Below are 139,160 nucleotides of genomic sequence, written 5' to 3' on the forward strand. Positions count from 1 at the left end.
GAGGCTCAGGAGATGCAAAGTTGTTAAGTGATCTGTCAGGTTGGGCTAGTTGGGGAAAGTTTCCAAGAGCATGTAAGTTTTGAGCTTTGAATTGGAAATTTAAGGTGATGGACATGAGTTGGTAGAGAGGAGGACCTTTTCAAACAAATGCACAAAGGGAGACAACACAAGATATAACTCAAGCCATGACAGGTGCCTGCTCCACCCTGCCATTTCCCTGTCTCAGCAGCTCTTCATGATCTGCCACCACACCTGTTTCAGTTAGAAGAGAGCTCCTTGTGACCTAGTGCCCACCAGGCTCCCTCTTCTACCAAATTCACTGCTCGTGCAGCACTTTCCGAGTACTCCAGGCTGTTCTGGAAGAGGCGTAGGCAGGAAATGTTCGCAGACATTGTGAGCAACTATCTCCTGTCCCTCTAGTCTGGACCTCAGGTGGGAATACACAGTCTTCTGTTTACCCTCTATATGACAACTGCGTGTTGGAGCAGAAGAAGGCAGGAATATGTAGAACCAAGGTGGTTATGTTACCATGAGCAGACTAATATCACTTTGAAGGTCTAATGTGCTGCGGCCTCTGAAAAACTTCAGGTGGTATGGCTTTACAACCGTGATGGGAGGAAAGCCTGGTCATCACAGAGCACGTATCAAGCAACACTGCCAATGGTATAATGCTAGGCACTATACAGATAAGTTAAATTACAGTCTCTACCCCTAGGAGCCTGTCGTCTAACAGGAAAAATGGGACATGGCCAGGCAGTTAATAAATATGATACATTTATTAAAACGTTGTCAAATGCACAAGTACAATGGTCACTCGATTCCTGACCTCATTCATTTGACAAACATTTATCGAATGTCTGTTATGTGGGCTCACAGAGATACATAAAACTTGTCTCTGCCTTCAAGGAGTTCACAGTTTAGTGAAAGAGACATGCATACACATAAGCAAATAATTACAGTATAATATGGTTTATGCTATATAACATAAGCCTGCACAAAATGCTTGGGAATGCATAAGACAGAGAACTAACTGTACGTGAGGGAGACCAGGAAGGCTGAGTAAGAGTTTTCCAGAATAAGAGACTTGGGGAAGGGATGATGAGAGGGAGGACATCCCAGGATGTGGAGGGAAAGGTATAAAAGGGTATGTATGGCATTTCCAGGAAATAGTGCGAAACTCGAACTGGTCAGAACTTAATGTGCCCAGTGAAAGAGGAAGCAGGAAAGGTGGCCTGAATCTGAAGAGACCTGTATGCCTTGCTAAGGAGTTTGAACTTTATCACATAGGCAATGGGGAAAATCAAAGGAAGTTTTAAGCAGGGAAATGCTATGATCACATATAGGTGATATTCCAGTTCTCCTGCCTCCTAGCTATGTGACTTTGGGCAAGTCACTAAATCTCTGAGCATTAGCGTCTTCGTCTGGAAAATGGGGATGACAGGGGTACCTACCTCACAGGGTTGACTTGAGGAGTAAAGGAGCTAGTTTATATAAAGCAGTCAGCACAGCGCCCCGCACATAATAAGTGCTCCATAAATTTTAGTTATTACCAGGAGTGTCTCTTAGAAAGGTTACTTTGTTGACAGCACAGAACATAAACTGCAGTTGGGAAAAGATTCGTGGTGGGAGGTCTGATTAAGACGATGCTGTAATTTAGTCCGGTGATAAATAAGATCCTGAACTGGGATTTGGATGTGGGAGGTTAGGGAGATGAAAAGATGAAGGGTAAATCTAGCTTAGGAGACTGGGTAGATTAGGACAACCATTAACCAAATTCAGAGATAAGAGTATCCAGAGGATAGGGGTGTGGGTGCAGGAACAGATAATGAGTTCTGTTTGGAACCTGTTGAATGAGAAGTGAAGCCGCCGAAGATGGGAACCTGGAGAATATCAATATTTGAGGAGAGGCCAGAAGAGCCAGTGGAGAAAACTGGTTAGCAACCGCACTATCAATGGGAACTGCGTATGGGGAGTCGAGAGTGGTGGGGGAGACACCATCATCAGCTAACCATTTGTTTATGTTCCCCAAGCCCTCCGCCCATCTCCTCAACACGAAAACAACCCTATTCTTTAGCCAGTTCTTTGCTTCGTGCTTCTCGGTTTTCTGCTTCTTGCAGAGACCGCATTTTTTCCTTTTGCCCTCTTCTGATGGAAAGACGGAACGGTCCACGCTCATCTAGGCGATCCCGAATCACAAGGGAGGAGGGGGGAAGGGGAGAAAAGGAAGAAAATGATTTTTAAAGAAAAGAGAAAGTCCGCGACGACCTCTAATAATTAATGTTCCCCCTCTCTATATCCTGCCACGCCGCTCTCCTGCCACCCAGATCGGGCTCCTGGCCGCGAAGTAGGACGGGAGATGTAGTCCCCAAGTCCGACCAGGCTGGCACGACTAGAGAACTCTGTTTCCCAACCCGCTCTCCAGGCGCGTGCGCAGATGGCTGCCCCGGCGAGTGGTAAACAGAGACGTCAGGCGGGGGCCGCAGCTTGGAGCAAAACAAAAGGGAAACCCGGGGGGCGGGGGGTGGGGGGGTTTGATAGGGGGATTGGTGCGGGAATTCGAGAGGCTGGGGCCGCTGGGACGTGGACCCGAGTAAGAGCTGGGGGGAGGGAAGAGGCGGGGGGAGGGGGAGTCAGGGGAGGGGCGAGTGACGCGGGGGAGCGGGGCGTGGGGGAGGGCAGTGATCCGGGTGGAGGAAATTCGGGAGGAGTGTCCGGGGGGCAGCAACTTAAAAGGGGGAGGGAACTGCGGCTAAAGAGACGTTCGGTGATGGGAGCGCGATTTGTGAGGGGATACGGTGCCTCAGGTTTAAAAGAGCAGGAAGCTGAGTGAGAGGTTGGGGAAAAAGTGCCTTCGCTAGGCGAAGGTTACAGGTGGTGTCTCGGAAAGAGCTCCGAGGCTGCAGGCTGTAGTGGAGGAGAGGATCAGAGAACTAACTGTGTGCAAGGGACAGCTTAGGGGCTAGCGTCCAGGGGCGAGGGGGAAGTTCGAGACTTTCTGAGGACTGGCAGGAATGTGCCTCCTGGCCCTCGGTGCTTCCCCCCTGGGGGGAGGCATCGCGAGGGACTGTGGCAGGCTCCTCTGAACGCTGAGCGGCGGAGGTCCAACTCCACGTATGGATCCAGTGAATGAGAACTCAGCCAGAGAGGCTGCCGCGCTCGTAGACCTCGATCCCGACTTCGAACCCCAGAGCCGTCCCCGCTCCTGCACCTGGCCCCTTCCCCGACCAGAGCTCGCTCCCGAGCCGTCCGAGCCGGCCGAGGTGGAGTCAGGTCTGGGAGAGAAGGTACACACGGAGGGGCGCTCGGAGGGGCGCTCCCAGCCGACCCTGTTGCCCTCCCGGCTCCCTGACCCGGCAGGGGGCCCCCAGCCTGGGATCCTGGGGGCCGTAACAGGTCCTCGGAAGGGAGGCTCCCGCCGGAATGCCTGGGGAAATCAGTCATATGCAGAACTCATCAGCCAGGCCATTGAAAGCGCCCCCGAGAAGCGACTGACACTCGCCCAGATCTATGAGTGGATGGTCCGCACAGTGCCCTACTTCAAGGACAAGGGTGACAGCAACAGCTCAGCAGGATGGAAGGTAACTATGACCCCCTTACCTCCGTCCCAATACCCGTCTGCTCCTGGTCCCCCCAGTCTCCTTACCTCTACTCTGGGGCCCCTTTTACACCCCTAGCCCAGAGGTCCACCTTCCGTCGTCATTTAGACAAACATTTACTTAAGACGTAGTATATGCCGCTGGGTGCTTGATGCTGGAGGATCACAGATGAATAAGACACTGTCCTTGCCCTGGAGAAAATTGAATTCTCTGCTCACTGCTCAACACTCCCAGCACTTTGGCTTGGCCTGCCCCAAACACTTATCCCCACAGAGAAGTCTTTATCCTATGTACAGCAGGAACTGTGTGGATTCCCCACAGGAACCTAGCCTTCCCTCCTCCCCCACCTCCCACCCCAACACCTTTTCTCCCATTCCTGTGGGATCACTTGGATTCCCTGCTTGCCTCCCAATACCTCAGGGTAGAAGTACTGTTCTAGGACTCTGCTACCCAAGAAGATGGAGTGAAGTGGCGAAAGGTAAAAAGAGTGATATCCATGTGGTAAGGTAGCAGATCTTATGCACTGAGAAAAAAGGGTGGGCTGCCTCAGTTTACCCTATATAATGCCAAGAAACTCTCCTTAGTAAAGGGCTATCCAAGTTGTGGGGGGAAGTTTTCATTTACTGTTGAGGAATATTTACAGAAAAACTAGATAGGGCTCTGACTTCACAGCACAAGGTTGGGAGCTCCCTTGGCCTTCCACGAGGAAACTGCGAGGAAAGATCTCGCTAGATGCTCTGAAAGCTTGTCCTGAGAAATATGGGACTCTAATCACAAGATTTGGGAGCTTTAACTCCTATTGACGCCTTGTGCCCCCATAGGTGGTGAGATCAGCATGCAAGGAAATGCAGAGGGTTGAGTGAGCAGAGGAGGGTCTTCTCCTAGGTATAAGAGATCAAGGGATCGGATCCGCAGTATCCCTAGGGGTTGGGCAGAACAGAAAGCAGGACAGCTGACTGAGACCCTTGGCACTATTTCTGGGTAGACTGCCACACCACAGTCTCAGCTCATACAGAGCTCCCCTCCTTGGACCCAGCCTACACAGCTGTTTTTCTTTTCTCTTAGGTTCATTTTCCAGGGTAGAAGAAATAACCATGAGTTGTTAGTTATGCTGTGGTAGTGTAGTCCCTCCTTAGAATTTACACTTGTACGGGGTTTTTTAGTTTACAAAGTAGTTAAAATTTTTAATTTCATTTATCTTCACAGCAATTCTGAGATTCCACATTTTACATATTAGGAAACTAGGGTACAGAAAGGTTAGGAAACTTGCCAAAATCGATAGAATGAGGACTTGAACTCAGGTCTAACTATAAATCATATGCTCTTTCTGCTAATCCATGCTGCCATGGAATGATGGCAAAGTCAAATCAGGCCAAATCTGGGGCCTCCAAGGCCCTCACCTCCCACTCCCCACCCCCCACCCCACTCCAAGGGGGAGACCTCAAGACTGAGCTGGCTTCCCTGGTGATGTGCCAAGGTTACTACCACTCCACCAGGGGGCGGCACTCACCTAGAACAAGAAGGCTTAATTTAGGTGGCTGGGGGAGCAATTAGCAGTCACCCCCCTTCCAACAGGTTAGAACGGTAGGCTTCTAGGGAGCCGACCTCTCCAGGTAGGAGGCTGTACAATGTACTAGTTCCAAGGCCTAAAGAAGAGAGGATGAACAAATGGCACTCGTGGGTACTGAGTAGTAGGGAAAGGAATGAGCCTTCTCAGTAGACCCAGAGTTAGAGGATGGGAAGGCAGGGGGTGCGGGGCGGGGGGGGGGTGGTAAATCACAGTGCCAAAAGTCACTGTGGTTCTCAGTTACTAAGAGCCCAGGCTGGATGGACAAGTGTGATTCCTTGAAGGAACCAAAAACATTAACGCAGCCAGAGGAGTTGGAATGCCATTACTACAGACAATGACTTCTAAAGAGCCCTGGAGCAAGAGGCTGCTTAAGCATCTTTCCCCAGGGAAAGGGTCTCCTTATCTAGAGCATCAGTCTGAAACACATGAAGTGATTTCTGACTGTCCATAGCCTCAACCTGCTAGTTGCTCTAAGCCCTTCTGGGCTCCTCCCAAGTTTCTAAACACTAAAGACCTTCATGTGGGAGGTCAAATGCCTCTAAGGTTGGAGATCCTATGCACAAATTCCTGAGGAGAAGTGGGGAAAAGGAGGTAGGAAAGTGAAGGGAGGTTCCTGGAGGGTGGGGTGGGGCGGACACAAAAGGATGGTGTAACTAGCCTGGAGCAGCCAGTAGAAATAAGCTGCTCTGGGGGCTCAAGAAGCTGCCAATCTCAGCTCCCTGGGCCCCTGGAGAAAAAAACTTATCTCTAGCAGAAAATCAGCAGCGAGGGAGGAAGGAAGAACACAGCTTCTAATACTCAAGGCACTCAAGAGCTGACGGAGCCTCAAGGGGAGATTCACCATCCGTCACCAGAGGGCCACCCACCAATCAGGCAACAAATATTGATTATGTACTGGGAGATTGGCACTCTGAGGGGGGCACTGCTGGGGGCTGCCCACCTGGACAACATGTCCTGGCGTTTACACTTGATAAGACAAATTACTTGAAACCATAAACAGCATAATATAGATTGGGGAAATTTGCGTGGAACAGATGAAAAATGCTGTACAAGAAATTTGGCTGCAGAAGTCAAGCAACCACTTTAGAAAAGAGAGAGGACTTCAGCTTGATCTTGACGAGCTAGTAGAATTTAGAGAGGGGGGAGATCCTTCCCCGGACAAGGAGGGAGGGAGGGGAGGGATGGGCCTGGTGTATTTGAGGCACAGAGAGAAGCCTGGCCTGAATGTACTTGAGGGTGTGTGTCCAGGAATTGGGAGAAATCAGAAAAAAGGAATCTGCCGATCCTATAGAGAGTCGGGGCCCAAATGCCCTGTACAGAGTGGAGCACCAGCCTTGCTGAGGTTCCAGCCCCTCAGCCAGTTCCGAGGACCGGCTCAGGACAGGGTGGGTCTGTCCTGGGCTGCTGTTGCGCCACTGTCCTGTAAATTCCACCCAAGCCTGCACTCAAGGAAAGGGGTGGAGCTGTGGAACGCTCTTTCCCACTTGAGCCTAGTTCTTGCTGAACCAGGAGTGCGTCTTCTCAACGCCCACAAGCCCCAGACAGCCACCAGAGACTTGGGAGGGGTAGAGTGCTGTGAGCTCTTGGGGGGGGGGGGGTGGTGCGGGGAGGGGGGCACGGTGCCCTCTGAGTAGCTCATTGCTCGGGTGGGAACTGTGTGTGGTCTCATCCCCTGCCACCACCCCCCACCCCTACCTTTGCCTCTTTTCCCCCTGGATTTGACTAGCTTTGCGTCTCCAGGAATGCCCCCGCTGCATCCCAGCGTCCTTTTAGACTGCACTGCCAGCCGCTGACCTTCCTTTCCTGTTGCCTCTGCCCCCTCCAGAACTCGATCCGCCACAACCTGTCCCTGCACAGCAAGTTCATCAAGGTTCACAACGAGGCTACCGGCAAGAGCTCTTGGTGGATGCTGAATCCAGAGGGAGGCAAGAGTGGCAAGGCGCCCCGCCGCCGGGCAGCCTCCATGGATAGCAGCAGCAAGCTGCTCCGGGGCCGCAGCAAGGCCCCCAAGAAGAAACCAGCTGTGCTGCCAGCTCCGCCCGAAGGTGCCACTCCGAGGAGCCCTGTTGGCCACTTTGCCAAGTGGTCAGGCAGCCCTTGCTCTCGAAACCGCGAGGAAGCTGATGTGTGGAGCACCTTCCGTCCACGAAGCAGTTCCAATGCTAGCACTGTCAGCACCCGGCCCTCCCCCAGGAGGCCAGAGCCTGAGGTGCTGGCGGAAGAGGAAATGCCAGCCTCGGCCAGCAGCTATGCTGGGGGTGTCCCTCCCACCCTAAAAGAAGATCTGGAGCTGTTAGATGGGCTCAATCTCACATCTCCCCATTCCCTGCTGTCTCGGAGCAGCCTCTCTGGCTTCTCTTTGCAGCATCCTGGGGTTTCAGGCCCTTTACACACCTACAGCACCTCCCTCTTCAGCCCAGCAGAGGGGCCCCTGTCAGCAGGAGAAGGGTGCTTCTCAAGCTCCCAGTCCCTGGAGGCCCTGCTCACCTCTGATACGCCACCACCTCCTGCTGATGTCCTCATGACCCAGGTAGATCCCATTCTGTCCCAGGCTCCGACACTTCTGTTGCTGGGGGGGATACCTTCCTCCAGTAAGCTAGGCACAGGGGGTGGCCTGTGTCCTAAGCCCCTAGAGGCTCCAGGCCCCAGTGGTCTGGTTCCCACCCTTCCGATGATAGCACCAGCACCGCCTCCAGTCATGGCGGGTGCTCCCGTCCCCAAGCCCCTGGGGGCTCCTGTGCTCACACCTCCTACTGAAGCTCCAAGCCAAGACCGAATGCCTCAGGATCTCGATCTTGATATGTACATGGAGAATCTGGAGTGTGACATGGATAACATCATCAGTGACCTCATGGATGGGGGCGAAGGACTGGACTTCAACTTTGAGCCAGGTACGGCACCTCCGAATCACGGTAGCATCTCACAACCTATACCTCCTCCTAGGTGTCCAGCTAGTCCTGTGATTGAGCAAAGGAGAGCTAGAACAAGGGGTAGCTGGAGGTCCCGGGGAATTGGAGGGGCGATGTCATGTTAGAGTGGCATAGTTTCCAGGTGGGACCTCCAGGCCCCTCAGCAGTGCTCACCCCTACAAGGTAGCATGTGAGAGGTGGGGAAGGGGCCGTCTCTGTTTTCCTTGGTGTGGATCTTGATGGTGGAAAGTTGTCATGCCCCAGATGAGCCTCTTACGTTGTCCTCCGTTTTCTCTTCCCACAGATCCCTGAGCCATTGGCTGGCAGCTTTATTCCCTGCTTCAGAGACGGAGCCAGGCATGCCCATATCCACTCTTTACCCTTGACCCCTCCCTGGGAATTTAGGACCCTGCTTTAGAGCTAGGGTAGGGTCTGCTCACCTGGGTGTTGAGGAAATTATAAAGCTGGGGGTGGGGAGGGAAAAGGGAGGGGGAAAGGGAGAGGGTTTATTCTCACTGTGCCAATTAGGGGGTAAGGCCCCCCTCTCAGGAGCCATCCTTGGGCCCCCCCCCATAGGTTTTGTAGCAGGGGCGGGCAGTACTGTTGGAAATGTGAAGTCACCAGTGGCCTTACCCCTGCCTTTGGGAGCAGGATTTTTTGTAGAGTCTTATCTGAGCTGGTCCAGGCTGGGTTGAGCCTGGGATTTTTATGCAGTGGCCCCTTGGGCCAGTGGTGTGGGACTGGGGGCGGGGGTGGTGGTGGTAATGGGGAGCTGGAAGGGCCGAGGTCTGAAGCCTGGAGTGGCTCACCAGGCCAAATCACCCTTGGACGGCTACAGATAACAGAAAGGCTTTTTATAAACTTTTAAAGAAATATAAACACAAATATAGAGATTTTTAACAGTGGCAAGGTGCTAGTGATGGGGAGAATGCTTTTTTCTTTCTGAAGGCTTTGTCATAGTGACCTGATGCAAACACTACAGACATTACCCCGGGAAACATGGGGGAAATAGGCGAGAGAACCCCAGGTCAGCAGAGAGCAGGGGGCAAGGGGAAGAGCTCCCGTGAGGACCAGGTGTAAAACATGGCCTACACGGAACTAGCTTGGAGTTTCCCTAAGCCAGGTCCCCTCACTCTGTCACCTTGTGCCTGGGAGTGTGGTGTTGGGGCACAGTCACACTCTCGTGTGACCCCCTGTGGGTTCGTGCTATGGTGGGAGAGTGTGTTGAGGGCCAGGAATGAGTTTGTGGCCTGGGAAGGGGGTGGGAGGGGAGAGAAGAGAAGGAGGGAAGGATTTAGGGTGGTAAAGTTAGGCACAGAGACCTCCCTGTTCAAGGCCCCAGACAGCTGTCCCTGCCCTTCTTCCCCTTGCCTGACTGCAGGGGTTATGTGGAAGTGTGTGCAGTAGCAGGCAGGGGGAGGGGCGGAACAGGGAAAGGGGAGCTGGGGAGCTTGGCTGAGGGTCTGGGAAACGAGCAGGGATGGAGGGGAATGTGGATCAGGTTTACTAGCACCTGCTAGGAAAGGCCATCTGGGGCTCCTTCTCCACCCTAGCCCCCAAAGCAGCCCCTCCCCCAGTCCCCTTTGCATTGTCCCCTCCCCCGCCCCTGCTGTGGGTTCCCATCATTTCCTGTGTCAGCGCCTGGCCTACCCAGATTGTATCATGTGCTAGATTGGAGTGGGGAAGTGTGTCAAATCAATAAATGAATAAATTCAATAAATGCCTATAACCAGCTCTGGTTTCTGCTGCCTCGCTGTTCCCCGCGGATAGCGGAGGGGGAGGTAGGGACTGCCCAGAGGCAGACTGATGGGGGGTGGGGGAATTTCAGACGGGGACTTGGTGGAGTGTGGCGGTGGGGGGGGGGATGCCCATCCGTCACCTAACCCCAGCAGGAGTAGGCGGGCTGTGATAGGCCTCCCAGGGGGAGGTAGTCTGGTTGGAGAAGACCCCACCCCCCACTCTGTCCCTCAAAGGCTCATTGTGCTAGACTTCGCTGTCTTTCCTCACCCCCACCCATGTGCTTGCCCTCGCTGCTCCTACCCACCCTGAGAGCCTCCACAATGCCTGGCGCAGACTTAAGCCTTGGTGCAGATATTGGGAGAAGAAGTCTTTCTTGAAAAAAGGAACCTCACATTAAATGCCAGTAATTTCATACCTAGTATTGCTGCTCTCACTTGGTTACTTTATTTTGCTGACGACGTTTATCCCTACTATGGATTAAGTTCGCTCTGGTCTTAACGAGTGGACCACTGCGAGTGGTCCTTTCTCTGTCTGAGTGTCCTGATGATTTGGACTGGAAAAGGATAGGGTCAGTAAGTAGAGAAAGAGGCCCCTGCAGGGAAGCTTTCTACAAACTAGGACCGAAGGCAGGACAAAAGAGGTGAGAGGCAGGTCTTGGGCATGGATGTTGGATTTGGAAAGGAAATTCATCCCAGAGGGCCAGGGTGGAGGAGCCTTCGGTAGACTGGTGGGGAAAGGAGGTTGCTGAGACAGACCATGTTTGGGAAGGCTTACTGGGAGTTTCACTGACGATTTCACTGACGATTTCACTGACGATTTCACTGACGATTTCACTGATGATTCACTTGGAGCGACTTTCTTGGCTTCTTGTCTTCTAAGCATTTTCATTTGACCCCTCCGCAGGAGGTCACATTGTGTATGCAAGGCATCTAGGAACCAGGAAAAGGCACCCTCACCTCTGAGGACTGGAGAACTTCCCTTCCCATCCTGTCCCTCCCATCATTCAAATGATCACTTGGAGTAACCGGGCCTAAAGCTAGGCTGAGGAGTGACCTGAAGGTGCCCAGGCTTTGCTCTTTTCAGTGGCAATCAGGACACCGAGACTCCAAGAGCGAAAGGTGAAGGGAAAGATGGGAATGATGTGGTGGGGATAGGGAGATGTACTGAGGAGATGGCTGAGAAACAGCGAGGAGGGATGAGTGACACAGGCACACTGCACCTGGTTTGAGCTAAACATCCCTTCTGAAGTGGCCCTAGACCCTATTCCCCTTTTCCTAGGATCTTGTGATCCTGCCTGATGGACTACACCAGCCCCACCCTATATTCGCCATCACCCACCATTATACAGTACCCTCCATGTCCCTTCTTCCTCCATCATGCTCCTTACCAATTAGCTTGGGTTCTGGGTTCTTCAGGAGGGGCACAAAAGCTCTGTAGACATTCTCAAATACAGTTCCTGTGAACACGGCAGTGCACGATCCCCAGCCCCCGTCACCCAGCCTCCACCCTTCCAAAGCCCAAGATTTCAGGACCCTAACACTCAATACTACCTTGAGCTGGTGTGACTTATTTTCTCCCCTCTGGTCCATCCCTAGGTCAGGTCAGGGGAGGGGGGGAGCGGTGCATAGAATGTGCTAACCTAACCAATGTCATAGAGGCAGTGCCCTTCCTTAGGCTGACTAGAGACGGTCAATTTGGATCTGGTTTAGGGGCCCTATTTGAAGGGCCAGGTCCACAGTCCATCTTTGGGGCCTTGCTCTATCTCTGGGGAACGCTCCCAAGCCGCTACCTGCTAACCCACGCTCCACCCTGCAAACGTAGTAGGTGTTTCGAGCTGTAAGGAATTTGTTGGCATAGTCTCCAAGGGTCTTCTTCAGGAAAAACAACTGCATTGTCCCCATTGCATCACACAAATCGATGGTGTCTGGAGGGAGACCACAGGGTAATTGGGGCAGCTAAGGAGGGAGAGAGGGAGCAAAAGAGGCCAGTGATCCTATTCAGAACGTGTTGGAGGAAGCTGTCTGGATTCAAGGAGCTCTCTTCTTGGCAGGAGGAGGACTTGACGGCTAGAGATGACCCTGCTACTTCTGATCCTTGGCCATGAGTCTCCTCCCCACACTCCTCACCTGTTTTAGGCACCCCCACTTCATGATGGACATAATGCAGCAACAGGAGGACAGAACAATTAGTATTGGCCAGAAACTGCTGATTATCTGAGAAGAGATGGCACGGGGTATGCGGTCCTTCCGCAGTTATACCACCTCTGTGATCTCCACTGCCCTCCAACATCCCCAACCCTACACATAGACATCAGCTATGTGATACCCCTCACCTCCATGTTTGATAAAGATGAACATGCTCTGAAGATCTTCTCATTCTTCAGAGAGTCTTAATAAGTCATGGCAGAAGAAGGGTGTTCTAGAGGCCTTGGGGGGCCAAGTGGGCCCATAAGGTCGGGGGACTGGAGAGGAAGATGGATTAAATTGGCTGAGGAGGTCCAGACTGTGCAAACAGGAGAGAGCTATGGGCAGTTGTGGATAAGCAGCATCCCTAGGGTTAGGGCCTGAGGCTGCAGCTGAGGGATTATGAGGTCAGAAGTGGTATGTGTGACAGAAGGTGAGGTAAGGCTAAGGAAAGAAGAACCTGGGTGGGGTCTATAAAAGATTTGTTAAAATGGGGGCAACGACAACAACAAAAGAAAATGGGAGCAGCATGGTAAATCTAACTCTAAACTGGCCCTTAGAAGGAGTGTAGGACACCTAGAGAAAAGTCCGTTTCTGGAACAGCACTCTTTTCGAGTGAGTCTGTAGTGCCGCTGCCTCCGCCGCATGAGTCCACCGTGCCTCTTTCCTCCCCTCGGCACCATGCCTCCCACCCGCATTGCACCCCACGTTTCCATTGCTCCCCCCACAACAGCAGACTTCCTTGATGATTATCAACAGAACTTTTATTTCTCATTCGTTTCTGGAACAGTTGAAGGGTAGATGGAAAGGGGGAGGGAGGGAGGGACAGCAGAAGCAATGCTGTGAGGAGGAAGGGCTGGGCTGGGGGAGATGAGAAACATGGACAGGGCAAAGGGGCAATTCTCAAGTAGGAGATATTGAATGAGAAGGCAGTTATAGGGGGCACAAAATTCCAAATCAGCCACAGGGGGGCGAGGTGAGCCCTGGACCCAGGTTGGTTGGACGAGGGCAAGTTAGTAAAATTTAGGGCTACAGGGCCCTGGGGTTCTGTCAGGGTGTCAGGGCTCAGGTTTCAGGGTGTAACATGGAGGAGCCCAGTAGGGGCTATGCTGGCTGCAGGGGGAGCCCCCAGGCCCTTCCCCTCCTTTTGGGGGGATCTCACTGACGTGGCAAAGCCGTTCACTGTAGTCTGGCTGCAGACTTTCTGCCAGTCCCTTAGACACACCACTCCAGGCCTAAAGACAGATATCTCCAGGTCAGGGCTCAATTAGGAGCAGGAAGTAGAAGACCCAGGCTCTGTGCCAGGGGAACTCTCCCAAGATCTGCAACCACTGTGATTACAGAAGGGACACACACACTCCTGGGCCCTCAATACCACTGTTTCCATCTGCCTCAACCAATCTAGGATCCGTTCTTCTGGGTGTCTCTCTGCGTCTAGCCTATCCCCCAACTGGTCGGCCACATCCTGTTAGTGCAGGCCTCCCTCCCCTCCCCTCTGCCCCCCATGCTCTGTCTGTCTAGCTGGCAGGCAGTTGGCCATTGACAGACTGCAGTCTGCCTATGACAATGTTCTCACCGAAAAGTTCCCGTGGTATTCAGTAACCAGATCCTCTAGGTTCTTGAGGGTAGGAATTCGGGGCATCGTCCTGAGTGGGGAGAAAGAGGAAGCAGGAACACATCGGTTACGCTCTTTTATTACCCTTCTCGCAGTTCTCCCACATGGAATGAAGCGATTCTGTGTTGTCTGCGCCTGCATCTTCCTTCCATCACCATGCCCACTTGGGTGATCCCTCATTCCTTACTGTCCCGCCCTCTACTCCTGGAGACCCGGTAACAACCCTCTTCCCCTATTCCCAGCCCCCACCTCATTTTTCTGGGATTCCGAATTCTCACCGTTCCAGCCAGCAGTACAAACAGATGAGGCTCACGATAAATGCCATGGGGACAACGGGGATCAGCACAGTTTTCCACGCAGACAACGAAAGAGTCTCAGGATTCTCAGGATTCTCTATGGAAAAGAGGAAAGGAAAAGAGACCGAACATTTGTAGCGCCCCTACTACGTGCCAACATTTAGAGCCCCAGCTTGGTGCCAGACACTGTGCCAGACGCTATCTGTATACTTAATCCTCATAACTCCTGAGCGGGGCGGGGAGCAATTATTATCTCCATTTTACAGATGAGGAAACAGAATCAAAGAGGTGAGTGATGTGCCCAAGGTCAAAGAGGTAGGAAGTGGCAGAGGCAGATTTAAACCCTAGATTTGCCTGATTCCAAAGCCATCTTTACCATGCAGGCTTTCCGGGAATGCTGCAGGGAAATTTTATACATTCTGTATCCCCTTTGAGGACCCCCTCAGCCTCCTTCCCAATCCACCCCCCTACTGTAACAACACACTGATCCAACCCTACACAGAAAAATCCTGCTTCCTGGGGGTTGGAGTTGAACAGTGAGGGGAGATGAGCCACCAAGTTTGGGGGCTTAGGGGTAGGGAGGTAGGGCAAAAGACAGTGGTGCTAGAAAGGTTCCTGGGCTCATGGTCGGGGTGATGCATTAGGCCCATTTTACCCTTTGAAGTATTGCTGCCCCAGTGAACGGGGCAGCTCCAGTCACTCCATTGCTGAGTGCTTCCACAGAGTGGGTTATAGCGGCTTCGAACACGGAACGTGTAGAATTTCTGTGCATCCACGCTAGGCAGAGAGAAGCTGTGTCTGTGATCCACGGCTTGTTCCTTGAGGAGAAAGAGGGTGAGGGAAAGATGGGTGTCTATAAAAGAAGGGAGAATGGAAACTGCTGCCCCCCACCCCCACCCCAGGTCATCTTCTGGTTTTTCCCAGTTTCTCCCTCCTCTCTTGACTACTCAAGCCACACTGCTCCCTTCACTGCCTAGAATTTAATGCCTCCTTAAAGGCTTGCCTTTGTTTACTTGCCTTTCTGGCTTTGGGAAGAGCATGGGTAGGGAAACCTTGAGGAAAACTCACTGGTGATGAGAGGGAAAGGAGTCAGAGGAGGGTGGAAGGTGGGCAGGGGAACTGGGAGGCACAGAACAGGAGCTGGGGATCAGACCTTCCTATTGGCTAATTGAATCCTTCATCCCCACTTGCTCAGCCTGAGCTGCTATCCCCACTCACTCACAGTCCAGCTGTGGTCCCGGTCACTCCGGTACTGCACCAGGTGCTCCAAACAATGGTCCAAGTGTCTGTTGCTCCAGCTCAGTTCTAGCTGGAATTCACTCAGGTTGCGAAGTGTCAGGTTCTCCGGAGCCCAGGGGATCACTGGAGATATGTGTGCGTGTGTGGTCATTCCCCTGGCCTAGACAAGTCAGGATCCTGAAGGCAGTGCGCCTGAGCCCTCCTCCCTTCCCCATTCTATTCCTCGCCTCTTTTCTGCCCAAGTACCCTTATGGTGAAAGAACACTAGTTTATATACCACTTTCCTCAATACCCCACAATATCCTTTGACCCTCCTTTCCAAATTACCCAGATCCTGCAGTTTTAGCAACTGTTCGGGCTGCCTCCTGTGTTCCCATGGGTCCTGGAGCTGGACAACAAATGTTTGGTAGAGATGGATCTCCTTTTTTCCAAACCAACAGCCAGAAGTGATCCCTTCAGAGAATAGATAGTGGCCACACTCTTGGAGTTTATCATCATCATTAAAGTTCTTGTACCTAGAGAAGGATTTCAAGGAAGAAGAACAGTGAGGTAGGTAAACTTGGGTACTCCGGATTTCCACAGCCCAGCCTCAGCTCCTCTGAACTGACTTATGACTCACCCCACGAGAAAACAGTGGGGAGCCTGGGATACTCTTGGTCCCCACGCAGTCTCTCACATCTAGCCCACCTCCTCTTCCTCCCCCTTGTGATTCCCTCTCCCCTTCTCATACCCATAATGCAGAGTCAGGTTGGTGCGCTGGGGCTCAGAGCTGCTGTTCCAGGTGCAATTCATGTACTCGACATTGAACACAAAACACTGAACCTTTGGGAGGGGCAGAGTGGAAACATTGAGGGTCCCAGCGGGTGTAGAGGTCAGGAAGAAGTCTAGGTTGGGGAGAAAATGAAGTGGGGGAGGGGAAGAGAAGACACGATGGTCAGAAGAAGCAGCGTGAGGCAGGGAACCCTTCCCCTTGCCCTCCCCATGGTACTCTTAAAACTCTGCCCGCATCCTTCTAATGTCCAGTGGCAGGTTCCAGAATTCAGTAGGACCCCTCCCCACAGCTTCCCTTCTCACCAACCTCCTCCAGTCCCAGGTTTCCCATCAGCTGTGATGTCTTCATTCCCATTGGGCGTGAGGACCTTTGGGTTCAGCCCCACCCCCAGCAGAGGCAGCTGCAGGAATAAGAGGGATCTGAGTGGCAATCGTGGCTTCAACATGGCGCTTACTCTTCGTTCCCTGGGTGTAGACTGTGTCAGGAACCTGGGCCCCTTACCCACTACCCCTCCCCACCCACACATTTCCTTCTGTCATAACTTCCGGTGGAAAGAACCTTAGAAGCCAGGGCTTTACGGATGTGTGCCCTGGTGAATGTGTGCTATGACACAGGCTAAATCCTCTGGGAGATTAGGTGTTAATCTAATCTGTAGAAGTAACACCACCACTGTAATGTGGTGTTAAGTAGAGACTAAAGCTGGGTATCCAATATTGTCACAGACCCAAGAAGCCTCAGACTACCTAGATCCTGGGAAGGATCTGCTCATCACCACCGCCATTCCCGGCCACCTTCTCATCTAAATTATTTTATCCCATATAGTGGAGTGTCTGAACCTCCCTCCATCCTATGCTATGCTCCTTCCTTGGCTCAGTCACCCTGAAACCGCTATCAAAGCTCTACTGTCTTGGCTGGATGGAAATTGCAGTCTTGGCTCCCGTGGGCACATCTATAGCTATCTTTCCCCTGACCTTATCCAAACCAGAATAGCCACCCTTAGCTGTTGCGAGAGCTGGGTCCCCATTGTGACTGGTGAGGAGGTCTGACTTAGAAGTAGATTCTGGAAATGAAGGAACAACAATACTGGCTTCAAACTCCTCATCTTCCCCTGAATCTGCTTCTCTTCCTGTGTTCCGTATCTCAGTTAATGGTATCATCACTCTCTCAGTCACCCAGACTTCAAACCTCAAAGTCACCTTCGATTCCTCCGTCTCTCTCACCCTGAGAATCCTATCAGCTCTACTTCTGTTGTGTTTCTCCCAGTCGTGTCCTCCTTTCCATGACCACGGCCATGGTGCTAAATCAGCCTTTCATTCCCTCTAGTCACGATTGGTACTAGAACCCACTAACTGGCCTCCCTTTCTAAAGGCCGCCTGCTCTCTAACCCACTCTTCATTCTGTTGCCAGATGTATCTTCCCCCAAACGCAGAGCTGACTGGAGACACTATTTACATGAATAGTTTATTTAGCAAACATTTATTGAGCCTTTAATATGTGCCAGGCACTGTGCTTATGTTCTAACCCACCCTAATTTTCCGTGGGTTTAAATTCCTCAGGGTTAGCGCAAATGTTACCTCCTCCAATATGTCTTCCTCTCCCCAATCAGAATTAATTTGTCTTTCCATTGTGATCCAATAGCATTGTGTTATTGTTACTTTTATTTGTTATGTGCTAGTTTTATTATTTTTTATGTATTGTTATTTGTTACTTTTATTACAGCACTCTATATTTTCTCTAAAAGGCAATACCATCATAGAAAGAATATCAAGAGTCAAGAAAAGTATGATATCACTTATATGTGAAATCTAAAAAAATACAACAGGGAATTCCCTGGTGGTCCAGTGGTTAGGGCTCTGCGCTTCCACTGCAGGAGGCACGGGTTCCATCCCTGGTGGGGGAACTGCGGAACTAAGATCGTGCGAGCCACGCGGCCAAAAAAAAAAAAAAAGATAAAAAATACAACAAAGTAGTGAATATAACAAAAACGAAATAGATTCACAGATACAGAGAACAAACTAGGGGTTACCAGTGGGGAGAGGGAAGGGGGGAGGGGCAATATAGGGGTAGGGGACTAAGGTACAAACTATTATGTATAAAATGAGCTACAAGGATATATTGTACAACACGGGGAATATAGTCAATATTTTATAATAATTATAAATGGAGTGTAAACTTTAAAAATTGTCAATCACTATGTTGTACACCTGTAACTGATATAATATTGTACATCGAATATACTGCAATTGAAAAAGGCAGGAAAAAAAAGAACAGCAATGAGATGATACACTACTTTAAAGAGAGAGAGCGAGAGACAGAGACAAGAAAAAATCCTAGTCTCAGCTCTGTTACACAGTAGCCATATAATATAGGGCAAGCAAACTTCCACTCTTTGAAAATCAGCTTCCTCATCCACAAAATGGAGACAATAATAATCCCTAACTCATAGGAGTTCTTTGCGGATTAGAGGAGACAACGTCTGAAAAGCATCTGACACTCAGTAGGTGCCTCTTTCGATACAGCAAGGGTTCTTAACCTGGAGTTCATGGACCCTTAGGAGATATGTGAGTGAACTTCAAGAGGGGGTCTAAGAATTTCTCGGCAAAGTATCTAACATTTTGTATATCTTTACGTGCATTTTTCTGGGAAGAAGGGCCATAGCTTCCATCAGCATTTTAAAGGGACTGTGAAGCAGAAGAGGTTAAGAACCTCAGTGCTAGACCATAAAGACCTTGAGCCGACCTTTCAGGGTTTAATTGGTGCTTTCTTATGCATACATAGTTTCTAATAAAGATTAGAGCCGACCTTTAAGGGTTTAATAGGTGCTTTCTTATGCATACATAGTTTCTAATCTTCGCAACAGTCCCTTGAAGGTGTTAGTACACCCATTTTTCAGATGCAGGAACTAAGAAACAAAGAAGCGGTTTGCAAAAGGCAGTTTCTAACCAACGCACAGACGATAGAGCACTTATTCTAGGCCGAGAACTGAGCGAGGCGCTGGGAATCCAGTTCCAGTCGGAGCTCAGCGCCGCGTCCGCCTCCCGCCTCGCAGGTTCGTATCCCCAGCGCCTGGCTGGCGGACGTTGCAGGGATCTTGACTGAGTGAAATCGATTCTCCGGCGGCCGGGGTGGAAAAGCTCCCCACGAGCGGAGCTCCGCCCCACGCCGGGCTGGGCCCCGCCCCCGCCCCCGCTGCTGTCGGTATTGTCCGATGGTTCCCGGCGTCCCTCGGTTTCCCTCGGTAGTTTCCGGCAATGATCGAGAGTTTCTAATGTGCCCCCTTGTCTCTCGGCTGCCGTCCTCGCCACCGCCGCCCCCCTTTTCGGCTCCCTCTCCCCCTCCCCCGCGGCCGGGCCCGGCTGGCGCCTCTGGCGCTACGGGCTGGGCAAGATGGCGGCCTTCGGGATCTTGAGCTACGAACACCGGCCCCTGAAGCGGCCGCGGCTGGGGCCTCCCGATGTATACCCTCAAGATCCCAAACAGAAGGAGGTGCGTTCAGAAATCCGGGCTCCCACGGGGCCAGGGGCCAGCGATCGCCATAGGAGGAAGAACTGATGGCTCGGGGAAGGGGGGGGGGCGGGGCGGTTCGGTGGGAGCGCAAGTCCCGAAAGGGGGAAGAGTAAAGTGGGCTGGTGTAGGAGAGTAGGACCTAGTGGGGGTGGGGGTTGGTTCCTGGGCGCGAACCGGGAGTGATGTCGGGGCCACGCTGGAGGCGCCCCCCTCTCCACACACACACACCTCAGAAAGTTGTCTGAGGCGGCTGGGTGAGCTACGGCTGCTTGCAAGCTCGCAGGGGCAGAGTGCTGTTGAGCGAGCTCTGGGGAATTGGGAATCTTAGTGAGGGTGGGGTCCAAATGAATATAAGGGCCTAGCTTTAAATCACAATCTGTTCTCTGAATCCTCCTCCTACCTTTTCCCCCCCTTGTTCCCCTCTCTTCTACCCTCCTCTCCCACCACCCCCACCCCCACTCCCACCCCCAAGGGATAAAAAAAAGCTAAAATGTTGTTTTCCTGCCTCAGGATGAACTAACGGCCTTGAATGTAAAACAAGGTTTCAATAACCAGCCAGCTGTCTCTGGGGATGAACATGGCAGTGCCAAGAACGTCAACTTCAATCCTGCCAAGGTGAGACAACCCTGCCAGGCTGAAGGAAAAGGCTGGAAGAATCTGAGAAGGAGCGAAGGCCCTGGGTTGGGAAGACTTAGAGGGATGACCTAAATGGCCGAGTTTTCCTTCATAACCTAATGCTACCACATTGGCATTTGCCCATCAAAGGCACGACCACTTCTTTGCCCCTTCTTCCCACCCTGAGGTGTAGTTTTCTTCCCTCAGATCAGTTCCAACTTCAGCAGCATTATTGCAGAGAAGTTACGTTGTAACACCCTCCCTGACACCGGTAGAAGGAAGCCCCAAGTGAACCAGAAGGACAACTTCTGGCTGGTGACTGCACGATCCCAGAGTGCCATTAACACCTGGTTCACCGATCTGGCTGGCACCAAGCCACTCACACAACTAGCCAAAAAGGTGAGGTACTGGTTCCTGTTCTTCAGGCCAAGGAGGGGAGCGCGGGTACCAAGTACCCTCCGATTCCCAGATGAAGCTACACGGGTGCCAGCTCATGGGGATGAGAGAGGTCTCACTATTTGCGATGTCCATCCAGGTCCCCATTTTCAGTAAGAAGGAAGAAGTGTTTGGGTACTTGGCCAAGTACACAGTGCCTGTGATGCGGGCTGCCTGGCTCATTAAGATGACCTGTGCCTACTATGCAGCAATCACAGAGACCAAGGTTAAGAAGAGACACGTCATTGACCCTTTCATGGGTGAGTAACTCCTGATACCAGAGGTCCCACCACTGATCACTTCAAGGAGCGGTAGAGAGACCCTTGCAATTATTCTCCTTCCTCATCTGTATTCCTTGCTTCTGCTGGTATCTTGCATTCACTCAATTAGTAAGCATCAAGTATCTTGAGTATCTGCTGTGTGCATGTACTGGGCTATAAAAATGACCACTACCTAATCCCTGCCCTTAGGATGCTTATAGTCTAGTAGGGATGCTAAGGCATATGTATGAATCCCATAATTGAATATAGAAGCATAGTGTCAAAAGTGGAGGCAGAAGGTTCTTTGAGAATTCAGTGAACAAAAAGATTACTTTCTTTTGGGGACACCTGGGAAGGCTTTAGGAAGGTGGCATTTGTTTCTTAGTTTCTTTGTTTTGTTTTAATTAATTTTTTTGAAGTATAGTTGATTTACAATGTCATGTTACTTTCTGGTGTACAACGAAGTGATTCAGTTTTACATATATATATACATATATATATACACTCTCTTGCATATTCTTTTCCATTATTGTTTATTATGGGATATTGAATATAGCTTCCTGTGCTATACAGTAGGACCTTGTTGTTGAAGGTGGCACTTGACTTGAGCCTAAGGGGATGAATAGGATTTAGAAGTATGGTGACTGGGGGTGGGGGACAGAAGGTGTTCTAAGCAAAGGGACCGTATAAAATAGCCCTTTTCCCATCTTTCCCCTAGAATGGACTCAGATCATCACCAAGTACTTATGGGAGCAGCTGCAAAAGATGGCTGAATACTACCGGCCAGGGCCTTCCGGAAGTGGGGGCTGTGGCTCTACTATAGGGCCCTTGCCCCATGATGTAGAGGTGGCAATCCGGCAGTGGGACTACAATGAGAAGCTAGCCATGTTCATGTTTCAGGTAGGAAGAAGGCATGTCGTGTGGGATGTGGGATTGAGCCTGACCTCACACTCTGCCAGCATAGAACAGAATCCACCTGCCACCTTGCCCCACTCGTGGTTCTCTTCATTATTTCATTTGTTTTCTCTGCCTCATCTCTAATAGTCCCTCGGCAAAACTAATCCTCTTCCCATCCCTTGTACCCATAGGACGGAATGCTGGACAGACATGAGTTCCTGACCTGGGTACTTGAGTGTTTTGAGAAAATCCGCCCTGGAGAGGATGAACTGCTTAAACTGCTGCTGCCCCTGCTGCTTCGAGTAAGGCCTAGGATTTGGGGGGTCTAGGGAGGATGTGAGGAGATATAAGACGTGAAAGAAATGTCCCTTGGAGAGAACTGTTTTTTGTTTGTTTGTTTGTTTTCCTAATATTTATTTATTTATTTGGTCGCGCCGGGTCTTAGTTGCGGCTCCAGGGTTCCTCAGTTGTGGCAGGCGAGCTCCTTAGTTGTGGCATGCAAACTCTTAGTTGCGGCATGCATGTGGGATCTAGTTCCCTGACCAGGGATCGAACCCAGGCCCCCTGCATTGGGAGTGCAGAGTCTTATCCACTGCGCCACCAGGGAAGTCCCCAACTGGGGGGTTTTGATCGTCGTGTCTTCACAGTACTCCGGGGAATTCGTTCAGTCTGCATACCTCTCCCGCCGCCTTGCCTACTTCTGTACGCGGAGACTGGCCCTGCAGCTGGATGGCGTGAGCAGTCACTCATCTCATGTGATGTCTGCTCAGTCAACAAGCACACTGCCCACGACCCCAGCTCCTCAGCCCCCAACTAGCAGCACACCCTCTACACCCTTTAGTGACCTGCTTATGTGCCCTCAGCACCGGCCCCTAGTTTTTGGCCTCAGCTGTATCCTTCAGGTAGGTACTAGGTGGGCCCATGGAAGTATTAAAAGGCATCTTGAGAAGACTCAGGTGCCTGTCCTGGAAAATGGGACTGGTTCTAAATTGGAGGCGAGAGTAGGCACTGAGTACTTGCTTGGAAATTGTTGGCTTCTCATTTCTGGGGTGTTAGTTCCTTTTCAGTTAGTTCCCTTCCAGGTCTAAATAGGAGGCCCAAAGTCTTTTAGGAGAGTGGATGAGGGGAGGGGCTCAGAGATGGAGTGATGCCACCTCAGGGGCTCAGAATAACTTTGGATCAGAAACTGAAGGGTTGGGTCTTATAATGGGCTGCTAGACAGGGAGCCGTGATAACTCAGTTTGACTTAGCTGTTCCTGTCTGGCAGACCATCCTCCTGTGTTGTCCTAGTGCCCTGGTTTGGCACTACTCGCTGACTGATAGCCGAATCAAGACTGGCTCACCACTTGACCACTTGCCTATTGCCCCCTCCAACCTGCCCATGCCAGAGGGCAACAGTGCCTTCACTCAGCAGGTAAGTCTGACCAATAGCCTGGTACTCCCAGGCAACTGGGATGTGAGAGGCTTAAGTTACTCTTTCAGAAATAGTGACTCGGAGTCTGCTACTATTCTTTTAGCCTGGAGCCCTGGCCTTTTTTGTATGCCTTGCTACATCCTTAAAGCCTTGCTCTTTGCAGGTCCGTGCAAAGTTGCGGGAGATTGAGCAGCAGATCAAGGAGCGAGGACAGGCCGTTGAGGTTCGCTGGTCTTTTGATAAGTGCCAAGAAGCTACTGCAGGTGGGTGCCAGAGGACAGACAGTAAGAAGGATGTCTGAGGAAAGGATGGGGACGGTAAGGACATATAGATCTGAAAGTTGGAGTACATCGGGCCTCTAGTTAAAGTCCCCTTTACCACTTTTCCTCCTCAGGCTTCACCATTGGACGGGTGCTCCATACTTTGGAAGTGCTGGACAGCCATAGTTTTGAGCGCTCTGACTTCAGCAACTCTCTTGATTCCCTCTGTAATCGAATCTTTGGATTGGGGCCTAGCAAGGATGGGCACGAGGTAATAAGCAAGAAGGGGAAGAGAAGAAGTGAAAAACAGCAAGAGCAACATTATATATGAGGGGAAGGCTTGGCAAGGCATTGAAACCAGAGGATGTCTGAAGAGACAGCCGGTCTTACTGGGCCTAGGATGTTTTAAGATGGGGCCTAGTCGCTGGGAGACTGGAACTTGGTTCTTTGTCCCCAGCTCTACCTTACTCACCCCTCTGGTCTTCCTTTGGTCTCCAGATCTCCTCAGATGATGATGCTGTGGTATCATTACTGTGTGAATGGGCTGTCAGCTGCAAGCGCTCTGGTCGTCATCGTGCGATGGTGGTAGCCAAGCTGCTGGAGAAGAGACAGGCAGAGATTGAGGCTGAGGTTAGGGGGCCCATGGGGCAGTGGCAGCTGGGGTTGGAGCCACATTGAGCTGGTAGTGGGACCAAAGTTGAAGTTGTGAGAGTGAAGAAGGGGTAGAGAATGTACAGGGAAAACTGAGGACATAAGGCAAAAGTAGAAAGGAGTAGATCGATGTCAGAGTTAGAGAAGTGACCAAGGCTGCAGCTGAGAAACGGTAAAGAAAATGGGAGTCAAGGGGGGGAGGGTAGAAGTGAAAAGCTTGGGATGGATCCAAAATAGGCAGTAGTTCAAGGATTGCACATGGACGAGTGAAGAAACAGGTAAAACCCAATCCTACAGTTTGTTCTCTCATCTTACAGCGTTGTGGAGAATCGGAAGCCGCAGATGAGAAGGGTTCCATAGCCTCTGGCTCCCTTTCTGCTCCTAGTGCTCCCATTTTCCAGGATGTCCTCCTGCAGTTTCTGGATACACAGGCTCCCATGCTGAGTATGGACCCCTGCCACCCTCTGGTTACCTCTGCCTAGACTCACCCACCCCTGTCATCAGAAAGCATATGAAGGGCCTTCTGGATATATTTCTGTCTTGAGCTCTATGCAGAATGACTTTTGGACATAATATTCTAGCCTTTGCTCATCTTACAGTTTAACAGAGTAGGGAAGTAAAGAGAAGAATAAAAGGAGCATACGATCGAAGCATTTTCACGTATAAATAGCAGAGATGCTGTATTCCTTTATGAGATGGTGTGTGGGGCAGGAGTTTGGGTAACCAGCCACACTTTATCCTTCAACAGTTTTGGTTTTATTGTTGCTGTTGTTTTTGGTTTGGCTTTTGGTTTTTTGGGTTTTTTTTTTTTGAGTCATTGCTATTCTTGCCTACTTCAGGAACCCTAGGAGCACCATGCCTTAGGTGTGTCTCTCTCTCTTTCTGCCCATCTCTTTTGTGCTCCCCTAACTCATCTTTTCTCATCCCCTCTCTCCAGCGGATCCCCGAAGTGAGAGTGAGCGAGTGGAGTTCTTTAACTTGGTACTGCTTTTCTGTGAACTGATTCGACATGATGTTTTCTCCCACAACATGTACACTTGCACCCTCATCTCCCGAGGGGACCTTGCCTTCGGAGCCCCTGGTCCCCGGCCTCCCTCTCCCTTCGATGACCCTGCCGATGACCCTGAGCGCAAAGAGGCTGAGGGCAGCAGCAGCAGCAAGCTGGAGGTGAGGGGGCTTTTCCTCGCCCTAGATCATTTCTTCTGACAGTCCCATCTTCCTGGCTCCTGGAATCCTCTGAGAATCCTTTACCTAGTGACAAGGGTAAGATTTGCTTAGTGCTTTGCAGTTTAGCAAGCACTCTCATATCAGTTTTTTTCATTGGATCCTCACAGCAGCCCTGTGAGGTATTTTTTTTTTTTGGCTGTGTCGGGCGGCTTGCGGGATCTTAGTTCCCCCACCAGGTATCCAACCAGGGTCCATGGCAGTGAAAGTGCTGAGTCCTAACCACTGGACCGCCGGGAATTCCCCCTTGTGAGGTATTCTTACTCTCATTTTAAAGCTGAAGGAAACCAAGGCCTGTGGTGGTTAAGGGACCAGTCAAGGCTTGCATCTGGAACTGGTGCTTTTCCCAATATGGTCTCCTCTCTTCGACTCCCTGGTCAACTTTTCTAGATGGTGGGGAGCAGCTCCTCGGGGCTAAAGCAGCTTCGCTTCTGTTCTCTGCCGTCAGGATCCAGGCCTCTCGGAGTCTATGGACATCGACCCTAGCTCCAGTGTGCTCTTTGAGGACATGGAGAAGCCTGATTTCTCAGTAAGTTAGATCCTGGTGTGGGAGAATCCAGCTCCTGAGGTCCTCCCGTTATGCCACTTTGGGGAGTTTCTTTGTGCCCCCTCATCCCTTTGTCTTCCTCTAAATGTTCTGCCCTTTCACCTCTCTCTTAGTTGTTCTCCCCCACTATGCCCTGTGAGGGGAAGGGCAGTCCATCCCCTGAGAAACCAGATGTTGAGAAGGAGGTGAAGCCCCCACCCAAGGAGAAGCTAGAAGGGACCCTTGGGGTTCTTTATGACCAGCCGCGGCATGTGCAGTATGCCACGCACTTTCCCATCCCCCAGGTACCGTTCCCCAACACCTTGCGACCATCTGTTCTGAGCCCAGGTTTCTGTCCAAGGACTGTGCTGAGGGGTTGGAGCTGTTCTTAAGGGTGTGGTATGCTGGGAAGGGCTTGAGCACTGGGATGCTGAGGGGCGTGGAGCATGCTTTTAAGAGGAGGGAGAGCGATCCGTGCTGGAGTCTGATGGTGCCGCTGGGATGCAGGAGGAGTCATGCAGCCATGAGTGCAACCAGCGGTTGGTCGTACTGTTTGGGGTGGGAAAGCAGCGAGATGATGCCCGCCATGCCATCAAGAAAATTACCAAGGATATCCTGAAGGTTCTGAACCGCAAAGGGACAGCGGAAACTGGTGGGTTTGAGGCACCTTAAATGGATCTCCCCCAAAAAGCGCCCTAGTCAGTCTTCCCTCCCCCAGTGTAGGGAATTCCCAGTCATGTCCCAATGTCCTGTCTCTTGGAGTCTCCTGAGAGCTCTAGTCCTTTTGAAACTTCCCCCCTCATTCCCCCCCTCTGCAGACCAGCTTGCTCCTATTGTGCCTCTGAATCCTGGAGACCTGACATTCTTAGGTACCTCACAGTAAGCCCCATACTGCCCGCCCTCCCTCTCCCTTCCCTCCCTCAACCTAGCACCTCCCTGTACGTATTCCTCAAAGGTCCACATAGTCTGTGGTCCTCCAAACCTTTGCTTCACTGTCCCCTTCCCTTCATCCCTCCCCGCCCCTTCCTTGACCCTCCCTTCCCATCTTCCCTCTTCCTTCCTTCCCTCTCTCCCTCCCTCCCTTCCTTCCCCTTGCCCCCCCCAATAGCCTTCTCTCCATACCCCCCCCATCCCCAGTCACCTAGTTATCTTCCCTGTCCTGACTGGTCCCTTTCAACTGTCCCCTCAGGTGGGGAGGATGGGCAGAAGCGGCGGCGCAACCGGCCTGAAGCCTTCCCCACTGCCGAGGATATCTTTGCTAAGTTCCAGCACCTTTCGCATTATGACCAACACCAGGTCACAGCTCAGGTGAGGGCCTAAGTCCAGCCCCCTTCCCACATTCCGGCCTCCTTGTCCCGTTTTCCTTTCCTCCTTGTCTTTTTTCCCCCCTCAGGCAGGCTAAGCCTCCTGGTCTCATCCCCTTCCACCATCCTTTCCTGCTTCCTCGGTTTTGCCCACCTCTCTCCATTCCTGTCTCACTCCCACTGCCCTTGTTAGGTCTCCCGGAATGTTCTGGAGCAGATCACGAGCTTTGCCCTTGGCATGTCGTACCACTTGCCTCTGGTGCAGCATGTGCAGTTCATCTTCGACCTCATGGAATATTCACTCAGCATCAGTGGCCTCATCGACTTTGCCATTCAGGTGGGGAAGCTGGGGAGATGAGGGTGGAGGAAGGAGTTTGTGCTGTACAGGGTCATAAGGACAGGAGGAGAGGCTCAAGCCAGTGTCCCAGGCTATTTGGAGGGACCGAAAGACTAGTGTGGGGGGAGTGGCCCATGAGCTAAGCCAGCAGGAACAGAGACTCAAGTGCTCCCTGAGGAGACCCGAGAGATGGATTAGAGCACTGGGCACAGACTGTCCTCCCATCGTGAGGTTCATAGGATTGTATCCCGGAGACTGGTTAGATCATTGACGTGGCTTGTCGTTACTGGAATAAAGGACAGTGGGATATGGCACCAGGGCCCTTCCAGGCTGAGGCAGCTCCAGCAGGAAGGGGCTCCAGTTTTCTCACAGGAAGGCGGGTTATGTGTAATACTCAAGGCCTCTTCTCAGTTGTCAACCCCCGCTCACTCTGCTCTAGCTACTGAATGAACTGAGTGTAGTTGAGGCTGAGTTGCTTCTCAAATCCTCGGATCTGGTGGGCAGCTACACCACCAGCCTGTGCCTGTGCATCGTGGCTGTCCTGCGGCACTATCACGCCTGCCTCATCCTCAACCAGGACCAGATGGCGCAGGTCTTTGAGGGGTAAGCAGGGCTTCAAAATGCAGGGCCCTGGTGGGGGCCCTGGTGAATGCTGGTGGAAGTGGCCTGCGAAGAACATGTGGGGCTCTCACTGTGCGGAAGTGCGTGCCATTCAGGTGGGGAGGGAAGAGAGTATTGCCAAGGGATGGGAATCTTTGCGCCCCGGCCTGCCATTGCTTCAGGCACACCTCCCAACCTTGCCCCTTCGTGACAGGCTGTGTGGCGTAGTCAAGCATGGGATGAACCGGTCTGATGGCTCCTCCGCAGAGCGCTGTATCCTTGCTTATCTCTATGATCTGTACACCTCCTGTAGCCATTTAAAGAGCAAATTTGGGGAGCTCTTCAGGTAAGAGAGGTGGGAGGTAAGGGGTAGAGACCGGGACCTCGTCCCATCTCCTTCCCATTACTGCCCCACTCAGGAGCAGAGCACAGCCCAGGACCCTGCTGTCTCTGAAGGGTCATTTGGGGATGGTGTCCTCTGCGTGTTCTTGGTTCCTGAGAGTGGGCCTCCTTCCTCATCAGCCTTGCCTCCAGCCCATGTCTGTGGGGCCCACATTCCTCCTCCCTGCCTCCAGAGGCCCCTGTGCCTTCTTCTCACTGGGTTCCTTTCCTGCCCGGTCGGTCTGCTTTGTCCCATTTCCCCTTTTCTTGCCCTAAGGCCCCTTGTCCCTCACATTCTCCTTTTTTTTTTCTTTTTTCGCCTTTCCTGACCGTCCCTCTAGTTCAGTAGCCCTTCCTCAACGCTGCTCTCTCCTTTCCCCCACCCCTGCAGCGACTTCTGCTCCAAGGTGAAGAACACCATCTACTGCAACGTGGAGCCATCAGAATCCAACATGCGCTGGGCACCCGAGTTCATGATTGACACTCTGGAGAACCCTGCCGCTCACACCTTCACCTACACAGGGCTAGGCAAGAGTCTTAGTGAGAACCCTGCTAACCGCTACAGCTTTGTCTGCAATGCCCTTATGCACGTCTGTGTGGGGCACCATGATCCCGATAGGTATGGGGCGTACTGAGTGAGGAATGGGCACCACGCTCCCGCCTGATATTGGGAGGGATGAGATGCCTGGGAGGTACTGCAACCTTGGTTATGGCCGGGGTGGAGATGAAAAGTTAATGAGTCTGAGGTTTTGCAGGGAACAAGGTTTTTCCTGAGGGCATTTGTACTTTTCCCCAGGGTGAATGACATCGCAATCCTGTGTGCAGAGCTGACCGGCTATTGCAAGTCACTGAGTGCAGAGTGGCTGGGAGTGCTTAAGGCCTTGTGCTGCTCCTCTAACAATGGCACTTGTGGTTTCAACGACCTCCTCTGCAATGTAGATGTGAGACTGGGGGTGGGGGAGTGCCGGACACCGGGCATGTCCCGGGGCAGGGGTCTGCTCCCAGTAATCGCAGGAGCGGAGGGACAGAGTTTTGCAGAGTGGAGGCCAAGCGCTCTGAGTAGCCGCCCTCTCTCCACACTGAGTCCTGGTGTCTGTCTGCTTTTTTCCTCCAGGTCAGTGACCTGTCTTTTCACGACTCCCTGGCCACTTTTGTTGCCATCCTCATCGCTCGGCAGTGTTTGCTCCTGGAGGATCTGATTCGCTGTGCAGCCATCCCTTCGCTCCTTAATGCTGGTGAACTACCAATCCATAACCCCTAGAATGTCTAGACCCCCCCCGCCAGTCTCAATACACACTGGACGGTCGCACTCTGGTTGTTCAGTGTGGGGCTCCTGGTGGCACCAGAGGCCAGTCCTGTGGTGTACCTCAGGCTGGGAGGGGCGTCTTTCTAACCCTGCATTTGCAGCCCCGATCTTTCCGGTTCCTGACCCTTCCAGGTACTCCCCTTATACTGCAGAACAGTTTGCTACCCCACCGCTCCTCCAATGTTTTATCTCTTTTCGCCTGGCCTCAGCTTCCCTTTTAGCCCCTCACCACCTACAGATCCACATGCAGTCCGCCTTCATCCTTTCCCCTCTGCTTTGTCTTCCTCTCTGTAGCTTGCAGTGAACAGGACTCTGAGCCGGGGGCCCGGCTTACCTGCCGCATCCTCCTCCACCTTTTCAAGACACCCCAACTCAATCCTTGCCAGTCGGACGGAAGTAAGTGACCTTGATCTGAGCCGGCCAGCCGTGGAAAGTGTGGCCACCCCACCCACACCGTTTCTACTTTTGCTTCCCCTGACTTCAGCTGTCTCCCCAGACAAGCCTACGGTAGGAATCCGCTCCTCCTGTGACCGCCACCTGCTGGCTGCCTCCCAGAACCGCATTGTGGATGGAGCTGTGTTTGCTGTTCTCAAGGCTGTGTTTGTACTTGGTATGGGGGTAGGAAGGGAGTGGTGCCAGAAGTGTGTATAGGGTGGAGCGCCAGCTAAACTACAAAGGACAGTCTTTCTCTCTCCTGAAGGTGGTCTCTCTGACCTTTGGGGAGGAGACGAGGGAGGGAAGTATATTTCTGTCCCATAGGGCAGGATCTGAGGAGTTGCTGCTTCTGTGGGTCCGGGGTGGGTCTCCACACAGCATTCGGATCTCACTCTGCCCTCCCTATCTCCTGCCTGTGAACCACAGGGGATGCGGAACTGAAGGGTTCAGGCTTCACTGTGACAGGAGGAACAGAAGAACTTCCAGAGGAGGAGGGAGGAGGTGGCAGTGGCGGTCGGAGGCAGGGTGGCCGCAACATCTCTGTGGAGACAGCCAGTCTGGATGTCTATGCCAAGTACGTGCTACGCAGCATCTGCCAGCAGGTCAGTCTCACCTTCCCCCCACACCTCCTAAACGCCGCTATATAATATAGTCCTGTTTCCTACCATGATCGCACCACCTCCCTGCCATACATCATGTCCCTCACCAACCCCCCAGTCCATCCCCCTTATTCCTAACCTGCTTACTGGTTGCCCCAGTCCCCCGATTCTCGGCTTCCTCAGGAATGGGTAGGAGAACGTTGCCTTAAATCGCTGTGTGAGGACAGCAATGACTTGCAAGACCCAGTGTTGAGTAGCGCCCAGGCCCAGCGCCTCATGCAGCTCATCTGCTACCCACATCGGCTGCTGGACAATGAGGATGGGGAAAACCCCCAGCGGCAACGCATTAAGCGTATTCTCCAGGTAGGCCAAAGCGATGGGGGTCTTGGAGGAAGCAGTGGGGCCTGAGCCTGGGGTGAAACGATGGGAACCTTGAGAGGAAAAGAGAGAGGGAGTGAAGTAGGAAGGCTTCACTCGAGGATGTGGGTGAGAGGTGGTGAGAGAAACAGCTCCAGCATGGGTTTCGAAGTTAAGCCAATATGGTCTAGACTGGAGAGTGAACTGCTGGGTGAGTGCACAGCTATCTGGAGTAGGACTCTAGCTTATCAGTGGGAGGCATAGCATCTGGGAGGCCTAGTTTTTGGCCTTGTATGTTTGGCATGTTGGTCATGGCTCTGTCGTGAGTAGTAATACTACCGAAGAGCTATTACTTATCGAGTGGCTGCTTCACGTGGGGTACCACGCTCAGCACTCTACGTAGATTTTCTCATTTACTCTTTACAACCCTGCGAAGTAGGTAAGGATATCCCTATTTGACCAGTGAGGAAACTGAGGCTTGAAGAGGTTAAGTAACTTGCCCAAGGTTCAGGAACTCACACAGCTAGGAAGTTTATGAGCCCAGGTCTGCCTGTGCCCTTCCTGCCTCACCACGCTGCTGCAGACATTCATGTGACTGGAGGGTGGAAAAATAAAGCCGTTGAGGAAAAGCTAAAGGAATGAGGCCTCTTCAGCCTGGAGGAGATAATGCCAAAGAGAGATTAGCTGAGACTAGCCTTCGGGTCTGTAAAGGACTTTGAGCAGCTGGTTGGAAACAGGAGCGGCGAGCTTCAACTTCAACATCAAAGATTTAGGTTAAGCATTAAGCAGAACTTCCTGATGCTAAGGAATGTGAGGCTCTGGAACAGGAAACTGGGGAAACATGTGAAATCTTTCCAGAACCGCTTTTAAAATAGGATAGACTTTTCAGTCATTTTGGACTATTTAGGTATGATCTTCCCTAAAGAGGGGACATAGAGGTCCCTTTCAGACCTCCAGGCATATGTGATTCAAGTTTGTGAGAGATCAGGAGCTGGCATCAGGGTGCCGAGTGGCTGGGATGACACAATGATGACTAGCTTGTGGGTGGGGTCTCTGTCACAGAACTTGGACCAGTGGACCATGCGCCAGTCTTCCTTGGAGCTGCAGCTCATGATCAAGCAGACCCCTAACAATGTGAGTGGTGCCCAGGCCCTCTCTTTCCCATGCTTACTTCCAGCGACACATGTCAGGGAGGCGGGCCGCCATAGAAGAACCTAGGTCCTACCTTTGGGTTCTGGAGATCAGAGAGGATGGGAAGGTGGCGGACGTTTGGAGCCGATGATAAGGCACATGGGTTGGGATTGTTGGGGCTCTGAGCTGTGGGGAAGGTTGGTGGCGGTGGCCATAGAGGCTGTTTCTCTGGCCACAGCTGTAAGGAGGTTTGTAAAGGAGAAGACAGTGGGGCATTGGAGAGATACTGCGAGGTGCTGGAGGACACGACACCCAGCAGAGTTGTGTCCGTTACCCTCCTATCAACCTCCATGGATGCCTTCCTGTGTCCTCATCTCCCAGCTCTCCTACCATCTCTTTGCCTTTGCCGCCAGCTACCTATTTAGCACCCCTGTGCCCTTCATCCTCCTCAGGAGATGAACTCCCTCTTAGAGAACATCGCCAAGGCCACAATCGAGGTTTTCCAACAGTCTGCAGAGACAGGGTCATCTTCTGGAAACACTGCAAGCAACATGCCCAGCAGCAGCAAGACCAAGCCCGTGCTCAGGTTGGGTAGAAACGTGTCCATCAGGAAAGGAGAGGATGGGTTGTTCCAACCTTGCCCGGCTCCTCTGTAACCCTGTGCGCGCCATCTCTCCAGCTCCCTAGAGCGCTCTGGTGTATGGCTGGTGGCTCCTCTCATTGCCAAACTGCCCACCTCAGTCCAGGGGCATGTGTTAAAGGCTGCTGGGGAAGAATTGGAGAAGGGCCAGCACCTGGGTTCCTCTTCGCGCAAAGAACGCGATCGACAAAAGCAAAAGAGGTAAAGCGGCTACGAGGGGGCCGGGATTGAGGGGTAGAAAGGAGAGGAGGCATACCCAGGGAAGAAGAAAAGTTGGGGCAAAGAGGTGAGGATCAAAATCAGAAAAATGGACAGAGGATAAATAAGAGTGATAGTTGAGCAAGAGGCTAGTTTGTTTTTTTTTTTTTTTTTTTTTTTTTGAAGGAGGCTAGATCTTAAAAGAGTAGAGTCTGGGGCTCAGAGGAATGAGATTGCAAGTCGCCTGACCTACAACCCACAGTCCTGTACTTTTCTTTTTCTTTTCCTCCCATCTCTAGCATGTCCCTGTTGAGCCAGCAGCCCTTCTTATCCCTGGTGCTGACGTGTCTGAAGGGTCAGGACGAGCAGCGCGAGGGACTCCTTACCTCCCTCTACAGCCAGGTCCACCAGGTACAGGTCTCTGGGCCCTGGAGCCGGGCAGGAGGGCAGAGAAGGATGCAGCCAAGAGGCCACTGAATCTTCAGTGTTTTCTGACAAGAACACCCTGGGTGCTTTGGCATGGAAACGAGAAGATCCCTGAGCTGTGTGTTGTCCTTGTTTTTATCTTAGATTGTGAATAATTGGAGAGATGACCAGTACTTAGACGATTGCAAGCCAAAGCAGCTAATGCATGAGGCGCTCAAACTGCGGCTCAACCTGGTGAGAGAGGGAGCTGGGGAGAAGAAGGAGAGGGGTGGGGCTAGGACTGCAGACAAAGAAGCCCCAGCCCAGGGAGGCGAGGGTTAGGATGGAGGGCCCAGGCTCTTCTGGGTCTTCACGTATTAGCCCAGCTCTCCTAAAGGACGCAGGACCTGAAAGTGGTTAAGGAGACTGGATCCTTGCAGGGAACCTGCCTCAGTATCCTAGATTCTGGCTGGGCCCGAGAAGCCCTAGACGTCTATTGTGAAATGTTGAATGAGACCCTGGACATCCTTTGGTCCAACTCCATCATTTTATAAGTAAGGAGACCAAGGCCGAGAGATGTCAAGAATTAAGTCGTTGGCCTGAGATCATGTAGCAAATCATAGGTACAACTGGAACATTGACCTCAGGTGTCCCGAGTCACATCCAGCCCAGGTTCTAATCTAAGCTTTCCTTAAATGCTGCACTCCGCCCCTGAGCCATCTGACTGACTTGTTGTGGCCCTGGCAGGTGGGGGGCATGTTTGACACGGTACAGCGCAGCACCCAGCAGACCACGGAGTGGGCTGTGCTCCTCCTGGAGATCATCATCAGCGGCACCGTCGACATGCAGTCCAACAAGTAAAGCATCCCCATCCCCTCCCTCCAGTTTTGTACCCGAGAGGATCCCCTTCCCTGACACCAGGTGCACGACCCGCCGCAATCGGTGTGGCTCATACTGCGGACTCTGCGGTCCGGGGTTCCCCACACGGTTTTGGTGCCCGCTCCCTGCTCGTGTCCAACCCGGCTGTCTCTGTCTGTCTGAAACTCTTTCTCCTCTGGTTTCGCCCCCGCCTCCGGCTTCCTGCCACAGTGAGCTCTTCACCACCGTCTTGGACATGCTGAGCGTGCTCATCAATGGGACCCTAGCTGCGGACATGTCCAGCATCTCCCAGGGCAGCATGGAGGAAAACAAACGTGCCTACATGAACCTGGTGAAGAAGCTGCGGGTGAGAGGAGGGGGCGAGGGCGAGGCCTAGAGGCCTGGGGTCTCAGCCCCCTATTCCCTGACCTTGCGTTTGCGGTCCAGCCTCAGTGGCAGTGGCATCTCCTGCCCAGAGCCCCCTACCCTTCCCTTTCACGTCCGTGTTTTCTTTGTTATTCATATGGTAAGGATTTACCGAGTGTCTTCTTCCTGCTAGCTTCTGTGCTGTCCCCTGAGACTTCCCGTCCCTCTTTTCCTGTGTCCTTGAACTCTTGTCCTGTCTTTCTGTGCCTGCAGAAGGAGTTGGGGGAGCGCCAGTCAGACAGTCTGGAAAAAGTTCGCCAGCTGCTGCCACTGCCCAAGCAGACCCGAGATGTCATCACGTGTGAGCCGCAGGGCTCCCTTATCGACACCAAAGGCAACAAGATCGCCGGCTTCGACTCCATCTTCAAGAAGGAGGCATGTTCCATTATCTTCCCATCCCCTGCTCCCCGCTCCCCACCTTTGTTCCCCTTTGGGTCAGAGCCTCCCCTGCATTAACCTCTGTAGCTGCAACAGGTTTATCAGGCTCTGTGGGCGAGAACCATCCCTGGGGTGTTGAGCTAATCACTTAATTTTCCTCACATTTCTTCTTCCCATCTTGGGAGTCTCCCTCTCTTTCCTTGGTCTCTCCCTTCACCCCTCTGCACCTCCCATCACCCCCACCCACCTTTATACGTACCACCCATTTCTCAGCACCCTACCCTCCTCTTTCCTCTGCCCCACCTGCCTCCCATACTGCTCCACCCCGGCCTGCACCCCTTTTATCCCTGCATCTCTCTCCCCCCGACCCTGTCAACCCATCTCTGCACAGTTTTCTCTGTCCCCTCTCTTTGTCAGTTACAGTATTTGTGAGTAACCATAATCATTGTGTGAGTAGAGGGAGAGGAGAAAGAGAACGCGGAGTTCAAAAGCCAAAGTCCGACCCGTTCATATAGCCATACTCTTCGTTCTTTTCCTGGCTCAGTGTGTCTCTGTCTGTCTTTCTGCCTGTCTTTGTCTCTCTCTCTCTCTCTCTCTCTCTCTCTCTCTCTCTCTCTCTCTGCCTGTCTCTCTCTTCCTGTTTTTCTCTCTCTCTCCCTGTCTCTGTCTCTCTCTCTCTGCCTGTTTTCAGTCTCTCACTGCCTTTTCTTTCTCGACCTTCCTGTTTCTGTATCTGTCTTCCTCTGTCAGTGTCTGTCTCTGTCTCTGTCTCCCTCTGCTCCCCGCCACCTCCTCTTAACTCTCTCTCCCCTGTGTGTGTGTGTGTGTGTGTGTGTGTGTGTGTGTGTTCCGTGTGTCCGTGTGTCTTCCTTTCACCATCTTCCCTGAATCTACCCATGACTTTCTTTTTCTTTTATTGCCAACAGATACTTTTCCCTCTCCTCCAAGTCCTCAAGTTTTCCAAGTCTTCTGTCTTCTGTTTTCCAAGTCTCAACAGCTCACTGTTTCTCATTTTCCGGAGCAGGGTCTACAGGTTTCCACCAAACAAAAGATCTCCCCCTGGGATCTTTTTGAAGGCTTGAAGCCATCAGCACCACTGTCTTGGGGCTGGTTTGGAACAGTCCGGGTGGACCGGCGCGTGGCCCGCGGAGAGGAGCAGCAGCGGCTGCTGCTGTACCACACGCACCTGAGGCCCCGGCCCCGCGCCTACTACCTGGAGCCACTGCCGCTGCCGCCGGAGGATGAGGAGCCCCCAGCCCCCGCCCTGCTGGAGCCTGAGAAAAAGGCTCCAGAGCCCCCCAAAACTGACAAACCTGGGGCCGCTCCCCCCAGCACTGAGGAACGCAAGAAGAAGTCCACCAAGGGCAAGAAACGCAGCCAGCCGGCCGCCAAGACAGAGGTGAGCGCCGCTACCACCTCGCCACAGCCCCATCATGCCCCTTCCCCAGCCCCTCTCTCTTCCGGATGCTGTCGAGCGACTGGTTTGTGGGAGGGCTGGGGGCATCTGGGGAAGGGGTACCTTTAGAATTAGAACAGGGAACCACGTACATCCAGCTCCTGTTCCCCCCTCCTACCCCACCTGACCCCAGCCCTCTCCCCTTCCTCCTGTGCCGTTCACACAGGACTATGGAATGGGCCCAGGCCGGAGTGGCCCCTATGGAGTGACAGTGCCTCCGGACCTCCTGCACCACACCAACCCTGGCTCCATATCCCACCTTAGCTACAGGCAGGGCTCCATAGGCCTCTACACCCAGAACCAGCCACTGCCGGCAGGTGAGTGCCAGCTACTAGGCACGAGGGACTGACCCGAACATGCCTTCTGCCTGAGGGGCGATGCCACTCCTCCCAGGAGCTGTGGATGCCCGGGGCGCTGAGCAGGGCGCAGAGGGACGAAGAGCCTAAAGAGGTCAGCCTGCTCCCCTTTCCAGGTGGCCCCCGTGTGGACCCGTACCGCCCTGTGCGGTTACCGATGCAGAAGCTGCCGACCCGACCACCTTACCCTGGAGTGCTGCCCACCACCATGACTGGCGTCATGGGACTGGAACCCTCCTCCTACAAGACGTCTGTGTACCGACAGCAGCAGCCTGCGGTGCCCCAGGGACAGCGCCTTCGCCAACAGCTCCAGGCAAAGATAGTGAGAGGGGCCGTAGGGAGGGCCGTCAGGGAGAGGGGCTTTTGAGGGTCACAGGGATTGGGATCTTCACAAGGGCACACAGAGTAGGAGATACAAGAAACGAGGTGGCAGAAAGCCCTTCCTGAGTTTGAGTTTGTCTCCTTTTTCCCTCTAGCAGAGTCAGGGGATGTTGGGACAGTCATCTGTCCATCAGATGACTCCCAGCTCTTCCTACGGTTTGCAGACCTCCCAGGTAAGGGCTCGAGATGGTGAGAATCAGGGAGCTTGAGGCAGGCTGCACTGCACGGTCTTGGCCCTGACTCCGTCTCTCTTCCTTCCCTCCAGGGCTATACTCCTTACGTTTCTCATGTGGGATTGCAGCAACACACAGGCCCCGCAGGTACCATGGTGCCCCCCAGCTACTCCAGCCAGCCTTATCAGAGCACCCACTCTTCTACCAATCCTACTCTTGTAGATCCTACCCGCCATCTGCAGCAGCGGCCCAGTGGCTATGTGCACCAGCAGGCCCCAACCTACGGACACGGGCTGACCTCTACTCAAAGGTACCCAAGGGAGCCGGGGGTCGTGAAGACATACTGAGGCTTTCAATTTGGGAAAACCTGGGCCTGGAGGTGATGGGACTAGTCAGAACTTTTGGAGGCATCAAGAACACTTATCTGGCCACCTGGCCTGTCGCCACAAAACGCCGGAGCTGGAAGGGACCCTGGCGGCCAGTGTTCTCACACCTGCTTCCCAACATTTCTTCGAGGACCAAAGACGGGAAATCATTTATATATGACTATGAAAAGGAAAGATCGGGGGTTCATAGATGCAGTGTGTGGTAAGGAGTCATCCAGCCACTATTAGAGCAGTTTAGTGCTGGAATGGACCAGCGAACACATTCTCCCACCATGCTGAACGTCAGTCAGGCCTTAGTTAAGACTTTGGAGTCATGGCTTGAGGCTCTGCAGCTTAGGGTTGAGAACATTGCAGGGTGGACCAGAAGAAAAGTCCCTTACTTAGACGTGCCTTAGGCCCACTGTGTGGCCAGCACTAATGCTAGGACCAGGTGGGGTGAGGAAAGCTATTTGAAAAAAATACAAAGTCCCTCACCACAGAGAATTTCTACTATACCTGGGGAGAGGAGACTTACTCAGAAGAACACTTAGGGAACACAGTGATGAAAGATATAATCAGCTGTGCAGTTGGGTGCCGTGAAGTAAATGGGAATTCAGGAAGAGTGCAGGATGATATCACTGTGGGCCTGAGTCATCAGAGAAAGTTCCGTGAAGGAGGTCAGACTTGAGTTGGCCTTTGAAGCATAGCTGTGATTTGGATTTGCGGGGAGGAGGAGAAGGAGGGGGATCCCAGGTAGAGGACGTAGCATGAACAAAGACATGGGGACCCGAGTGAGTAGGGTGGCTGGGAGGACAGGAAGGAGAAGAGCTTGGCTGGAATGTAAGACATGTGCCAGGGAAGGAGTAGGGATAGGCCGGGAGTGTGCAGGTTGAGACAGAGCCTTGAACGTTCGGTGAGGGATTGAGACACAATCCCAGAAAGCACTCTCTTTTTTTAACAAATTTATTTATATTTTATTTATTTTTGGCTGCATTGGGTCTTTGTTGCTGCGCGCGGGCTTTCTCTAGTTGCGGCGAGCGGGGGCTACTCTTCGTTGCGGTGCGGGGGCTTCTCATTGCAGTGGCTTCTCTTGTTGCAGAGCACGGACTCTAGGCATGCTGGCTTCAGGAGTTGCGGCACATAGGCTCAGCAGTTGTGGCTCGCGGGCTCTAGAGCGCAGGCTCGGTAGTTGTGGCGCACGGGCTTAGTTGCTTCGCGGCCTGTGGGATCTTCCCGGACCAGGAATCGAACCCGTGATCCCTGCATTGGCAGGCGGATTCTTAACCACTGCACCACCAGGGAAGTCCCCAGAAAGTACTCTTTTGATCAGGAAAGTGATGTGATGATTTGGGCGTGTTGAGAGATTAACGTGGAATTCATGGAGAGGATGCGTACGGAAGGTGACAGAAGACTTGAGACGGGCCCAGCCAGTAGCCTGTTGCAGTGAAGTACAGATTGGGGTCAGAAAGGTGTAAGGAACAATAGAACACAACAGTCTTCAAGACCCTGACGTGTTACTGGGGACCAACAACAGTGATAAGCAGAACCACCTCAGTGGTGTCTATGGAATGCCTAGCTTGTGCTGAGACTGTGTTTCATTTTCATAAGAGAAAACCAGCTGCAACAGAATTGAAAAATTCCTAACCACGAAGGTTAGGAGACAGTAAAACGGGGTGTTGTCTTTGCCCCTCATTCCCCAACCTAGAAATCTGTCAGAAGCCAAAAAGGCTCTTCTGGTTGGTGACAGGAGGAGTGGATGAAATGGCCTGTTGACGTTTCTTTGGGGTCAGGGACCTGGGGCTCATCTGCACCCCCGTCTCCCACAGCCCGTGCCTCGATCTCTGCGCCTCCTTGTCTTTGTAGGTTTTCCCACCAGACACTGCAGCAGACACCCATGATAGGCACTATGACCCCACTGGGCGCCCAGGGTGTACAGGCTGGCGTCCGGTCGGCTTCCATCCTGCCTGAGCAGCAGCAGCAACAGCAGCAGCAGCAGCAGCAGCAGCAGCAGCAGCAGCAGCAGCAGCAGCAACAGCAGCAGCAGCAGCAGCAGCAGCAGCAGCAACAGTACCACATCCGGCAGCAGCAGCAGCAGCAGATCCTGCGGGTAGGGCCCTAGGATTTTCGTCTGGGACCTGGGAGCCCGAGGAGGAGGGGGAGGAGGAGGAAGGGGACTGGGAGCGGGAGAGGAGCAGGGGGAGGAGAGGCACAGGCTCTTCCAGGTGGTCTTCAGCACTGAACGAGGCAGTGTAAGGGCGTACTCCGGCAGGGCAGCTGGCACGTAGTGGGGGCTTAAGAAGCCAGTTCCTTCCCTCCCCTTTTTTCCGGGGGTCCTGGTGGGAGAGAGTTGGGGGTCATCTGCTTGGTGCTCCACATTTGATTTTCTCTGCGGCTCTCCGAGCGGGGAGGGCAGCGGACCCGGAGTTCCCACCCTGTGCTTCTTCCCCCATCCCCATCCCTCCACCACTGAGGTTCAGCCCCTCGCTCTCCTTAGACGGATCTCTTCTGTCTTCACAGCAGCAGCAGCAGCAGCAGCAGCAGCAGCAGCAGCAGCAGCAGCAGCAGCAGGCAGCTCCTCCCCAGCCCCAGCCCCAGTCCCAGCCCCAGGTAGCTGCTGGACTCCAGCCCCGGGCTCTGGGACAGCGGCCCAGGCTGGGGACAGTGTGCAGCCATGGCGAGGCGGGAGGCAAGGCAGGGCCCTCCTCCGAGAGCTGGGGACATGAGGACGGGGAAGGAAGGGGAAGGTTCGAGTTCAGTCTTCCCCTTCCCATTTTCACCTCAGTTCCAGCGCCAGGGGCTTCAGCAGACCCAGCAACAACAGCAGACAGCAGCTTTGGTCCGGCAGCTCCAACAGCAGCTCTCCAGTAAGCCCGCCTTTCTTCCCAAGGAGAGCCCCACAGAATAACTGGGGGGCCGGCGGGGCGGGGAAGGCCAAAGTAGCTGAGGTGATTGCTTCAGGCCCCGGTTGTAAGGGGAAGCGTTGCCTTCCATCCCTTCCCTCGGTGCCTGAATGGCTCTCCTCAATGCGGACCGCCGCCACCCCTGCTCGGCCTGCCACCCCTGATAATCTCTGGTTTTTCACAGATACCCAGCCACAGCCCAGTACCAACATATTTGGACGCTACTGAGCCACCTGGAGGAACTGCTTGTGCACTGGATGGGGCCCCACCCTTTCCTCTTAATTCCCAGTCCCCTTCCTGGGCTAGCACCAGTAGTGGTTGGGGCTCTTCCCTCAGGCTCCATTTTTAATGAGTTTTTAGTATTTTTGTTAATGTGAGGCATTGAGCTGTTGGGTTTTGTATATTATTTATATAGAGACCCCAGAGCTGTTGCACCCAATACACAGAGCTTCTTTGCAAAGGGAGTGTGTGAGTCTGCATGTCCGGGAAGGGCGGGCTCTCGGAAGGGTGCGGGCCGGACCAGCAAGTCAGCACCTTCATTCTGTTCAGATCATCTCCCCTGTTTACCTTCCACCCCCTAAATTTCTGAATTCTAATTGGCTTACTACCCCCTCTTTTCTCCAACCTGGCAACGTGTTAAGGGTTGGGGCCTTAGTCTCTCAGTAAGGGCGGTTCACCTTCTCAGCTAGATGGTGCGGCTTCTGTATAGTTTGTCTCCACGGGAGGATACACCGCTGGGATTGGTGGGGGGGCCGCTGGGCCAGAGGAAAAGTCACTGGAACCTGATTCTCCTTCCACCCATCCCACATGCTGGGTCTTGAACAAGCTTCGGGGTGGGGGGTGACAGACACTGCTTACCCTTTTTGCCACCTTCTGTGGTCCCCCTAACGTGCCAAGTGATATCCTAGATAGAGAACTTCCCTGAGTCACATTTCTGGGATGAAACATTGCCCTCCATTGGCAAGTGTCGCCACCACATAGGTGGTGGAAGGACAGTATGGTTCTAGGAGGAAGAGAAACCAGCAGAAGGAAGCACCCTTTTCTCTCTCTGCTCTGTTGCTGGAACTGCTTGTTTTCACACGACCCACCTTGGCAGTTACCCAGTGTGACCTGCTCACTCCCATTTTACAGTAGAGAAAACTCAAAACTGTTGCTCCAGGGTCACGTTTGGAACTGCAGTGGGGCCATTCTCAGCCCCCTTGCCTTCAGGTTTGGGGCCCTAGATCTAAGGCTATCCAGTAGAGCCAACTGGTTTACTACCATGGAGTCTTCTGGTATGCCCAGGCTGGAGCTGGAAGAGGGCTAGCCCCAGCCTCATGGGTGGGTGATACCAGATGATCTGACAACTTCAGGATACCCTCCAGGTCGTAGTTGCACTCTATTACTGGGAAGTGTCAAGTGTGCTGGTAAAACCAGGAGCACCAGTCGATACCCAAGTTACAAAAAAAAAAAAAAAATTCCCTCTTTGAGGTCCATGAAGCCCTTGCTCAGATGGGACTTACCAAGTTTTAAGAGTTGTGTACACAAGGAGTGGAACTCCCCGACAGGGTAAAGTTGAACATGATTAAAGCTTTCTTCTGCCCTGTCCTATCCTGACAGAAACATTCTGAGGCGCTATAGGGGTAGAGGCTTTGCTGGGATAAGGGACACTCAGAGGGGCTTGGGGTGGGGGGCTACTGAAACTGGACAGGTGCACCACACACAGAAACACAAGACACAAAGACAGCCAGATCTGGAGGAGAGAGACTGAAATGGTCCGACAACTGGCACGCTGACAGCCGGAGTGTGACATGCCCCAGCAGAAAGGAACAGCATTGACCTTTGGGAAAGTGACAGGATGAGGGCAAAGTGCCCCTCCCCCTCCCACACCTCCTGGTTGCTGCTTGAGTGGTGCTGGTGCTGAGGAGAGGTGAGGGATGCCAAGTGAGGTGGAGGTGGGTCTTCGTGGAGTGTGACTGGGGACTCCTGCAGGCAGTGCCTCAGTTTCTCCCTTTGTTTCAAGGTCTCAAGCTTTGCAGGTTAAGTTTGGACTAGCTGCCCCGGAAGATCACCTGACTGTGACTTGAGGGGTGTGAGAGAGAGAGTGTGGGGAGAGAGCTTGAGGAGAGCGTGCTTGAGCCTGGGAGGAATTGGGCCATGCCCCAGGACTTGAGCCATCTCTGGCACAAAAGGAGTTAATGGCAGGGACCGCGCCCCCCCGTGTCCGGGCACGCGCAGCGCGCCCCCTCGGTGCGCGGGCACAGCAGCCAGGCTGCCGGAGAGCAGATCTCGGGGATTCGGGTGCGGAGCCCTTGGCCTGGAGGCGATATGGGTGGTCCGTGGCCCGGTTCAGTCGCTCGCAACAGCCCGGGGAACAGGTGAGGCCGCCTGCCCCGGTCTCTCATCCTCTAGCTGCCCATACCTTGCCCTGATCCTATCCCCCCCCCAATCCTGGGGTGCTCCACTTCCCAGCCAGTGCTCCCCATCCATCTCAACCCCACGTTCTCCATCAGCACCCCTGACCCCCCAATCCTCCCCTGCTTTTCTCCTCCACCTCCTCCCTGAATCCCGCACCCTTATCATCCTCCCGCCCGTGGTCCCTCTATTTCCACAGCCCGGCCCGCATGCTCATCAAAATATCCCTCCTGAAGGCCCCCAGCCCCATTCCTGTATAGTACATTGCCAGTCCCCCCTCCCCCGCAGTGCAGCCCCATCTCTCTTCCATCATAGCATCTCACAGCCAGGCTCCCTCCCCCACTCTCTGCAGCCCCCCCCCAATGGAGGCCTTTATCCTATCCTCCCCCATTCCAATGCAGCTCCGTCCCCCAATACCATTCCGAACCCGCATAGCCCCCAATACTGCAGTTCTTGACACCAGTCCATTCCTGCACAATGCCCATGCCCCTAGCCCAATACTGCTCCAGCCCAGAAAGTACCCCCAGATGCCATTCTAATCCCCGGCATTGCCGCCTCCCCTTGTCTTCTCCCAAATTGCAAGTTGGACCAGGATGGAGATCTTGGCCTTGAAGACTCACAGTGGGTCCTAGGGTACAAAGGGCGTTTGGGGGTCGGTCGATTTGTCTAGGTGTTCACGGGGGGAGGGGCTGCAGGAAATTGACTCAAAGGAGAATGGCATTTGGTGCTGAAGGGTTACTGGAGAGGGAGGCATCCCTAAAGGGTTAATGGAATTTGCGGGGAGGGGCGGCACCGAGGGGGTTAATGATGTGTGTTGGGGGGGTTGCTGGCGGGGAAGCCGTGTGAATGAGCGGTCTGTGCCCCGGAGTTGCCATGGAGACAGTGAATGGGGGGATTGTGTGAACTCAGCTGCGGACTATCCCCCCCAATACACACACACACACACACACACACACACACACACACACACACACACACACTCACACTCCCTCCTGCCCCACCTCCCTACTCTTACCTCTTCCTTCCCCGTCCCCTCCTCCCCTCCACCCGGGTGCATTCTGGGCAGCGTCTGGGATCTAACCACCCATACTTTGCTCCCCTTTTCCTCTGAGCCCCCACCCCTTTAGTCGCTTTGCCCGCCCTCCCTCCTCCTCCTCCTTCTTTTTCTCTTTCCCTCTCTCTCCCTCTCCCTCTCTCTCTCTCTCTCTCTCTCTCTCTCTCTCTCTCTCTCTCACACACACACACACACACACACACACACACACACACACATTCTCATTCCCCTCTCTCGGCGGCGATTGCCGGGCGTTCCCAATCTCCCTCCCCCCACCCCTTCAGCCAGTTCTTAAAGGAGCAGGCCCACAATCTTGGAAGGCGGGAGAAATAGGGGGAAACTAAATTGTGTGTGTGTGTGTCCATCTGGAAGTGTCTGTGTGTGCCTGTGTATATATGTTGACTGTACAACTGTTTTGTCAGAAGGCCTGTGTGCCTCGAGTGTGTTGCTGTTTCTGTTCCTGTCTCCACCTATGTGTCACCATTATGCTGCATGTGTCTCTGGATATTTACCTATGCGATGTGTGTGTGATTATGTTTCAGTAAGTCTCTGCGTGTGTCTCTGAATGTACCTCTCTGTGAGTCTCTGGCTCTGTGAAGCTCTCTGTCTCAGAATGTGAGACTATATGAGGCGATCTCTGTGGGTTTGGAATGTATGTCTCTGTGAGTGAACATCACGGTGTCTGTGGTCCTGGCTTGCTCTCTCACTCCCTCTTTGAGTGTTTGTGAGTTTATTTCTATGAGTCTCTGAGCGTGTGTCCCCCGCACTCTGCTGTTTATTTTACACTGGCTGAGCATCAACAATGCCTAGGGTGCTAGGCAGAACGCTTTCTGCCTCAGTCTCTGGCACCCCATGTGAATTAGAGATAGCTGACAGAAAGGACCAAGGCTTAAGGATGTGGGAGCAGTGAGGGCTTTGAGAAATGTACAGGAGGGTCTGGGGACTCTGGTGAATGGCTGTCCTGCCCCCTGCCCTGCCAGAGGGAGACGGGGTCTCTCTGGGGGCCCCTTTGCCTATCTACTGTGTTCCCTTCTTCTGCCTTAGTCCCGGAGTGAGGTTCACAATCCTACCGTCTCCTGAGGTTGAGGTCCCTGTGTGGGGTCATGGGTCTTGGGGGGCTAGGAGCTCAGTGTCCACGCAGCGTGCCCAGCTCCATTTCCTGTTCTCCCATCGCCTGCTACCATATGCTACTCTGGTTCCAGCTGACCCTGATGAGCTCCATTGGCTGAGGAGTTGAAGTCGGGGACTGGCAACTTGCAGTGGCAACAACTGTCAATCTGTCGACCCCCTTGGCTTTTCCAACCATGGCCCGGACACAGCAAATGGCTCTGACTGGCAGTGGAGATCGTCTGAGGGTCCCTGGAACCCCGGGCATAGGAAACCTCTCCTAACTGTAGGAGAGTAGCCCAAGCGCAGCAGGGCCCCAAAGACCCACTCCATAGCCCTCCGCGACCATCTTGGATGACGCATACTTCCCTCTTTCCACAGGCCTGTCTGGCCCTGAGGGAGTCCCCTTTCTGAAGCTGTGGTGCTCAGAAGACCTGCTCTCTACGTTGCCGGGCACCTGTAGGTGTCCCTCGAGAGCTCAGTTTTGAGGTTCAAGTCAGTGTGGCCATGAAGGGGCTGCCTACTGGGCTGATGCTGTGACCCCGGAGTCTGCCTTTCCTGCCAGTCCCCCGGCCCGGAACATGTGGCTGCGGCTTGGCCTGCCCTCGCTGTCCCTGAGCCCCAAGCCCACAGTTGGCCGGAGCCTGTGCCTCACCCTGTGGTTCCTGAGCTTGGTGCTGAGGGCCAGTACCCAGGCCCCGGCACCCACAGTCAATACTCACTTTGGGAAGCTAAGGGGTGCCCGGGTACCATTGCCCAGTGAGATCCTGGGGCCTGTGGACCAATACCTTGGGGTGCCCTACGCAGCCCCCCCCATCGGCGAGAAACGTTTCCTGCCCCCTGAACCACCCCCATCCTGGTCGGGCATCCGGAACGCCACACACTTTCCCCCAGTGTGCCCCCAGAACATCCACACAGCTGTGCCCGAAGTCATGCTCCCTGTCTGGTTCACGGCCAACTTGGATATCGTCGCTACTTACATTCAGGAGCCCAACGAAGACTGCCTCTACCTGAACGTCTATGTGCCCACGGAGGATGGTGAGTGCGGCCAGGCACTGTGCCCTCCTTGCCTCCCACCCGCCCCGCTGTGTTTGTGGCTGGCATGTGGTGGTGTGCCCTGCTGCATGCATCTGTCTGTCTGTGAAAATGCTTCTAACCATCACTCTGCTTGGCCTCTCCCTTCCTCCTCCCTGTTCTTTCCTCTCCCAGCATTGTCTGAGCTCCCATGTGTGAGTGACACTGTTACCAGGAGGGGCCTGGCCAGGCCTGAGGGCTTTGACAGGTCTAGGGCCAGGTGCTGGATGGGGGTTCCCTGGGGGAGTATGGGTCACTGCTGGCAGCTGCCCGCGGGAGGATGCTGGCGCCACCGGGCCCCCCTGTTGCCATTCCACCTGCTCGGAGAGGTGGTAGGTGTGTGTGGCCAAGGGAACTGGGTGTGTGAGGGGGGCAGGGGGCAAGCCTGGTGGGCAGTGCTTAGGTGCCTCCTCTTTCACTAGCTGATGCCTCCTCCCGCGGGGGTCACACTAAGGTAAGTGACAGAAGCAAGGAGATGGTGGGACAGGCTCTCTGCCACGTGCCGCCTGCAGAGCAGCTCTTGGGGCCTGGGGGGGGGTGCGGGTGCATGCCCCTGGGCAGAGGCCTCCTGTTATTTTTTAGTTTTTTATTCATTTTACAGTAAAGCGGATTTCCAAGGAATGCGCCCGAAAGCCCAACAAGAAAATTTGTAGGAAAGGAGGTAGGTAGCGAGCCGGCGGGGAGGGAGAGAGAGAGAGAGGGAGGGCTGCCTGCCCACCTGCCCTTGCCCCCGAGGACCCAGCCTTCCTTCAAGTAGCCCAGGCTCAGGGGGCGGTCGGTGAGCAAGCATAAGCTCCATCTCGTCCGAGGGCCCCGGCTGCTCTTCAGGGAGGCTCTGGTGGCCTAAGGCAGGTCCAGAGCAGAAGCAGCAACCCCATTTCTTCCAACCTTCCCAGCCCCAAAGTCCACCCTAAAGTGTGTGCCAAAGACAGAGCCAGTGGTTCCCTCTGGGACACCTCAGGAGAAACTCTAAGCCGCCAAGATGGAGCCAGAGGCTCTGACCTTTGCCTGGTGAGGGAGCCACCAGCTCATCCTTCCGTGCTCTTTCCCGGATTGAAAGTCGAGAGTCAACTCTCCAGCCGTGGAGCTTAGGCCAAACTGTAGCCAAGTGTAGCAGCCCTGCCCACCCACCCCCACCCCTGCCCACCACCTCTGGCCAGGGCCTAGCTGAGTGACCCGGGCTAGCCTGGTGGCAGACCTTGGGGGTCTCCAGGAACTGTGCACTCTGAAGGAGGCACGAGATCCCGAATTGCAAACTGACCCTCCTTCTGGGAGGAATTTGTCGCCCTCCACCTGTGTAATAATTCTTCCTGTTCAAATACCACTTTATGTTTTCTGCAAAGCGCTTGCATACTTACCTCAGAAAATCCCCCCCCCCCCACTTCTGTGGAAGCTTATGAGGCAGGAATTGGTATCCCAATTTTACAGATGAGGAAACAGGCCCAGGGGAGTGACTTGCTGCTGCTCAGGGCCCCGTCGCTGGTCTGTGGCAGGGCCTGGACCATAACCTGGGTCTCTTGACCCTCAGGGCCGTGTTCTTTCCACTGTAGCATGCGAGGCAACTCCCATCTGGTCCTTCCCACCTCCCCTACTCTGAAACAAATGGTGAAATGTGGATGGGTTGAACCGAATTGGAAACAGTAAGACTAAGGAACAAGTGGAAAAGCACAGCCTGGTCCCTACAACCCTTTGGCAAGCTTGGAGTTTGTTTTCCTTTGAAATCATAGGGCGGGGTTCCCCCAAGTGGGGTCGTTAGGATTCCTGGGACTGAGTGCCCCCTACTAAGTAAGAGTCTCTGCGGGCAGAGCCCGGCGATCTGCCTGTTGCACTTTTGATGCTCACTGAAGCTTTGAGTGAGGTCTGCTGCCCTGGGGATAAGCGTTACACCACCTCCCCACACCCAGCCCAGGACCTCACACTCAGAAGGCAATCAGTAAACATGTTTTTGCACGAATGAAGACGCATTGCGGTGCCGCAGAAAGAGTATGGGTCTGGGAGCCACAAGCCTGACCGAGTCCCAGCTCTGCTGCTAACTCACAGTGAAACCTTAGACAAGTCTTTTCCTTTGAGAACCTCTGTTTCTGCATCTGAAGGTGGTAGGGGACTATTCTGGTCTTAACATTCCATTAACGTATAAATGATTTCAGGAAGAGGGTCTCTTAAACCTGCTGCTACTAGTTACTTGCTTACTTGGGTGCAGGGTGGCGGAGGGGGAGGCGATGACATTAACCATTTCCTAGGAGCAATGATCCCCCAGGGCACCAGTAAGAGCCTAGGGCAGTCCAGTCCAGTCCAGTCCTGAGAGTTTGGCTAGAGAGCCAACTGGACGCTCCAGTCAAGTTCAAACACTTACCAATCGTGATTGTTGACTATGGGCAAGGTCACGTGCTAGGTGCTGTTGAGATGTGGAGGGATACGAGGTGGAGGAAAGATTTAGAAATAACTGAAGACCTGATCGCTACTCTGAGGAAACTCCTAGCCTAGCATTGAAACTCAGCTGGTTTAGCTAAGCCCCACAGGCCGAGCTGGGAAGTGGGTTCCAGACAGCGTGGGAGAGGGCATCTGGTCATTTAGCTGCTCAAATGAGTTCCCTATCCAGGGCCTGTTGGCCATTTGGAACAGACTTAAAAAGTCTGCCTCTCGGGGGAGACCCGTCCCCAGAGGTGGTTAGGGTTGTGATGTGTGCAGGGCAGGCAGGGCTGGCCTGGCTGTGCTCCTGCCACAGCACAGTGTTGGGCTGGGGGACGGTGGTCGAGCTGGCCCGGGGGTGGGGGACAGGCGTGGCAGCAAGGAGTTGCTCAGCGAGTGCTGAGGGAGCAAAGGCATCTGTAAGGAGGAGGCTGGGACAAGGCAGCAACCCAGGGACATTCCCAGAGGGGGGCAAACGGGATGCATCTTCTAAGTCGGGGTCCAGGGGAAGCGAAGGATTTCTTGGGGAAGATAGGCCCTGTCCCCCAACCTCCACCCCCATCAAGTTGGAGGGAATTCATGTTTAGGGATGGGTGATTCCTTGCCGTTCGGGGGGGCTGTCTGCTGTGTGGGTGATGACGCCCCATGTCCCACAGGGTTTCTGAGGGCAAGCACCGTCGTCCTCGTCAGGTGTTAAGACGGTAGGAGCCACGGGAGGTTCGGGAAGCCGGAGGCAGTTTCTGCCCCTCAGGCTGGGCTCTTGCCCTGGTTGAAAAGCCATTTTGTAATTGGAGGGCGGCTCCTGTTGTGATTAACAGCTGTAAGGGAACCCAGACCAGCTGAGAAAGAGTGCTATTTGCTGCCTCCAGGCCGAGAGTATCTGACGTCTTAGACAAGAGGATAAGCCCTGGGGTGCCAACAGAATGACCTCCGTTTCTACACACTGACAAGCACCCAGGCGGTGGGTTCTCTTTCTCAAAGCCGTTCTCATGATGAACTTCTCATCTCCTTAGAATGAGAAGGAGAATTGGGGATAGCTCACCCAGGCCCTAAACGTCTCTCTTCTCTCCTCGGGTCTCTTCTTTTCTCTCCTTCCCTTCCCTCCCCTCCCCTCCACCCCACCCCATGCTCCACCTCTTTCCTGACTTATTTTTTCCCTTCCCTTTCCCCCCGTCCCAGAAAGGTGGCATGGTGCAGTGGAAAGACCATGGGCTTTGGAATCGAGCAGACCTGGGTTTGGATCTCACCTCTAGCACTTCCTAGCTGTGCAACCTTAAGCAAGTCACTTTGCCTCTCTGAACCTCAGTTTCCCCATCAGTGAAACAGGAATAAAGATAGTCCCTCCCTCAGTGGGGTGTAAGGATCAGACAGTAAGGCAGAAGTAGAGTGTCTGGCACATGGTAACTATTCGGTACATGGTAGGAGCTGCTACCATTATTCCTATCTCTGTTTTTTTCTCTCTCTCTCCCCCTCTCTCTATTTCTCTCTCTCTCATGTCCCTTTTCTCCTTTTCCCCTTCCTTCTCTCCCTCCCTCCCTCTCTGGCTCTCTTTCAATCTCAGAGCAATGCTTGCTGCTCTCAGGCCTGGTTCCTGTGGGCAGGAACCCCATTTGCCATTACCCAGAGCAGGCCCCAGTGAGGAAGACCGGAGGGAAAGCTTCATCTCCCATTTTCTCCTGTGGGAATCAGGGTCAGCTGAGGCCCAGCTGGAGCCTGCCCACTGGGCCCGAATAGCTCAGGGCTGGGGTCCCTGGCTCTGCCTTAACAGCTCATATCCGTATCTACACGTGCTGGCGATGCCGCCTCTCACCTTTGGTGCCTGCCTCTGCTCTCCAGCTCAGCCTGCCTGTGTACACACGTGCAGCCCCTTCCACCCAGGAGAAGTCCTTCCCCTGAGTGGGTCTCTGGCTCTGTGCCCTGGCCCACCTGCTGCTACCTCCTTCCTAACCGGGAAGGTGGTTGGTTGAGACAGGCTGTTGGGGACAGAGAGGCGCAGGGAGGCCAGCACAGCAGGGGCCTTGCAACACTGTCATCCTGATGAAGGTCTGGGCCTCAGCCCACCCATTCCCTCAGTTCTTGCCATCCCTCCTGCCTGTCCTGGGCCCAGGCCCAGAGCTGGCTTGCTGGGCCACACTGCAGTCATGCTGTTTTTGAATTCTCTCTCTGTTTTGTTCTCTGTTCTGTGCTGTTGTGTCTCCCCGTGTCTGGTCCCCAGGATCCGGCGCTAAGAAACAGGGCGAGGACTTAGCGGATAATGACGGGGATGAAGATGAAGGTATTTGGGGGCTGCAGGGCGTGGCGGCTGGTGCATGGCACAGAGCCCCTCCCCCTCTCGATGGGGAGAAGCCCCGTCTGTCTGTCTGTCCGTCCGTTGGTGTGTTTCTGTTCCTGTATGAGGCCGTTGGGCTGTTCATCCATCTTTGGCCTGGTCGGCCACTGGGAGTTCCAGGGTGATGGACACGGCTGGCAGGAACAGGGCACCACGAGCAGAGCCATGAGGAGGGCATCCTCCTCGCCCCGGTCCCCACTGCCCAGAGACAGCTTCCTCCCCCATCTTCTGTGGTTCACGGGCACCTGCCCCTACTGAGCAGCAGCGAGAGTGGAGAGAAAGCAGGACTGAGGGGGGCGGGGGCGAGGAGAGGCACAGAGGAAACGGAATGGCGAGGAGCCCCTGTGTTTCTGCGGGGAGGCTGGCTCCTGGAGGAGGGGCCCATCAGGATGCTGAACTGAGGAGTGAGGCAGTGACAACCACAGGGCCTGGGGAACAGCGCCACCTAGAACCTCCTTGGCCTTCACCCAGAAAGAGAGAGATGGCCTCAGGGCCAGGGGCTGTATTAGGTTCAGGACAGGGCCACAAGGACTGGGCCAAAGCACCGGGCTGAGGCCAGGACGCCACAGCCCGGTCAGTGGATGGCATAAGATCCTTGGGTGACGGTTGAACCAGTCTTCCTTCCTCCTCAGGAAAACAGGTTGTGTTTGCTGGCAGCAGAGAGCATTCCCTTCTACCTCCACGCCCCAGACCTGGCCTGGGGGCCACACAGCTCAGGGGGGCCCACTGGTGGCTGGTAGGGCTGTGCCGGTGCGGCAGAGTGTGGTCCAGCTCACAGGCCGAGAGGCTTCAGGTCGAGGTGATCAGGCTGGGAGCCTTCTCGTGGCCGCCCAGCCCTGTCGCCGCACTGCTCGGGTCTTGGGAGCAGCCGCTTAAAGGTCTCTCGTTGAGTGGCCTCTGCGGAGGCTCCATCTTCATCTTAAAGCTGCCTGGGGGCAGGCTCTCTCATCCTTAGTCCTGCCCCCACCTCTTCCCCATCCCCAGTGTTTCCAGTTAAGTCTGCCTGATGCCCGGGGAGAATGGGGTAAACGAGCACATGGCTGAGAAACCATGTCAGTGAGGTTCTCCCCGCCACAACACACACACCCCATCTCTGCCATTCACTCCCCTGTCCCCACATTCTCCCTTGTTCTCTTCCTGTGCCGCCCCCTATTCCCGCCCCTCTTGTCTCTGTCTGCACTGGGGGGCCAGCTGCTGCCAATGGCCGTATTTCCATGTAACTGGTCTAGTCCTGGGGGTTTCAGGGCTCCCCAGCCCCTGCTCTCTAAAGCCATGTCAGGTCCCAGGACTCCTGGGTGCCCGGGGCAGGGACTCACTGATCCAGCTAAGGGACCTGCCCTTTCTCTTCCTCCCTCCCCCTGTCCCCCAGGGCCCAGCCATGGCCTCTGTAGACATAGCTGTATCAGGAACGCCTGGCTGCCTTCTACTGGGAGGCACTTGAAACCAGAGTCTTTAAAAACATCACCAATGTCCAACTTTCTCTGGCTGATGCTCAAGCTCCGGGCTGAACAGCCCCATGAGTCCTGCCCTCAGAGATGGTGGTGGTGTCCTGGCACCTGGGATAGCTTTGCTGCCCACACCCCCCCCACCCAGGGCTGGCGGGGGTGGGGGAGGAAGGGCAGCCTACCCAGCCTGTGTCTCACCCCTTCTCCTTGCAGACATCCGGGACAGTGGCGCTAAGCCTGTCATGGTCTACATCCATGGAGGCTCTTACATGGAAGGGACAGGCAACATGATTGACGGCAGCGTCCTGGCCAGTTATGGCAACGTCATCGTCATCACCCTCAACTATCGGGTTGGAGTGCTAGGTATGGTTCCCTGCTGGGTGCCTAGAAGGAAGCCTGGGTTCTCAAGGAGGGAGGAAAGAAAGCTGAGGAGCTGAGAACAGGCCGCCTTGGTTCTCTAGCTGGTGCTAATGACCATGGCCACAATGTTGTTATCCCATAGCCCCTACCCAACTGCCCGGGGCTTCCCCACAGCGTCCCTAGGCCCGTTCCTGGAATGTTGAGATGCCACTGGAAACTCAATTCAAACTTCACACCTTCTCTTAGGTCTCCAGCCAGGTCTCTGGTTCCAGACTTTTGCCTGGCTGAGTTTTGTAGAGTCGATTCATTTTCTGGTGTCCTATCCTCATCCCGACCCACCCACCCCACATCCCTGAACACCCCACACATGCACAGATACTCCTTCTAGCCAATCACATATCCACACACCCACGTCCCCTCACATGTCCACCGTCCACGCTGCCCACACCCACCAGCATGCATCTATTTCTCGCTCACCCCCCCAAGCACACATACATACGCATACACACACAGACCCCAACATCTACATCTACAGACCCCCTCACATATATGCACATTCCCCCACCACTCCATACACACTGCACACATACAGTCTCCCTGATGCACATATCCACATACCCAGATGCCTCTCTACACTCCACATCCACACCGCACATCTACACAGATTTCTCTCACCTTCCATGGACGCGTACACACACACACACACACACACACACACACACACACACACACACACACGTTCCCATGTATCTCTCCCTCCGCATCGCTGTATCCACATCTGTGCCCACATACACCACAAGTGCCCCCACGCTCACGCTTTCCTCTACCCCCATAATACACTCTACACAAAGACCCACACCCTGCACGTCCACATCCGCGCACAAGCCCCACACATATATACCTTAAATGTACACAAATGTTCCTTCCACACATACACGGGCAGATCCACGTCCCCCTACACACCCCACTTCCACCTCTCCTCCAACAGCCACACACACACGTATGTCCCTCACCTTCCCTACACAAACACGAACCAGCGTTCCCCTCCCTACACATGTGGGAGCCATACCTGCACGTCCACACCTCCCCAGCCCATAGTACACAGATACTACGCACGTACCCCTCATATCCCTGCTTCCACATCTACGTACACATCCCATGCACTACGCTTACACATCCCCCCTTATACACACACCCACAGGCCCCGACACACGTACCCATATCACATACACACACACACACTCTTCCTATACACATCTGGCATATATATGTCCAATACATACATATTACATATTCCTACCCCACGAATATACACGCATCCATATCCCCACACCTGGTCATCCATATCCATACACGCATACACACTCATGCACACCCCACACTTACATATCCCACATACATACATTGCACATTTATTCTACTCTCTCCACACATACATCCCCATACACTCCCACCCATTACACCATCTTCCTCCCACACACACACACTTACTTCCCAAATACCTCCTGATACACACCCATATCCCCTTCCCCACACATACTCTGTCACCCACATGCTTATTTTGGTGATTTACGCTGCCCCTCTACCCTGTGCCTCCCTTGGTAACTGTTAATGCCTAACTGCGGCCAAGGTCTTGAGGGCGACCAAGCACACACGGCCTTGCTCCCTTTCGGATGCTCGCCCAGGCCTCTGAGGGCACGCGCGGCCCCATAGCCCTGGAGTGGCACAAAGAAGCCAACTTCCTGCCCGGAAGGCTGGAGTCCTGAGTCCCAGTGGGTGTCTGGGCTGTTTCTCAGGTCTGCAGGCCTGGGTGCTGAACGAGCAATTAGGCACGGCTTACTCCAGGGCTTGCTGGCTGACAGGACCCTATTTTAATTTGCTTTTGAGTATGTGGCTTTGGCAGTTGGCATCCCAGAGGCTGCAGAGCTGCGTTTCACTTCTGGGTGCATCCACGTACACGGAAAGGCAATCTTCTCTTGACTTCCCCTTAATACTACGTGGGATAGCAAGACACCTTTTGGGGGTTCAGATGAGAGAAATGATATTCCCAGAAAAAAGTGGAGCCTGCGTTCCCTTCAGCGGCATCTGGATGCTGGGTGTGACATATGCAGGGCGTCTCCCTGGCCTCTCCACAGTCTAGTGGGCTTTGGGTTTCATGGTTCTGCCACTGTTCCTCTGTCTCTCTGAGTTGCCACAGACATCATGGCAAGGCTCTGTTCTGTAAGCTGTTCTGTCCTGTTGAGAAAGGGGATCTGAGTCTCTGATAGGAAAAATGGTACCATGAAGGTGGCTGCAAACCCACATGCTTGGGCTGCATAGTTCCTGAAGAGTAATGCGTATACAAACGTAATCACACACAGATACACAGGCACAAGTGCATGGTAGTTGAAGGCCAGAAGTAACTGTGTTACTTTATTTTCTAAATGAGGGTGACAGGAAATATTCAACTCGGTTGCTTTTAAAAATTATCAACACAAAGCTCCAGTCTCTAAGGATCAATGGAAAGCACGGAGAATACTAAGAATATGCTTCAGTTCCAAATGATCGGACCAGGTAGGAATGAAAGAAAAGAGAGAGTGGAGCATCGGGGGAGAAGAGAGGAGAAAATAAGGAAGAGAAGGAAAGGACGGGAAAGAGAAAAGAGGATAAGAGTGACACACAGAAAGGAGGCGGAAAGGAGACAGAGGAGAGACTCAAGATTTGAAGTGTCAGTTGGGAGCTGTGGGCTTCACGGAAGGCTATTATTGCTGGCGAGCGCTCCCTACGATATCCTGATTTGCTGATTACTTCACAACCCTTCAATTGCTCTAATCTTTAAGCTTGTATATCAGAAGTTCTTAACCTTCTGGGGAGTCTTGGACCCCTTTGAAGTTCTGATGAAAGCTATGGACTCTTCCCCCAAAAAATGCATGTGTGGGCGCGCACGTGCGCGCGCACACACACACACACACACTTACAGAAATTATTTCATGGATCCCACTGAAACTCATCCACGAAATTCAGGTTAAAAGGCCCCACCACCACCACCTTATAACCTCCTCTCATTTGGGTAACCAGAACAGCACATCTCGGGGTAGGATTTTTATTCTTTGAGCTTAAATAGTTAATGATCAAACTAATATTACCCAAACCTCAGAAGGAGCCATAAACTGAGATTTGGCCAGAAGTTCCCCACCACTTCCTGTGTACCCTTTAGTGCCTGCTCTGGAACACAAATGTAATCAATAAGCCGCTGATTGGATTCTGGGTACATTCAAGATGTTTTTGTCTCTTGGCGCCAGATTTAGAACACGGGTCTGTCTCCGAATCTTGGGGATTTTGCTGTAGAGCTGAGGCTTTGTTGTTTTGTTTCCCAAAACATCCCAGAACAGGTGGCCAGTTTTGGACCTCAGTTATATGCATTCATTCACCCTCCCTCCCATCAGCTTCTCTGAGCCCTGAGCCCAAGCAGACGGTTTCCTCCAAGGTGCTTCTTTAGACATCTTGGTGATTCATGTATTTGGAGAATGTCACAGGCTATTCCATGGATCCCATCCAAGGCAGAGGGGTAGCTATAATCGGAGAAGCCCCCACTGGGCTTGAGACCAACAAAAGAAAGGGACCCCAGCAGGATACAGGACGTGGATATCCCTGGGGCTGAGGAAGTAGGGGCTTGCCGAGTTTTATTCTGGGTTTCAGAATTTAATCCTACATTCTTGCTCAGGTACCCTTCAGGCAAACTGAAAACCTGATAAATGTCAAGCGTTGGGTGGCACAGATACCTGGTTTTGATACAATGTGCCAGATTCCCCTGTCTTCTGTTGACAAGCAGCTTACCATGCACTGCAGTATAAACTTGGGCCCAGGGAGACTGGCTCAGATTTGCTCTAACAGTTTATGGAGTTTGGTGTTTCAGCCCTCATTCTCACATGGTTTCTGTGGGTGACTGAGTTACTGGGGAGCTAGTAGCGAGTGATCGCTCTCCCAGACTGACAGGTTTTTGCGTGCTTGTGGTCGGCGACGTTTTCTGTATCATCCGCCTGAGCCTGTTGGATAGAGCACTTCAAGCAGGGCGCTTGTAGTAGGATGGTTGGCATGACGTCATCCACAGGCTTCAGTGCCTCTTATCCTGAGGTTTGTGGGATCTGAGGGAGCAGAGAGTGATGGTCAAATCCTCCACCCAGCCCTTTCAGACCTTTGTTTCCAACCCAGGAAATTGGTACATGTTGGAGAAATCTACTGCATCCAAATGCAGGCTCTTCATGCTGGTTAGGACAGACGTATTTGACACATTTCACTGAACGATACTTTGGCAAAGACTGAAGCCAAGTCTGCTATTGCGAAAATAAGAGAAAAGGGAGAGAGAAAACGGGGGAAGGAGAGAGGAGGGAGAGAGGACAGGCAGGCTAAGAGAAACACATAGTGATTTTTGCTGGAGGGTCGCAAGGCTTGGACAGCTGGGATGGATCTTGGTCAGCATACTTTAAGACTTGCAGGAGCAACTTCAGCTTGTGAACGAGCCAGGCAAAGGAGAAGCTGGTTCTCTTGTCTAGAGGAACAAGAGCTCCTCCGTTCATCCTCATTCAGGCTTTCTCTAATTCCTTCTCATTTCCTCATCGGGAACCTGGGGCTAAAGAGGGCTTGTGACTAGGTCCTGGAAGGAATAACTAAGTACTTTACATACTTAATTGCACCAAAGGTAAATTAATAACACACTTGAAGAGGGTGAAATGAGCTCTTTTACAGAAACTAGAAACAAAAGGACTCAAGAAAGACAGTGATGGGGTCTTGTGCCTGCCTGAGTCTGTTTAAGGTCAGCTTCTGCCCGTGGACTACCAGGACCGTCAGAGAACTCTCTGTGAGCTGAGGGAGCCTCCTCAAACATGGCCTCCCACAAAGTTGATCCCAGGGGTTACAAATGACCTTTTAACTGTGGGGTCAAAAAATACTCACCCAGGTATAGGTTTCCAATGTGTAGGAGCACCACAGCTACCCACTTGCAAAGAACCTTTCTAAAAGCCTAGGGCAGGAGAAGATAGAGCCTTCCAAGGAGACTAAGGATCAGGGAAGAGAGAAAAAATGAAGCAGCAAGATCAGACTAAAATGGAAGCAGGGTGGGGGGGAATATAGGACATCTCTGTGGGATAGCCAGCAGGTGGGCGGGAAGGTAGTTGCCATGGCAACAAGTCTCCACAGCAGCAAATCCCAGCAGGTGGGTGGGAAGGTAGTCTCCATGGTGACATGTCTCCTCAGCAGCAAATCCCAGTGGGTGGGCAGGAAGACCTGTTTCTGTGGTAACCGCACTGCACTGACTTCCCCGTTTCTCCACTAGAGGAAAAAGATGGTCTAACCCAGTGGTTTTCCAACTTTAGCAGGCATGAGAATTACCTGGAGAGCTTGTTAAACACACGGATTGCTGGGCCCCATCCCCAGAGTTTCCGATTCATTAGGTCTTGGAGGAGGGGGAAGTGAGGACCTGCCATGAGAATGAAGAGAACGGGGCATCCGAGACCCTGGAAGGAAGTGGAAATGGATGAACTTGGACAGGAGGGGCAAGGAAGGCTTAGGAATTGTAGCCTCTTGGGATCTTCACTTCCTCCAGAGAGAGGAGGATGGGGAACGAGAAGTAACTATAGATGTGTAATGTGCTGATCATATTCGAGATGCTTATGTTCATTTTATCCTTGTTACAGCCCTTTGAAGTATTTTATCCCCATTTTACAGAAGAGGAAACTAGAGCCCAGAGATTCTCAATAACTTGCCTAAAGCTACATGGCCAGTAAGCGGTAGAGCAAGAACTCAAACCAAACTGACTCCAGGGTCCCTGCTCTTTCCACTCTACCTTGCCAGGTGCTAGGGTAATGTCCTGGCTGGTACATCAGGGCAGAGGATGCTGGGTCCTGGTCATTTGCAGTTCCTGCAGTTTAAGTCTCCCAGCTGGAGGCATCCCTTTTGAACGGTTTGGAGACCTCACCTTCCAAACTGGAGAATGGGTGGGAGGTAGGAAGCCGATCCTTCCTATAGTGACGGCGCTGGTCCTTGCAGAAAGGAGCAATGGTTAACGCTAGCTGGGTGGAAAGAGCTGCGCTGCATGCTCATCCTCCGTCCTCATGCCCCCAACTGTCACCGTCATCCAAATCCTCCATCCCTCCACCTTCACTGTCCTCGTGCCCTTTGTTGAATCCAGGTTTCCTGAGCACTGGCGATCAGGCTGCCAAGGGCAACTATGGGCTCCTTGACCAAATCCAGGCCCTCCGCTGGGTGAGCGAGAATATCGCCTTCTTCGGTGGTGATCCCCGCCGTATCACCGTCTTTGGCTCGGGCATTGGCGCGTCCTGTGTCAGCCTCCTCACGCTGTCGCATCACTCTGAGGGTGAGTAGCTCTTGGAACGAAACAGGAACTAGACAAGTGCTGGCCGCCGACCCTGAGCCCCAGTCCCTCCAGGCTCCAGGGTACCCAATTCCATGTCCCAGGAGCATCCAGGGGAGTCAGCAGCCCTCACCTGCCAGCTCGGTGTCCCTTTGGGGAGAAGTGGAAGGGAAATGTTTCTCGAGGGGACGATGTAATTCTCCCACTGTGAGAGAGGGAAGGAGAGAATCCCATTTACATCTTGAGAAAGGAATGTTCTCCTGATGTGGGAGTCTTATTGAGGAGCGTGGGAGTAGAATGTCTCTCTCTGAAGGACAAGGGCTCTTTTTGGGCGGGGGTGGGGGGGGGGAATCTTTCCGTGTGGGAAGGACACATGACTTCGGGTAGAGCTCTAGAGTGGAAATTAGTTTTTAGGTGTAAGAGACATTCTCTGCCTTTCTCGCTGAAGAACAAGTCTGTGCAAGACGGGAACTGCCCTTGACGGGGGTGGGGGGTGGGGGGTGGGGGGGCAGAGATGGGACGGAAGTGAGGATTACAAACCTGCGGGTGGGCTTTGCCTGAGGGATGTCGAGCTCTTATCAGACTCCAGACCAGACCTCTCCCACCCCCGGGCTGTACAGCCCCCTCTAAGGGAGACTTTCATTTTTAGCCCGAAGGGAAACCTCTCTCCTTGCTGTGGGTCCCCCTGCCAGTGACCCTTCCAAGGGGGCCAAATAGGGCCTTTTTTTTGCTCAGCAGGAAGTGTTCTCTTCATTCTCTTCACCTCTGGACTATAAGAGCCCTCTCTACCTCTGAGAGGCAAAGATGAGCTTCTCACAAAGAAGAGATCTTCCCAAAATAAGTGTCCTTCTCTGAGATAAGGAAGGCCGTAAGAGAGGACAGGGTTTATTACTGAAATCAACCTTATGAGTTAGTGATATTCTAACAGAAAGACTTGCAGTCTCTCTTTGAAGAAGGCCTGTCTTTCTGAAGGAGAAAAATCACCTTCTCTGACCTAGAAATTCTGTCTCTATCCCTCCAGGGACTCCATGAGGGGAGACTAAGGTGGGATGTAGGGAATGTTGGATGTACATCCCTCCTTTAGAATATGTTTCTAGGTGACAGTACAGGAACGGGAATTCCTTTTTTCCACCAAGGAGGGTGAAGTGACTAGTTGTGAGGGTGCCTCTGTTTGGAAAGAGGAACGGTGCCTCCTCTGATTAGGGACTATTTCCCTGGGAGGAGAAGGCCTTTCTTGGTGTGCTGCTATTCTCTGTCTCATAGGGGGCCTGTGTCCCTGGAGACCTGGGTGCTTTTAAGATTTATTCTCTTGGGACTTCCCTGGTGATCCAGAGGTTAAGACTTTGCCTTCCAGTGTATGGGGTGCAGGTTCGATCCCTGGTCCAGGAGCTAAGATCCCACATCTTTGGCCCTCCTGGCCAAAAAACCAAAACAGAAAACAGAAGCAATATTGTAACAAATTCAATAAAGACTTTTTTTTAAAAAAATCTAAAAAAAAGATTTATTCTCTCTGTTTTTCTGTAACTGATTAATGGAGAATAATCTTTCAAAAAGTGAGGCTCACTTAAGTACTCATCTATATTTCTCTCCCTCTCTTTTTCACCCATGCAAACTCCCTTTCTCTCTCTCTCTCTCTCTCTCTCTCTCTCTCTCTCTCTCTCTTTTTGGCTGCACCATGCGGCATGTAGGATCTTAGTTCCCTGACCAGGGATCGAACCCGTGGCCCCTGCATTGGGAGCATGGAGTCTTAACCACTGGACCACCAGGGAAGTCCCGTAAACTCCCTTTCTCTTAGAGGAACAGAACTGTGCACCCGAGGGCCAGGTTCTCCCTTACTTGGGAATGTTGGGGCCAGAGAGAGAATGATACCTTTTTCCCCTAGGGGGGAAGAATCATCTACTTTTTGAGTTTGGGGGACTGGTTCCCTCTCACCTAGGGGGAAATTTGGATCTGAGGCATCAGTAGCTTCAGGAAAAGGAAAGTGTCTGTGGAGGTTACAGCCTGGGAGGGCACGTTCCCTGGAGACTTTCAGACCATAGGGCCTTTGCCCTTGGGAATCTTTCCCTAAACTCCCAGAATGTGAGGCTCTCTCCTGTCTGCATTTCTCATCTCTCATGAAAAAGACCCCTTTGTGGTGGAAGCGCCAGCTCCCTGGTGGTGTGCTGGCACAGAGCTGGGCCCAGCTGGGCAGGAAGCAAGAGGGGAAGACAAGGAGAGATAAAGAGAGGGAGCATAAGGAAGCTGATGTCTGGGACCCAAGGGGTTAATTCTTCCTGGCGTTTCCTTAACCCCCAAGTTACCAACCATCACCCAGAACAAGGAAGCAAGAAGCAGGCAGGGGATCAGTCAGGAAAGGAGCCCAACAACCCCTCCTCTGGTCCTAACCCATCATTCCAGCCGAAAGGGTTACTCGTCCTTTGCAGTCCATTCAACCCAGAGGGCAGCCTCAGTAACAAAGGAATGAGGAGGTGTTCGATCTGTCCCTCAGGGACAAGCAAGGGAGGCTTAAGCTGTGAGAGACACGACAGATCTGACCTGGTGCTGCTTATTTTCTATAGGGCTTTTCCAGAGGGCCATCATCCAAAGTGGTTCTGCTCTGTCCAGCTGGGCTGTGAACTACCAACCAGTGAAGTACACCAGCCTGCTGGCAGACAAGGTAGGCTGTAACGTGCTAGACACCGTCGACATGGTGGACTGTCTTCGGCAAAAGAGTGCCAAGGAGCTGGTAGAGCAGGACATCCAGCCTGCCCGCTACCATGTGGCCTTTGGCCCCGTGATTGACGGTGATGTCATTCCTGATGACCCAGAGATTCTCATGGAACAGGGCGAGTTCCTCAACTATGACATCATGCTAGGTGTCAACCAGGGTGAGGGGCTCAAGTTTGTGGAAGGGGTGGTGGACCCTGAAGATGGTGTCTCTGGCACTGACTTTGACTACTCAGTCTCCAACTTTGTGGACAATCTGTATGGCTATCCTGAGGGTAAGGACACCCTGCGGGAGACCATCAAGTTCATGTACACAGACTGGGCAGACCGTGACAATCCTGAGACCCGCCGTAAAACACTGGTGGCACTCTTCACTGACCACCAGTGGGTGGAGCCCTCGGTGGTGACAGCTGATCTGCACGCCCGCTACGGCTCGCCTACCTACTTCTACGCCTTCTACCATCACTGCCAGAGCCTCATGAAGCCTGCTTGGTCAGACGCGGCTCATGGGGATGAAGTACCCTACGTTTTCGGTGTCCCTATGGTAGGCCCCACTGACCTTTTCCCCTGCAACTTCTCCAAGAATGACGTTATGCTCAGTGCTGTCGTCATGACCTACTGGACCAACTTTGCCAAGACCGGGTAAGGAGAAACTGGGGGTTCTTCTTTGGGACCCCAGCATGCCCTCCCCTCTGCTCCTCTATCCAAACCTCTTCCATCATCTCCCTTCCTAAGACAGTCCCCAAATCTTGATTGGTGACCCCTTCATCCCTCTTCCTACGTCCCCCTTTCTAGTCTTTCATGCCATTTCCTTCCCTTAAAAATTTTGTTGGGTTTCCCTGGTGGCGCAGTGGTTGAGAGTCCGCCTGCCGATGCAGGGGACACGGGTTCGTGCCCCGGTCCGGGAGGATCCCACGTGCCGCGGAGCGGCTGGGCCTGTGAGCCATGGCCGCTGAGCCTGCGCGTCCGGAGCCTGTGCTCCGCAACGGGAGAGGCCACAACAGTGAGAGGCCCGCGTACCGCGAAAAAAAAAAAAAAAAAAAAGTAAAAAAATTTTGTTGAGGCTCAGAACTCAGCATTAGGATTGAGAAGGAGTGAGAGTTACTGGCAGAACTATGGGATTCAAGGTTAGATGGTCGGAGGCCATGTGAAGTGGGAATAAAGTACATTCAGAAAGAGCTTTTAAAGGGCTCTCAGAAAAATTGGGCAGCTGAAAAGATTGATGGGTGCTCTGTAGCTTGTGAGAAGAAGAAGCGTCCTATAGGTTGATCTCACAGGATGGGCGTAGGGAAGGATGAAATGGTTTCCATGATGTCACGGGCAATAGGAGTTCAAGGCCTGGGGACAAACAGGGGTATGGACAGAGGGAAGGACCCTGAAAAAGATGGAAATGGTGGGACATTTTGGACTGGGAAAGGGGTTTAGGGCTGGGTGTGAGAGGAAGAATCCTGGACCCTTTCCTTGTCTAGGTAGAGTGGTGACCCCAGATTTCCATGTGGTATTTCAGGGATCCCAACAAGCCGGTCCCCCAGGACACCAAGTTCATTCACACCAAGGCCAACCGCTTTGAGGAAGTGGCCTGGTCCAAATACAATCCCCGAGACCAGCTCTACCTTCACATCGGCCTGAAGCCAAGGGTCCGCGATCATTACCGTGCCACTAAGGTGGCCTTTTGGAAACACCTGGTGCCCCACCTATACAACCTGCATGACATGTTCCACTACACGTCCACAACCACCAAAGTGCCACCCCCGGATACCACCCACAGCTCCCACATCACCCGCAGGCCCAATGGCAAGACCTGGAGCACCAAACGACCAGCCATCTCACCTGCCTACAGCAATGAGAATGCCCAAGGGTCCTGGAACGGGGACCAGGATGCAGGGCCGCTCCTGGTGGAGAACCCTCGTGACTACTCCACTGAATTAAGCGTCACCATCGCCGTGGGGGCCTCCCTCCTCTTCCTTAATGTCCTGGCCTTCGCTGCCCTCTACTATCGGAAGGACAAGCGGCGTCAGGAGCCCCTGCGGCAGCCCAGCCCTCAGAGGGGAGCCGGGGCTCCTGAATTGGGAGCTGCTCCCGAGGAGGAGCTGGCAGCACTGCAGCTGGGCCCCACCCACCACGAGTGTGAGGCGGGTCCCCCCCATGACACCCTGCGCCTCACTGCACTGCCCGACTACACGCTGACCCTGCGACGCTCCCCTGATGACATCCCACTCATGACCCCCAACACTATCACTATGATCCCCAACTCCCTGGTGGGGCTGCAGACATTGCACCCCTATAACACCTTTGCCGCAGGGTTCAACAGTACCGGGCTGCCCCACTCACACTCCACCACCCGGGTATAGCTGCAGCCCAGAGCACAGCATATATCCCAGCTCTGTCCCTCCCGGATCCACGAACACACACACACACGCACACACACACACACACACACACACACACACAGACATATATGTATACGCACGCACCCACACCCGACAGCAGACCCACCTGCACAAACATAGACAGATGTGGGCACGCACCCGCATGTGCAACAACACAAATAAGGAAGTAAACCTGAACAAACCCTTCAAGTGGGGACGCAAACGAGTCCTTGGGGAACTGAGGACCCGTGGAACAGCAGCTGAAGCCGGCTCCCCGAGCCTGACCACAGACACTACTGGGGAGCCTGAAGCACCAGCTGGACACCCCCTTGGTGCTCGCCTTCCACCTCTCTTGGAACTGCACCACCGACCAACTCCAGACTTGGGAGCTTTAAAGAGCAGAGTAGCTCTTTCTCCCCCAGACTTGGTCTTTTTTCTGGGTCTTGTTTTTGTTGATTTTTAAAAAAAATTTTGGAACAAGTGCTTCTCCAACCGATGGGTGCAAAGAAGCTCCGGAAGGGAGGGCTCCAGGCCCAGGTCTCTCTGGCTCTGGAACTCCCAGTGCTCACACAATCCGACCAAGGAACATGGCCCCCAAGAAAGAAACAGGTTCCAGCAAAACCATGGGGAGAAGGAGCAAGGGACTCTCACTGGATGGGGTTGGAGGGCCTTAGGGGGCAACTTGCCAGCCACCTCTGTATCTCTGCGGAGGGCTGCAGAGACCACAGGGTGACCTGCGTCCCCCAGAGGCCAGGAGCATCAGCCTAGCTAGACCAGGCAGGGGACTGCAAATTTGGTGAAGGAGGTTTCGTGGAGGCCATGTGATTATCGGTGCCCTGGGTACAATCTGGGTTCTGCCTCTGCCCTTGGGGTAATGCTATCAGAAATTCGCCCCATTTTCTTTACAGAGTCTCTTTTGTGTCTGTCATTTCTCTTTCAAAAAGGTGGTGTTTTTTGTTGTTGTTGGCTTTTTTTTTTTTTTTAAAGAAAAGTTCTTAAAACACTAACGGAAACCCACGGAGTTTGTCCTTTGTAAAAATTTTAAACACAGTGTCTTGATATAAAAATAAAAAATCCAGTTAGCACTCCCAACCTGCCTCCCTTGCACAGGCCTTGCCCAACAGACCTCCTGGCAGGGCGCCTCCCTCTGCATCCTGTGCCTTTAAGCTGATACAAGTCTGGGCAGCACACTACCGGCCCCCTTCACGAAGGCCTCTCCAATCTTAATCAGGTTGCAGTCCCCACCCCCCTACCCCCCCCCCCCAACGCTCTGGGTTCCTGCAGCTGAAGCCTTCTCTCAGCACCTCGGGCCTCCTAATGAAACATCAAAAAAAAACACTTCCTTCTTCACTGCGCCACTCTGCTGCCGCCGCCACCACCCGCCGCTGCCTCTGCCACTGCCACCATTGCCACCGCCCTGCCCTCGTCCTGGACTGGGGGCTGGGAGGAGGTCTGCCCTCTAACGTGCTGAAATTCTTTTTCGTGTCTGAATCCAGTGCAGCATCAGATATGTGGACTCCCCGGCCTTGGGTGACTGACAGAGCAGGGGCCCTCTCCTCCCCAGAGATACTGGTTTCCTGGTCTATGAATTAAAATTGGAGAAGTCACTGGGGCTCTTGGAGCATTCCTCTCCAGGATGGTCATCAGTGGCTCCCTGTCAACCCTGGGGGACAGATTCAATGGGCTCGACAGAGTTAGCATTATGGTATCGTATTATTCTCAGTGACTTGAAGGACTGAACCAGGAGTCTGCTCATCAAGTGTGACAGTTGGGTGGGGTTGCTGACACCTCAGAAACCAGGAATAGAATTCTTCAAAGTGACCCTGACAAAATGAGGGAGATGAACCAACATAACAGGATGATGTTCAGAGGGGACAAACACAAGGCAGTACAAAGACCAAAATCGAGGACTAGTATACTAATACGGTACGTGGGGACGAGAGAGATGGGCAATGATTGACTTGACCCAGGTTAGTTAAAAAAGAAAAAAAGAACTGGGGGGAGGCTGGCAGGGTGGGTCACGAGTTGAATGAGTCTGAGTCCGTAGTGTAGAACTGGCTTTCTCTTCCCTCCCTGCTCCCTCCCACCCTCTTCTTTCTCTTCCTCCCTCCCTCCCTCCCTTCCTTCCTTCTTTCCAAAACTAACTCAAATACTAGCATATCATTGGGGCTTCCCTGGTGGCGCAGTGGTTGAGAGTCCACCTGCCGATGCAGGGGACACGGGTTCGTGCCCCGGGTCTGGGAAGATCCCACATGCCGCGGAGCGGCTGGGCCCGTGAGCCATGGCCGCTGAGCCTGCGCGTCCGGAGCCTGTGCTCCGCAACCGGAGAGGCCACAACAGTGAGAGGCCCGCGTACCGCAAAATAAATAAATAAATACTAGCATATCATAACAAAAATTTAGGATGGAATCCCTGGGAAGTAATCAGAATCCGAATTTTTAGAATTAGAAGTAACCTCAGAGTCATGTAGTCCAACCCACTTATTTTATAATTGGATAAATGGGCTCAGAAAAGCACCATGTCACAGTGTTCGAAACAGATCTAGAATGCAGTCCAGTAACATATGACCTTTCTCAAGCTCCTCAACTTTCTCCACTCTACCTAGTATTGGTTAGGCCTTTGAAAACAGTCGTGGGTCTGCCCTTGGTCAACACATTTTCAGCATATGTGGAAAAGCTGCAGAGGGTCTGGAGAAGAGCAAAAACAATGCGCCAAAGGACTAGGGTTTGTTTGTTTTTTTTTAATTTAGAAAGGAAGAAGCTGATGAAGTAACATTCAATAATTGTAGAGCACCTACTATATGACAAGTGTGCTATATACCATCTTCAGAAATGTAACTCTTAAATAAGGACAGAGCTGGTGATCCGTTCTCCATTTCTTCTGAGACAGATAGAGGGGAAAAGATGGTCAAACACAAGGCAAAACTTTGCTGTAGATAGGAGCTGATCATGCCACGTAGTAAGTCCTCAATAATAGTTGCCAAATTGAGTGAACGACTAAGGGAAGCCATGGTGCTCACCTTCCTGAAGGCGGAGAGGGCTGGGTTACGTGACCATTTTAGATCAATTCAGAGTCTTTGTTGTCATGATCCTTTCATTGCTCCATATCAGATATTACCAAATTGGGCCTCCTCTTATGGGGTGTGTGTGTGTACCTCCAAATTAGGAGGCTTTCTAGTTGGGAAGATTTAGACATTGCTTCTCCTCTAAGAACTCAAGGTGCCATAGCAAACCCAGCTCCAATCCTATTTGGGACCCATCAGTGAGAGATTACAGTCGGTCTTCACACCTTCAAAAGGTCTGAGTGGGCTTCCCTGGTGGCGCAGTGGTTGAGAGTCCGCCTGCCGATGCTGGGGACACGGGTTCGTGCCCCGGTCCGGGAAGATCCCACATGCCGCGGAGAGGCTGGGCCCGTGAGCCGTGGCCGCTGGGCCTGCGCGTCCGGAGCCTGTGCTCCGCACCGGGAGAGGCCACAACAGTGAGAGGCCAGGTGCCTTGAGTGTTCTTGGCCCCCTTGTTGACCGCCAGCCCTGAGCCCAGCTAAGAAAGCCCAGGTTCTTGTTTAAAGGGCTGAGGGTATAGTTAGGTTTGATTTCACACTGCAAAAATCATTAGTGCCTAGACCAGGTCCAGCCTGCATCCCTAGATTTATCTAGTTTCTATATTAGTCCTTTGAGGAGCTGGACACAGCTATCTTGGGATCTGAACTTGTGGTATGTGTGAAGGGCCAGAGGTTGGTCACTGTGGAAAATCTCTGTAGGAAGTGAAGATGGTTATCAGGACTGTAGGCCAGGCCCTGTGCTGGTTTATATACCATGAGGGATAAAACATACCCCTTTTGAAAAAAAAAAAAAAAAAACATACCCCTTTTGGTGTGCATACTGTCAGGAAGACAAAACTGAACTATGATCAAATGAGTGACATGCATAATCTCTGTGACTTCAATTGTATGATAAAGGTTGAAGGAGTTACAGAAATTGCAAGAAAGGCTATGATGAGATCTGGGTAGATGGGTGGAATAGTGGGCATTCCAAATTGGGAGAAAGTCCTCAGCCAGAGCATGGAGATAAGGTCTAGATGTGCTTTAGGAGCAGTGAGGGAACTGACTTGACCGAAGTAGAGGGTTCAAGTTAAACGGTGGGAAATCAGATTGGAAAGGTAGGTTGTGGAGGTCTTCATAACAGCTGAGGAGTTTGGGTGTTACCAGATGAGTGATGGGGTGCCCTTTTTCATTTGCTAATGGTTTTACAGAGAGGAATCAAAACCTCCTAGGCAACCCTTGTGTTCCTTCTCTTCTGCAAAGAGAAGGACTTTCAGAGTCAAAGGGACAAAGTGAGCCCCAGAGAGAGGCTCCTCAAGGCAGTCTAGTCCCAGAGAGGCGTTAGCTGCTCTGAGCAACTCCATCTCATAGTTTAGGTCAATAACAGCCCAGGGCATTATGATGACCTGCAGCTCAAGTTGCAGGACAACTGGTGATGTCTTTGAAAACCCCATGGAGGGTGAAAGGGATGCACACTGCCGTGGTGTCACTGAGATCGACGAGTTAAATATTGATTGAAGGCAAGAGTCGAGAACAAATGATTAAAAGGAGGATTGGTGAGCACTTACAAAAGGAAGAGAAGATCACTCAGCCCCTGCGTGGATTCAGGAAAAGCAAGTCATTCCCCACTCAAGCTCATTTCCTTTGATAGGGTGACTCGATGGGCAGATGAGGAGAATGCTACCCCTACAATGTATTTGGAGTTCAATAAAACGTTCTCTCACCATACTCTTGGGACAATATAAAGAAATGTGGGGATTCTAAGCGATTCTTAACCAGTTGAACGACCACACACAAAAGGGTTCTTTCTGTTTTAATGTCACTAGATCAAATTTGAAAATTACGCATAGCTGGGAGAGAGAGCCAAAATGTGAGATGACAGAAAAAGAATTCGTAGAGCTGTCAAGAGGCTGGTATGATATGTACCAGTCATGAGGCTGGACTCACTATAGCAAAATCAAAGTTTACAGGGACAAACATGAAGTCACCTATTTGAATTCCAAAATGTAACAGTACAACCGTAGGAAGTGAGAGACGTTGCTTAGAGGGTTTCAGAATAAATGAAAACTCTTCACGATCCATGAGTCAAAAGCACTCATGGTTGTTTGGCTGTTACAAAAAGTATTGTGACCTTGGGCTGTATTAATAAGAGTATAACGTCCAGAATAAAGGAGGTGATCATCTTGTGCTACTCTGCACTGGTCAGACCACACCTGAGGTCCTCCGTTCAGTGGAGGCATCACACTTCAAAGGACATGCCAACAAAAGTACAGCCAGAGAAAGAGTGGTGAGAATAGTGAGGGGACTAGCAAATCCCCAGAGAAATTTGTCTACTGTCAGCAAATCATTACTGGGCTCATGGTGAAGAGGAAGCTGTAGATTTATTCTGTGTATGACTCCAAGGGCTCTGAGATCTAATGGGTGGAAGTTACAGGAAAGCAGATTTTGATTCAACAGAGGAAGAGGCTTTTTTTCTTTCTTTTTTATAATAAAAAAAAAAGATAATAAAAATTTTGGCTCGTGATTCCGGCCTCTTGAAGTCCTTTTAAAATTTATTACCGGCAGTTTCAAAAACAGAGAAGAAAAAATTTCCTAATCTCAACAGCCTGATATAAGCATTTCGCTGTGTTTAGGAAGAACTTTCTAATGATTAGTAATAGTCTCTGAAATTAGAATAGACTACCTCAAACGGTAGGCAGCTCACCATCACCAGAGATATTCAAACAGTGACTGGACAATCACTCCATGTGGGTGATTCAAAGGCAAAGAAAGCATCTGATAAAGGACTGTGCCGGATGACCTCTAGAGTTACTGGGATTCTATGATACGTGAGCTGGAAAGTCTCATGATAAAGTATTCAGAAAAATATTACTGGAGTCTCTGTGCAGGGCAGGCTGGAAGCAGAGATAGTAACTGGTTGGGAGGTACCTACTTTGAGGGCCACAGCGATTTTCACCTCTGGCCCCCACCCCTACCCCTGACTTGAATCCCCAAATTACAGTGTCAGAAGCTGACTTAATGGTTGCCTAATTCCTCACCCTTATGATCTGATGCTTGATCCCCTCTGCAACCTCTTTGCCAATAGTTATCTTGCCTCTCTCTGTTTAAATACCTCCAGTGATGGGAATATCTTGTCCTTTCAAAGCCGACCATTGCATAATATTTGGTCATCTTGAACCATCATAAAGTTCTTCCTTAGGTTGAGTCAAAATATGTTTTCCCAGAGCACATGCCCTTTGTCCCTCTTATCGAGCAAAACAAGATGACTCCTTCTTCTATATGACGAAGCTTCCAGTATTTGAAAACTTGATCTGGATCCACCACCATCCCCTTTTTGATCCCTTCTCCAGGTTCACAGATGATGATTCTAAAATCCCCTCACACTCCTGGTCTCCGTCGTTTGTGCATGCTCCAGGTTGCTAATGCCCCTGTTCTTGTGTGGTGGCCAAGGCTAAAGACAGTCCTCCACTGTGGTCTAGTGAGCAGAGAAGAAAGCACAACTGTAATCTCCCACATCCTAGCCCTGAATTCATCAGCATTGCAGGCAGCTAATGTCAAAAATAATGAGCCTACAGGCACCTCAAACACCTGAAACCCTTTCACACAGAGTCACGTCTCTCCTCCCTTGCACTGAAGCATTTGGTTTTGACGAACTAGATTATGAAACTTTACATTTCATTTTCCTGGTTCATTATGGCCTCTTGGGATCTTCCTGAAACCAGCATCATTTACAGATTTGACCAGCGTGCCATCAATGTCCTGATCCAAGTTGTTAATTAAATTATTGAACAGGCCAGGGACCTCCCTTCAGGCCTCCAAAGATCCACTAGTCACCGGCTGTGAATACACCTTTACTGTCCTATCTTCACCCCACATTTTTTCTTCTTATCCACAAGGACATCTCACACCAGGACATTCTTAAACAAAGTAAGATTGCATTCTGAAATCCTCTTTGGAAACAAGGGAGGGGGGAGCAAATGGAGCAGAGATGAAAGGAGTTTGACCTTTAGATCTTCCCCTCCCTTTTCCCCAGTCCCATGATGAGTTCCATGACCTCAGTCTCCAGGAAGGAATTTCCAGCCACCAGCTCAGGTAGAGAAAGTTGAAAGAACTGAATTTAGGGTCAGAAAAACTGCATTCAGACCCATCTCCGCCTCTTCCCAGCTGTATGACCACGGGCAAGTTCTTTAACTTCTCTGAGTCTGTTTGCTCATCTGTAAAACAGGGATGATAACACCTACCTCACAGGGTTGTTGTGAGGATTAAATGGGAAAATGGATGTGAATGTGCTTTGTAAACTGTAAGCACCATACAAATGTAAGATATTATTATCATTATTTATTGAGTGCCTACTGTGTTCATCAGTACAGGGTATACAAAAGATACATAAAATATGGTCCTTGCCCTTGGGGAGCTCATAATTTTGTAGGGGAGACATGTTCAAAAACAACTATAACATAAAGTAGAAGAATAGGGCAAATGGCACAAGTTGTTATGGTAATTTAGAAAAGTGGAGGTCTTTTCAGACTGGGGGAAGTGAAGGAAGGCTTCATGGAGCTCTATCTGCACCTCAACAAGTGCCTTGGATCTGACAGATAGAAACAGCTGAGAGTGGACAGAATTCCAGGTGGAGGAGCCTGGGAATGGGGATTTATGGAGCGTGTCTGAGGGGCTGGAAGCAGTCCTGTTTGACTGTAAGAGGCCATGAGGCTGGTTGGCCACATCACAACTTGTTTAGACATGGTCATTCCTAGCATGCCCATGACAGAGCGCTCAGCCCTTCAGAAGGGGGCCCAGGATTTGAGCAGAGCCGCTGAGGTTTGATGTCTGCTACTCCTCAGCTGACCACCTTGAAGAAAAACAACTCTTCTGGAGGGTGGAGGCATCTGAAATGATTCCAGGAAAGTCCCATTTTCCTTATCTGCCGCTGAGAAATAGGTCTCCGGGAAGGGTGAGGACTGAGGCTGCATTTAAATCCTTGGAATCTTCAGCTGGAAGATTAAAGATTCAAGCGTTTTTATTGAATGAGAGTTATCCACCATATCTGAAAGGCTTCTTATTTTTCAATTCCACGTGGGGAGCGGGGAGGGAGAGGAAAATAGTTCAAGGACTCTCAAGGTCCATTTCCTGCCGGTTTCTTTGGAGTTATGGTTATACTTTGGTGCCACCTGGTGTCCGAGATGGAATATAGCAGCCTCCTTCCGAAGTTGAGAGCACTGGACCGCCGCCCAGCATCTAGGACGAGGCAAGCTTCCTTCCAGTAGGGTAGAGTCACTCTGGGGTCTGGGTAACAGAAAAGAAGAGGGAGAAAGGGAAAATGCTGCTCCAGGCAGGCCTCATGGCCATCCTTTCCTCTGTCATTAAAGCTCCAGTTTCCCCCAGAGTACCCCTGGAGATGTGTGCTTACCCAAGTACTACAGGATTATGTTTGCTGTGTCCCCCTTCCTCCACTCAACCCCACTCACACACACTTTCTTACGATGGCTTGAATATCCGTAACAGATGCTACAAGATCTCTCTTTCAGATCTGACCAAGAGACATTGTTGTCAGCCTCTAGGGCGGCCAAGGGAGGAACAGTAAAAAGGTCTGGTTCCCCCATGAGCTCACCTCTGTTTCCTCCCGTGTGAGTTATACTGTTCTAGAATGACTGAGCCCAAACTCTTCCAAGAGAAATCTGTTCCCGGAGGCTATACTTAGGCTTCCTACAGTCCTTCTAAAAGGTTAGGGGAGGGAGAATGGGGGGGCCTCAGAGAGCAGAACAGACGGTAGCCCCTTTTGCCCTCAAACCCCATTCCTGAATAGATTAAAAACGATCGATAAAACTAAAACCGAATTGGTCTGATGATGCCTCACAATGGGGTAATCGTAGAGGGTAGATTGAGGGGGTCGCTTGAATTGGGATGGCCGGAGCTGAGTAAGGACAAGACTGAGCTAGTGAAGAGGTGAATCCCTCTGCCACTGCCTGCATTCTCAGGTACCCTTGAAGTCTGCTTTTCTGTTGTGCCCCCATCTTCTCAGGCACAGCTTTTGCAGGCTCCTCTGAGTGCTGGGAATCCTGGGTAGCTCTCAGTTTGGATTATGGATTGTGGGTGGGAGACTGAAAATGGCTGAAGTGCAAATGGAAGGAATCAGCTAGATTAGAATGCTTTCATTCTCAGATCACTACTTTTACATGTCTCAGCTCTTCCCTGGTCCCTACAATACAGGGTGGCATGAGTGGAGGCCCCCAAACGGGACTGGCCAACAAGTTAACAAACCCCTTTTTATCCTGTAGTTTAGCTACAACTGGGTTGCCAATTTTTTTAAGTAACATCTGCTAGGAAACAGATAAGAAGACTAACAAAAGAACATACAAACAAATGGGTTTAGGGGTTAACTAACATTCCTTACCCTATCCTGGATCAGCTGAAGTCTAACTGTAGGTGAACTTACCTGGTGCAATGTACAGGGAACCCAACCAAGTCCTTCTGTGTCGGGGCAACCTTGCAAAACAGGTGAGAGGCCAGAAGTTAGACCAAGCTGCCTAGACTTTAGCTTGACATAGATCTGGTGAGATTGGCAGTCCCAGGCAGAATCGGCCTCCCACCTTGCCTTCTGGCAGGCACCCAGCTGCCTTCTGGTTGTGCAGTCACCCTGAGCCCTGGGATCTCCCACACTTTCCTGCTCCCTGAGAGAGAAGAGCCCCGGCGAAACTCCACCCCTTCCCATATCGTTTTTTATGTTTTTTAGGACCTACGTTCTGACAAACCTAAGTGTGCTTATGAGTTTAACTGGCAAAAAAATATTTGGATTCGAGACTGCTTCTGAAAATCTGAATCCTTAGTTGGCTGGTCCTATCATTCTCACTAGTATTTCTCTTAGTCCCCTAAAGTGGCCATGCGACCTTGACGGCAAACGCCATCTTTCCAAGCAGCCTGCCCGCGCTGCATCAGACTCCTCCGACTGCTGCTCGCGCTCTGCCTTTTCCGATTTCAAAGCCTTACGACCGCCCACTGAGACCCTTTTTCCGGTCTGAGAAGCCTGGGAGGCTCTCAGGTCATTTGTGGAGCAGACGTGATTGACACGGTCTGTGCCTAATGAATGCTCGCCTCCTTCCCAGCTCACATTACTTGTTCCGCTCTCTTTCCCAGCTTCTTTTTGATGACTCATCCCTTAAATTCTTCGCTGACGCTCCTTCCTTATACCCGCCCCGCCCGTCCTATCTCTCTTGGCTCCTAGCTGTCCCCCACCCTTGGGGGAATGGTTTTTGTGAATCCTATCAAGTGTAGTTTTTACAGTGTACTCGAAAGATACAGAAGCAAAAAACAATTTCCGCGCAGGAACGGGAAGGTTCGTTTCCTTATAAGGAGCTTAACCCGTCACTGTTCTTTGAGCTTTCTCTTTCTCGTGAGAAATGATGATGGGGTGATGGGGGCTGCCTTCTGCCTCTGTTTCCAGTTCAATTCCAAACCCCAGGCAGCTCTGAGTTCCTAGCAAAGGTCAAGTAGCCCTGCTTCAGCGGCTGGCCTCGCAGAGGGAGGACTCAAGGGGAGGCGCGATTAGGGTTGGAAGTTTTCACACATTTCTGTGGGTCTCTTGGGCATCTGCATCAGGCACATACGACAGCTGTGCTGGGGACTACGGCCCTAAAGGGGAAACAGACTTGGAGTCGTTAATGGTGTGGAGAGGGAAGTGGGCGGTTGGGGGTGGGGGGCGGTGAGCAAAACAAGTAGGGGGCTGGGACTGAACTTAGAAGCTGTCCTTGACCCCGTCCATTTAAATAAGTGAATGAATGGAGTTTCACCTGGGCAAGTGTCCTCACAGCATGCTTTCCCGGATAGGGTGAAGTGACGCCAGCAGAAAATCGATAGTAGGAAATTGGCAAGGAACTGGCTGAATTTGTCCCCTTTGGGCACTTGTAGGCTCAGTTGCTCTTTCATGCTCACATGCTCATCACCACTTCTCTCTGTCTCTTATGCCACAGCTAAAGCCTGTTATTGAAAGCTTCAGTTTGCCTAGGTTTAACACTGCCTGTATAGGGCTTTGTGCAGAGTGGGTGCACAACAAATTCCCTGGAGTCTGAGTATCATACCAAAGCCTAGAGACTCAGGGACCACCCAGTTTGCAAAATGCCCTCAGGCTCGGGCATCTATTCAGAGGGAGCTTATGCGCTTTGGTATTGTGTCTCTAGGAGAAGAGAGTAGTTTGTTGCTTGGGGAAAAGAAGGTGCTGAGAAATATGTAAGGCACCTTCCTTTTCTGTTCCCCCCTCGGCAGCCCCGCTGCTCTCCCTTTGGAGGCCCCTTGGCTAAGTCCCATCCACACAGCTCATTTGCATTGTCCAGTCTTGCCCCTCTGGCCTCTGAGAGGAATGTGGCCAATGAACAAGAAAGAGGCAGCATGCTTTCTGCCCCTGCTGGGGTGAAGAGTAAGTGGGGACACAAATCCTGTCCCTTTCTCAGCTTCTGCATGCACCTTCTCTCCTTCATCTTCATCAAAAAACAATTCGGAAGTGTTCCTCTGTCCAAAGCTCTGTCTATCCTCATTAGTTTGCGCACAGTCCTTGCCCTGACCATCGAAGGCAACAAGGAGTGAATGACACGGAAAATGCATAAAACACTAACACGTGGAGATGGGAGGGGAGAAGTGGGCTAATGTGGTAAAATGTGGATTCCAGAGATGTTCATGCCAGTGACACATCTGGGGATCAATGCCGTTTGTGGCTAAGGAATCAGGATAAATGCATGTAATGGTGATGAAAGTGGGGGTGGGCAGTTGTGAGAGTTTTAGATCTAGGTAGATTGGGACAAGCAAAGCTATTGGCTCTTAATTGTAAGGGATTCCTAGAGGAGTTGCGATTTCAGAAATAGCTGAGTGACAGAACCAAATGGCCACAAGGGATTTACATCCTGAGGTGGGAGTGGAATTTGCAGATGGAGTAGACTTTGATCAGGAAAGCTTTAATAACCACTGATTGTTATTCCTTTCCCTCCTCCCTTCTCAACACACACTTGTTGAATGCCAACTCTGTCTTAGATACTGGGAACATAAAAATAAGAATGATAGCAACTAGTTATTGAGTACGTACTATGTGCCAGGTACTGTGTTAAGTACATTATCTTATTTACATCTCACATTGGCCTTATGATGTAGGTATCATTATTATGTCCATGTTGTAGATGAGAAAACTGTGGTTCAAAGAGGCGAAGTGACTTGCCCCAAGATCACACAGCTGGCTGTAAGTGGAAGAGGTGAGATTTGAATCTAGGCAGTTAGAGTCTAGAGCCCATGAATTTAATCAGTATGCTTTACCTAATCTTCTAGTTGGACAATGATAGAAATGGAACTCCTTTGATGGCAGGGGAAGCAAAACAGGGAGGGCCAGGACTCTGAAAGTAGACCAGGTAAAGCAGAAGATCCCAGAAGCAGCAGCAGAGTCCCCAGTCAGCTATTTAGACAGGCAGGTAGAGCAAGCATCAGGGTAACCAGGATACAGCAGACACTAGGAGGAAGCCCAGATAGGCAGGTGGTTGGCAGCCAGAGTTTCTGGCAGCCAGTGACAGAGGCTCTGCCATGGGGCCTGGGCTTCCAGAGCAGGATGCCAGATGAAGCACTATTCTAGCAAAGACTAAGGTGCCAGACAGGGCACCCAGGTAGGACTAAGGAGCTGGGAGCACCTGAATGGGGCTTAAAGTATGGGCTTCTATACAACAAACCAGGAAACAGCCCAGTTATTAGAGCTAGGAATCAACTCCATTCATTCATCCTCCCATCTTTTCTTTCAACAACATTTTTTGAGCTCTCACTAGGTTGTAAGCGCTGTGCTAGGCTCTGGGGTAAGACACAGTCTAGTTGGGGGAGACAGACCTATAAAACGGATAGCTACAAAACGGTGATTAGTTCTATATTAGAGGAACAAACAGACTCTGTGTGTGGAGGAGGGAGGAGACTAACTTTCCTTGGGGAGTTCACAGAGAATATTAACTCTGAGCTAGGTCTTCAAAGAAGAGGGGAAATTTCCCAGGCTCTGAGTGGTAGAGAGGATTTCAGGCAGAGGGAATACCATGGGCCAAGGCTTAAAGTTTTGAGAGAATAGGCCACATTTGGGGAACAATAAGCAATTCATACCAGATCATGGGGTATACAGTAGGGAGGGGTGGGGAATATGAAGCTGAAGAAGACCTGAGGCGAGATTATGAAGGCTTTTGTGGGTGCTGCTGACAATCTTGGACATTCTCCCACAGGGAAAGGAGACCCAGCTGCGGTCTTTATGTTGACAAGTGATGGGATTGCGCTGAGGTATTTCGGGAAGACTGCATGGGAAATAGTGCCCAGATGTACTGGAGGCAGGCAGATCACTCAGGAGGTTATTGCAGTTGTGCAGGTAAAAAATGATAGGAGCTTGAATTAAGATAGTGACAGAGAGGATTAGTTCAGGAAAATATTTCTGAGGGAGAGCTGACAAGTCTCAGTGACTAATGTGGTGAGTGATGGGGAAAAAGGAGTCATGGACAATGCCAAAGATTTCTTGCTTGACAGCTGGATCTGTGGTGACATCATTCACATAAAGATTGGGAATATAGGGTGAGGAGTGGCTTTTATGGGAGGAGATAAGGAGTTCAGTTTGGGATATGCTGAGTTGGAGGTGCCCGGTGTTGTGCTGGTAAATGCTTAACTACCAGCTCTGGAGCGGTGGGGGGTGGGGGTGGGGATCCTTAACTTACTGATTTCTGTGGTGTAAATACACCCCCTGTAGCCAATTTCAAGCTACCAATGTGACGTCAACCCACTCACAAAATTCCTGAAAATTTAACAATCAGTCTCAGAGTCCCAGAAAGGACTGTGCCAGGTAATCTGGGGCACAGGCTTCTGATGGCATTACTGAAATAATTTTGAGACCGTACCAGTGGACTTAGGATTTTCAGAACTCCAGTGGAGAGACTAATGGGTTCATTAAACTGCTAACCCAAGATCAAGAAGAACAAGAATGAATTATATGGCACTGAATGAACTGACGAAGGATGATTATAGCTTTTGTTTGGAATATCGCTGCTGGGTTCAAGGGACCCCTTTCTCTTTTCTCTTTAGTTAACTATACTCATGACAACTAGTATATTGTACTTTTGTAAACAGAAATGAAACTTTTATATTTTCTCCCTAACTGATCTCTCCAGAATTTTTTTTAATTTATATTATTTATTTTTGGCTGCATTGGGTCTTCGTTGCGGCGCGTGGGCTTTCTCTGGTTGTGGCAAGCAGGGACTACTCTTCATTGTGGTGCGTGGGCTTCTCATTGCGGTGGCCTCTCTTGTTGCGGAGCATGGGCTCTAGGTGCATGGGCTTCAGTAGTTGAGGCTTGCAGGCTCTAAAGCGCAGGCTCAGTAGTTGTGGCGCACGGGCTTGGTTGCTCCATGGCAGGTGGGATCTTTCCAGACCAGGGCTCGAACCCTGTCCCCTGCATTGGCGGGCAGATTCTTAACCACTCTGCCATCAGGGAAGTCCTCTCTCCAGAATTTGAAAACCCTTATTGAGTATTCTTATTTCCATGGCAATATAATTATTTGCATATGTTCAATAGGGATCTGTCCTCCTTGTAACAGCACATAATTAGAAACATTGCATATATAACCAAGACGTTGATTGGAATGTCATATTTGAAAATGATATGCACAGAATCAGATATGACCAGACAGCTTTAAGGAACTAAGGTTGACTTTATGGAGCCAATACTTACAAAGTCCTCTTGAGAAAACTGGCCTGGTACCTGGCTTACAGGGTTCCCAGACTTACAGGTGAGTAAAGAAGGTCACTTCTTGCAAGGAAGGCCCAGGAATCTTGAGATATTTTGGAGACCTCAAGAAAAGAGGAATTCACCCACATCTATAGGTACTGCAAGTGAAATCTGATGGCAAGTTCTCAGCTTGGCTTCCAGAAGGCTTTTGAAAGTCTAACATGAGATTCTTCATGAACAGTTCCAGCAAAGCAAACTTTAAAAGGGCTGTGTGGTCAATTACCATTTTTTTGCTGCATTTAGGTAAATAATCAGGCCAAATCTAATGAGATGAGATGTATTTTGTAAACAAGAATCAAAAAGGTGGGGTGGCTGTAGAGAGAAATGTCTGCTCTCAGGCCACAGTGGAATTAAAATAGAAATCAATAATAGAAAGTTAACTGGAAAAATCCCAAAATACGTGGAAATTAAACAACACACTTCTAAATAACACAAAAGTCAAAGAAGAAATCTCAAGACAAATTTTAAAATATTTGGAACTAAACGAAAATGAATACACAACTTACCAAAAATGTGTGGAATGCAGCAAAAGCAGTGCTTAGAGGGAAATTTATAGCATTGAATCCTTGTATTCAAAAAGAATAAAGATCTAAAATCAATCATCTAAGTTTCCACCATAGGAAACAGGAAAAAAGGAAAGAGCAAATTAAATCTAAAATAAGCAGAAGAAGAAAAAAGGAAGAAGTAGAGCAGAAATCAGTGAAATTGAAAACAGGAAATCAATAGAGAAAAATCAACAAAAACAAGCTGAGTCTTTGAAAAAAGTCAATAAAATTGATAAGCCTCAAAAAAAAAATTGATAAGCCTCTGGCCAGGCTAACTAAGAAAAAAGAGGGAGAACACAAATTACTAACATCAGAAACAAAAGAGGGGTCATTATTACAGATCCATGAACAATAAAAGGATAATAAAGGAATACCACAAACAACTCTATGCCCACAAATTTGGCTACCTAGATGAAATGGACCAATTCCTTGAAAGACACGAGCAGCCAAAACTCACACAAGGAGAAATAGACAATCCGAATAGGCCTAATTATTAATGAAATTGAATCAATAACCCTCCAAAAACAGAAAACACCAGATCCAGATGAGTTCACTGGTGAATTCACCCAAACATTTAAGGAAGAAATTATACCAATTCTTTACAATCTCTTTTAGAGGATAGAATGAAAAGGAACACTTCCTAACTCATTCTACGAAGCCAGCATTACCCTAATATTAAAACCAGAAAAAGATATTACAAGAAAAGAAAACTACAGACAAATAGCTCTCATGAACACAGATGCAAAAATCCTCAATGAAATATTAGCAAACCAACTTCAACAATGTATAAAAAGAATTATACACCATGATCAATTAGGATTTATTCCAGGTATGCAAGACTGGTACAACATTCTAAAATCAATTAAGGTAGTCTATCACATCAATAAGTTAAAGAAGAAAAATCACATGACCATATCAGTAGATGCAGAAAAAGCATTTGATAAAATCCAACACTGATTCATGATAAAAAAAAAAATCTCAGTAAACTAGGAATAGAGGCAAACTTCCTCCACTTGATAAATAGTATCTACCAAAAACCCTACAGCTAACATCATACTTAATGGTAAGAAACTTGAAGTTTCCCACCAAGATTAGGAACAAGGCAAGGATGTCCCCTCTCACCACTCCTTTTCAACATTGTACTGGCAGTTCTAGCTAATGCAATAAGACAAGAAAAGAGAAGAAAATTTATACAGATTGGGAAGAAAGAAACAAAATATCTTTGTCTGCAAATGGCATGATATGTAGAAAATACAAAAGAATCAACAATGACAAAAAACTCCTGGAACTAATAAGCAATTATAGCAAGGTTAATATACAAAAGTCAGTCACTTTCCTAAATATCAGTAATGAACACGTGAAATTTGAAACTGAAGACACAATACCATTTACATTAGCACCCTCCAAAATCAAATACTTAGATATAAATCTAACAAAATATGTACATACAATATATGAGGAAAACTACAAAACTCTTATGAACAAAAGTGAAAAAGAACTATATAAATGGAGAGATCCTCCATGTTCATGGACCAGAAGACTCAATATTGTCAAGATGTCAGTTCTTCCCAACTTGATATATATATTCAAAGAAACAACAATCAAAATCCCAGTAAGTTATTTTGTGGATATCAGCAAATTTATTCTGGGCAATAGACCCAGAATAGCCAACACAATACTGAAGGAGAAGAACAAAATTGGAGGACTGACACTACCCAACGTCAAGACTTACTATAAAGCTACAGTAATCAAGACATTGTGGTATTGGTGCAAGAATAGACAAAAAGATCAACGGAAAAGGATATAAACCCAGAAATAGATCCACATAAATATAGCCAACTGATCTTTGACAAAGGAGCAAAGGCAATACAATGGAGCAAAGACAGCATTTTCATCAAGGGCTGGAACAACTGGACATCTACATCCAAAAAATGGATCTAGGGACTTTCTTCGTGGTCCAGTGGTTAAGACTCCACACTTCCATTGCAGAGGGCACAGGTTTGATCCCTGGCCAGAGAACTAAGATCCCACATGCCACGTGGTGTGGCCAAAAAATAAAAAAATAAAAGTAAATAAAAATAGAACTCCTAGGAGACAGCATAGGCAAAATCCTAGATGACTTTGGGTATGGCAATGACTTTTTAGATACAACACCAAAGGCACATGAAAGAAAGAATTAATAAGCTTAAAATTAAAATGAAAAACTTCTGCTCCATGAAGAATGTCAAGAGAATGAGAATACAAGCTACAGACTAAGAGAAAATATTTGCCAATGACACATCTGATAAAAGACTGTTATTCAAAATATACAAAGAACTCTTAAAACTCCATGATGAGAAAACAACCCAATTTAAAAATGGGCCAAAGACCTTAACAGACACCTCATCAAAGAAGATAACCAAGTGGCAAATAAGCATACAAGAATATTCTCTACATTGTATGCCATCAGGGAAATGCAAATTAAAACAACAATGAGATACCACTACACACTTATTAGAATCCTCCAAATCCAGAACACTGACAATACCAAATGCTGGTGAGGATATGGAGCAGCAGGAACTCTCATTCATTGCTGGTGGGTGTGCAAAATGGAAGACAGTTTGGTGGTTTCTTACAAAACTAAACATACTCTTACCATACAACCCAGCAATCACACTCCTTGGTATTTACCCAAAGGAGTTGAAAAGTTATGTCCACTCAAAAACCTGCACTGAGATGTTTATTACAGCTTTATTCATAATTGCCACAACTTGGAAGCAACCAAGATGTCCTTCATTAGGTGAATGGATAAATAAAATGTGGTACACCCAAACAATGGAGTATTTTTCATAAAAAGGAATGAGTGATCAAGCCATAAAAAGACAAGGAAGAACCTCAAATGCACCTTACTAAGTGAAAGAAGCCAATTGGAAAGGGCTACATAACTATGATTTCAATATATAACATCCTGGGAAAGACAAAACTTTGGAGACAGTGAAAAAATTAGTGCTTGCCAGGGGCTGGAGTTGGGGGAGGAATGAATAGGCAGAGCGCAGAGGATTTTTACAGCAGTGAAACTACTCTGTATGATACTATAATGGTGGATATATGTCATTATACATTTGCCCAAACGCATACAATGTACAACAACAAGAGTGAATCCTAAGGTAAACTACGGACTTTGAATGTACCACTCTAGTGAGAGATGTTGATAGTGAAGTAGGCTATCATGTGTCAGGGCAGGGAATATATGGGAAATCACTGTACCTTCTTCTCAGTTTTGCTATGAAACTAAAACTGCTCTAAAAAAATTGTCTTTTTAAAAAATTAACAACTGACTGCCAGTACAGGCTGACTCCAGCATACCAATAGAGGTGCCTGAGGAACATCTAGGAGATATATAGAAGGCCGTTGGAAACACAGGTCTAGAGCTAGGAAGGTCAGGGCTTCTCTACCCTTGCCTCGGTCCTTGCCCTGGCCCAGCTCTTCCTGAAGGGCCTGCCCATACACTTGCATTCTTGGATAGCCTCCCTTAGCCCTCTCCTAGATACCAGCAAGTCAGATCAGGAATCCGTCCTCCACAAACCCTTTGGATTGTAATTTAATCTTTTTTGCAACTCAATGCAAGAGTATCTTGCAAGACTCTCCCAGGACAGTTTAGCCCAGTTCTCACCTGAGTACCCTGGCAGTATTTCCCAAGCTTTAGTCATTCAAGAATAACCTTCACAATTTTTTTTTTTTTTCCGGTACGTGGGCCTCTGACTGCTGTGGCCTCTCCTGTTGCAGAGCACATGCTCCGGACGTGCAGGCCCAGCGGCCATGGCTCACGGGCCCAGCCGCTCCGCGGCATGTGGGATTCTCCCGTACCGGGGCAAGAACCCACGTCCCCTACATCGGCAGGCGGACTCTCAACCACTGCGCCACCAGGGAAGCCTAACCTTCACAATTTTTGACAGATCCACGTGACCACTTGTACTATTATTTACTTAACATGTTTCTTTCAGTTGCCTTTACATCAACTCCTCCTCCCTTTTTCTTCTTCCCAAGCAACAGCAGTTAAACCCACCCTTTAAAAACCCATGAGGAAGATATCACGCTGGAGACCAACATACTTTATCTCAAGAAATTCAACAGAGCTTGCGACAGATTGCTGTTTCTTGAGCTGAGCCATTGATGAAGTTGTACACATGCAGTTAGGAGCCATGTTGTTGGGAAATCTGTAAATTCAAACCCCACTTGGTGTCATGAGATTCCTATGGGGCTGGAGAGCAATTTGGAGAAAGCGTTAGATCCACATTTCCTATAGTACCTCACTACAGGGTTGATTTGGAATAGTGGCAGGGGGTGGCAAAGGTGGGATCTGGACTATTTAAATATTTTTCTCTCTCTCTCTCTAAATCGTTAGGTGAATTCATTCATTTCAGTTTAATGTGCTTATGATGGACACCACTATATCCACAAATAATCACTGTCTGATACACTCACAGGAGTGCCCAGCAAATTTGCCCTTCACCATAGCATATAAATGGATTAAAAACCTTCCCAGGGACTTCCCTGGTGGCACAGTGGTTAAGAGTCCACCTGCCAATGCAGGGGACACAGGTTCAATCCCTGGTCCGGGAAGATCCCACATGCCGCTGAGCAACTTAGCCCGCGAGCCACAACTACTGAGCCCACATGCCACAACTGCTGAAGCCCACTCGCCTGAATCCCATGCTCCGCAACAAGAGAAGCCACTACAGTGAGAAGCCCGCACACCACAACAAAGAGTAGCCCCCGCTCTCCACAACTAGAGAAAGCCCCTGTGCATCAAGAAAGACCCAGCTTAGCCAAAAGAAAGAAAGGGAAAAAAAAAAACCTTCCCAGATGTGAGGTGAAGACTATATATGAAGATATATTCATCTATTGACCTTGCATAGATTCCAGAAGAGGAGTATGCGAGTTTGCAGAGAAATGGATGTTCACACTGGGAATAGCTGGAATGAGCTGGAGCGGTGGAGGTGGAAAGGAACCATCAAAACCTGAAATAGAGCTCTAGGAGTCATCAACAAACAGATGGTACTTGAAAGCAAGAGAGTCAAGTAAATCACTCAGCAAGAGTCTTGGAGTAAGAAGACACTGAGGCTGGAATTCTGGGCAACATCTACAGAGACGGAGAAGCCAGAGGAGGACAATGCAGAGTAAAATCATGAGCATGATATTACGGAAGTTAAAGGAGGAGTAACTTTCTAGAAACGAGATTCGTTCTTAGTATCAAATACTACTGAGAAGTTCCCTCTGAAGTATGTCTGTGGCTTTTCCAATATGGAAGCCACTTACGAGCATAATGAAAGCTGGTGGTTGGGGCAGAGACCAGAATGCAGGGATTGAATTATGGTGGGAAGTAAGGAAGTGAAGATAGTGAGTGTGAACTATTTTTCCTGAAAACTGGAATCTGGGCATTTCTTTTCGCAGTAGCAATACCAGTTACCATATGTTAAATAACAAATATACAGAAGGTGAGTATTACAATTTCTTTCAACTCCAGCAGACATTTATTGGGTGCCTTCCTTGGTCGTTAGGGATATGAAGAAGATCAAGGTGAGGTCACTGTCCCCAAGGTGCTCATAGTGTAGTAGAAGACAGACATAGAGGTCTGGGAGCACAGAGGAGGGAACATAATTTCTGTTGGAAGAAGGGGTTGGGAATCTGAGAAGTCTTGATGGAGGAAATGACATTAGAGCTGGGATTTGAAAGATGAGTGGAAGTTCTGGTGACGGGTAGGGAGGGTATTCTAGGTAGAGGGACACATAGGCAAAGGCTTATAGACAACAATGTCTCTGCCGTGTTTGGGGATGACTAGCGGCTCAGTACAGATAAAGGGCATGTTAGTGAGTTTGGACTTTAATGGAGGTAATGGGAAGCTTCCAGAGTTTTTTAAAGCTAGATTAGTCACATGTCCAGAATTGGAAGGGTCAAACTGCAAGTGGACTTGAGAGATTTTCATAACTCTCTGATCACGAGGGGCTGAGAACCTGTTCTAAGAGAGTGGCAAGATGTTGAAGGAGAATGAAACAAATAGCAACGTAACGCAGTTGAGCTGACTTAGAAAATAAAGATGATGACTTTGTGATTGATTGATCATAGTGAATTATTAAGCTCTCGAGCTCTGGAATCAGGAAGAATCCTGGTTCTGCAACATTCCATTTGTGTGATCTTAGACACGTTATTTAACATCTCTGAGTCTGTTTCCTCGTTGCATAGTGGGGATAATAAAATGCCTACCATATGGGACAAAATAGAGTAAGTACTCAATAAATGTTAGCTATTATGTTTAATATTATTATTTTTACTGCCAGCTAAATTTCAGTGACTGATGGGAATGCCTAATAGGCAGTTAGAAATGTGAACTGAAGTGCAAAAGGAAGGTATGGACCAGAGATTTTTTTGTGTGTGTGGTACGCAGGCCTCTCACTGTTGTGGCCTCTCCCTTTGCGGAGCACAGGCTCCGGACGCGCAGGCTCAACGGCCATGGCTCACGGGCCCAGCCACTCCGCGGCATGTGGGATCTTCCCAGACCGGGGCACGAACCCGTGTCCCCTGCATCGGCAGGCGGACTCTCAACCACTGCGCCATCAGGGAAGAGCCAGAGATTTTTTTAAAATAAATTTATTTATGTATTTATTTTTGACTGTGTTGGGTCTTTGTTGCTGCACACGGGCTTTCTCTAGTTGCGGCGAGTGGGGGCTGCTCTTCATTGCAGTGCGCGGGCTTCTCATTGTGGTGGCTTCCCTTGTTGTGGAGCACGGGCTCTAGGCACGCAGGCTTCAGTAGTTGCAGCACATGGGCTCAGTAGTTGTGGCTTGCGGGCTCTAGAGCACAGGCTCAGTAGTTGTGGTGCACAGGCTTATTTGCTCCGCGGCATGTGGGATCTTCCCGGACCAGGACTCAAACCGTGCCCCCTGCATTGGCAGGCGAATTCTTAACCACTGCACCACCAGGGAAGTCCCTGGACCAAAGATTTTTGATTCACACCAGAGTTTTTTTTAATTTATGTATTTATTTTTGGCCATGTCGGGTCTTAGTTGCGGCATGTGGGATTTTTCTTTGTGGTGCATGGGCTCTTCGTTGCGTCGTGCGGGGGCTTCTCTCTAGTTGTGGCACGTGGACTCCAGAGAGCGTGGGCTCTGTAGTTGTGGCATGTGGGATCTTAGTTCCCCGATCAGCAATCGAACCAGCATCCCCTGCATTGGAAGGCGGACTCTTAACCACTGGACCACCAGGGAAGTCCCACACACCAGAGATTTTTGAGTCACCTTATAATCTCGGAGACTGGCTGAGCCACTGTGAAGAGCAGAGAATGGAATTTTGCAGAATATTGCACAGGAAATTAGTGGTGAGAGAGAGAGAGAGAGAAGTCCTTACCTTGGAGAGGATCTTTTTATTTATTTATTTATTTTTAAACCTTTTGGCCACACCGCGTGGCATGTGGGATCTTAGTTCCCCAACCAGGGATCGAACCTGCACCCCCTGTGTGAGGAGCATGGAATCTTAACCACTGGACCGCCAGGGAAGTCCATGGAGAGGATCTCCTTAAACTGCTAAATGCAGTGGCTTCATCTAAGTCCTCAATTCCTGACACCTCTGCACCACTGGATGCAAGTGACCTCTTCAAACCTTCTTTTAGAAACTCTCTTCTTCAGTTTCCATGGCATTCTCTTCTCTTCTGTCTTCTCTGATTATGCATAGGATGTCTCAGCCTTATCGCTTACTTGTGCCAACCCCCTCATTTTACAAATGAGGAGACAGAAGAGCCAGAAAATGGAAGTAGCTGGTTCAGGGTTCACAGTCAGTTGTTCCTTCCTTGCCTTTTTTTCCCCTTTTCTCACTTCCCATAGTTCTTTGCTCTTTGCTCTCCTATGCTCACTTCCTCTTTCTATAAACTCATCAGTTTGCACAGCTTCTAGGATTGCCTTTAGGTTCTTTGATCACCAACTTGAAATCTCCCACCCTTGCATCTCTCCAGAGCTGCTCTCCCACCCTTTCAACAGTTAGTCAGATGTTCCACCAACACCTCATACTCAGCATGCCTGAAACATCATCTTTCCCCACAAGGCTAGCTTCCTTCTTTGACTCCATCGTCATATCAATGGAACCTTCATTCTCCGAGACAGCTAATCCCTTACCAAATCTGGTCGATTAGTCGTATAGGAGTTAAGCACACTGCCCCTAGACACAAGACTGCCTGGGAGCAAATCCTGGCTCTGTGATATTGGACAAGTGACTTAGTCTGAACCACAGGCCATTAGAGCTGGAAGAGAACTTGAAGATAATTATTTCTCTAAGCTTCATCTTTTCCAGAAAAGAAACCTGAATCCGTGAAAGGTAAATCCCCATTGACTGTAAATAGGAGTCAGGACTGGAACCCAGGGCTATTGGAGTCCCCAGTTCATGGGCTTTGTCCTGCGCCATATTGCCTCTCGCAATCTTATTGGATCTGTCACCACTGCCACCTCCCAAGACTGAATATTTGTAACTTTGTGCCTGGATTATTGACACAACCTTCTACCTGCTCTTGCAACCTCTTTTTTACCCATCCCCAGTTCATTCTGCCACATTAATCTCCCTAAAGCTTCATTTCCATCTTGTCATTCCCCTCATCGAAAAGCTTTTAGTGGTTCCTCATTGCCTCCTAAATAAAATTCAAATGGCCAAGCTAGGCATCAAAACTCCTCCAAAGTCTGCTGCCAGCCCACCTTTCCATGCTTCATTACCCACACTACCCTTTTATACTTCATGACCCAGCCATGCCCAAAACTCTGTGTTCTTTGAACAGCTCATGCACTTTCATGCCCTGTTGCCTTTTTACATAATGTTCTTTCGACTTTGAGTGTCTTACTTTGATTTCCTCTTGTCAAATTCTTATTCATTTTTCAAGGCCCAACTAAATGTCCTAGTGCATGAATACTTTTCAGATTTACCCAGTCAGAATTAATCTCTATGATAACATATGTGATAGTAGTTGACAACATAGATAAGTGTTTAGAGAGTTCCTGTCCCCCTTTTTTTCACCTGTGTTCCCACAACATATTGCTTATACTTCAGTTTAACACTTTTCACTTATTCACACCGGGTTTTTTTTGGTTTTTTTGCGGTACGCGGACCTCTCACTGTTGTGGCCTGTCGCGTTGTGGAGCACAGGCTTGGATGCGCAGTCTCAGCGGCCATGGCTCACGGGCCCAGCCGCTCCGTGGCATGTGGGATCTTCCCGGACTGGGGCACGAACCTGTGTCCCCTGCATCGGCCGGCAGACTCTCAACCACTGCGCCACCAGGGAAGCCCCACACTGGTTATTTAAACAACTAATGAGACTTGTCTCATTCATCTTTGCATCCCCCACGGCCCCTAACAGAGTTCCTGGCACACAATAGATACTTAACGAATATTTATTGAAAGGAATGAAAAGGAGAGGAAAACTTTGGAGCCAAGTCTTGAGACATCACCTCATTAGTAATTCAGCAAGGCCAACTCCTGTTGCTGAACATGGAGTGACATGTTGAGAGAAGAAAAATCTGGGAAACCTCGTTGGAAAATCTTCAACAGTGTGCTTCGGAGAAGCCTTGGTTCAACCTGACAATTTGCTTGAGGGTGATAAGGTAGGAGACGTGACACAACTCAGATAAAGTTCTTATCCACACCTTATTTAAAATATGCTGAGGTCAATGCAGGTCCATTGTCCCCAGTCAACGGGTTTACAAATAGCTGGAGAGAGCAGAGACTGGTGCTGAAGAGGGGAGGAGGTGGAAGCAGAACCTCTTTGGAGCCTTTAGCAAAGGGAGGCGATCATGATCCAGAAATTAATCTTTCCCTGAAAAAGGATTCTTTTTTTTTTTAAATTGAAGTGTAGTTGATTTACAGTGTTGTGTTAATTACTGCCATACAGAAAAGTGATTCTGTTATACATACTTATATATATATATATATATATATATATATATATATATATATATATACATTTTCTTTATTCTTTTCCACTATGGTTTATCATAGGATATTGAATATAGTTCCCTGTGCCATACAGTAGGACCTTGTTGTGTATCCATTCTAAATATAAAAGCTCACATCTGCTAACCCCAGCCTCCCACTCCATGCCTCCCCTAACCTCCACCCCCTTGGCAACTATCAGTCTGTTCTCTACGTCCGTGATTCTGTTTCTGTTTCATAGATAGGTTCATTTGTGTCATATTTTAGATTCCACATATAAGTAATATCATATGGTATTTATCTTTCTGTTTCTGACTAACTTCACTTAGTATGATAATCTCTACTTGCAGCCTTGTTGCTGCAAATGGCATTATTTTGTACTTTTTTATGGCTGAGTAGTATGGAAAAGGATTCTTGACTGAGCTCCCTGGATCACTTCCCTTGGAAGAGTGGGTAACTGTGATGGGTGATGCAGGCCGAGTAGGTTGGCATGTGTGACACTCCTTTATGGTCTCTCAGTAGCAGGATCTGTTCCAGGACATACTGGATGGAGCTTTTAGCTAAGGCCACTCTGCAGATCATCCCAATTCTGGAAGTGATGCCTGGAGTAATGCCTAGATAAAAGACGATTTGCATTCTCATGTTTTTGGCCGCACCACACGGCTTGTGGGATCTTAGTTCCCAGACCAGGGACTGAACCCGGGCCCTAGGCAGTGAGAGAGCAGAGTCCTAACCACTGAACTGCCAGGGAATTCCCTGCATTCTCATGTTGACAGTTTAATGACAGGTTGAAAACCTCAATTTCATTTCTTTGTTGGCCACCTCCATCATTAATTCAATTGTCATTCATTAAAATTTTTCTAAACACCTACTATGTGCCATAGTACTGATACAGAGATGAATGGTCTCTGCCTTTAAAAAGTATTATTCTAGGGACTTCCCTGGTGGCGCAGTGGTCACAAATCTGCCTGCCAATGCAGGGGACACGGGTTCAAGCCCTGGTCCGGGAAGATCCCACGTGCCACGGAGCAACTAAGCCCGTGTGCCACAGCTACTGAACCCACGTCCCTAGAGCCCGTGCTCCGCAACAAGAGAAGCCACTGCAATGAGAAGCCCACACACCGCAACGAAGAGTAGCCCCTGCTCGCCACAACTAGAGAAAGCCCACGTGCAGCATCAAAGACCCAACGCAGCCAAAAATAAATAATAAAATTAATTAATTAATTAAAAGAAAAGTATTATTCTAATAGAGGAGACACACAAGTAAACAGACAATATGGTGGACTACGATAAGTGCTATCACAGAGATATACAGCACAGAGGAGGAACTGAGGGATAGAGAAGGGACGGAACCAAACCTAAACTCCTGAATTTAGCATAAATGGCCACTGGCTACCTCTCACCTCTCCTCAACCTTTGTATGTGAAGGGCAGACTATCTGAGCTGAGTTTCAAAGAATGAAGAGTTGGCAAAGAAATGGGGAAGAGGTGTTATAGGCAGATTTTATCCTAAAGGCAGTGAGGAGCCAATGGGGCATTTGAAACAGGGGAAGGATATGATCAGATATATATTTTAGAAAGATCATTCTGAATAAAGTTTGGAGAATGGATTGGAAGAGGCTGTTAAAAAATATGTTTTAGAAAAATATTTAATGACATTTTTTAAATGGTCATGATATAATGGCAAGTGAAAGAGGATATAAAATAATACATATTGCAGAGAACAGATTGGTGATTGCCAGAGGTGGGGGGTGGACGGTGGGCAAAAGCATGAAGGGAGTCAAAAGGTACACACTTGCACTTACAAAATAAGTCATGGGGATGTAATGAACAGCATGGTAACTGTAGTAAATAATACTGTACTGCATATTTGAAAGTTGTTAAGAGAGTAGATGTTAAAAGTTCTCATCACACACAAAAAATTCTGTACCTATGTGTGGTAACTAGAGTTACTGTGGTGATCATTTCACAGTGCATACAAATACTGAATCATTATGTTGTACACCTAAAATTAATATAATGTTACATGTCAATTATACCTCATAAAAATAATATGCATTCTATAATGACAATTTTATTTTAAAAGTATATGTATATATTTTCATTGAAAAATGACTAAGGTTTCACACCTTGCAGTAATGGTTATCTCTGGGTGGTGATGTTACAGACTATTTTTTTTTCTTTTTTATTTATTTATTGGTTGCGTTGGGTCTTCATTGCTGCGTGAGGGCTTTCTCTAGTTGTAGCGAGCAGGGGCTACTCTTCGTTGCGGTGCACGGGCTTCTCATTTCAGTGGCTTCTCTTGATGCAGAGCATGGGCTCTAGGGACATGGGTTCAGTAGCTGTGGCGCACGGGCTTTGTTGTTCCGTGGCACGTGGGATCTTCCCGGACCAGGGCTCGAATCCTTGTCCCCTGCATTGGCAGGCAGATTCTTAACCACTGCGCCACCAGGGAAGTCCCTAGAATAACACTTTCTTAAAATATAAATTTATTTATTTTATTTATTTATTTTTGGATGCGTTGGGTCTTCGTTGCTGCGTGCGGGCTTCTCCCTAGTTGCGGTGAGCGGGGGCTACTCTTGGTTGTGATGCACGGGCTTCTCATTGCGGTGGCTTCTCTTGTGGAGCATGGGCTCTAGGTGCGTGGGCTTCAGTAGTTGCAGCACGTGGGCTCAGTATTTGTGGCTCGCAGGCTCCTGTTACAGACTATTTTTATGATTTGTTTTGGTATTTTCCAGTTTTCCATAAGGAACGTGCATTACTTGTGTAACAGCAAACATAAAAAAATTAATATAGGGCTTCCCTGGTGGCGCAGTGGTTGAGAGTCCGCCTGCCGATGCAGGGGACGCGGGTTCGTGGCCCGGTCTGGGAAGATCCCACATGCCATGGAGCGGCTGGGCCCGTGAGCCATGGCCACTGAGCCTGCGCGTCCGGAGCCTGTGCTCCACAACGGGAGAGGCCACAACAGTGAGAGGCCCATGTACTGCAAAAAAAAAAAAAAAAAATTAATATGAAAGGGAAAAAATCAAAGAAGGAACTTTAGAGAAGGTGGGAGTGGTCAGCTGAATCCAACACCTCAGAGTCAGTAAGACTAGTTCTGAGGGATGTCCATTGGATTTAGCAACAAAGTGACCCTGGTGAAAACTATTTCAATGGAGTAGGGAACAGGGGCAGAAGTCGGACTGGAGAGGAATGGAACAGTTAACGGGAGATGAAGAAGTGTAGACGGCAAGTATAGACATGTCGTTCAAAAAATGTGGTTAAGGGCTTCCCTGGTGGCACAGTGGTTAAGAATCTGTCTGCGGGCTTCCCTGGTGGCGCGGTGGTTGAGAATCTGCCTGCCAGTGCAGGGGACACGGGTTCGAGCCCTGGTCTGGGAGGATCCCACATGCCGCGGAGCAGCTAGCCCCGTGAGCCACAGTTACTGAGCCTGCGCATCTGGAGCCTGTGCTCTGCAACAAGAGAGGCCGCGATAGTGAGAGGCCCGCGCACCACGTTGAGGAGTGGCCCCCACTTGCCGCAACTAGAGAAAGCCCTCGCACAGAAACGAAGAGCCAACACAGCCATAAATAAATAAATAAAATTAAAAAAAAAAAAAAAAAAAAGAATCTGTCTGCCAATGCAGGAGACATGGGTTCGAGCCCTGGTCTGGGAAGATCCCACATGCCACGGAGCAACTAAGCTTGTGCACCACAACAACTGAGCCTGCGCTTTAGAGCCTGTGAGCCCCTACTACTGTGCCCATGTGCTACAGCTACTGAAGCCTGCATGCCTAGAGCCTGTGCTCAGCAACAAGAGAAGTCACCGCAGTGAGAAGCCTGCGGCACCGCAACAAAGAGTAGCCCCCGCTCGCCGCAACGAGAGAAAGCAACGAGGAAAAGACATAGGGCAGAAGCCCACTTTCAGATATCATCCAGTTTAAGACTCCCACACTATGTGTGGTGGCTTTAAGCACCCTGAAGAGGGGTAGGTTATGAAGGTCTTCTGACACTCAGATTTTCAGCGTAAGGGGTACAGCATAGTGTGGAATTGGAAGCAACAGCCAGCTCAAGGAATCAACGTCAGAAATTGCTCTTCTGGGCTCAGAGACAAACTCACGATCATTAGAACTGAGTGAAACACTCCAATGCTACGTATGTGGCTATCTAATTTAAAGTGTGGGTTAATACTTGGGAAAGAGCCCTCCCCAAAAGCTTGTGATAAGTATGAAATCATTGTGGAAGTTCTTGTGACTCATGTGATAACAGTCAGGGCTTCTTTATCAAGGTGTGTAACTCAGTTTCGTAGACAATGTTGTTCTCTAGGAATAATGCCAAACCTCAGTGCATGCTACAGCTCAACCCATCCCCAACACTGTGAAGTGAAATGTCAACAGTGAGAAAGAGCAGTTTATGTTTATTAAAGCACCAACACAGATTCAGCAATCAATAACCACTTGACATTCTGAAAAGCGCCCTCATGCTGGCAAATCCAATGCCACTGAACACCCATTGCCTAGGAGACAATGAAGTAGCTCAATCACCCTTGTCTTTTGTAGGAGGAAAAATCAACCAAAATGGAGGCCTCTTCAGAGAATCTGAAGCTCTTACTTTTTTATCTGAGGCAGAGGCCCCATAGATTATGGAATCCTGATTCAGGATGTGTCTGCTTCTGGGGCGAGCAGAGGGAGAAGGATCCTAGGGGCATCCAAATAGAAGAGGTTTTCACATGAGGAGGCCCAGAGCAGCAAAGCCATAGAGGAGAACCATAATCTTTAAACAAAAGGCAAGATGAGGATGGAAACAGAAGGGAGACAAAATCTTTGTCTGAGAGGCTTGGGAGCAGGATTGTCCTATTCAAGTGCAAGGAACAAATTAAGGAAAGTAGGCAAGTTAGAATGAAGGCTGTAAAGGATGAAGAGGTATGAGAGCTCCCTCTTTTATACAGTGCTCAGAGCCTGTTGCAGGGACTGATTTGGCAGTTTAAAGAAGGTATATAGGAGTAGATCCTATTTTCTCCTTGTGACACACGCGCGCGCACACACACACACACACACACACACACCACTGTATTGGCTGGGGCTGGAGGTGAGTTGGCTCAAAGCATTATGGATGAGAGTTAAGGTTGGACTCAAGCTCTTAGGGGTACCCCTCTGACCCACAGTTCTCTCCCTGGAATCCAGGTTGGTGGGGCTATCCAGGAATCCCTGTAACACACATGCTGACTCCCTATCCCTGGTAGGGTGGATGGATGTACGTGAACAGGAACAGGGGCAGCTTTAGGCAGAAGGCAATGGGGTTCATGATTTCAGGGATCTGAATGGGCCTAGGAATCAGTCCTTTAATTGGCAGCAGAGTTGACTGGGGCAGGTGGAATTGGGGGAAAAGTGCCTGGGTTTCCTACCTAGGCAGCCTACCATCCCTCCTATGAGCAATGCTTGTCAACAAAAGCCTTGGCCTTTAGGGTGTCATCAGCAGCCTGGCACTCCCCTAGATATTGACATAAGAGCACTGGGTGGTTCAGAGAAATAAGAGGGGCAGTGGCTCTGATTGCTGAGGCAGAGGGATTCTGGATGAGGCATTCATGGTGTTATTGTTGACAAACTTGGGTGACAGAGGGAAGAGAAGAGAAGTCCAAAGATTAGACAGAAATGATGAGCCTCAGGACTTCTATTTAGGGCCTGATTTACATGTTTTATTGGATTATCAGTTTGAGGGGGTGGGTGATGAACCAATACATTTCTACTTGGAAGTCCTGGAAAAGGATCCTATGAAAAAGAAATCCCCTTTATATACAGTATGATTTCAGTGATCAGTGTATATGTAAAGAAAGGAAACTGGTGGGAATTGCCTGGTGGTCCAGTGCTTAGGACTCTGCAGTTTTCACTGCTGAGAGCCCGAGTTCGATCCCTGGTTGCGGAACTAGGATCCCACAAGCTGTGGGGCGCGACCAAAAAAAAAAAGAGAAGAAAAGAAAAAGAAAGGAAACTGGAAATAAAGTACTAAACTATTAGCAGCTTAATGGGCAGGGAGTCAGCTTATCAGGTTGGACAATTAACAAACTTGGACAATTAGCAGAACAAGCTAAATTCTTCTGTGTCCTTTTTGCTTCACCCTTCAAACTTGACTCTTGGCCCCATTTTTCTGGCTATAACCTGGACTGCTCTCTGATTCCTCACTGCTATCATGCTACGTCTAGACCCCTTGGGATTGGATGCAACCTAGGAATTTTCTTCCCCTGCACCGCTCCCTGGGTCCTACAGCACAATGTACCCCAAAGCAGAAAGATCAGGAAATGGACATCAAGCTGTAGCATTAAGATGGGAGCCCAAAAGTTCCAATTTCCCATTACCCTTGTTTCACTTGGCTACCTGAAATGATGTGGAATTTTCTGGAATCTTTTGCAAGCGTACCCTCTTTTGGTGCAGTGATCAGACGCCAGTGAAATACAGTACCATTCCTCAAACCCCAGGAATTCGGGTCTTGATAAAATACAAAAATGGAGGCAAAGTGAATTTCAAACTGCAGGGAGCGGATATGGTGCTGCTTAATGCTCTTACTCCCAAGAAATCAATAAGCTTTACTGTTGGTAGAATGAGTGCACTATCCTGACCATGTGGGGCTGGTTTCAGGATATTTTACACTCTTAGGTTTTTTGAGGGGAGGGCTGAAGCAACTTTGCTTTGTTCCCTGCTCCAAACTGTCCTGAGAGCAAAAGGTATATGCTCAATGTCAAGTGAATTGGTACACTGTGTCCAGTTGTTCAGAAACTCTCTTGAAAAAATATTGATAACTCCCCCCCCCCCTTTTTTTTTTTTTTTTGGTACACGGGCCTCTCACTGTTGTGGCCTCTCCCGTTGCGGAGCACAGGCTCCGGACGCGCAGGCTCAGCGGCCATGGCTCACGGGCCCAGCCGCTCCGCGGCATGTGGGATCTTCCCAGACCCGGGGCACGAACCCGTGTCCCCTGCATCGGCAGGTGGACTCTCAACCACTGCGCCACCAGGGAAGCCCAATAACTCCCCCTTCTTGACCTCTTCTAAGAATATGAATTCCTGAGACACAAACTCATTCATATAATATGTGTCCTTTAAAAAGGATTTGGGGGCTTCCCTGGTGGCGCAGTGGTTGAGAGTCTGCCTGCCGATGCAGGGGACACGGGTTCGTGCCCCAGTCCGGGAAGATCCCACATGCCGCGGAGCAGCTGGGCCCGTGAGCCGTGGCCGCTGAGCCTGCGGTCCGGAGCCTGTGCTCCGCAACGGGAGAGGCCACAACAGTGAGAGGCCCGCATACCGGAAAAAAAAAAAAAAAAAAGGATTTGGGACAACGAAAACCAATTATGAATACAGGAAAACTTCCATTTTTCCCTAGCAGCCCTTATGGAAACAGTTTGCATAACCTTCCACAGCCTGAGCTGGGGTGGGGACTTTTGAAATGTTCTACAGATTTTCAGGGTTAGCCATTTCCTTAATCTTATGGACCCATTTGGGAAGATCTTTTTGGCCTGTGTGTCTTAAGCAACATTTATATGGGAAGCTGTCCCCTTTGATTGCTGAGCCATACAGCAATGCTGTCTCATTGATCAAAGCCATACAAAATGCCACATTTTGTTCAGTAATGAGGCCCAGGGACGGACTGGATGATGGACTCCACATGCAATTCAGTACTGCTGCAGGCCATCCCGGGAAGCCTCAAGATCGCTGTGCTGAGGCAGCAGGCACTGCTCTGGGGTGTGATGAGCAGAGCTCCCACCGGCCTGCTGATTCTGTTGATGAGTTCAGAACCTCTGAACTATGACCATGTTGCTGGTGAAATGTGCTCTGAAATAAAGTGATCAGTTTTTTCCAGCAACTGTCCTGGTCCTGGGTGGAACAGAATGGGGAAAGCCCTTGTTTGGGCTAATGTCTGAGCCACGCCGGAGACAGCAGGCTTATGTTTAGGGCCTCTTATCTTGTATGTTTCCAGATCTAATGAAGATCTCCCTGAGTGAATCTGAGGAAATAAGCAGTCTGATGTAAAAAAAATTTTAATATTCCCCCAAAACGTCCACTGCAAGAAGAAGGTCTACTTAGGATTCAAGGCAGACACTGATTTTAACTGCTTACCGGAAGCAAATGGATTTGCACTGCTCCCTGCAGTACAGTTTTCCTCCTCTCCTCTCCGTTTTCCTCCCCTCTTTCCCTCTCCCTTGCTCTCCCTTCTCTCCCCTCGCCTTTCCTCTCTCTTGCAGCAGCACCCCATCCAGAAGATGTATTCAAGCAGCAATAAACAGGCAGAGGACAAGTGGCTTCTAACAATAGTATTTTTTATACAGCTACAAACTACTCTAAAAGACTTCCTGTAGCCTAGAACTGCAAGCACCCTAGAGAAACCATGCCCGAACTCTAAGAAACAATGAGTACACACTGATATTGACCTGTATTTTCCCTTCCTAGGAGCTCTGTTATAGGAGCTTTCTCTTCTGGTCAAACAGGTCTGCCCACCATTCCCTAAACATCTCACAGCTTCCTGTCACCTGGAATGCCTGGTGTCTCTATCTCTTTTATGACCCATGTCCCACTCTGCCTCTTCCAATAAAACCTACCTTAATACTCCTATATCTGAACGCCTTCTGGCCCCCCATATCTACGTATGTCATTTAGGACATACTCCCTTGTTGTAGGTACTCGGGTATACCTCTCATCTCTCCTGCTAGCTTAGACCCTTCTAGAGTCAAGGACCAGTTCTCACTCAGATACGCCATGGGACCTATAGAGCTCATCAGCTGTGATGTCGTGGTTAAACTAACAAGCTCTGGTGCCAGACTCCCTGGGTTCAAATCTTGCTTTGTCACTTGCTAGCTGGGTGATCTCAGTTATGTCACTTATCCTCTGTGTGCCTTAATTCCCCTGTAACATGGGAATATTAATAACATATACCGCAGAGGGCTATTTTTTTAAATAAATTTATTTTTGATTTTACTTACTTTTAGCTGCGTTGGGTCTTTGCTACCGTGTGCGGGCTTCCTCTAGTTGCAGCAAGGGGGTGCTCTTCGTTGCGGTCCGCGGGCTTCTCATTGTGGTGGCTTCTCTTGATGTGGAGCACGAGCTCTAGGCCCGCGTGCTTCAGTAGTTGTGGCACACGGGCTTAGTTGCTCCGCGGCATGTGGGATCTTCCCAGACCAGGGCTTGGACCCGTGTCTCCTGCATTGGCAGGCGGATTCTTAACCACTGCACCACCGGGGAAGCCCACAGAGGGCTATTTTGAGAATCAAAGTGATACTTGCAAAGCACTTTGAACGTTGCCTTTCACCCATTAAGTACTCAAGAAAAGCTAGTCCTCTTTATCTACTCCAACCTGTACTCTCAGCAGGAACTGCCAAGTGCCAAAGAATGGCATTCAGCCTGTCCCCCATGGTGTCTAGCTCAGTTTTGCCTTATACCAAGTTTACCAGACACTCACTGAAGGAATTCCCTACCTGACTTTAAATATCCTTCCTGCTCTGAGCCCCTTAGTTGACTGATGGTATTGTCCACAGCCACCCAACACAGTCTTGTCTCCTTTCTGTCTCCCAGACATTCCCCACTCATTCCTACCTTTGTGCCTTTACTCACAGTGTTCTCCCTCCCCGGAATGCTAGCCCTACCCTTCACCTTTCCAACTCCCACCCATACTTTACTCTTATTATGTATGTATACACACACACACACACACACACACACACACACACACACACAATTTATTTATTTATTTATTTTTGGCTGCTTTGGGTCTTTGTTGCTGCCCGCGGGCTTTCTTTAGTTGCGGCGAGTGGGGGCTACTCTTCGTTGGGGTGCGAGGGCTTCTCATTGCGGTGGCTTCTCTTGTTGTAGAGCACAGGCTCTAGGCACGCGGGCTTCAGTAGTTGTGGCACGTAGGCTCAGTAGTTGTGGTGCACGGGCTTAATTGCTCTGCGGCACGTGGGATCTTCCTGGACCAGGGCTCGAACCCATGTCCCCTGCCTTGGCAGGCGGAGTCTTAACCACTGCACCCCCAGGGAAGCCCCCCCATCCTTTACTTTTCCACTCAAGCCTCACCTCCTCTAGGAAACCTTCCCTGGTTGCCTCAATTTACCCTCATCTTCCCCTTCTTCGAACTCCCTCAGCAGTCCAAGTCAGAACCACATAACTGAACATACACTAATATTTTTCATGGCAACTTTTGTTTGTTTGTTTGTTTGTTTTTGGCTGCGTTGGGTCTTCATTGTTGCGGGTGGGCTTTTCTCTAGCTTTGGTGAGCGGGGGCTACTCTTCATTGCGGTGCACAGGCTTCTCATTGCCGTGGCCTCTCTTGTTGTGGAGCATAGGCTCTAGGCATGTGGGCTTCAGGAGTTGTGGCTCACGGGCTCCAGAGCGCAGGCTCAGTAGTTGTGGCACACGGGTTTAGTTGCTATGCGGCATGTGGGATCTTTCCGGACCAGGGTTCGAACCCATGTCCCCTTCATTGGCAGGCAGATTCCCAACCACTGCGCCACCAGGGAAATCCCTCATGGCAACTTTTGAGTCTTGGTCTTGTCTCCTCCGGAAGTTGATAAATTCCTTAAGAACAGTTAGGATGTTTTCCCCTCTCCTGCCATCTGCCCCTGGCATGTAACCAGTACTGGGTACCCAACAGGTGTCCAGTGAATACTTATCAATTGATGTACCCATATGCCCGGGTATGGCCAAGGGAAGCCGGAGCTCTGGCTCTCTTTCTGGCAGTGAGCTTGGGCTGGGGTGAAGAGAAGGCAGGGGACCAGTTTCTGCTGACTTCACTTATTTCTTCACTGCCCCTCAGGTCACAGAATTAGCAGGATCTTCAGGTATACCTTCCTTCAAACTGGACTGATCCCTCAGTTAATGGTTGACATTCTCTGTTTACCTTAATGATTGCCAAGATCTGTTGCTGCACACGATACATTTTGTGGTTCAACTGCCTTGGCCCCGAGGGTAGAAGGCAATTCTGAAGAGGTTTTGAGGTTCTGGGATGGGATTGGAAATACTTTGGTCCATCCCTAGCCGCTCAGGGCATGGGCAATAAACAGAGGGCCACAGAGCACCCTGGCACTGCCATGTGGGGGAAGCGCTGCTCTCACCTCAGCCTCAAGGGGCCAGTAAGCATTGCCCATGGCTTTTTTTTTTTTTCCTCCCCATAGTCATGTCATTTTAAAGACTGGGAGCTGGAGGGGAGATGGAAGGGATGGCACACATTGGATCTACCTATGGCCAGGGGTGGGGGAAGGCTGAGGGCTGTTAATGAGCCCAGGTCCAGTTCAGCCCCCCAGACTGGGCTAAATATGCATACATGGGCGACGATGATGCCTCTCTTCCTCTGGGACAGGGCAGTAACTTCAGGCTATGTGATTCGTGTCTCCAAAGCCACTGGGAGCTCAGGGGATCAATCTTATTTAATGATTGTGTGTGGGAGGAAGTAGGGCTGGTTAATGTTTGTCTGGTTCCTCTTGGGCTGTGGGCCATATCTGGCTCCAGCCCTGGGCTCTTTGTCCCTCCCCTGGACTGGGCTGACAGTACCTAGTGACATAGTGCAGACACGCCTGCAGACATTCCCTGGGGAAGGGCAGCAGCAGCCAGGTGAGGAAGCTGGGGGCTGAGGGAGGTGGGCCCCGGGGGCTGGTGTGGCCCAGGAGGGCAGAAGCGGGGGCTGGGGAGAGGCCCGGGTTTTGCCTTCTCCTGGGCTCAGCATTCAGCCACTTAGATCCCTTCTCTGCTTCCCTCTGAGCTGGGCTGAGGCCCCTCCCGCCAGGCTTGCTTAGTTTCTCTCTGTAACCCCCAACTCATCCTCTTTCCAGGCTCCGTGTTGCTTCTGCTCTCACTCTTTTTTTTCCCAGACAAGAATCCCCCTCATCTCCACAGGGTCAAATCCCCAGAAAGACTTGAGGGGCCCCCACCAAGCTCAGGGTGGCCAAGTTTATCTCTTTAAGACATTTCCTGCCACACAGGGTCAGGGTTCGGTGGGGGCTTCTGGGCACTGCCAGGTGCTGTCTTCCTTCCCTGATTAGAAGGTAAACCAGGCATGCAACCAACATGGGGGCTGCCAGCGGATGTATACAGTGCACTCAGCAGGCCCAGAGGACCAGCCAACGGGGCCAAGATTTGGGAGCATGTGTTTCCGTCTTCTTGAGGGAGACAGGGAGACTCAAGCTGAGCTTGGAGTAACTGATGATCGGGCGATCTAAAAGACGGGTGGCTCCCCCCCCCCCCGCCCCAGCTGTTTAAAAGTTGTTCCAGCTGTTGGGAATGGCACTTCAGAATGCATGGACTTTTAGAAAATGAGATGGGGAGAGGAGAATAGAGACAAGAGGGGTTTGAATGGAGAGAAGTATATGTGAGGATGCAGCAGAGCAATGGGGAAGGGACCCAGGCTTTGGTGAGGGGCCAACACGAATCCTAATCTGAGCTCCAGGACTGGCTTACCAGCTGTGTGATAAGTTACTCAGCTTCTTTGAGCCTCCATCTCCTCCTCTGTGAATTGCAGACAATAACCCACAGCTCACAGGGTTGTAGTGAGGATAAGAGTTAAGGAGCAGACCACTTCTAGCACACAGTAGGTATTTCATAAATGGTGGATGCTATAATAAGCCCAAGTAGAGAGCAACAGGAAGTCAGATAGCCGATGGAGCCGTAAGAGGGCATAGTCCAAACAGTGACGAAGGGAGCTGATATTAGCAGGAGTTCTGTGGAAAGACCATGGCAGAGTGAGAGAAGAAGAAAACTGGAATGAGCTAGATTGGCCCTGACCCAAGCCCAGCCACAGGATACGTATGGCAGCGTAGAGGGAACAGTGCAGTGACTGAGGTGCTGTGGAACCACAGGGGGTAGGCAGGGAAGAGAAGCAGGTGAAGAGGCAGAGGGCTGGAGGAGTTTGGTCTTAGCCGCGCCAAACTGATGAAGGCAGCCCAGAATTCAGAAGAAAATCTCAAAGAAAGGTCCCTGTCCTTTCCTGGCCAGAGGCTGCCTGTGAAACAGGGGAGGGAGTGTGGAGTCTGAAGCTGAGTGTAACCTCAGCCAGCCCAGTCGGGCCTCTCTTCCCCAAACCAGAAAGACACAAGGAGTTGGAAGGAGGTACAGGGAAGAGGTGGGAGCAGAAAGAGAGAGACAGACTTGATGAAAGTGTGCGTGTGTGCACGCATACCCACGCATGCTGGCACATGTGGAAAGGAGTATACGTTTTTGAGTTATGGGCCTGGTCTCAGAATGCATTGTCCTTTAAGGAAGAGAGGCTGCCAGTGTACAAAGGCTTTAGGGTCAGAGGAGAACAAATTTGAAATTTGACTCTATCATTTAGCAGCAGTGCAGTTGTCACTGAGGTAAGTTATTTAACCTCCCTGAGCCTCGACTGCCTTGTCTGAGAAGTGGGTATAATATTAGTTGGAGGCACTAAGGACGATCTCCTGATTTGGAACTGTGCTCGAGTGCTTGGGCAAACCTGAATATGAGGACAAGGCCAGAGGCTGACATGGTCAGAGAAGTCTTGCCCAATTAAACATGAGAGCAAAACACTCCTGGAGCAACACAGAGCATATCAATACCTGGACTTTAACCCAAGGTCACAAAAACAGTTTGGATTTCAAAATCAGGTAAGTCCCCTGGATGCTTTTGAAATGAAACCCTTGAGGTATTGATGTTGACATAGGGATCAGCTCTCCTTCCAAAGGGAGAGCAAAAATTGAGATCCCAGTGCCTGCACAAGGGTCCTTAGGGGCCCCAAAGGGAGCTCCTGGATATGTCCCAGAGGGCTCAAGAAGATGGGAGGCGGAGAGCTACAAGAACCTAGAAACTCAGGGGTGGCCAGGCTGTCTGTGGGGCACCGCTGAGGGACAGAGAGAAGAGAACACGTGAAGTTTGCTTTGGGGTTTGAGGAAGCAGCTGGAGAAAGGTAAGGAAGGGGAAACAGAACAAATCAGGAGGCCCCCAAAAGCCCTGGGAAGGGAGGAGAGGAAAACAGCTGTCAGTTATAGGAAAGGGGAGAAGGGCTAGAGGAGAATAAAAGCCAGACCAGTCTTCGATCTCTCTGTTTCTGAAACACACTCATAGAAAGAAAAATGATTTACTGAGGCAGTAAAACCTTATGGGAAAGGGTATGGGCTCTGGAGTCAGCTTGACCTGGCTCAAATCCCAGCTCTGGCACGTACTCACTGCGTGACCCTTGTGACACTGGGATAAGTCCCTTCACCTTCCTTTGCCTCAGTTTCCTCGTCTGTGACATGAGGATTACAAATAACACCTCCGTCACGGGGTTGTTCTGAGATTCACATGAGATCGTGTGCGTGCAAGGGCCTGGCACATAACAGGGGCTCAGGAAATGGTTATTCTTAATAATGCTCCTCGACCACCTGTTTTTGACTCATGTCTCACTGGATGAAGCGTTTCTTCCCGGGGTACCTCCTGTAGCAGCTCTGCCTTCAGAATCCCAGGCTTGGGAGAAAGGGCACCTGCGTCCCTGCTTTTCCCATACTGGTTTAGGCCCACAGCATGAACTGGCTGAGGTTTTTTTGTTAAGCTAAATGAAGGAGCCTTGTTCAGGGAAGTAATCTATCTCCCATGGGCCGTCCCTTCGTCCCCTAGTTCCTGTCATTCCGTTCCGTTCCCCACAGCTTTTCCAGTTGCTAATACCCTACCCTTTCTCCTACAACAACCACTGTCCCTGCATCCAGGCCTGTGTGTTCTCACAGCCAGTTCCCGGCTTCCAGCATGATCTCCTTGCAACTTAATGGCAGAAGTGGTGGGAGGTAGAAGGAGGCCTTCTTTGCCTGCCTAAGGGACAGAGGGGAATTTCTTCCCTAGAGCAACCGGCAAGCTCAGGAAACCAGGAGTTACCATGTATGCTTGACTTGGGGGCAGGGCAGCAATGGAACAGTCTGTTCTGTCTCAGAGAGACACTATAGGTCAACAACAGCATTGGGAAGGAAAAAAGAGGGATATTGGGTTTGGCAGATCACTTAGTTCCTCCGAAGCCACATTGTATTCTCTTCCTGATAAGGTTTTTACTTCCCTTGATCACCAACTATGATACTGGAGCTGGGCTAAGAACTTTTGCAGGTTGCTTCTTTGAACCTCACCATAACCCTGGGTATTAGCCCCATTTATAGATGAACACGGCAGACTCAGAGGTTCGGTAACTCAGCCCAAAGTCGTAGCCAGTGAAGAACCAGGATTCACACCCAAAGCTAGGTGACTCTTACCTATTCCGTCTTCTGACTTTCTGTTTGCTTGCTTAACGTTTGCTTTCTCCTCCTGGCTTGTCCTCACCTGTCCACCCTCGATATGGGCTCAAGGAGGGATGGTCAGGGTTTGCCCCATGACACTGGAGTTGGACTGTACACACTGGTCAGCAGCTTCCTTGTTTCTTGTGCTTTTATGGCTAGCATTAGCCTTTGCTTTTGTTGCTGCTGCTGCTGCTGTTGTTGTCATTAACGGCTAGGCTTCGCTTTTGTGGACACCATCAGCAAAAGCACAAGGATTATACCGTGGAAAGAGCCTAGACTTCTGCTGCGGATACCTTTGTGTTTCATCTTACTCAAACACTTCAGCTGTGTGATCTTGAGTGAGTTACTTAACTTAGCTGAGCTTCAGCTTCCTCAGCTGGAAAGACTGGGGTAACAGTCCTTAGACGCTTGCTAAATGGGTCAAAAGAAAGAATGTATGGGAAAACGCTTAGCACAGTTCCTGGCTTGATAAATGTGAGCTCCCTTTCCTAAGCTCAAGCTCACCCGTTCCCTGGAGGGGATCTAAGCCTAGGAAAAATCCTGCTGAATCTAAGTTTCTAGTAGAGTCACCGGAGAGGGCCTCAGCCCAGAGCCTCCTGGTTCCCCCGGGTCCCCTCTTACATGCACCTGTCTTTGTTCCATCTTCCCCCCGCCAGCCCCGCTGTGGCCATTCTTCTGGTGGGGCTATGGGGCGGGTGCGGCGATGGACCGGGCGGGCACAGAACAGGTGGGTGCAGGCTGGGTGTCCGGCGCTGGGACACAAGTGCTCTGTGTGTAGGGTGGGCGGAAGTCAGGGCGTTTGATCTGAATTCTAAAGGGCGTTGTTCAGAGCCCCACAAAGGTCCCATTGTGCAGACACTGGGTATAAAGCAGCATATGACTCCCCAGCACCGGGCGGCGATGAATTGGGACGCAGGCGCGGACCCAGGGACCACTCCCCCTGCACAGACATGAGACCATAGGGGACCTGTCTGGGTGGCCTCAGGGATAGGCGCTCCCCAAGGTAATGAGGCTTTGTTGGGTTTGCCCCAGGTCCAGACTTAAGGAGCTGGGGGAGGGGGAGCTAAAGAGGATGGGCCGACAGCAGAACAAGATGGGCCTGGCAACAAAGGGCAGGAGAGGAAAGAACGTTGGATGAAGGCGAAGAAGGGAGATGGGGCTCAGGGAGGTCAAGTCATCAAGTGAATGAGGGAGGAGAAGGAGGAGGAAGAGAAAGAGAAGGAGAGGCTAGCACGGGAGAGGGGGTGGTGAGGAAAGCTATGACTCTCCTTCTTCCTTCCTTGTCACTGGCTCTTGGAAGGGGTAACGGAGTGTCAGGCAGTGTTATGGTGCCTGGCTTTCGGCCCCAGCTTCCTGACAGCTTGCTCTGTGGCTCATGTTTTGCAGGTGTGAATGAGGCAGGATGAACTGGACGGGTTTGTACACCTTGCTCAGTGGTGTGAACCGGCATTCTACTGCCATTGGCCGAGTGTGGCTCTCGGTCATCTTTATCTTCAGAATCATGGTGCTGGTGGTGGCTGCCGAGAGCGTGTGGGGTGACGAGAAGTCTTCCTTCATCTGTAACACCCTCCAGCCTGGCTGCAACAGCGTCTGCTACGACCACTTTTTCCCCATTTCCCATGTGCGTCTGTGGTCTCTGCAGCTCATCTTGGTTTCCACCCCAGCTCTCCTCGTGGCCATGCACGTGGCTCACCAGCAGCACATAGAAAAGAAAATGCTGCGACTTGAGGGCCACGGGGACCCCCTACACCTGGAGGAGGTGAAGAGGCACAAGGTCCACATCTCAGGGACACTGTGGTGGACCTATGTCATCAGCGTGGTCTTCCGGCTGCTATTCGAGGCCGCCTTCATGTACGTCTTTTATCTGCTCTACCCTGGCTATGCCATGGTGAGGCTGGTCAAATGTGAGGCCTACCCCTGCCCCAACACAGTGGACTGCTTCGTGTCCCGCCCCACGGAGAAAACCGTCTTCACTGTCTTCATGCTGGCCGCCTCCGGCATCTGTATCATCCTCAACGTGGCCGAGGTGGTGTACCTCATCTTCCGGGCCTGCGCCCGCCGAGCCCAGCGCCGCTCCAATCCGCCCTCCCGCAAGGGGTCCGGGGGCTTCGGCCACCGCCTCTCACCTGAGTACAAGCAGAACGAGATCAACAAGCTGCTCAGCGAGCAGGACGGCTCCCTGAAAGACATACTGCGCCGCAGCCCCGGCACCGGGGCCGGGCTGGCCGAGAAGAGCGACCGCTGCTCAGCCTGCTGATGCCACAGACCAGGCAACCTCCCATCCCGTCCCCCACCCTGCACCGGCCTGCCCCTCCTTCTCCCCTGCTGGTACACAGGCCTCGGACTGCTAGGGATTGCTCCATCAAAACCTTCCTTCCCTCCCAACTTCCCTTCCTCCCAGGGCCTTCTGCCTCAGGGGCTGAAGGGGTGGGGAGCTGGAGGCCACCCACGCCAGCACTCAAGGCTACTGGGCTCAAGGCTACTGGGCGTGTGGGCCGCGCTCGTTGCCCGCACCCCTTCCACTTCACTCTCTCTCTCCCTGGGACCACTGGGGACCAGAGGTAGGATGCTCTGACAACATCTCCAATTATGAAACTAATCTTAACCCCGTGCTGTCAGATACCCTATTTCTGGAGTCACATCAGTAGGGAGGGATGTGGGCAAGTGGAGTGGAGGGAGGGTGCTGTGGACGTGTGGGTGGAGAAGGGAGGGTAGCAAACACAAGAAAAGGAGGAAGAGTGCTTGCCGGGCCCGAGGAAAAGGAGGACATGTCTGGGGTGGAGGAGGTAGGGGGGGAGAAGCAGGCAGATAAGCTGGAGTGGGGGTTGGTCAGGGCTGCCTTTGCCTCTAGTCCCTAAGGCCTCTCTCGGCCTGAAATGTTACACATTAAACAGGATTTTACAGTAAACGAAGAGGTGGCTTGTGTGTTTGTGAAGTTCTTTCTCCTGCAACCTCTGACCTCCCCCTGGATGAGCTGGCCTTGGCTTTTTGCTGATCAAGAAAGGAATGGGCAAAAGAGTTAGTGACTTGAGTAGCTGAGACTGCCAAGGAGGGATCGCCACCCCCCAGGCCGGGCAAAACCAGGCCCAGGGCCATTCTCTCCTGTTTTTTGTTGTTTTGGTTTGGGGTTCCCCCCCTCCCATTTTTTAATAACAGCTTTATTGGGCTTTAATTCACTTACCCCTTCCTCTGATGTGATTTTTTTCATCCATTTTAAGTATACAGTTTATTGAGTTTTGGTAATTGTGGGCAGTTTCGTAAACATGACCACGATCTATTATAAAACATCTACATTCCCTCAAAAAGTTTCCTTGGGCCCCTTCCTCTGATTTTAAAAAGATTAAAACGACAACTCCTCCTGGAGAGACAGAAAATGATAGAGAAAGTTCGCAAGTCGGAGAGGGTAGCCGGCATCCCCGTGGCTCCATCCACACGTCCCCTGCACTCCTGGGAGAAATATACCCTGTTCTTCCTCGAAACTCAGCGTTCACTGCTGACTGATGCCCCCAAGCCACCCATTGGATTGCACAGTGACTTTGACCCCTTTCTTCCGACATAGCCCCAGATTCTATCCTCCTCCCCAGTTTCCTTCCCTCAGGAATCAATGCCTCCCACCCCAGAGATGCCTCTAACACAGGTCAAAGATTTCACAGCAGCAGCAGCAGTTTCCTCGCCAGCATCACTCGCCCAAGAAGCAGGTAGCTCCCTCTCCCTCGGTCAGCTGTGGTAGGAAGAGGTCCAGGCTGGCCCTTGATAAAGCTGGGTTCAACTCCTGGTTCTGTCACTTAGTAGCAAGGCATTCCCTTCCCCAAGCTTCAGCTTCCTCGTGAGCAGACAAGGGCTGGCCTAGCACCTCTCTAAGCTCCCGTTAACACTCTGGGTTCCTCGGATTCCCAAAGGACTCCCCCAGTTTCATGAGGGTTCCCCATCACAGAGTCGCTGCCCTCACCAACGGCCCCTCGGAGTAAGAGTTTTCCCCACAGTAAGTTTCTCCCCTCAGCTTCCCTACCTCTTAATAGAAAAAATTTGACACTCCCTCTCAGAGAATGCTGACTCCCTGTGGGAAGTATATCAGAAAGGAAGAGAAAATCAGGCATAATCTTATCAGAATTGTTCTCCAGAAACAGTCTTTTCCCTTCAGACAGAAAGCCTGGAAGGGCTCCTCATTCAAGGAGGTTTCTCCTTTAGAAAAGAAAGGAGAGTAAGTATTCCTTTCCCACACACTCAGCAATCCTGAGAGAGAGCTTCCCCCTCTCTTAAAAGAGAGACATTCCTTTCCTGCAAGAAATTTCCTTCCTCCTTAGAAACAGACAGCATACTCTGTCAGAGGAGAGGTCCCCACCCCCTCATGGTAGGGAGATTTCTTTTCTTATTGAAATCCACCCACCCACAACACAACACAAACAACGGCATCTCCTCTCTGTCCAAAAGGCCATTGAGAGAAAGCTTTTCTTTTTAAAAATCCATCCTGGTTCAACAAAGGAACTTCATGCCCTTCTCACATTGAGAAACGTTAAATCCCTCACCTCAGACATCTAGTTTCTCTTCAGAAGATTCTACGAATCCCCCTTGGAAAGAGGTTCCATCTCCAGATCCAGGCTTTCCTCTCCAGGGGGCAGTGGTGGGACAATAAAGCTACCGGGCTGGGTGTTCCAGCCAAAAGGAGGACTCTCACTCTTGTTTGCTGTGAAGCAGGTGGGAGCAGGCCAAAGGAAGCTTGAGGGGAGCTGGTGTACACAAGATAGCAAGGAGGGTGTGGCGGGCTAACCCCAGGACTGACTTTTGTATTTGTTCTGTCACAATCGTGTAAGGGAGAAACAGGAGGCAAGCGGGGCTTAGTACTTGCCACACAGTAGACACTTGGAAGAGTGACCAGGGTAGTGAAGACGGGATGGAATTCGGAAACCTGGCGCTCCATTTATTAGCTCTGGCCCCTTGGACACATCATACTTACCCTTTCCGAGTCTCAGCTTCCTCATCTGCAATATAGGATTGATGATAACCTCTCTACCTCTTTCACAGAGCTTTTGTGAGAATCAAACAAGATGTGTTCAAAAGCCGGTTACACACTGTAAAGTAAGGAATGATAGTATCACAAGCACTGAGGCCACAGCCTTAGGGCATGCTAGAACTCACAAAGAGCCAGAAAGGAGTGAGGCCGGTTCAGCTAGGCTGGAGATAGTGGAAGGAACTTGGCAACAGTAGGGTTGGCTCCCCGAGGGAATGGACAGCAGTCCAAACAGCAAAGTCCAGGAGATGTCGCAAACTTCTCTTGAGCATGATCCATTTAAGGGTCACTATTCAAGGGGTCTGATCTGGAGGTAGAAAAGGCCTGGTAATAGGAGCTTCTTGCACTCTCTCTCATGGCACTGGTGCTTCTAGGGACATTTATGGTCTTTTAAAGGCGTCTGCGTGCAGAGATACCAGGAGCTGAGGACAAAGGAACAGAGTCAGCTCCTGGATGAAGGGACTGGCCGAACTAGGAGAGTAGTCAAGGCCCCAGCCAACTGAGTTGGGATTTCAAAGCAGGCTGCAGTCTCCATAGAGAATTGGCATGGCAACCATGAACTGATTCAGATGCCCAATCAGACAGCCTGGGTGCACACAGTGGTGGCTAGAAGGGACTGCTTGCTCCATTTACTGATTCCACAGTTCTTAAATGCCAGACCTGACCTGTGGGAGAGAAGGTGCTATAAAAGTCCACCAAGCTGGGCTCTCTTTGATCCCTGGACTAGGCCAGTCTGAACCTGTCAGGTGGGGAAAGGATTGGGGCACTCTAGGGAGGGGGAATAAAGCAGGCAGAAACCACACAGATGTCTTAAAGTGTATGGTATTGTCTTCAGACTTAGACAAATAATCTGCTGCGTGGGATTTGAGGAGGGGAATGGCTAGAGGGGAGGTAGGACAGATAAACTATGACCGTCGTATGATGGGCCTTGTACGTCACTATAAGGGGTTAAGACTGTCCTATGGCTGGTGGAAACCATTAAGGGTTTTGAGTAGGGGAGTGCCACCTTCAGATTTGCGGTTGGGGAGCTCACTCTGGCAGCTACAGACAGTGGATTGGGGCTTGGAAAAATGAGAGGCAGAATGACCAGCTATGGAACTGGGGCAATAGCCCAAGTGAGGCCTGTGGGACTCATACAGTGGCAGGAGGAGTAAGAGGAGACCAACGTAAGAGACACTTCGGATGTAGAATTGACAGCAGGACTTGATGTCTGAGTGTGGGGAGATGGAGGAGCCAGAGATAATTTAGCGGTTTCTTTCCCCTTCCTTGACTGGCAGACTCCTAATCATTCAAGGCTCAGCTCAAAAGTCATTTCCTATGTGAAGCCCTCAACTCTCTTCTCCTCGCCCCCTCCCCCCAAGTCCCTCAGGGAGAAGGAGTCCTCCCCCCATTCTGAATCCCCACAGGACGTTGTAGTAGTGCGGTTGATTAGAGTGCTTGTCAAGCTGTGTGGTAATTACTTTCACAACCTTAGCACACAGTAGGTGCTTAGCCTGTTGAATTAAGGGCAGCAGGGAAGAGGATAGAGGCATGTGCAAAGGCTCAGAGTCTTGAAGGAGTAGAGTGTGTTCTAGAGCAAAGAATGCCGGGGATGGGGGGTGGGGGGCGTCGTAGGAGGTGAGACTGGCAAAGTAGGTTGGGGCCAGGTCATGAAGGGTCTCATAAGCTGTGTGGAGAAACTTACACAGGAATTTGAATTCTCAGCTGTCGCAGGCAGGACCCTTCTTTTTTTTAAAAGTTAGGCCCCTACTAGGCTTGTAGGCAATTCTGTACTCATCATGGTAGGCAGACTGTGGAGATCTTGAGGAGATCCAAGATCGATGCATTAAGGTTGACGGTGAACTGTGGAAGAAATGGCAGAGCGATTTGACAGTGGACTTCAATGGACTTCAGAGACAAAGGGTAATTTACTCAGGACGGTGACCGGATGTCTTCCACGTCAACTAAAGCCCCTGTGAAAAGTTGGTACGGCATAGTGACCTTCGCCAAGTCGCTTGGCCACTCTATGCCTGGTTTCCTCTTCTGTAAAATAGAGATAATAATAGTACATATGTCACAGGGCTGTAGTGAGGATCAAATGCATTCATTACACAAAAAGCACTTAGAATAGTGCCTAGTTGATAGTAAGCTCTATCCAGGTGTGTATTTCTATTTCCTCTCACCATCTTTGCCACCCTCCAACAATTCACCAGCTCTTTGAAACACTGAACTAAACTCTTTGTCTCACCTGACGGTGCTTTCTTGACTGTCTAGTTGTCAATTGCCGTGTGTGTGCTGAAGTACGCAAGTCAGCATGTTTGCACACACGTAGCGGTACATATGGCCACATTCAGATATAAGTGGAAGGATGGCTGTCAGGGGGTGGCGGTCTTAATTCTTAATGTCGTTTTAATGAAAAGCATGTGTCTCAATCATAATAAAGTCTGAAACTTTATTCCCAGACTTACAAACAACTTAGGCGGATGAAAGGAAAGGAGGCTCCTTATGGAGCACCCAGTATGGACCAGATTTGGTGCCAAATTAAGCACTTACATACATCATCTCAGTAATGGCAACATAGCTATTACTATACCCATGCTTGTAGGTGAGGAAATGGAGGGTCAGAGAGGTTAAGTAATATGTCCAGCGGAAAACTGCAGCGCTAGAATGAACACTTAGGCCTATTCTAATCCAAAATCTGTGCTATCTCCTCTACACCAAAGTAACCACTCTACGCTCCCTCAGGAAGGGTTTCATGATGGAGGGGTGAGGTGGGGGAAGCTCAGTACGATATGAAAATATTAAACTGCTGGAAAACAAGATGTGCTCTGTGGGGGCCCTAAGGTTAAGAGAGAGAAACGGTGAAAGCTGAGGAAGGGGCTGTCCTGCGCTCAGACAGGGAAGGGCAGTCTGGAGGGAGAGGGCGTCTTCTGAGATCTCTGCCTGGAGCAGGATGCAGAAACTGTCCATCCCTGGGAAGCAAGGCAATGTGGGGAGTATAGGCAAGATGGGGCAAGAGAGTTATTCAGAACCCCTACCTTTCAACCCCCTAAATCAAGATAAGCTTTTGAAAATTCCACCATTTCTTTCCCTTAACCTTAGGGATCTCAAACACATGCTTGGTTTTCCAGCAGTTCCCTTGTCCCTTTCTCTTTCCCCTCCGCCTTCCCTTCAAGGTGACAAAGCCTTTCATTCCACAATTAGAGATAAAAGTCTTGAAAAGCAGATACTTTGGGGGATTAATGCCAACAAAAAATCATTCATGCTAAAATATAATCAATTCACCAACGAAGAAAGTCTGGTAAGTCAGCCTCCCAAATCTTTCTCAAGTCCCTTTCCTCCTCAGCAGTCCCATTGTGCTGCTGCCTTCCTTCAGGCCTTGAAATTATCTCCTGACTGATAATGTGGACAATAAAAACTAACGTTTAGGGGGCTCCCCTAGTGGCCCAGTGGTTAAGAATCCACCTGCCAATGCAGGGGACACGGGTTTGAGCCCTGGTCCGGGAAGATCCCACATGCCACGGAGCAACTAAGCCCGTGCACCACAACTACTGAGCCTGCGCTCTAGAGCCCATGAACCACAACTACTGAGCCCGTGTGCCACAACTACTGAAGCCCGCGCGCCTAGAGCCTGTGCTCCGCAACAAGAGAAGCCACCACAATGAGAAGCCCACGCTCCACAATGAAGAGTAGCACCCGCTCGCCACAACTAGAGAAAGAAAGCCCGCGGGCAGCAACGAAGACCCAACGCAACCAAGATCAATCAATCAATAAATTAATTAATTAAAAAAAACCTAATGTTTATTAAGTGCTTGCTGTGTGCTGGGCACTGTGCTAAACCGTATCTCCCTTAATCCTCACTATTCATGGAGGTAAGCACCATTACTGCCCCGATTTACAGATGAGGAAACAGGCCACGTAGTAACTTGGTCAGACCAAACAGCTAGGAAAGAAAGGGCTGAGCCGGGGATCCGGAACTCATGTCTGCCAGAGGCCATAGGCAAAGCACGTACCCATTTCTGTGCCACTGGCTCCCTATAACTGGCCTCTCAGGTTTCTTCAGCACCCAGTTCTCCTCCACCCACCCAGACGTGCTAGAGTTACCTTAAAACATGAAGCCTACCCTGCCAGTTCTTTGTGAAAATCCTTTAATGGCTTTCCACTGTTTTGAGGATAAGGTATGACTGTTTCAGTTTGCCAGGACCGGGGGGGTTCCCGGGTTGCTGGGCTTTCATGGCTAAAACTGGGAAGGTCCTGGGCAAACCGAGATGGTTGGTCACCCTAGCAGGGCGTGGCATTGGATGCCTTTCACAACCCGATCCCTTCTTCCCCAGCAACAGCTCCCACCATTCCTCACCCCTTTTACTGTGCCCTCTCCACGTCCTCTGCAGCCCAACCATCCTTCCCTGAAGACACTCCGAGATCTTTTTTACCTCCATGCCTTTGTGCACACTGTACCTCTAGGCTGCCTGATAAACTATCCACTCTTCATGAGAACCCAGCTCCCACAGCACCTCTGTGGTCTTTCTTGATTCCCTGGGACGGAATGAATAACAATTACCTTCTACCTTGACCATTTTATTGACATGTGAGTCTTCCCCAGGGTCACACTAGGGTGAGGCAATCAAGGCACCTGGGGTGCAAGATCTAAAGAGGCATTCGCTCTCGGGGTTGCTCAAATGCCAACCCTATACTCGCCTGACCGCAGCAGTGAGTGCCTCCTTAAACTTTGCACCCTAAGTACCTTAATTGCCTCACCTTAGTCCCAGCCTTGGTCCTATCAGACTGGGGAGTCCTCAAGAACAGACTCCAAGTTCTTACTCATCTTCGTATCCCTAGTGATTAGCACAAGGGTGGGCACAGAGCGGAAATCTAGCTGCACAAATGACATCAAACCCTTCTCCGTTCCAGTAGGGGAAGGAGGTAGGAGAGCCAGATGGCTTTGGGCCCTGCTGAGGATGGAAGAAGGTGAAAGCAAATTAACAGACTCCATCCTGGCCCGGGGTATGAGGATAGCTTTTCATCAGGTGCTTTTACCCTTGGCACCTGGCAGATCTGTGGCTCTTCCTACTTCTCTGGTCTCTCCCTCTCAGTTCCTTTCGCTGGTTAACCGGAGATATTCTCCAAGGTACCATTTTTTTGGTCCTTTTCTCTCCTTATTTTCCTCTGAATGATCCTGTCCACTCCCAGAGCTTCAGCTAGGAGCCCTTTGTAGATGACTTCTAAAATGACACCTCATGCATTATGCTGAGCGAAACAAGGTGAGATAGAGGAAGACAAATACTGTGTGATATCACTTATACGTGGAATCCAAAAAAGCCGAACTCATAGAAACAGAGAGTAAAACGGTGGTTTGCAGGGGCCAGGGGGTGGGGGAAATGGCGAGATGTTGGTCAAAGGGTATACACTTCCAGTTCTAATATGAATAAGTTCTGGGGATCTAAGGTACAGCATGGCAACTATAGTTAACAACACTGTATCATATACTTGAAAGATGCTATGAGAGATCTTAAAAGTTCTTATCGCGAAAAAGAAACAGTAATTATATGACAGGATGGAGGTGTTGGCTAACACTATGGTGGTAATCATTTTGCAATATATAAGTGCACCAAATCAACACACTGTACACCTCAAACTTATACAATGCTATATGCCAATTACATCTCAATAGAGCTGGAAAAAAACAGACAACTCATCTCTCTTTTAAGCCTCAGACCCACATTTCCAACTGCCTAGTTTATATGGTAATATCTAGCATCAGTATTGCTTTCATATCCATTTCCTCATCTGACCCTTGCAACAGTTCTGTGAGAAAGTCAGGGCAGAATATGAATGTATTTTTTAGGGGAGACACAGAAAGGTAGGCTCGCCCAAGTTTTAGTGGCAGAGCTATGATTAAAAACTCCAGTTTGGGTGCTCTTTCTGTTATGCCATGTTGCACAGCCCACCACATGGATGTTTCAATGGAGTCTCAAACCCAGCGTGATCAAAACCTCAACTTGTTACCAACCTCCTCCTACCCCTACTCCCCTGAAAAAACAAACAAACCCAAAAAACAAAACAACAAAACCCTGCCTCTGTTTCCCAACTCGGTTAAAAGTGTCTCACGTTCGCTGTTTCAGGCATCTTGGAGCCTGTGGAGGCCTGCTGGGAAAAGGACTTCTAAAACGACAAATATGTCTCGAAGGTTGTGGCCCAAGGCCACTTTTGCTGACTATAAGCGGTGTCTCCAGAACCAGAGGGAGCCTACAGCTCTTCTTAAAATTGAAGGTGCTTATGCTCGAGATGAAACTGAATTCTATCTAGGCAAGAAATGTGCTTAGGTGTACAAAGCAAAGAACAACACAGTAACTCCTGGTGGAAAACCTAACAAAACCAGAGTAATCTGGGGAAAGGTAACTTGCACTCATGGAATCAGTGGCATGGTTCGTGCCAAATTCCGAAGGAACCTTCGTGCTAAGGCCATCGGACACAGAATCCATGTGACGCCGTACCCTTCGAGGATTTAAACTTATTGAAAAGTAAATGAAGTGTGGATTTGTTTTCTTGTTAAAAAAATAAAAAGTATCGTGAAGATGTTTAAAAAAAAATAAAATAAAATAAAAAGTATCTAACTTTCCCAATCATCAAGGCTAGAAACCTTGGTTTCATGCTCGATTCCTCCCACTCCTCCATAGCCTGCAGACTTGACCTTCACAATGTCTGAAACTCATTTTGAATTCATCCTCTCTTTTGCTTCTCTCTCCCCATCGAGGCTCACAGAATCTCTTAGCCACACTCCTTTCACTGCTGTCCTGGCTTTCAGATCTGCCCCACCTCCGATCCTTCATGTTGTCCTAGGGATCTCCTCCCTAAAGCAACAGATCTGATCCTGTCCCTCCCGGGTTAGAAAATCGCAGCCTTTGATTGTGCTGGTCCCCCAACCCCTCCTACCTACTCTTGGAGGCCCAGGTCAAATGCCACCTCCCTTCGTGAACTTGCACGCAACCCCCCTGTAAACTTGAAATGAGTTCCTTATTCCTCTGCTCTCCCATAGCACTAGGTATTTATTTCATTCTGCCGGTCTTGCAATTAACTAACTGTGCACCGTTCTGTCTCCCCTCTAGCCCAGGAGCCTGCTGGGGATAGGATCCCGGTCTAGTTAATCTCTGTCTTCTCTGAAACATGGAATCTAGGTACTCAAACATAGTAGGTCCTTAATAGACAGCTGCTGAATAAATTTTTCCCTTAAGTGTTTGGAAATTTGTTATAAAAAGGCCCATACTCCTAGTGGGTCCGTTCAGTGAGCTGGGTAAAAATGATTCTCAACCTGTGGTGGGACACCTCACTTCTTTACACCTTGAGAGATGTGAAGTGGTCCAGCATTGCTCCTCTATATCCCTCACCTCTCCATACACTGCTCTCCCTCCCCCAGTGAAGGCAGAAGACAATTTTAACTCTTTATTTGAAACAAACAATTCCAGAGACAGAAGGTTAGTCGTGACAACAGCTCCTCACTACAACACAAGGGCGGGCATGGCTCACTGAAGGGACAGGCCAGGCGCCTCAGAACAATATATACAATTTAAACAGTGGCTAAACTGGTGACAGTTATAAAAACACAAAAAGGAGGCGGGGGAACAGCAAAGCCAACAGGGAAAGAACTGGGTACCCCCTTTGCCAGGTGCTAAGAGTTTTCTGGAACTACAGAGGCAAGAGGGGGAAGAGAGGAGATGGAGGCAGTGGGGGCAGGACCCACGCCCACAGCTCCTCACCTATCCTTTGACTACAGATCCCATCCTGCATGACCCAGGGCCCCCACAGGCTTGGCCTGGCTCTCACGATGGGGGAAGAACAAGAGTGGGGAACCCAGCCCCAACCCAAGTCACAAGGTAGTTTTTGCCTTGGGAACTCTGTCCACTGAACTAAAGGGAAGCAGTTACAGAAGGGGGCTAAGCATGTTGACACCATGGCTCATGCCAACCTAAGATGGCAGAGAGAGACAAACACATAAACCAAGGGGACAGGAGTCTGCTCCCCATACTTAAAGAGTCATTCTCTGCCTTTGAGGGAAAGAAAGCATTTGGAAGATTTTTTTTTAATCGCAGCACCAAGGGTTGATGCTTGCAGGGGTGGAGAGGGGGAACAAGGTGGCGAGGAGGTTCCAACCACCAGTTATCTCATGGGAGGGGAAGAGTGCCTAAGCTCTGTGTTTTAGGTAAATGGTCCCCTCGTTACTTTCATGGTTTCTGTCGTATATTTCATACAAGACCCTTTAGCTTGGTACCGGGGAAGAGTAGAGAAGGGAGTGGGCACAGGGCAGAGAAGGCAGCTGGGTTCTTCCCTTGGCCAAACCTAGGAACAAGGGCCTTTACCTATGTGGGATGGGTCAGGAAACCCAAAGCCAACAGGATCACCAGAGCCATTAACACTCCACCCAGAGTCTGGCCCCAGGAGAAGGGGTTTACTCTGAAACATAAAGAAAATGGCCTAGTTGGTTTTTGCCCATCACTGGGAGACCAGTCCCTCAGTACAGAGAACTGGGGCCCTGCGGTTGTCAAGTGGTTTGGGAGAAGACAAAAGCCAGGGACTCCTAGGGAAGGCAGGGAATGGATGAGTAGAAAAGGGCAGTCAGGGCCCTTCAGAATGAGTAGCATTGGTTCCTGGGCCAATCGCCCTGTGGGACGTGGCCACGGGACAGACATTGGTGTGAAAGATGGATCCGGGAAGCACGTGGGCTTAGTCCAGGTCTTCCTCCCCGGGACGACCCAGCTCCTCATAAATCTCACGCACAGCCAGAATACGATTGAGCATGCTCTCCAACATGCTGCGGTCCATGGGGATCACAGAATACCAGAGAGGTGACTCGGCGATGCAGGACCGCTCAGGTTGCAGGTAGAACACATCGTTGCGAGTCCGGAGGCTTTCGGGACTGCAATGGTGGGGGTGGGGGTGGGGCGGGAGGACAGAGATCAGTTCCTGGGCGAAGTAGAGCCTGTGGGTCCCCCCCCCCCACCGCTAATGCCATTCCTGCGAACCTGCCAACTCACCATTTTGAGAGATAGAATTCATAGAACTTGACAGGGCAGCGGAGGGGATTCATGCGGTTCTCACGCTGCTCTAAGATGGGGGCTTCGTCTTCTCTCTTCCGTTTCCCAGGACCGGTGTCTGTGGAGGAGACGAATGAACCAGACTCCTTAAAAGTGCAGTCTCAACGAGGCACCTCCAAGAGCACAGTCTAGGGCACAGGGGGAAGGCCTCAGGACACAAAACAGTCTCATGGAGAAATAAAGGCAGAAGAAGAATCTGTCAGTCTCTCTGTACCAACCCAACGCTCTGCAGGGTGTTGCTCTGCAGTGTACCCTGGTTTTCATTGCTAAAGTCTCCATCATCTTCCCCAAGTTGATTTCCTGAAGAGGTGATCTCAGAAGTTACACAGAAGAACTGACAAAACAGACCCTACTGCAAGATTGGGGTTGCCTTCTGGGATAAACAGCGATGGCGCCAGCCCCTGGCACATTAGTCCTGGTAGAGGCTCAGGTTCAGAAGGGACCTTGGGAACTGATTCCAGGGCCAGAATGGAAACCAAGGTGCTGTGGCAGTTATGCCCACTAGCAAAGAGCGATGGAAAGGCTGTCATTCACTCTTGTCAACTCTTCCCCTCAGCCAAACACACCTAACAGTTTCCCACCTGTCCAACACCCACCCCCCCAGCCCCAAAAGTAAACTGCCCTGAAATGAGGAAAAGTGGGAAACAGGCAGCTTGGTGACCTCCTATTTATGCAATAGCCACTGCCCATCGGATTGAAGGACTGGCTGTTTTCATCTTTTCTGCAAACCCAGGAACGGAAGGATAGAGAAGCTGGGGGCAATGGAGAGGGCCAACCTGGTGGCACGGTGGGGCACGGAAGGGGAAAGTAGAGAGGGGGGAAAGCAAAGGAGGGGGCAGCTTCGTACCTCGCCCTTTCCTCTGGCGGACAGGGGCGTAGTAGCGGATGCTCACCACCTTGGTGGTGCCCCGAGGGGTGGTACACTTGCGGGACTGCCGCACCACGTTGGTGAAGGAGAGCTGCATGTGTTCCTCAGCCGTCTGCAGCCCAAAAAACTTAGTGTTGAAGAACATGAGGGTGTTGAGAAGGACAAAGGGCGAGTAGACCCCCAGCTGCTTACACTCCCAGAGGTGCTCTTCCTCCACTCGGGAGAACACCGTATCTGCAACGGGCAAGGGGGAGAGGCTGGTCAGGAGGGACTGACTACACAAACCCAACCACTTCTGCTCCCACATGTCCGGCTCACAAGCACTGGGCACGCCAGACTCATTCGGTGAGGGACCATTGCACGTAAAGCCCTGACGCCTCGCTATACTGCACAGGGGGGCTGGATTTTGGGGTTTGTTTTGGTTCGGTATTGGGTGGGGGTTTTTTGGGGGGATATTATTTTTTAACAGTTTCCACCTGCATTCAGAGCTTCGCTCACCATCCTCAGGTTACAGGCAGGTCGACGTAAACCTTGAGGAGCCCCACAACTTCTTCCTTTTTTTCCCTTCACTTACCACTCAAACCCTGGTCACCATTTTGGGTCCCAGAGATAGCTCTTCAGACCTAAGTCTTGATCCCCTCCTTATGTTCAAGGACAGGGGCTCTGGCTCCTCTAGCTCTTAACCCTGAGGGACCCCACTACACACGTCTATGCTCAGACCCTTCTGTGAAGAGTGGCAGACCCAAGAGCCCTGGACTCAGAATGGTGCACTGGAAGAAAGGAGGAAAGGGCGGAGGGGTTGCTAAGTCCCTGTCCCTTACTGTTGGGGAGGAGTGTGGGCTGCCAGGTACTCAGAGACTTGTTGAGTTCTTGAACAAAAGTCAGGTAGTAAAGGTCCGTGAAAATGTTCACCATTCGGTTATTTTCCAACAAGTACTGGAAAAAGAAAAACAGACACACATAGAGCTAGACTCTAGGCCCTAGAGGAAAGACGATGAGACCGAAGGCCCCACGCATGGCGACCTTGACCGTTAGGAGCCCATGGGAAACAGTTGCTGGATTTAGTGATCCAGAGTGGTTTTCCCCAGGTATACCTACAGCTCTGAGGAGCTGAGGCCTTGCTGGAAGAGGAGGAAGTCTGGAAGAGATGTGTCACAGCCGCTTCTTCACAAGCCCAGACCCCCTTGTCAGCTGAGGCATGGCTGACGTCTCCCAGTGGGAACCAAACATTACCCCACCACTCAGGGAACCCAGCTCTGCCCATCCCTCCCCTCCTAAAGTGAGTTTCAGGATGACAAAGGGACCCGCAGAGCAATGAAGACTGCTCCTTGGTCAAAAGTCCTGGAACACAGCTTTGATTTTAGAAGAGTATTCTCATTTCTTGTCGTGTCTAGAGTAGGAGATGAAAGGCAAGCTGCCTGTTCAAGGCAGGAAACAAGGTGAGGAACAGGGAGTGGGACAGGATCATTTCTGGTGGGACCCTGCCTGCTGTGTTAAGTGACAGCAAGTGAGGCAGGGCGCAAGGGGTACCTGTTGGATGCCAAGACACAGATAGTAGATACTGTCAGGTTCATATCGTTCACCGTTGGGTCGAGTGATTTCTCTCACAAACTGGGCCAGACCGTAGTTGAGCTCAGCAGCTGAGCAGGCCAGAATATCCTCTTTGATACGCATAGGTTTGGCTGCAGTGATACACAGTGGAGGTGGCTGGCATTAAGACAACTGCACATTAAGAATTTCCTTTAGCTCCACCATTAACCTCTTCACCCCTTAGTCACGTCCAGCTCCAGAACAAACCCACCAATTACACAAAGAGCCCTCAGCCTTGAAACCTAGATGGCATCTCCCCTTATCCTGCAACTGCTCCCCATCTTCACAGGATACCCTTAAGTGATCACAGCCTTATCACTTGTAGACATCTACAGCTGAATCACAGCTCTGCCCCTGCTCCCCGCCTGGGTACTTACGGCCAAAGCGCAGCTCATCACCCTTGCTGGTTTCTCCATTGGCGTATTTCGACTGCACCCAGCACTTCCAAGCATTGACACCATATGAATAGTTGAGTCCAGTACAGCTAGGCTGGCTGCTCATGGAGTCCCGGGAACAGCTCTCTGAAAGCACCAGCCGCTTTTGACCCTGGAGGGGAAGAGAAAGGAGGGAGTGGTGGAGGTAAGGCCAGGGCACCATGGAAGCTAGTCAGGACAGTGTTCACCACCAGGGGAGGTGGGGACTGATGAAAGAACACAGCAAGCTTCCACAGCGCAGAACCCCAGGAACAGCTCTTATAACCTCTGATGAACTGGGGAGAGAGCAGAGTTTGGCTGTACCTTAGCACTCACAGTGGTGGAGAAAGGAGGCTAGGGAAGGCGAAACTAAGGCTGCTGATGTGGCTACGAAAGCCACCCCCCCACCCCGCCCTTTGAGCCTCCATCTCTCTTTTGTGGATACAGCAGCCCCAGCCCTCACCTTCCTCATGGTTCGGGGAAGGTCTTGTTCAGTAGACACGTCCTCAGGCCCTACCAGGCCACAATCAAACAGGAAATCTACGCTGGGGTTAATATCTAAAGGATCTAGAGGGGAAAGGAAGAAGAAATCAATTTTCTAAGACCTCAGCCCTGTAGTCCTCCCACCCCACCCCTACTACCTGTTCACCTGACTAGAGATGAGCCTCCCAGACAGCTTCATCGTGGTCACCAGGACAAAGCTATATACTGAGAACGTGCTCAGAGGCACATACACACAAAACCTCACAACAATGGGAACGTTCCTAGCACTACGGAACTGTAAACTTTTAAACATGGCTAAGATGGTAAATTTTATGTTATGTGTTTTACCACAATTAAAAAAACAACAACAACAAGATTCAAGCATAGAATAGTCTGCCTGTCCCGGTATCTCTGGCACTACTCCCTGTGACAGTCTTCTGTTTAGGCTCATGCTCGGGGTAACAAGGAACACTCCTTTCCTGATAGCGCAAATGCTACTGTACACAGCGGGCACGCCCTGAATCCTACTCACTCTTGGGGAAGTCCGCCTCCAAGTCTTGCCCAGGCTCATCCAACACATTGGCCATCTTGACGGCCATGGCCAGGACATCATCCCGAGCTGGCCCAAACAGGTCGCAGTCTTCCAGAAGTCCCTCTGCACTCTGGTTGCTCACGAGATCTGGGAGGCAGAGAGGTTGGCTTAGTCCCTGCAGCTCCTACTTGGCACCCTCAACTGGCTTTCAGGGGCTGATCCCAACTATTCCCCCATCCCGCCAGGCACCGAGATCACCACTCTCCGCCCCCTTAGGCAGAGACAGACCGGCAGCACCCTGTCTCCCTCACCGCCGCTGTCCATGGCATACCACAAAGGTCAGATGAGGCCTTGTCTAACTCCTCGGCCTCTGCAATCATTTCTGCCATAGCCAGGATGTCGGCCTCCAAGGGGTTAGAAGGGATCTTCACCTTCAGCTCCTCGATGGTCTCCACAATCTTGTCTGTGCTCTCCAAGGTAGTGGGCAGGAACATGGGCACAGGCACCTGGAGGCACGAATCCCAACTAAACGCCAAGAACCATACCAGCAGATGAGAGGAACGGCTGGTGAGAGGGAGGGGGCAGGGTGGGTCTCAAGCCTGGGAGGGTAAAGGAGGCCCCCACCAGGAAGGGCAGGAAAACTTACCGGGATAGGCATTGAGAAAGGCACCGGGACTTTCTGGCAGTACAGATGCATAGGCACTGGCACAAAGATGGGCACTGGGATGGGCAGCACGATCACCTGTGGCTTCCACTCTTCTGCTGACAAAAATGGGGTCTTCTCAGAGCGCCTGCCAGATGGGTCACATCTGACCCAGGACCTGGTGCTTGTTACCCCCGCAAAGCTCTAACACGTGCTCAGTGTCACAAAACTGCCCTTGAACCAAATGTTGAGAGACAACTCTGGGATTCTAGGACGACAATATGCAGGACACTTCGGCCACCTAAGAAACCCCCTTGTCCAGCTCCCAGACACAGGGCTGGAGGCCCAAGACCATGGAATACAGCCTGTGGCGTCTCGGCACCCTCACTCACCTGTCTGACTCCCTTTGGACTTCATTTCCACCTTGCAGGAGACCCCCCGATTCTGCATCAGTGGTTTACACATGGCAGCTTTGTTTTTGCGGGGTGTTGCTGGGGGCGGTGGGGGTGGAGGAGGGGTGGGAGCAGCGGGGGCTGTTCGGATCTTCACAGGGATCTGCAAAGACAAAGGAATTTAAGTGCTGCTGACTATGGTACCCTCCTCTGAGACCATCCTACCCGCTGGCTTTTGCCCTGACCTTGCCCAGATTCCCATTTTCCTCTGAGGTCTTTACAGTGTTGCTGTTCTCCACTTTGGTCTGAGAGGGTGTCTGGGGCTTCGCCTCAGAAGACTGACCTGTAGATCAAAGCAAACGAAAGCTCTCATCTGAGGCACTAGCTCTCCATTTTCCTCACCCCTGCTCCAGGAGAGCTTCATTAAGAGAACACCAAATACGAATGGGAAGTCTCAAATTTTCCCTCCACCCCCGCCCCCAGGTCTAGTCTTCTCTAGGTCCCAGCAATAGTGGCCAAAAAGATTCTTTGCTCCTGGATGCCAAGGATGAAAAATAGTGTCCCCCCAATGACCCATAATTTAAGGCCTTCCATTTAGATGGCCCTCAGGAGTTTAGTACCCCTGGAGTGCGGAGGGGCCAGGGTAACATTCTAGAAACAACAGCCTTCACTCTCACTAAAGGCAGAGCTTATGCCAACACTTCCTTCTCTCTTAAAACTAACCACAGCCCCCATATGCCCCACCCTACCTGGGCAGGTACTCATTCCCTACAATAAATCCCTTACAGAAAATCTGTAGGATCTAACTCTCAGAACCTTGAAACGAGACTCCCCTAGTACCTCTACAGTCTGGAAGCTGAAAGAGAATGCAGTACTAGGACCTCTGGCCAGGGATGAGGTGAAAGCGGGAGAGGAAGAAGAAAGGGGCCAGGCCCAGGACCAGAAGAGTCCAGGCCAGTTCTAACAGACTGTGCCCCCTGCCCAGGACTCACTGTTCAGGAGGCTCTCGGGCCCACTCTGGGTATCCAGGTTGGGTTGGTTCTGCTGGCTGTAGAAACGCAGCAGACATTGTTGGTTGCAGAAATGACGGATCTGCCCACGCCAGTGGATGGTCTCCAGCAGCTTCCCCTGGCGCTTACAGGCATGGCACCGGGCAGCCTGAGGGTGTCAACAGGATGGTCAGACCTGCCTCCCTAAAATGTGCTGGGCCCTCTGCCCTGGGATAAGCCGTGCTGCTTCCCTTGGAGGCTGGGTAAGCCGGAGCCCCCTCCCTGGAGATCAGCCCACACCCTGATGGCAGCACAAGAGCCCATGCTCCCTGCCACCTTTTCCCTCCTTTGTAACGTGCTGCCCCCCTTACCTTGCAGTACCACAGCAGGTACTTGCTCTTACAGTCCTCACTGCAGAAGTCCCAGGTGCTGCCGTCCAGTTGCTCGGTGACTCCGCGCTGGCAGGTCTGGGAGCAGTAAGTACAAGTGATACAACACAAGCCCAGCTTCTTAGTGAAGTCCTGTTTGTACAGCAGCACACAGCCTGGAAAGGGGGCGAGAGGGAAGAGTCCAGAGACACAGAAATCTCCATGGCCGTGAGACCCAACCTTTTCAAGGCGGTGCACCTGAAACCTCTAACAAGCTCCCGTGCCCAAAGCCTGGGGACAGATGGGGTAGAGCATCCTGAGCAGAAGGCCCTGGCCCCGCGGACCACACTGAAAGCCCTCCTTACTTAATCTGCCATTCTCCCCAGCTGTGAGGTACAGAGCCCTCTGCCCCTTCCCCATCTCCTTACCTTCGCTGCAGAAGCTCTTCTCCACCCCACTGAATCGGAGCTTCTCATGCAGGAGTTTCTCCTGCCGGCAGTGCTCACACTGGGACACCACACCCCGAAGACGCTTGAAGTCCTCACAGCAATCACGGCAGCAGAACTGGAACACCTGGTCCTGGGACAGGGGCACAGGGCGGGGAGGACAGGGCTGTGACATCTGGACCTGGCGAGAGCCAAGTGGAAGGACCCCTTCAGACAGATGTCTCTGTGTAGCGAGATGTGGGTGGGGGTGGGGATCTTACCTGCCAGTCCAAGACCTCAGGCTTGCCACTGAAGAGGCTGTGGCAGTAGTGACAGCTCAGGTGAATGCCCCCCTCGGGGCTTGTGCGCTGGAGGGAAGGAAGACAAGTAAGGGAGGGGCAAGATGTGTGTGGTGGGCGGGTAGGGGTAGGGGAAGTCAGGCTTGTTCTTTGCTCTGCCCAGGCCTACCTACCCCAAATCTCATACCCTCTCTACGTCGCCACACCCTTTATCCCTGGTCCAGGGTTTGGAGTACCTGGAACTTGGTCCAGCAGCTGGGGCTGCAGAACTGGTAGACTGTGCGATCAACCTTGTTGTAGTAACAGGGGTCAGAGAGGCTGCGGCGGCAGAAGCTGCAGGGTCGGGGAGGGCCTGGGGCATAGAGAGAAAAGGAGAGAGAGAAAGAGAGAGAGAGAAAGAGAGAGAGAGAGAAAGAAAGAGAGAGAGAGCACACAGAAGGTGTAAGGCAGTGCAGAGATGGAACAGGAAATCCACGGGAAGATGTGGTTGGGGCTGAAGTCGGGCAGCAGGGGTTACTTTAGAAGAAGGGAGTATGGGAGGTGGAAGGAAGGCCAGCAGGGGTCTCAGAGAAGAGGGCTTTGCACCTACCAGTGAGCCCTGCCTGCTTCACTTTGTAAGAGGTGGTACAGCACAGGGAACAGAACAAGCTGGTCTTGCCATTACGGTCCACATGGGATAGCATCTCAAAGTTCTTACACAGGGTCTTGCACCAGACACATGGGTACACCCGTGTGTTTTTCTGTGAGGATGGGGAAGGAGAGGCTGAGGCTGGATTTGTCCCTTCACTTTTATTTTTTTAAATTTTTAAAACATGAAATATTTCAGGCATACAAAAAAAGTATAGATGATGAGATAACAAAGACCTGTGTATCCACCAGCCAGCTTCAAAAATAAAACATAACAGATACAATTGAAACCCCCTTTATTTGTTTTATTTCTCCCAGCCCTCGACCCATCAGGCACCTTTATTTCTCACCCAAGGACCGCACCCCCTTCCACAGCCCTCTAATGCACTACTCCCTCGGCCCCACCTTCTTGTACGCCCCCAAGCAGGTTGTGTTGCAGAACCGCTTTTGTTGGCCCTCGTGGAAGAGGAGCTCGGGGCCAGGGCTCCCGGTCTTGGTGTAGATGTAAGCCCCACACTGGTCACAACAGTTGGTTTTCAGTCCCTTGTTGGCCCGGAATTTGGAGAAGCAAGAGTCGCTGCAGAGCCGGTGCACCACGCTGCCATTGCTGACCTCGTGCAGGACCTGCCACATACACACACACACATACCCTGAGCTAGGGCCTGGCCACCACCACCCACCCTAGTGCAAGGACGGCCCGCCCCGCCTCACCCTAGACCTTCACAGCAGACAGTGGGCCCAGGGACCCCCCAACCTGCACATCGGGCTGCCGACTTGATGGTGAGGTCCTGGGAGGCAAGGAAGGCCAGCTGCACACATCCTGGAGAAGCTCTATCCTTGAATACGCTCCCTCACGATGGCTGCTACCCCTCCCCACTCCCCTCTTCCACAGGGCCTGGCCCCTGCAGCCCCAGGATTGCAGGGGCAGCTCAGGGCTGGCCAGGCTCTGTAAATTAGCCCCCATCGAGCTTCCTCACCTCTCCAGTCTTCTGGCATATACTGCAGCGAGTGGCATCGGCGGGATCCCCAGACTGGGGGATTGGGCGCTGCTGCTGGGCCTCATACAGAGAGAGACAGACAGACGTGCAGAACTCATGGAAGGAGCCTCCTGAACCAGTCTGCGCCACAACTGAGTCCTTGGTGTTCCAGATCTCCCTGGAGGTGGGGACAGGTTTGCACATTCACTCAGTACCACCCTCTCATTTCATCACCCTCCACCCCCCTCCTCTGGGATCAATGACCACAGAACCAAAATACTCTCGGATCCCCTCCCTAAATCACCTCTCTCCCAGTTCCACTTTGCTAGGTTCTTGCTAACATAGTCTCTGTCTCACCCTTTACTCCCAGCCCGATCCCTGCCCTCCCCACAGCCCGGGACCCTCACGTACTTCTTGCAGAAGGTACAGGTCTTTTTGCCGGAGGGCTTCTTGGAGAAGGTGGTGAGACAGGATGAAGAGCAGAAGAGCTGTGGCAGCCCCTTGCGCTGGTAGGCCGTCTGGCCCTTCTGCAGTGGTGTCCGGCAGTGGGCACAAGTCATCTTGGTGCCTACCGCTGAGCGCCCAGTCCTCTGTGCCACGCTCGAGCGTAGGGACATGCGAGGAGAGCGCCGGGGCCGGAATGGCACAAAGTCCTCATCGTTGGGGTCATCTACCATGGCATCAGAATCCTCATCTGACACTGGAACTGAGGAAGAGGGGGGAGGGGCGGGGAGAAAAGGCTGAGGGACCAGGCCTCCAGCCATCACCTGACCAACAGGTAGCTCAGCTGATCCTGGGATCCCCAATCCCTGTAGTTCTTGGCTTTATACCCCGCCCCTATTACACTGGAATCTCAAGCCACCCGGTGTCACTCTCCCTTAGTTACTCTGTAACCTCCCAGGGAGGGGAAGGAAGGGATCCAAGTGAGAAGATTCAGGGACAGGGATGGCAGAGCTGAAACAGGAAACTCCATTCTCACTGCTCTTGTTTTCAATTTCCCCCACTGCCCCTGGTTCCCATGCCAACCCAGAGCAGAGACAGGCGCTTTGCACTCTGCAGAGTGCGGCACTACAGGAGCCCTGAGATCCGTGGCCGCCACATCCCACTGGGTCACACTTCCTCAAGGCCTACTCACTGCTCTCAGTGGAATCCACAACCTCAGGTTTTGGAGGCTCTACTCTTCTAACGCGTTCGCTTCTCTTCTGCACCTTGGAAACATGGGGAGGGGAGGAAAGCTGACACCAGGGGCAGGCTAAAGGGCCAGCTGCACTAGTACAGGGTTTGGGGGGGGTACAGAAATAGGAGGGGGAAGGGAGAGTAGGGACCCTTGGCCCTGCCCTTAGGAGGAGGGGAGAAAAGGAGGCTGGACCTTCTCCTTAAGAAGCAATAGACACAAGCACTCCCTCCCTCCTCCTAACTCTCCTCACACACACCCTCCACAGAGCAACATCTGGGAGGGAAAATGAAGGGTCTGTCCTTCCCAGAGCTACAGGGGGAACCAGACTCCTTCCAATCCCCTCCCCCCCTCACCCTCTCAGGCGGCTTCTCACTTGCCTTCCCAGTCAGGCCATCTCCTGCAAAGGAAGCAGAAAGCAACCTAAATCTTGAGCCTGCCTTCACCACCCCCTCCCTGGCCCAACCCCCACCTCCATTCCTGGGGAAGAACTTACTCAAAACTGAAAGGGAAAACTCGAGTGCCTGTGGCTTCTTGGGGCCCCTCTCAGGGTTACCTTGAGCTCTGCACTAAGGAGGGGGGGCGGCGCGCAGCTATTCTCCATGAAACAAATCCTACCTTCCCACCAGCTTTCTGTCCCAATCATTGGGAGTTAAGGAAATACAAGTAACACACCTTTCATCAAGCATTTATAGTTTATCAACAAAAACAAATGCAACCACCCAAAGGTAGCAAGGGAAAAAGGAAGCATTAATGTATGGGGAGGTTCCCCTGGACTCAGGTGGTTATATAAGCCCTAAGACCCTGGTCACAGCCTGGGAGAGGCACAACACTAGGCAGAATTGGGGAGAAATGCGAGCCTCTCAAGTCTAGGCTGGCCCTCCCCTATCAGAGACACAATCCTAGGCCCTGCATGTCTACCATTCCTCTGAAATCACTATGCACTTGGTGGCTCCAGAGCCTAGTTATCATTCATCAAACCCAGAAACCCCAGTCTCATCTAGAACAAAACAGCTAGAAAGATCTTAGAACCAAGAAGCCTGGTGTCCTCCCCAAATCCCGAAGGAAGGAGGACCCTGGTACCAAAAGCCCACTGGGGGAAGAAAAAGGGAACCTCTGCCACCGAACCCAGCCTTCTCAACTCACCCCCTGAAAACTCACCCCTATTTCTCCTCCACAGCCACTGAGCTCCCCCTACCCCTACTTTCCTTAACCTTCTTCACCACACCCCCACTCCTCCTTCCAAACTCCCAACTCCTCCATACACATCCCTACGCTTATCTCTCCACCCGCCTCCCACAACTTCTTCCCCAAACACACAGCCACCCTCCTTACCCCCACCCTCTCCCCATCCTTGATTTTCCAGCTGATCAGGCAACCTACCTGGCAAGGAAGGGTGTGCAGGGGGGCTAGGGCCCCCAGGTTTAGTCTGAGAACTGTTGATTCCATCCCCCAGAGTCTCTCCCACTGAAGGGCTGGGGGGGCCATTTGGGCTCTGTGGCTGCCCTTGGGGAAGCTCCTCCTCCTGCCCAGGGGAGCCCCTTCGCCCTGTAGCTATGGAGGTGGTCTCCTCCTCTTCAATATGTGGGGACTGCAAGGTTATTGGAGAATCTGGAGCCAAAGGCTCTAGTAGCCCCTCAGGTGAAGAGGGATTTGCCCCAGCCCCTGGGTCAGGTGGCACCACCTCAGGGGTCTGGCCCCCTGGTCCAGGCTCTAGGGTCTGATCTCCTGCATCCCATGCAAGGGTCCCCTCAGGACCATGGTCCACCTCTGGGGGGGAGGGGGCTTTATAGAGCAGCCCTCCCAGCCCCAGCAGCTCAGTGGCTCCATCCAGGACTCCAGGGTCTTTTTCCAGGCCAGCAGGGGTATCAAGCAGGTCCAGGGTTCCTGAGGATGGAGAAGGGCCAGGGGGGGCCCATCCTCGAGTTGGGGCAGTCTGGGATTCCAGTAGATCCTCTCCAAATTCCATGTCAACTGGAAGGTCTCCAGCCAGGGGCTTCTCTGGCAGGGTCAACGGGTCAAACGGACTGGGGAAATCACTGGGGTCCATGAGGATGACTGGATATAGGCTGTAGGTTAGGGGTAGAAAAGAGGACAGAAGAGGTGGTCTTCGCCAGAATTCCTTCTTATATAGGCTCTGGGACACACCCCATCATCCACTTGGATTTCTCTTGAATCGCCCCCACCACAACCGACAAGCATTTCCACAGGCTTTAGTGCAAATGACCACTCCCCCCACCAACGTACAGCGCCCCCTGTGGGGAGAGGCGTTCCCCGCCCTGGCCCTGTGCCCCACTCGCCAGGCAGTCCGTCGTTCCACCCGCCCGCCTAGCCCCCGCCACCCCACTGCAACTCCCAGTTCCCCTCCCCCCTCACCTTTCACTCCCCCCCACAACGCGGGCTGAACGCCCCCTTAGAGTCTCCCAGGGCCGCTGCCAACAGGAGCCTTTCCCGCCCCCGCGTTCTCAGTTTCTATCCCCTCCCCTCTCTCCTAGAGCCCCCCAGTTCCCCAGTCTTTACCCACCCTGTCTGGCCCCACCCCCCCCTCCCCGCGTTGCATGGTCCTCCCTCAGCCCTTCCCTCGCCCCCACAAACTGCCCTTCCTAACCCCTCCCCCCCCCAGTTACCTTTCAGGGTCGCCCACTTCCTCAGCCCAGTCCCCCTTTCCTATTGCTCCCCCAGTCCTCCTTCTCCTGTTGCCCACCCCCCACCTCAGGCATTTACAGGAAGACATTTTGGAGCTACGATCTCTCCTTAGACCCCCCTCCCGGCTACTGCGAGAACCCGCCTGCAGGTTCGGTTCGGCTTTATCAGGCTCGACCCCTACCTGCGGCAGGGTTAGTGTAAAGGCTACAAGCCTAGAACTGCAGACAGCGACGGCCCCGCGCTCCTTCTCCACCTCCCTCCCTAGCAGCCGGGACAGGGGTCGCGGCCCCTTTAAATGGCAGCGCCGCTCACAGCGCCCAGCGCTCTGCACCAGGCGGGCGGGCGGCGCCAGCAACCAACCCCATTGGCTGGCTCAAGGAGGGGGCTCGCGAGACAGCGCCGGCCCCCGGCGCGAGACTCCCAGCCCAGTGGATGCCTGGAAATTGTGGAGTGGAACGTCGGCACGGGAGATGGAGCTTGAGCCCCCGCCCGGGGCCCCGTTAGTTGAGGAGGAAAAGCTAGCCTCCGGAGCTTGGAAGCCCGCCCCCGGGGAAGGCGGCACCCCCTCTCCACCAAAGGGCCGAGTACACTAACCCACAAAAAACAGATCTACGCACCTGCTTCCCTTACCTGGCTTGAGAGTCTGGCCCCCGTCAACACCCGTGCCCGCCCTACCTCCTGGAGCCCACTCTACCCGTGATCCCCTCCTCTCATTCAAATGGTTCCCGGTCCCCTCCCCCTCCCCGTGTCTCTCTCCGCTTCCCACTCGTGTTCAACCCCCCGGCGTCCGCCCCCCTCAACAGTCCCTACCTACGCCATGCCGCAGGCGCCTGCCAAGATTACCCTCCCCCCCAACCCCACCTCTCCGGGGCCCGCCCCCTGGGCGACTGTTGGGGTAATGAGTGACAGCGAAGGGTGGGGGGAGGCAGTGACCCAACCCTCACGTGCCCCTCCTCCCCTTGTCTGCAGCCTCGGGCCCCCCTAACCATTCTGAGACTCAGAGTTGTGGGGTGTCTTAAGCCTGGTCTCCAGCCACCCAGGGCGAGTTAAATGGCTCTGGCTCAGTGACAACGCCTATGCAGTAACCGTTACTGCCTGATGACCCCAAAACCAGGTCCTGCAAAGACATTCCCCCACTCCTTCCACGGTCTTAGGGTAAGTTCTGAGATCTTCTCCCTGAGTCTTCGCGCAGGAGCCCCCAGCGTTATCTCTTCAGTAGTTTTCCTCACCGATGCCGACAGCTCTCCTTCCTCCTTTCTCTGTCTCTCTGTCTCTGTCTCCCTCCCTCCCTCTTTCTGTCCTTGTCCCTCTCTCTCCCCCCCCCCCCAACTCTGGCGCGCACTCTCTCTCTCCCGGTCTCTTTTTGTCTCGTCTCTGTCTCTCAGGCTCTCTTAGGCACGAGCACGCACGCGCGCGCGCACACACACACTCCCCCTCCTGGATGGTCCTTAGCGTGTGGGTGTGGCTGGGGTTGAAGCTAGGGAAGTGGGGTAGGGGGAGGAGGCATTAGCATTAGGCCTACTGGCTTTAAAAAATGTGTGCCAGGATCCATTCTCAGTCCCCATTAGAGTTAGAGCACTTTACAATCCCCGCTCTCTCCACTTTCCCACTCCGACCCCTAAATGCTGGAGGGTATTTAGTATCTGAGATACTAGAAGAGGCTCAGGCTGGAAGCGAGTCCCATCACATTTTTAGGTTTGGTGTCCAGTGCCTGCTCTGGCCTGCCTCTTTGACCTGGGCCTTTCTTCCTTCCCACACTAAGCCTCTGCTAGCCTTGTAGTCCTCCGGAGTTTTATCCTCCCTTATCTCATTCACTTTCTCAGAAACCTTATCCTTCCTGGCTCCCCCCATGGCCTTGAGGTTATCTTTGCTCTCTCCTATATACAGAGATAAAAGCAAGAGTTTTCCCCTTTAGGTTTCCCAAACGCAGCTTTCTCTTTATCTTAACCAGTATACTGTGCACCCATCTCACACCTTCTGCTTATTTCTGTGTCCCTGTACCTCATTTTGCATTTTCAATTTGTTCCATCTCAGTTGGGTCACGTCGTTCTTTTGTATTGCCTGCCCTTCTCAACACATGCTTGGATCCTTGACTGCTCTGGTTGTGGAGAATGCCTGGTTTCAAACTGAGGGGAGACAATCTAAAGGGGACTGATGGTGTATTCAGAGGCAATGTGTGTGAGTTCTGGAGACAGATAGACCAGAATTCTAATCTCAACTCTGCCTGCTTTTTAACCAGTTGACTTTGGATTTGTCTCTTGTCAAGTCACCAGGTCTTATTTTTCTCATCTTTAAAACAGAGATAAGAAAACCATCTAAATGTACAATAGAAAATTGGTCAAATCAATTTTGGTTATATTCATACAATGGATGTAGTAATTAACAACCGTTACTACAAATTACTATTTTGCTGCAAACATAAAACTACTCTAAAAGATAAAGTCTACAGGGGCTTCCCTGGTGGCGCAGTGGTTGAGAATCTGCCTGCTAATGCAGGGGACACGGGTTCGAGCCCTGGTCTGGGAGGATCCCACATGCCATGGAGCAACTAGGCCCGTAAGCCACAACTACTGAGCCTGCGCGTCTGTAGCCTGTGCTCTGCAACAAGAGAGGCTGTGATAGTGAGAGGCCGGAGCACCACAATGAAGAGTGGCCCCCGCTTGCCACAACTAGAGAAAGCCCTTGCACAGAAACGAAAACCCAACACAGCAAAAATAAATTAATTAATTAATAAACTCCTACCCCCAACATCTTCTTTAAAAAAAAAACAAAAAATAAAGTCTATTAAAAAAGCAAATGAGACATGAAAACGCTCCAGATATAATGTTACATTTTTTACAGGAGTTAAAATATGATACCAAGGGCTTCCCTGGTGGCGCAGTGGTTGAGAGTCCGCCTGCCGATGCAGGGGACACGGGTTCGTGCCCCGGTCTGGGAGGATCCCACATGCCGCAGAGCGGCTGTGCCCGTGAGCCGCGGCCGCTGAGCCTGCGCATCCGAAGCCTGTGCTCCGCAACGGGAGAGGCCACAACAGTGAGAGGCCCGCGTACCGCAAAAAAAAAAAAAAAAAAAAAAAAAAAATATGATACCAACTTTGTAGAGAAATTCTATATACATGTATACTTAGAAAAAGACTGGAAAGAAATACTGGGGATAATGATACCGCATAGCAATGCTACTAAGATTGAGGTGTGCACTTGCCTGACATATAGCAGGTGTTTAATAGATACTTGTTACTATTATAAGAGAAATAGAGCTGACTTATGAAAGGTTTGGGACTTCACACCCAGGAACCTTCATGTCCTTAAAATAAATATCTACTTTTTCTCTTTGAGTAAGCCAAGAGTGCCCATAGTTGATAGGTTTGAGTATGTATCAGCCACAGATGAAAAGCTCTAACATAAATGGGCTGATGGGGGGCGACAGGGAAGGTGTTGAGTAAGAGTATGGCCTGCAATTCAACACTCTCATTTTCAGCCTTGTTACATTTATGGCATAGTACTCAATTCTGTTACTTGTTATTCACCATTTATAAAGCACTCCTAAAGCTCTGTAAATACTATAAGACAGGTAAAAACTCAGTCCCTGTCTTCATGAGAGTTCTCTCATTTTAATTACATATATACTTTTCTGATTACAAAAATATAAATGTTCACTGTAAAAGTTTTGGAAAGCATAGAAGGTCTGAAGAAGAAAGCAATGATCACTTTTATCCTATCCATCATACCTGGAGATAACCACTACTCTTTTTGATGTATATCCTTCCAGTCCTTTGTTTTCTTTTTGCATACTTTTTTTTTTGCAAAATTGGAATTATCTTGTACAATATGTTCTACAACATAATTGTAATGGCTGTATATTATTCCATCATTTGCATGTGCCATGCTTTACTTAACTACGCTGGGTGTCAAACTTTTATTATTTTTTTATGACAGGCAAGGCTACATGTAACTTGATCAAACAATTGGATCTATTCTATTTGGCAGCCATTTGATTAGAGTGAAGTTCACTCTTTAGAACCGACTCTGGAAACATATGGATTCTTATTTAATGTCTTATACCATTCTAAAGTACCATGGAATGAAGAAAAGGAAATATCCATTTAGAGAGACTTTGGGGAAATGCTAGACTGTGAGCTCCTCAACAGTAGGGACCAGTTCTTACTCATCTCTGTCTCCAGCATCTAGCATAGTCCTTGATATGTTTGTTGGATGAATTGGTGGATGAATGAATAAGGGAGAGAGAGGGGGAAAAAAGCCTCAATGAACTCAAATTGTAGTAATATTTCTATAATATAAGGAAAGAGGTAAGAGTGAAGCAAGAGGGGAGCAAAGGCAGGCAGGCAAAGATAAGGAATCTTCATCTTTATCTTTAAAAAGAATACTACTACTCAGCCATAAAAAAGAATGAAATAATGCCATTTGCAGCAACATGGGTGGACCTAGAGATGATAATACTAAGTGAAGTAAGTCAGAAAGAGAAAGACAAATACCACATGATATCACTTATATGTGGAATCTAAAATATGATGCAAACAAACCTATCTATGAAACAGAAACAGACTCACAGACATAAAGAACAGACTTGTGGTTGCCAAGGGGGAGGGGGTTGGGGGAGGGAAGGAGTGGGAGTTTGGGGTCAGTGGATGCAAACTATTATATATAGAATAGATAAAAAAGAAGGCTCTACTGACTGTACAGCACAGGGAATTGTATTCAACATCTTGTGATAAACCATCATGGAAAAGAATATAGGGACTTCTCTGGTGGCACAGTGGTTAAGAATCCACCTGCCAATGCTGAGGACATGGGTTCCATCCCTGGTCTGGGAAGATCCCCCATGCCTAGGAGCAACTAAGCCCGTGAGCCACAACTACTGAAACCTACGTGCTCTAGGGCCTGCGTGCCACAACTACTGAGCCCGTGTGCTGCAATTACTGAAGCCTGCGTGCCTAGAGCCCATGCTCCACAACAAGAAAAGCCACCGCAATGAGAAGCCTGTGCACCGCAACAAAGAGTAGCCCCCGCTCACCGCAACTAGAGAAAGCCCGCGCACAGCAACAAAGACCCAACGCAGCCAAAAATAAATAAAAATAATTTTAAAAAGAATATAAAAAAGAGTGTGTATATATGTATAACTGCATCACTTTGCTGTACAGCAGAAATCAACACAACATTGTAAATCAACTATACTTCAATAAAAAATTAAGCAGAGAGTCAATAACACTGCTTCAGTGAAAATTATCAAACGAATATTCTATTGAGAGCAAAATTCTTTTTGTATTGCTAAGAAAGTTTTAAAACACAATATTATTTGAAACTTTAAAAAAAATGAAGAAAAGTGAGTGAAATGTAGTAAAAGTGCGCCTATTCCTCCTTATCAGCAAGTCCAACGGTGGCAGTCTGATTTAGTGTGATTCTGACTACACGCCACTCTTTAACATTCACTCTCTCCTGTCCAAACATCTCTCCCAATTTGAGAGGCAATATATCCTAATTCACTCCACAGGAGGTCAACTGACTTTATGAGACACACACCCTAGGGTCTATATGGGTTCCAGGATCTCTACAGGACTTTCTGCTACGGTGCTGTCCCTTGGGAAATCAACTTAGGTTATTATTACTTCTTTAGGTCCCACTTATACTTTCTTTTTTTTTAATAAGAGCTTTATTGAGATAGAATTCATATACTATACAATTTGCCCATTTAAAGTATACAACTTAATGGATTTTAGTATATTCACAGATAGGTGCAACCATTAATGACCACAGTCGATTTTACATTTTCATCATTTTAAAAAGAAACCTTGTACCCTTTAGCTATCTTCCCCCATCTCTCCATCTCCCAAAGCTTTATGCAAGCGCTGTTCTACTTCTTTTCTCCATAGATTCCCCTATTCTGAACATTTCATATAAATAGAATCATATAATATGTGGTCTTTTGTGACTGGCTTTTTCCACTTAGCATGTTTTCAAGATTCATCCATGTTGTAGCATGTATCAGAACTTCATTACTTTTTTATGACTGAATAATATCCCATTGTACAGATATACCGTATTTGCTTAACCATTCATCAGTTGATGTACCTTTTGGCTATTATGAATAACGCTGCTATAAACATTCACTTTTACAAGCTTTTATGTGAACACGTTTTCAGTTCTCTTGGGTAGGTAACTGGGAGTTGGGACTTCCCTGGTGGTGCAGTGGTTAAGAATCCGCCTGCCAATGCAGGGGACATGGGTTTGAGCCCTGGTCTGGGAAGATCCTACGTGCCGTGGCGCAACTAAGCCCGTGCACCCTAGAGCCCTGCGCGCTGCGACTACGGAGCCCACGCACCTAGAGCCCATGCTCCGCAACAAGAGAAGCCACTGCAGTGAGAAGCCCACGCACCTCAACGAAGAGTAGCCCCCACTCGTCGCAACTAGAGAAGGCCCGCGTGCAGCAACGAAGACCAAATGCAGCCAAAAAAAAACACAAAAAGATAACTGGGAGTGGCATTTCTGGATCAAAAGGTAACTTTATGTTTAATTGTTTGAGGAACTGCCAAATTGTCTTCCAAAGTAGCTGCACTATTTTATATTCCCACCAGCAGAGTTCCAGTTTCTCCACATCCTTGCTAACACTTATTTGATTAATCAAAGTCCATTTATTTAGCTCTTCTTTAATTTCTTCCAACAATGTTTTATAGTTTTCAGATTATATTTTTGCATTCTTTTGTTAAGTTTGTCCCTAAGCATTTTATTCTTTTTCATGTTATTGTAAATAGAATTGTTTCTTAATTTCATTTTCAAATTGTTCATTGCAAGTAAATAGGAATTCAATTGACATTTGTATATTGATCTTGTATCCTGCAACCCTGCTGAACTCATTTATTAGTTCTAATCTTTTTTTAGTGGATTCCTTAGGATTTTCTGTATACAAGATCATGTCATCTACAAGTAGAGATAGTTTTACTTCTTCCTTTCCATTTTGGATACCTTTTATTGCTTTCTCTTGCCAATTACCCTGGCTAGAACCTCTAGTACAATGTTGAATACAGGTGGTATCCACTTATAGTTCTTGTACACTAGGCCATTCCCTTTTTGTTTGTTTTTTTTTTTTGATTGATGTTACCTGTTTATCTAGTTACTTGGTAATTTATTGAGGACAGAAGTCATCCTTAGTACTGAAAAACCCCGTATTATTATGTTCAGTATCTTGAAAATATTCAGTAAGTATTATGTGATTGATAATGATAATTAGAAAAAAAATTGACCTCTCAGAGCCTTGCTTTGACCCTTTTCGTCTGTTGCTTGGCTGACTCCTCTCAGCTTAAACCAAAATGCACTAATTGACTTACCCTCTGCCTCTATTTCCTATCCTGGTTATAACCAAACAACCAGGCACCCAAACCAGAAACGTTCAAATCATTCTAGTCTTCTACTCCTTACCGCCTACGTTTAATTGATTAAGTCCCCTTGATCCTACCTTCTAATAATTTAGATTTGGTTTCCTCTTCTCTATCCCTACAACCACTGTCTTGGTTCAGGCCTTCCCCACCTTTCACCTGAAATTATTATTATTTTATTTTATTTATTTATTATAAATTTATTTAGTTTTTAGTTTTGGTTGCGTTGGGCCTTCGTTGCTGTGCGCGGGCTTTCTCTAGTTGTGGCGAGTGGGGGCTACTCTTTGTTGTGGTGCCTGGGCTTCTCAAAGTGGTGGCTTCTCTGGTTGCGGAGCACGGGCTCTAGGCGCGTGGGCTCAGTAGTTGTGGCTCGCAGGCCCTAGAGCACAGGCTCAGTAGTTGTGGCACACGGGCTTAGTTGCTCTGTGGCATGTGGGATCTTCCCGGATCACAGCTCGAACCCATGTCCCCTGCATTGGCAGACT

At 50.6% G+C, this 139,160-nt stretch overlaps 7 protein-coding genes and 1 pseudogene across 10 annotated transcripts; 5 read left to right on the top strand and 3 right to left on the bottom strand.

The window, feature by feature from the left end:
• The first annotated feature begins 2,619 nt into the window (after positions 1-2,619).
• FOXO4 (forkhead box O4) lies at positions 2,620-9,809 on the top strand. Its single transcript, XM_065901063.1, has 3 exons — positions 2,620-3,578; positions 6,992-8,057; positions 8,380-9,809. Exons 1-3 carry the CDS (start codon positions 3,114-3,116, stop codon positions 8,385-8,387), a joined length of 1,539 nt encoding a protein of 512 aa, XP_065757135.1. The 5' UTR covers positions 2,620-3,113; the 3' UTR covers positions 8,388-9,809.
• A 427-nt stretch (positions 9,810-10,236) lies between these two features.
• Positions 10,237-12,354, bottom strand: CXHXorf65 (chromosome X CXorf65 homolog). Its single transcript, XM_065901297.1, has 6 exons — positions 12,148-12,354; positions 11,942-12,028; positions 11,605-11,739; positions 11,203-11,271; positions 10,638-10,744; positions 10,237-10,368 (listed from the first exon to the last, which is right to left on the bottom strand). The coding sequence occupies exons 1-6, from the start codon at positions 12,170-12,172 to the stop codon at positions 10,246-10,248; spliced, it is 546 nt and encodes a 181-aa protein (XP_065757369.1). The 5' UTR covers positions 12,173-12,354; the 3' UTR covers positions 10,237-10,245.
• A 390-nt stretch (positions 12,355-12,744) lies between these two features.
• Positions 12,745-16,396, bottom strand: IL2RG (interleukin 2 receptor subunit gamma). Its single transcript, XM_065900987.1, has 8 exons — positions 16,227-16,396; positions 15,879-16,032; positions 15,476-15,663; positions 15,132-15,271; positions 14,565-14,727; positions 13,892-14,006; positions 13,575-13,644; positions 12,745-13,233 (listed from the first exon to the last, which is right to left on the bottom strand). The coding sequence occupies exons 1-8, from the start codon at positions 16,363-16,365 to the stop codon at positions 13,057-13,059; spliced, it is 1,146 nt and encodes a 381-aa protein (XP_065757059.1). The 5' UTR covers positions 16,366-16,396; the 3' UTR covers positions 12,745-13,056.
• A 2,899-nt stretch (positions 16,397-19,295) lies between these two features.
• MED12 (mediator complex subunit 12) lies at positions 19,296-40,923 on the top strand. The gene is made up of 45 exons (XM_065900179.1): positions 19,296-19,406; positions 19,938-20,042; positions 20,250-20,441; positions 20,578-20,737; positions 21,456-21,637; positions 21,826-21,936; positions 22,282-22,536; positions 22,902-23,048; positions 23,212-23,311; positions 23,443-23,579; positions 23,807-23,938; positions 24,277-24,403; positions 24,897-25,126; positions 25,632-25,712; positions 25,844-26,014; positions 26,217-26,361; positions 26,528-26,578; positions 26,899-27,017; positions 27,207-27,350; positions 27,790-27,953; positions 28,165-28,296; positions 28,723-28,950; positions 29,128-29,272; positions 29,446-29,566; positions 29,932-30,033; positions 30,134-30,247; positions 30,499-30,674; positions 30,855-31,034; positions 32,091-32,162; positions 32,612-32,745; positions 32,839-33,000; positions 33,297-33,408; positions 33,568-33,657; positions 34,150-34,259; positions 34,492-34,627; positions 34,900-35,061; positions 36,089-36,463; positions 36,687-36,837; positions 36,993-37,189; positions 37,353-37,430; positions 37,523-37,740; positions 39,659-39,902; positions 40,313-40,402; positions 40,578-40,659; positions 40,880-40,923. The coding sequence occupies exons 1-45, from the start codon at positions 19,308-19,310 to the stop codon at positions 40,921-40,923; spliced, it is 6,507 nt and encodes a 2,168-aa protein (XP_065756251.1). The 5' UTR covers positions 19,296-19,307.
• Positions 40,924-42,957: 2,034 nt separating this feature from the next.
• NLGN3 (neuroligin 3) lies at positions 42,958-65,298 on the top strand. Of its 3 annotated transcripts, XM_065901415.1 has the most exons (7): positions 45,832-46,288; positions 46,926-46,985; positions 50,949-51,008; positions 52,721-52,870; positions 59,034-59,219; positions 61,775-62,564; positions 63,430-64,273. In XM_065901415.1, the coding sequence occupies exons 1-7, from the start codon at positions 45,832-45,834 to the stop codon at positions 64,271-64,273; spliced, it is 2,547 nt and encodes an 848-aa protein (XP_065757487.1). The 3 variants fall into 3 exon arrangements, with proteins under 3 accessions (XP_065757490.1, XP_065757487.1, XP_065757488.1); XM_065901418.1 differs by lacking the exons at positions 46,926-46,985; positions 50,949-51,008 and adding an exon at positions 42,958-43,052 and having other exon boundaries at positions 45,632-46,288; positions 63,430-65,298; XM_065901416.1 differs by lacking the exon at positions 46,926-46,985.
• Positions 65,299-101,062: 35,764 nt separating this feature from the next.
• On the top strand, positions 101,063-107,694 carry GJB1 (gap junction protein beta 1). Its single transcript, XM_065900828.1, has 2 exons — positions 101,063-101,151; positions 106,173-107,694. The coding sequence occupies exon 2, from the start codon at positions 106,189-106,191 to the stop codon at positions 107,041-107,043; it is 855 nt and encodes a 284-aa protein (XP_065756900.1). The 5' UTR covers positions 101,063-101,151; positions 106,173-106,188; the 3' UTR covers positions 107,044-107,694.
• Positions 107,695-115,949: 8,255 nt separating this feature from the next.
• LOC136142929 (large ribosomal subunit protein eL33 pseudogene) lies at positions 115,950-116,282 on the top strand (annotated as a pseudogene).
• Positions 116,283-118,491: 2,209 nt separating this feature from the next.
• On the bottom strand, positions 118,492-130,692 carry ZMYM3 (zinc finger MYM-type containing 3). Of its 2 annotated transcripts, none has more exons than XM_065900683.1 (24): positions 130,026-130,692; positions 128,999-129,042; positions 128,604-128,670; positions 127,880-128,174; positions 127,469-127,646; positions 126,897-127,115; positions 126,454-126,604; positions 126,101-126,216; positions 125,847-125,933; positions 125,569-125,719; positions 125,144-125,316; positions 124,776-124,941; positions 124,065-124,126; positions 123,784-123,946; positions 123,395-123,507; positions 123,080-123,254; positions 122,749-122,895; positions 122,197-122,300; positions 121,698-121,866; positions 121,261-121,412; positions 120,552-120,666; positions 119,710-119,964; positions 118,803-118,920; positions 118,492-118,684 (listed from the first exon to the last, which is right to left on the bottom strand). In XM_065900683.1, the coding sequence occupies exons 1-24, from the start codon at positions 130,690-130,692 to the stop codon at positions 118,492-118,494; spliced, it is 4,080 nt and encodes a 1,359-aa protein (XP_065756755.1). The 2 variants fall into 2 exon arrangements, with proteins under 2 accessions (XP_065756755.1, XP_065756754.1); XM_065900682.1 differs by having other exon boundaries at positions 124,029-124,126.
• Positions 130,693-139,160: the final 8,468 nt, after the last annotated feature.

Source organism: Phocoena phocoena, chromosome X, assembly GCF_963924675.1.
Source record: "Phocoena phocoena chromosome X, mPhoPho1.1, whole genome shotgun sequence".
NCBI classification, from domain to species: Eukaryota; Metazoa; Chordata; class Mammalia; order Artiodactyla; family Phocoenidae; genus Phocoena; species Phocoena phocoena.

Coding starts and splice junctions, on each gene's coding strand:
- FOXO4 (XM_065901063.1), top strand. CDS start 3,114: ATGGATCCAGTGAATGAGAACTCAGCCAGAGAGGCTGCCGCGCTCGTA. Junction 3,579..6,991: donor ACAGCTCAGCAGGATGGAAG/GTAACTATGACC, acceptor TGCCCCCTCCAG/AACTCGATCCGCCACAACCT.
- CXHXorf65 (XM_065901297.1), bottom strand. CDS start 12,172: ATGTTCATCTTTATCAAACATGGAG. Junction 11,272..11,604: donor GGTGGAGCGTGGGTTAGCAG/GTAGCGGCTTGG, acceptor CCGTGTTCACAG/GAACTGTATTTGAGAATGTC. Junction 10,369..10,637: donor AATCATCAGTGAAATCGTCA/GTGAAATCGTCA, acceptor ATCCTTTTCCAG/TCCAAATCATCAGGACACTC.
- IL2RG (XM_065900987.1), bottom strand. CDS start 16,365: ATGTTGAAGCCACGATTGCCACTCAGATCCCTCTTATTCCTGCAGCTG. Junction 15,272..15,475: donor GCTAAAACTGCAGGATCTGG/GTAATTTGGAAA, acceptor ACATATCTCCAG/TGATCCCCTGGGCTCCGGAG. Junction 14,007..14,564: donor GGGCAGCAATACTTCAAAGG/GTAAAATGGGCC, acceptor TCTTTTCCATAG/AGAATCCTGAGAATCCTGAG.
- MED12 (XM_065900179.1), top strand. CDS start 19,308: ATGGCGGCCTTCGGGATCTTGAGCTACGAACACCGGCCCCTGAAGCGG. Junction 27,954..28,164: donor ATGGCGCAGGTCTTTGAGGG/GTAAGCAGGGCT, acceptor CCTTCGTGACAG/GCTGTGTGGCGTAGTCAAGC. Junction 37,741..39,658: donor GGGCTGACCTCTACTCAAAG/GTACCCAAGGGA, acceptor TTGTCTTTGTAG/GTTTTCCCACCAGACACTGC.
- NLGN3 (XM_065901415.1), top strand. CDS start 45,832: ATGTGGCTGCGGCTTGGCCTGCCCTCGCTGTCCCTGAGCCCCAAGCCC. Junction 46,289..46,925: donor CTATGTGCCCACGGAGGATG/GTGAGTGCGGCC, acceptor TTCATTTTACAG/TAAAGCGGATTTCCAAGGAA. Junction 62,565..63,429: donor ACCAACTTTGCCAAGACCGG/GTAAGGAGAAAC, acceptor GTGGTATTTCAG/GGATCCCAACAAGCCGGTCC.
- GJB1 (XM_065900828.1), top strand. CDS start 106,189: ATGAACTGGACGGGTTTGTACACCTTGCTCAGTGGTGTGAACCGGCAT.
- ZMYM3 (XM_065900682.1), bottom strand. CDS start 130,692: ATGGACCCCAGTGATTTCCCCAGTCCGTTTGACCCGTTGACCCTGCCA. Junction 128,175..128,603: donor TGTGGATTCCACTGAGAGCA/GTGAGTAGGCCT, acceptor CCTCTTCCTCAG/TTCCAGTGTCAGATGAGGAT. Junction 120,667..121,260: donor TGTGTCTTGGCATCCAACAG/GTACCCCTTGCG, acceptor TTCTTTTTCCAG/TACTTGTTGGAAAATAACCG.